We start from the raw sequence: 144179 nt of genomic DNA, 5'->3' as shown, positions 1-144179 counted from the left end.
AATGTTATAAATCTAAAAGTAAATTTGTTACTATTGTCTTTATTCCTGATGACTCCCTATAATTTCATAGCTTTTTTTACAAATATATAGTCCGTCTGATGGTGGAGAGTCACTGTAGCTTATGAACGCAAATAATAATAATGTCCTTTTTATGGATGATAATGGAATGGTATACCAGCCCGCGCTAACAGGATACACCGACAGGGCACCAGTAAGGATGATAGGTAAGGATGAAAAGGCAAGTCAGTTAGCCCATCGTAATGATTACACTTAGAATTCAGCACGATAGTTTCCAGGGAGGGGGGCACGTAACACTAGGGATGTCACATGCACGTTAATAACCTTGAAGAAACTTGACTAAGACTGAACTAAACAGCTCGAGTGTAAAGCGCACTATAGCTATATTCCATCCTTCAGTTTACAAACACATAGTACGTGGTATATCCACAAATGAGACAGAAGTATGCTAAGGAATTTTTTGTGAGGTCTCCCTCTGACTATAAATATCAATGGTAACGAATATTTCTAATTAGTTCTCATTATTGCCCCCTCAAAGTAGGTACTGTTTTAACGTTCAATATATGTAAATTAATTATTGATAATATAAAATAGAAAATATTAATCATATCATCATCATATTGATGATCATATTTAGCCGGGCAGTGTTACGGTGCGGTCCCAGCATAGAATAGGCTACCTCTTCCTTTCCCGTGGGTGTCGTAAGAATGGGCTAAGGGAGGGCGAGAGATGGGCAGTAGTGTCCCTATTAAAACATCACTAAAACTGCGGTTGCCAATCCGCCTGCCAAATATGGCAACTACTGGCAAAACTCCCCAAGGGTGAGGCTTATGTTCAGCAGTGGACAGTTAAAGGCTGATATGATGATGATGATGAACCATATTTAGAAATACTGTAAAATACATACCACCTTGTTGTAAGCGGCAATGACCGTTATTTAATGAATGCGTGCAGTATGTAGGTATGTGGTGCTGTGTTCCTGCCATAAAATTGCTGTTTGCATAGCTATGTTTTGCTTTAAAGAAAATTTGCAGTGAAATTATAGGGTACAACGGCACAAAACCATAGGCCTCAGGAAGGGCAAAGCATGAGGGGTGCCATAGGTATCACAGTGCATGTTATGATATTTTTGGTACAAATCACGCCTATAGACAACGGTTACATATCTTTCATCAAATGGACCCTCAACTTGTTTTTCACTCTAAGTATTATGAAAAAAATCGAAGACATAACACGAAAGTTGTCGAACTTTGAAGAAAAGTCTTTCTCTATCTAAGATTAGATGTTATATTTGTACCGATAATACCTATTATCCTTCAAATCTGATCAAACCGAAACTTTGACAGAATATCTTTTCACATAAACAATTGTAAATAAAATCTTTCTCTGGTCCGCATGGTGAAAAACACAACTTTCCCAGTATAAGTAAATAAGTTATAGCAATATATGTATAAAAAGGTACTATTAAATTTATGCTGTTATTGTCATTATTATAAATTAAATAAATAAAAATCGTTCAATTAAAACAGGCGTGAAGAAATGAAATAATCTTTACAAATTTAATACACAGCCCAAACTGCTGGCACAGCTTGTAATAACAATTAATTCATAACTTCAAACATTAATAACCTCACACCATGGCTAACTTGATCTACATTCGCGTAATAAAGCGTACTTTTATTACTTCCATAAACGTCACAAGACCGCATTAATGAACATAAAAATTCGACAATTAAAAGGAAGCGATAAACAAGGCGAGCAGAATTTTTTACAAGCGAATTTACAGTTTGGTGGAGTCTCCATCCACCCTTTCGCAATGAAATACAAGCACGTTTATGGCTTGTTTACGAGGAAACTCTTTACCGAACAGGGACAATGATGTTTGTGTTTTTATTCACGGTTGCACGTTTTGTAAATTGACAGAAATCAAAATAATTGTGCACAATTGCCTTTGGAAATTGTCCGTTGTTTTTTTTTTTCTTTTTAATTTGTATTTTGATGCTTTCATCAGAGTGTCAGTATTCAGCTATAATATTGTACACTATTTTATATAAATGTTTCCTACTATGAAACATAGCAGTCTATATAAAATATTTTTCCGTATGCTGACCCAATGTTTAAGTTTTACAAGAAATGTTTAATAAAAAGATATTGAAATACATATATGTGCACATGTAAACCGTCCATTTGAATGATATATATACCCCGTACATGCAAACGTAGTGTAGAATGACCTCCCATAAGATGAAATGATTTTAAATGCATTGCAGGAACACAGTGGATTCAAACACTTCGGGAGCGCTCCTTATGGTACAGTCTATGAGGAAGGCCTACATTCAGCAATGGACAGTTAACGAATGGGATAATGACCATACCAGCCTAATACGAAAAATGCAAGCACAGTGAAAAACCAAAGTTTTTAAAGTAACCTATGATAATCAGATATTATCAGAACGAAAAATTCGACATGTAGAAATTCAGTTAGGTCAGCAGGAGCTCCCTCGGCTTTTGTTCGACCAGCTGAGCACCTGCTCTCAGGTGGCTACTTATAGCGGCCATTCTGGAAATCCTTTAATATACTGCGAGCCCAGGTTGGCTGCTGCAAATATTACTTGGTGAAATGGAATTTGTGTCTTTCATCCTGCACGAAGGAGGACATGAACAAGACGACCAACTACGCTGTGAAAGTTGTTCTAAGTTCTGGTCCAAGTATATGTAGGTTTTCTATGGACTCGAAAGAAGAAGAAGGAGGAAATAAAAAATAACACGCCTACTCTTATGTACCAGAAGGAGACTGTACAAAAGTCGATTGCTTGGGTACCTCTGTCCCATTCGTGTTTCAACCGTGAAGCAGTCGTGTTTGCATGGCTGTGGCATTTCGGTTTGAAGGGTGGGATATGGCGTGAATTTACTGGGTACGAAAGAATAACACCTGAGTCCTCAGGAATGGCAACGCATGGGGGGTATCATGGGCGAAACAGTATACTCTGTTATGTCCATGGTACTGCTCATGTCTATAGGCGACGGTTATCACTTTCCATCAGGTGGGCCGTCAGCTTGTTTGCCATTCTAAGTTGTATAAAAAAAAATGCATAAGACCAATTATAAGTGACTAAAGCATGATATGTTTATGAATAAGGTGTGTGATAAAGAGAAGGGGACATTTTTCGTACTCAAACCTCTTTACCCCGTAAATAATCCGAAATAAATGTGAAAATCTAAAAAATGTATTATAATAAAGTAATATGACTAATATTATTTTATTATAACACAGTAATAAAGTAAAAAAAAGATAACCAAATTTCCTATTCTACCATCTCTATTTATCTTCATTCTCTATACCTTTTTATTTAAGAAATTTGATTAAGCGTTACACCTCTTGAAAACAAAATTATATTAAGAATAACGGCCTCGTAAAATGTACCTTTTTAGTCAAAATAAAATAAGATACCCACATATTAATGGTTTCATAACTATAATATCAAAGTAGGTAACTTATCAAAACAGTAAACGTATTTATTTTAAAATCTATGCGATGAAAATTCGAAATTATAATTATAGTTATTTTTCAAATATTATTTTAGGTACTTAATCTAAAAAACTACATAAAATATAATTATGCTTACTCAGGCTAAAACAAATTTAAGCCCCTCTGCATTCTTTTAACGGACCCGAAATTTCTGAAATACCTCCGTGTAGTCTCTAATAAATTTATATAAATACAAAACACACTTTAGAGAAAATTAGCTTTGCAAAAAATATTTTGAAAACTTGAAATGCCGCGGAAAATATATTTAAATTAAAAAAATAACTTTTTTGCTTAATTGGCGAGCCCGTAAAAATTCTATAGGACATCGGTGTCATAAATATTTAAATTTATACAAATACCGGGCAGGTGGGTTAACGTTTGCATAAGTAAACTTCCGAAGGGTGCGGACACAATAATCCGGATGGTTCGATAGGAAAAGCAAAATCAAAATTCATTCCGTTGACCCGGACCGCCGGTAACTCCTACAAGCTCGGAAACTATTTCTATTCCGAGGGGTTCCGACCCCAAGGCGCCTTGTTTCCGAATACTTCTCGTGCCCTTAATGTAGCACAATCGTAATTTAAAACAGGCCCGTTTTAAATTAAAGCACGGTTGGTTTGTGACGCCAGATTTGTGGGGGGATGTGTTAATTGTACTTCGTACTTTGTGGTTCCTCTACATAGATATGCTCTCGCTTGACCATCTACATAATGGACGTTTTAATGTGTAATTGTCTTCCTTTTACACTACTTATTGATTAAGAATGTTACACTATACCATACAAATTTGCTTTGTATACTAATTATATCTTTTCAAAATTATAAATCTCATTTTCTAGGTATCTGGAAAAATATAACGTAATAGAATAATATAGACTAACCAATAAACCTACTTTAATTTTGTCACTTTCATTCAAACTAAGAATTTAGCGTACAAGAAAAAGACAAGAGTTCAATAGCTAAAATAGATGTATGAGAGATTTGATGTTTTTATGAATAATAGTAATAAAGTATAGAGACAGTCTAAATATTTTAGGTACCTTACTCATATCAATATAAGCAAATTGTAACTAGATGGTGTTACTACATAGAAAATATTTAAATAAAAATTACTATAAATGATCTAAATAATAACAATAGCCAAAACAATTTTTTTGAATTTTTGTTTTATGTGTATTTTGTATATTAAGTACTAACATCAATATATATACATTCGAGCGCCCTCGCTCGACTACGTCGTTTGCCATATTCCGTTGAGAAGTATAGAGCTAGCAAAAGAGGCTTCTCTTCCACTGGCATTAACTGAGCTCAACAGTATCAAAAATCAGTATCCGGACTTGGATATATTGACATATAAACTCATCGAGTTTCGCAAAATAATTGATTATTTAAAAATTTTCCAGTTATAAAATTTTATTATATTTCATATATTGTTACAGCTAAGGGAGCGAATTGGAAAACTCTCAAACTCCCTTAGTTAGTAAATATAATAAATCTGTATGTTTGTATCACTTCATCACACAAAAAATACTGCACTAAATTGGATATGATTTTCAAACATGTGCACTTAAAATTCCAACTTAAACTCTGATGTGTTTTATATTAACATGCCATCTATAAATGGTTATCTACTTCCAAAATTCATGCGTATATGAATTTGTACTTATATATATATTGCTTGTGCAAACCAAATAAATAATAAATAAAAAGTTAAAGATAAGTAAGTAAGAACTGTGAATAATAAAGCATTATTGTCGAGACCGGAAATAAAGCAATTGACGGCCGAGTAATAGTCGTGACGCGACGAATGTCGAGTACTTCCCAAGTGATTTAAAACGAACGAGGCGCCAACCGTGTTCTTTTTTAATTAAACGAGAACATTCAGCTAATTTCGACAAAGACACATATAGTTATATTCTTCTTGGTTTGGTGAAAAAAAAAACACTAATTAAAAAATCATTCATATTCAGCTTATATTAAAAGTTATATTACAGTTTTACCAAATGAATACTTTTACCAGGTCCAAGTCTAATTCTTGTTACAATGAACTATGATTATTGTTTTTTATTAAATAATATATAATAGCATAAATTTATCGTAATAACTACCAGCTTAAGTGTAATTAGATCGATTAAACTCGATTAGTAAGTTAAACCGGTATTTATTTCATTAAAATATAATGTATGCTTACGAAACTTTTAACAATAATAACATAATATTATGAATACATCTACATACAAGTACCTATAATATATACACATACACATATAGTACGTATCTACGCTATCTAATTTTTATATGTTGTTGTAAAAATAAGTAAAATCCATGTAACTATTTATGTCGGCTTGATGCACAACTAGTTTCGAATTCAATAAAAGTCGGGCATCTCCGAATTTAAAATGTGATTAAAAAGTATTTTATTATTAAATTAAAAGGAATAGAAACATCACATTCGTTAAATCAGGGACACAAAGCAATAAGCAAAAACTAAGAAGAATTAGACTAAGATCATCGTAAATGTCTTACTAATAAAATTTCTATAACTGAAATTATAATTTTTCTATAGTTTCCTTTACCTCATTTTTTGCCTATCCATTCTTAAGTGCTTGTCCAACGAAAATAGTCACATTTGCAATTAAATTGTTTTAGAGATATTTTGATTTGAAATGTGTTGTTCAAATATAACTGTAAACATAAATTATCAATCACATTACAAGCACAAAGTATTAAATAGGAAAATGTATATCTTAAAATAGAAAATATATCAACAAATGATGTTTCTTTTCTCGTTCGTACGGTTCTAAGCCTCTTGCATGGATGCAAGAGCTTCTACAAAACATCTGAGATCATCATTACATCACGCAAGGAAACGAGAATGAAATTAAACTATAGACTACATTAAACCCAAAACTACTAATTTTCATCTTATGATAAAATATTTTTTTATGGGTGTTAATTATAATTCAATACTTTTAATACCAAATATTAATTGAAATAACCCTACACTGAAAGGTGATTTCCATGATGAATTCTCAGAAATTATGATTTCCAAACCGCGAAGAGGTCGACCTGGTTGGGTATATTGCTAGCAATGGGATTCTCATCTCCATTACAAAATATAAAGATCATTGTTAATTGTAATTCAATTCTTTCAATACCATAATATTATTTAATATACATACATACATATCTGTCACGCCTGTCTCCCATTAGGGTAGGCAGAAACAATGGAACGCCAAATGCTTCGATTCAATATTATTTAATATAAATTTGAAGAAATATGTAATTTAAAATTTTCATGTTCCTACCCTATTACATTATATTAATATGGTCTTAAAATTTAAATTTCATTTATTTAATGATAAATAGATTATTTACCTCGACATTTCCTTATCCTATTAGTAATTTAAAAAAAAGTTATTACGTACTTGTGTTAGAAGTTAGATGTAATAGAGTTGTAGCAATCTGCGGTCCAACACACCGTGGAAGGGCGCGTTATAGCCGCCAGAACGGTAATGATGCCAGATAAAATCGGGGAAGCGGGGGCGAATCGACTGATCTTAGACGGCCAGATTAAATCTCTGTTGAAACTCTTGGAACTGCCCGCAACATTAACTAATGACACTCCGAAGATGGGGCCGGCGCCGATAGCCCGATTCACTCGTTTGAGTTCATTTGAGGGGTAGGGGTAATCAACATTCAAGAGCTCATTGCAGATAAGGTAAGTTTGCGAGTTTCGGGATCACCCGATCATACTGCACCTTTGATTTATATTGATAGTTACATTTAAAGTTGGAATTGAAAGATCGAAATCTTGTTTCTGTTGACACTAACATTAATACGGCACAATGAAGCGGAAGAGTTTGTTTGAACTCTCTAATCTCTGGAACTACAGTCGGATTTGAGAAATTCTTTTAGCATTTGATAATTTATTTCTTGAGGAAGGTTATAGACTATTCAACATCACGATACAACTATGTGCGATCATGGAATATAACTATTATATGATTAATATAAAATAAATAGAGTTAGTGAAATTTTTGATAATGCATTAAATGTTTAATTTATTTATATAATTAATAAATAAAACGATTAATTGCATTTGCTCACATTATTTCTCGTCATCGGAGAATTAATTGAAATTTTAAGATAGAAAATGTTTGATGTCAGCAGATTCTAACTCGCGTTTTTAGGATTGTTAGTATTGGTAGCATAAACATAAGTAAGACCATAGCATATAATATTAGCATTAATACAAATTTCGCAAATAAATAATGGCGGGTACAATAAGCAGCCTGCTTCGCTGAATCACCCCGCCTCTCTCCTCCTTTTCTAAAAAGTCGATCAGGTGCGAATGGAAATCACACGCCAATGATCCCGTACATAAATATACAAGACATAAAAATAATTTTTATTCCATTTCTACTTGAAAATAAACACCTAAATATTTATTATTGTTACTACAACAATACGTAATTTCTTATATTGGACCATAATTGTGATTAAAAACTGGGAAATGTTGACTGTAACGGTAACTGTAATAACGAATATTGTTTTTAGAGATTTCTTCATGATTCGTTTTATAATTACATATAACTTTATAAACTGTAATTATTTAAAAATTGTTTCTATATATATAACTTCGGATATAAGAGGGAAATGATTTATTCTCATATTTTCGAAAATAAACAAAAAACTACGCAACACAAAAATAAATAAACAAATAATTTTAAAAAAGTACAAATGAAGCCCTTTTAAATACAATACACCACTAGTAGGTCAATTTTGAAACCTTGAATATCCGTTTTGAAACTCCTAGCAAAAAAGAAAAAAAAGTATTTTTCAATTTTTTCGTTGAAATATGCACGGCCTAATGACATATAAGACTAAAGTAATAGTTTAACATGACATATATTATTTAACATAAAATAACAGACGTCACATCATAAGGGTTCATTTGTACCTTTTTGGTAGGGAACCCTAAAAAGCTAAATCTAAAAACAAACTGAATTTAATAGTGCGCCTGTGTATTGATTTTATGACAAACCAACCGCAAACACAAAACTAATAATTTTAATGGACTTTTCATTTTATCCCGATTACCGAACAAATAATCCATTAGCAGAGATAAGAAAAAATATTATGTTTATTATTACTCGCTTATTTTGCAAGGAAAATACTGTATCTATTTGAAAGATGTTTTTCCCCCATCCTCGAATCGAATTGTTATAAATTGTATAGCAAATTGGAAAGGAATGAGCTACGAAATTCGGACTTGGCTTACTGAAAGCCCCTCGTCAAGTTCACAATAGAAACATGCCTACAAGAGTCCCATTAAGGACTTTTGTGCAGCCAAACTTGAGATTGCGATATGTATATTTTATTCTTGCTGGAGGAGTTTACGCCCTGTTGAGGTTCTTGTATGGGTACGAAACCTCTTAAAGTATCCATTAATACCGAATTGTTTTGGCTAAAGTTTTGGGTGTGTATTTTCAATGTATACCATGGTATCAAATGAGTATATGACCCGTATGATAGTCCACAGTTATCTGTCTATAAATCAATATCAGATATAAGTGCACTTTATGGATCTTTAAGAAACCATATTGCGCCCTTTGTAAAAAACATTATGCAACATTATAAAACATATGAAATTATCTATGCGAAGAAACTCTTTTAAAACTGCACTTTTGCAAACTTGGCGATTATTTCTTTCTACTCTGCACATGCCCGCTTGACCATTTTTCAAAATATTTGTACTACACACTACAGCTCTGGAGATTTTTATGGAGTTGGTAACAGACGTGTTGTAAAATTGAAAAGTCACAGAAAAATGGAACTTTTGTCGGCGAATGTACAATCTTGGGTCTTATCACTCATAAAATATAAAACTTCCTTAAAAATTTCCTACATTTACCTTTATAAAAACATTTAAATTAATTATCCTTATGCTTATTTTATCCATCCCCACCATTTCCATAATTAAATTCGTTGTCCTGAACAGGCTCTCTTGAAAATAGCGTCATTGTGTTTATTTTAATTAAAAAGGTTAAAAAACAATTATCCAATGAAAATTACGTGATAATTATGTTTGTTCATTTCAAATTATCACCGTATAGTACAATCGCAATCATGTATGAATTAACTAGTTACCAGCGACGGCTTCACACGGGTGTAATTATTTACTTGTACAAATGTACCTACTAATTTACCGTAAAAATTATCTAAGAGATAATGAAACCCAAATTAAGGACTACATCCAAAAGAACTGGGTCATTATTAGTATTTAAGTACTAAGACAGTTTTAATTATACATACTAACAAATAAGTAATAAATTTATGTATATGGACATCAAACTAAAAACGATAAAACAAAATCGAGACATTCAAAAAACTATCAATTGTACAGCCATAGAAACGAATTGGCCGCTCAATTACAGGGATCGGGAAGCATTAGTTTCTCTCGATTAAAAAGACACAGTATCCAAGGACTGGTAGAAAGATTTACAGGCAGAGACTGAGAGCTGATTAATGGATTGGCCACATCATTTATTGACAAAATTTAAACCTGACATCCAAACAGCAGATTGGATTATTGTTCTATAAGGAACAGATTGCCAATTAGCAGACTAAAAAAAAAAAAAAAAAAAAAAAAAAAAATTAGCCGCAAACGTTATTTTGCGGCTATCCATATCAGTGGTTATTCGATTAGAATTATTTTGTTTTGTTCCACTACCATAAGTATTCGTGTGTGCACACTGCGAAACTGGACGCCAAACAGTCAACGCTAGGTTCCGAGTAGCGAACTATGAATTTGCCTGAAGATGCCTCATTTAGAAGTGAAACACATGCCGCAACATGTGCATGGACTGAATTATGGTCCGAGATTAATGACTGAATAGAACATCGTAGAATGACTAATAATAATAGAAGTAGCCAATCTTCAAATGTTTGCAGTCGCACGCATACTAACGGTAGCGGAATTAAACAAAATAATTCCAATCGAATAACCAGTGTCATTATTTTATCCTATTTATGATGCTTGGATATTTTGAGTATCTTAAATATTTTATGACAGAATATTCATCTGGTTCTGTCTGCAAATTCATTGATCTAATCTTTAATCGTTTATTATCGTAGATAGTTTAGTATGTAGATAGGTATAACTATTTTATAGAAGCGCTTTTTCTGAATATCATTGATTTTTACTCCAAATTATATATAAATATATAAATACAAACTCATTGCAATACATACATATTGCATACAACACCACAAAATCATTTCAAAACAACATAGAACGACATTATTTACTAAAAGTGTCTTAGGGATGGCACCTAGGATATATAATAAATTACCTAAATCCCTCACAGACATAGATGATATATAAAACTAAACTGTATGAATACCTAGTAAACAGAACATACTATTCAATTGACGATTTCCTTGAAGATAAATGTAATAAAGTTCCATAATTATATTTTTTTACTATAAATGTGACATTACTGATTTTTCTTTTTATATAATATAATTTTTTTCTTATGTAATTGTAAATTTGTATACCTCGATAGATGGGGTTGATCATAGAGGACTTATATTGTTTTTACCATCCATTGTTACCTATGTATCACAAAATAAATAAATAAATAAATAAATAAATAAACAACTACACGATAAATATCTAAATAATCATATATCAGCCGTCCACTGCTAAACATATCCCCATAAGAAAAGTTTTAACAGTAGTTACTACGCTTGGCGTACGGGTTGGTAACTGCAGTTAGGCTTTGAGTGCCCATGCCCATCCCATCCCTATACCATTAAGTTCCCTTAGTCACCTCTTACTACACCCACGGGAAAGGAAGGGGTGGCCTATTCTATGCCGGGACCACACAGCTATGTCTATATAATCTATTTTATAATATAATTAATAAGTTTAACTTTTAAGGTTGTTATATATAAATAATATTAAGATCTCACAAATGATGAATAAAAGAAAAAGTAAAGAAACTGTTCTCCTATTGTTATGGTATGAATTCAAAATTTTATTATTACACTGACTTGACTTAATATATATTATACATATATTTTCAGTTATTTAACACAGACAACAAAGTCCTATAATAGTTAAACTTAGTAGTTAAATAGTCCATGTACAGACAGCAACCAATTATGATTATATTAGATATATGTATTGATGTTGTACACATATTTTATAGAGCATACCTTACTTCTTAATGTAAAAGCAAATTATTTTAAATGCAAACTTTCAAATGCGTATTTGAAAAATATCTTTTTTCACGATAACATATTTTAATAGCAAGCAGGAAATATGCTTAATTGCTACCATACTGATATAAAAAATTCTCAAACGGAAAATAACGAAATATTTAGAAGTACTTATAGAAAAAGCAAACAAATAGAACAGCTATACTATGGAAACTAGTAACTATTACCTAGGCATATACCATAAACCACCTAACTAGGCAATTAAGAGAAATTGGCTCCGGAGTCCGGTCTTAGTAACTGAATTGAAATAGACCTGACCATCCCAGCCGAATTGGGCAGTTAGTGACCCGTAACTATGTGCCTAAACCACAGCACTATATTTGCACTACACCCATCTTTTATATGTATATAAATAATGATTTGTAATTAAATATTACTACGAAAGTAGTTATGAAAAAACCAGCAAAGTTGACTTGGACTCGCGCACCAAGGATTCCATACAAATTATAATAAAAAAAAAAAATGGCGGTGTAAACTACAAAGAATTTTCGGATTTTTCCCTTTACTTGTGCTGTTTGATATTAAAATTTGTCAAATTACATGGTTCCAGGTTAACGAGAAGTATCCTATAGGTCTTGATTCCTTTGAAAAGGACAAAATATATGTTATATACGGCCGTATTTTTGATGGCGTTGACTTAATTTTACACATCTTCCAGGGATTGCAGACTTGAGTACTTGATATTAATTTCAACTTGATTAAACTTGAACATGACTTCCATACGTTCCTTAGAAAAAGGTGCTCATTCTTGAACAAAATGTATTCAGTTTATAACAATAGGTACATATGTATATAATTTCAAATTTCCACTAAGTAGCAACATCAATATTTACAGGAATATTCATGTACTAAAATTATTTTATTAACGCAATTATTACATAGACAAAACAGAAACTAAACTCTGATAAACATACCAAGTCCTAATTTTGAACAACTAGTATTGTTTACGTACATTTACGATCTCTGCGGTCTGAAAGCGGGCCATTGTCTCCGCGAGCCATTAAGCAAAGCATTAGCAAGTGTTACAATAAGGGACTAAGTCGCAGGATATCCGGCTTTCCGGGCACAAAACATGGATAAAAATGGCGTCTTGATAGTTACAATGTCGGTTACAATGCAACTATTATGGTTGTTATTTCAATTCTGTCTTTAGATTTATATATACCTACATATATTGTTCTTTTATATACTAATCTTAAACTTATATTCATATAAGTTAAAATATGTGAGTGTTAAAATATTAAATTTCAAAATGTGTATCTTAATTTACTAATATAATAAAATTGTAACTACACGATGTCTGTATATGGAACTTATTAAAGAAAAAATTAATAAGAATGGTCTTAAAAGTAAAGATCAAAACAATATTTTGTTTGTTAATATAATTGTTTGTTCTCGCATCACACAAAAAATATTACAATAAATTGAGTGCGGTTTTCACAGTTGTATTATTTCAGGAATTCTTACGCTAAACCAACATATGTATAGATGAAAAAAGCAAGTATGTAAAGAACTTAATTTATTAAACAAACGTACATTTGCAGTGATATCGATTTTAATTATTTTGTTTTCAACAAAAATTACTAACACAATAATAGCTCTGCTACGCATACATCCAGTCGCACAAGTATTCAGAGTTATAAGAAAAAAAAACTCAAACCTCACTTCTAACATATATTTTAAAGTAAAGTACTTATATATAAACAACATTGATTATACGGGAAATCATATAAGAGAAAATGGGGTTAGGCGGGATCGTAAATCTCTTCGTCGAAGACAAAATAATTAAGATCAAACTTCACTTGATAAGTTCGTTTGATCAATACATTATTTTGTCTTCGCTTCAAGCTTACTAGATACAGTAGATATTTAGAGATTCGGTTCAATTCTCTAGACAATGTTGCGTAAACGAAAAAAGAATGCTTGAAACGAAATGAGTATAAAGTTTACATACATACATACATATCTGTCACGTCATATAAAGTTTACAAAATAAAAAACCACAATGTTATATAAATTAGAATCAGACTGTACTTCAGGTCTATTTTAAAAACTTGCGAAGATTGTTGACTGGTCTGGCCAGCCAGCAACCTTCCTAATAGTATCGATGCGGCGGATGTGGACGCCTGTCGCGTACTATATGCTCCATATATAGAAGTATCAATACCACTTTCCTGCAAACACTGCTTAACCGACAGACCTATAATTTGGGATGAAGCAGACTTGTACAGACGTTTACATGCTATAATAAAACAATCTTCATTACATAAAGAACATTATAATGACATAAACCATTTTTAATAGCTAGACAAATACTTGATATTTCTTTGAAGTATATAGTCTAGCGCGGTCTATTATAGGTTAAGTTCTGCCGATATTTGATGTTTTTACTAAATCTGATATTGTAATAATGATTCATCATCATCATAATTTCAGCCATTATCCGTCCACTTCTGGACATAAGTCTCCCCCATAGACTGCCATAAAGAACGGTCCTGAGCCACCTGCATCCACTGACTCCCTGCAACGCATTTCAGGTCGTCACTCCATCTAGTGGAGGTTCATCCTACACTGCGTTTACCCATACGTGGTCGGCATTCAAGAACCTTTCTTCCCTATCGGTTGTCGGTTCTTCAAGCTATGTAATCAGCCCATTGCCACTTTAGCTTACTTTTCCTTCGGGCTATGTCGGTTATTTTGGTTCTTTTGCGGATATCCTCTTTTCGGATTCTATTACACAAAGAGACTCTGAGCATAGCGCTCTCCATAGCCCACTGAGTAACTTGTACCTTTTGCATATGGGCAATCGTGTAGGACCATGTTTCGGTTCCGTAAGTTATCACTGGCAACACGTACTGGTTAAAGACCTTCGTCTTCAAATTCTGAGTAATAATGTTTCGGTCCTCATAAAAATAATGTTTTAAACTTTAATCAACGATAATGTTTGCTTTCTTTGTCCAAAGCGAATTTTTTTATTTAAATCAGGAAGATTCATTGTTTCACTGAATAGAGTAGCTAAATGATAAAGTACAATACTAGGTTCCCACATAGTATTATATGGCAGAAAAATTGATTTTAGGCGAAAAATATCTCTAAAAAAACCTTTTGATTCTTTTATTTTGTCAAACACTATTAAGCAATTGAAGCAAGCATCACGAAAGGTAGTTTCGGGGGCGCCCTGTCTGATAAAGCTTTTCTAGATAATGTACTCGCTGTTAACGAAAAATGCTGATGCAGTGGATGTGTTGACTTGAAAGTAGAAGAAAACAATACTTCATTAGGTTAAAATATTAATATTTTACCTATAGATAATGATTTCAATATTGGTTACATGGCTGAGACAAGAATTGTAGTACAACTATTACCAGTTGCCCTATCTGTTTTAATTGTATTGAATATCTTAAGAATAGAAACTAGAGATAATGGAAACGCGTAAAGCTCGAATGAGGAGTAGCCAACTGTAAACGTATCAATGTTATATGCATAGAAATCTTTTTTCCGAGAAATATAGAGATTACATTTTGCATTTACTCAAGAAGCAATGAGATCTACTTCTGATTTGCCGAATTTATGTACAATTTGCGAAAACGCATGTTATCCTAATTCCCTTTCAATGTCGATATTTATATTTCTCGATTCGCTATCAGCTTCGACATTTAACAGGACGAAAATAAATATTTTTTTAGCCTCACACCAAATCATACTAGCTATATGGTTTAAATGAGGATATTGAACACTATCTATTCTGTTAATATAGGAAATTACAGTATTGTTAAAAAATAGTTAGAGAAATTCGCTATTCCTCTTTAATAACTTATATGGTTAGAATGTTCCGTGAAGTTCAATGCTCATCAGTACTGTTTCCGTTACAACAGCTTCCCAGCCCGTTTTAGATGCATCAGGTAAATAATATTACCTAATTTTATTAACGGAAAAAAGAATATTAAAGAATTATAGTTATCATTGTACACGAGTAGGTTATATCCTAATTTATCACATAGGATACTTTTTAAATTTATTGAATCATTCGGGCAAATCGCGGGATATTATTAGTATATATATAGCCTGTCTGAATCCTGTTAAATCTTGCTTACACTCCTACACCTCACCAAACATACCTACTCCTTATATAGTGCACGCATATAATTTATTTTAATTTATTTATTTACTACTTAGCTAATCTTTTTTTATGTTGTGTTCATATACATTGATTTTTCAGAGATTTTTAGCCAGAATAATTTTCCATGATTATTTATTTAATAAAACATATCACTTTCAAGAGTGTTAACGCTAAATTTATCATAATTAAACTCAGTTTTTTTTTTTGTTAACCTACAAATATGTACATACAAAAAATAACAAGTACGTATGATTAATCCCAATTCACTTAAGTAAAGAAACTCTAATTGAAATGTCGAAAGGTACAACATACGACCTGTATTGTGGTTTCTTTGATGTCGTAAAATTTACCTTAGTTGCTCACATTACCAAGATTTCAAAGGAAATTAGCTTTATGCTAAATGAGTGGCAAAACCTACGGTATATATTTCTTGTTGTGGAGTGTAATAGACATTATAAACATATAGGTATCGATTTATATAATTTTATTTATATTCTTTTAATTTACAAAAGTGGACTGGTATACATGCAAACAATAACGGTGGTGCATTATTAACTAAATTTATTTTTTTGTCACTTTAAATATCTCACTTTCTGTTAATCATTTTATTTAAATATTCACGCTTTCCCAAACATGGATTGGCTATAAATTTTATACTTATATAGCGTTAAGTCTGATTTAGTTTTTTCAACTAACTTATCGTAGTAGAAATAAGTGCAAAAAAATTTGAATGAAGACAGGAAAAAACTAAAGATACAGTCATTTAAAATTTTCTGCAGGCCTTCGTGGTCTTATTATTTTTTCGTATCAATTTTACCAGTTTCTAGAATTCTATTATATCGGATTATTGAGGGCGAGAACTCCATACAAAATTGAAACCAATAAATGCACAGACACGTACATATAATATATATACATTTCTACTATTATGCTTGGAAAAAAATCTGTTCGTGAACTCTTATGCCCCCTACTATAAATAATCATTTGAGTTCTTGTTAGAAGAGAGGATTTTGGTTATGGAAGCTTGTCCTTTGTTTTATCTGCTAACACATTATTTTGTAATAACAAAATATGCATATTGTGAGTAAAATCTAAATTTTGTGAGTTACTAAACTTTCAGTTTATGGCATTTTCGATTTTACTTGACAAAAATATAACAGCAAGTACCATCTAAGAATATATTTTTATAGCATTTATAGAAGTAACAAATACATATGTAGGTGCATACTCATATTATAAATGAAATATATGTTTATTTATTTATTTCATCAACTGAGCGATCTTTACAGTTTCCCAATATGCTCACTCAGGAAAGCATCACTTTAAAGTTTCATATATATAAACTTTAAAATAAGCATCAAGTAAATATCGATATTTAATAGGAATAGGTACTCTTATTGGTATGCAAATGCTAAGCCATCTAGCTATGTTGAATAAAAAATATTTTTGTGAAGTGAATATTAAAATTTTTAAACGCATCTTATTAGTCCTAATTTTACATAGTCCGTAGGCTTGTTCATGTCTGTCTACGCTAGAAAGAAAAAATGTGACGGCCAAGAACGTGATCTATCAGAAAAATAATCTATTTAAGTACCAACCTATGAATGATAGCCCTCTTCTTTATGACTAATATTGTGATTAATGACTTGCTAATAGATATTATTGTAAATAAATAGTAACAGTAATTGTTGTTTATTTTTTTTATTTCTCCTAAATTCTACAAACAAATCAACCAATAAGATTACGAGTATATATCGATATTATTTAACCGATACCAAATCGATGTCATCGTTTAACGATCTATATCGACTTATGGTCAGGAGATGAGAAGCAGTTTCCTTCTTAAAACATCACCAAAAGCCTCACTGCGGTTGCTAACTCGCCTTCCAAGCATTGCAACTACTAGCAAACCCCCCTACTGTCTAATGCTGAACATAGGGGAAACCTATGTTCAGCTTTAAACAATGAACGACTATTATGATGATATGATAATGATGACAGTATCAAGTAAAAATATAGATACCTTAATAGTCATTCATTCAATCCTACATATCTACACGTAATATTTAGCGTAGAGAAGAATAAAAGCTATTTTTTATCTCGGTCACGCGGACAAAGTCACATCTACTGTGAAATAATTTCAATTCCTTTCTTAAAATAAAGTCAACAGAATAAACATATCTTTCCAATATTTGTATGTGATAAGACGGGTAGTTAGGCACCCAGTCAGCCCATCGGCCGGAAGTCGGGTACGTGACCGGAAATGAGTTTCCCGGGTATGCCGATACTTTCAGCATACGTTCGCGAACAAATTCAATACACCATAGCTACGATAAAACTACTCAAATGTATTGATCATAACTAACTAGTTGTGATGTGTATTTCATATTTGGTTTCGACTACTTTATTCAATTTTTTCACTAGTTTGGCATTGCCCGTGGATTTAGTAGATTGACAAATGCGTCAATTTAGAATAAAATCTGTCTACTAAATTTCCGTTGAAGCGTTATTAAGTAACATATCTACTAAAATTTTCACATTTATACTGTATATTAATTAAGGTAACCCATTTATAAAACCTGTGTTAATAAAGTTTATGACTACCATATTTATTATATACTATGGTTACATCGTATGTCTATCATATGTCATTGTATAATCTAAATCTAAGATATTTTTGTTTAACCGGACTTTAAAAATATTTAAAAATATAAAAAATAGTCTTAAAAGTGATGCATAAGGCTTATTTTCCAACCACCTTTTACCTGTTACAGACCGTCTCTAAAAATTATGAACTTATGTCTCAACTTTCAGTCTAAAACGAAGGCGACTGACAACAGAGATTCAGTGCAGTTGGATTTCAAAAATATTTTAATTCATAGATTAAGAATAGTACCTTTTCTCTTAGGGTTTTCTTTCTACGTTATTGCAAAATGCAGTTGATAGACAATTCTACATTTACACAGCACAAAACCATATCTAGTTGTAATTTTGTACAGCGCTATCTAACGGTAGCGATAACATAATTCGCAAAATATTTATTTACCTGTAATAGGCAGATATTTCAATTTGAATATTATTTAACGTAACGAAAACGAACCATATTATATTTTATTGGAAGAGATAGCTCTCAGCGACAAGGCCATTGTTTTCTTATTATTTTCTTGTATTGTTTGTATTTATAATAAGTTTAAAACTTATGGAGGAAACCATAAAGAGTATCTACCTATCTATATTTTTACGTAACTTCAAAAAGGGGGAAATTGACAACTTATCAATATATTGATTGTTATAATTATTGTACTTAATTTTATGATGCATAAAATTTATTTATTGTCTATTTCAAAGGAGCTTAATGAATAGATAACCATATTTTTTTAAATTATCACAAAACACTGTCTAAATGAAATTAATAACAAATCGAAACATTCACACAATTAATCGGTTTTTATTTGTAATTTTATTATTAGACATCAGCAACCCGTCTTATGATCGGCTCCATTGTTTGTTTCCGTTGAAATAAGTATTTGGAACATCAGCACAGTTACAGTGACGGTGTAGTACAAAGATGTTTAAAGATGCTGGTCATCATTACCATGAAACCACATCAAATCATAAACATTACGGAACTCAGTTTATACAAGAATCAATTATTAATAATAGGTGTTTGACTCAAAAGCGCCTGACTTTAACCTCAGAGAGCCCACAAGGGAATTACTTATCCGACATTAACATTCAACATTGAATAATAATCAAAGGGTGCAATTGACCCAAATTATAACTAAAGGTTAAAATTAATAACATAGGAAATTTTGTGTTTAAATTCAAATCTAATTTCGTTTGAGATTTGTTGAAATTTTACATTTTTGTATTATGCAGTCGAATTTTTTTACTAAACTTAGGTATACTAGATGTCATTTAAAAAGGTTAAGTTTCACAAAATGCTACATATCAGTCACTCATTTAGCCGGTGTCTGTCTATCACTTTGTAACGATACAACATGCGCGCGCGCATGCGAGCGTGCGTGCGTGCATGCGTGCATGTATGTGTTAGATATTTATTTATAATTATATTAATTTTCTTAAACATTTTGTGGCAAAATGTGTACCTACATTTATTAATAAAAATCAGCATAACAACTTTAAATATAATAAAATATTAAAGTTGTTATTATATAAAATTTTGTATAATTCATTACATGTTTTATATATTGTAAAGTATATAAAACATTAATTTATATTTTAATGATTTTATAATTATTTATTATCATGATACTTGAATAAAAAGTAATGAAATTGTAAGAACACGTGGTCTCGCTGACTTGTTAACTCGAATTCGGCTCTGTAGATATAAAAGATTGTTATTTGGTTATGTTAGATACACTTCTTTCTAACTATTGAACAGAGCGAAGCTCCCTGACGTATCAAGAGTGAACAAGTATAGTGAACCACGTGGTCATTATACAAAATAAATCACAATTATTGTTGATGGAAGTCCTAAAGAAGCTATATTTACATAAGTGTCAATGGGTTCTTCAAAAGTGGGGTAAAGAGGTTTCTTCAGGGTCGGCAACGCGCGCGTAATACCTCTGGTATTGCAGGCGTTCATAGGCTACGGTAACCGCTTACCATCAGGTGGGCCGTATGCTTGTATGCCACCTCAGTGGTATAAAAAAAAAATTAACAGAAGTTGGGTATTTATGTTATATTATTTGTCAATATCAAATACAAAGTAAAATAAGTAAATATATAATTTAATAGTAAGATATCTAAATTAAATGAACTGTGAGAACTTGTGATTCATTTCTATTTATTACTAAGAGGGTTACAAACTTTATATTGCTAAAGAATATATCATATACATGTAAAGTTAGTATAACGTAGTACCCCAGATATCATAATATATTATATATAATATATATTAAATATTATAAATAACAAATTGTCTTTTTAAGACATGCGTGCGCGTTTGCGTCTATGTGAGTGTATGTGTGTGTATGTGTCACGATTGTAATTATCACATTTTTGCTTAGCAAAATGTACTTATATTATTTTTAAACCATTAAGTAACAATTAATATGTCTTACCACAAATAATCGACAACTAAAGAAAACAAACAATAAAAGTGTATAGCACATTTTAGGGCTCCATTTCATGGTGTCATTTGCGATATCACCTGCGGTTTCAGTCGATAACCCGACCTGAGTTCATTTGTATGCTACTCCCGTGCCTGAATTAGTACCACGGGTGATACTTAAACGGGCCGGGTAATTGCCATCATTTGCTTTATTCTGTATTATGCTTGCTTAGATAGTAGAGTAAAATAAGATTCAAAGGATTATATAAGGGTATAAAAACAAATTAAGGGCATTCAAATATAGAAGACTAATCTAGTAACTTCATTCATGAGATTGATGGGCCTATATTTAATATGTGCCTGTTTAATGGTGTTATAGTTTTACCCTAATTTAACTTACATGTTTGCTCGTTTCATGTCTGATTATAATGATAAATAAAATTGAACAACAATAAATATATAAAAAAACCGTCTACGACAGCTCTTACACTAAAAACAAAAGGAAAAGTTATTTGCCGTATTATAGTGTGTATGTGCTAACTATATTTTTTAAACGAGTTATAATGAAAAACAAATTTAAAGTGGTAACTGTCGCTTATGATAAAACTATTGGTATCATAAAAATACACTTTAATATCTACGATATCCCTCATGCGTTGTCTTTCCAAACTTGTTAAGCTTGCGCATTATATAATTTTACCATCTTATCTCTATATATTTTAAACCGAAGCAAAGCCCACTAAGCACAATTTTCAATCGATTTAAAAAAAAGAGGTTCTCAATCCAGTTCTTTATATTTTTGTTTGTTACGTCATAACTCCATTATTTGTAAACAGATTTGAAAAGTTATTTTTTTATGTGAAAGGACATTCTTACAGACTATTTCCATAAAATTTTTTTCAAAATAAGTTCAGTAGTTTAGTTGTAAAATCAAAATAACTAATTTTTCCATTATTGAAGTCTGTTTATGGAACACAATCCAAATTATATACAACATTTACCAGAGAGAGATTATGTATAATCTATAATAAAATTAATTCGTAAACAAAGAGTAGCCCTATACTAGAAGTTCCCAACAAACGGACAAGTTTTAACCTAGCTAGCTGAAAGTAAGTAAATTGGTACATCGCGCTCACTTTCGCCAACAATCAACGAGCAACTACCGGTAACCGAGTTTCGTTAACGAACTCTAGTTAACTAGATAGTAACGACGGGACTACCCAACTCCTTAATTAGACCAACTGACGAGTGTAAACGAACTTTTTGCAACGTGTGGCTTTTTTCAATTCAGCCATTGTACGTTTGTTTTGTCCAGATTAACGTATACTAATTTTATTTTAATTGTCGATTCTAAAGTTTCGAATATACAGAAATTAGTATTACTTTGGATTAAATTCTTAGATGTAATTATTATAACTAGTAAGAAATAGTATTTATTTGTACGGAATTAAATAAATATTCATTTTATAATTATACAATTAGAAATTTATTATATGCATATTTTTATCGAACTAATATTAAATTATGACAAATTAGAAAATGCAATTATTATTGTATTATTGAAAAATTGTGATTTAGCTCGTACCGACAAAGCATAAAAGGTTCAAACTTCGGCTAATTTTTACATTTTAATAATATTTCTTAAAAATAAATAACTTGTTTGTCGTAATTTAACGTTTACAATAATAAGTTTGAAACATTAAAATGAATCCCTAAATTAGGTATCCAGTTTCCAACAAAAAGCTCTGGAAGTAAATTATGACTATCTTGAATAAATCTAGAATACATTGTTGTCATGCTCATTAAAATATATCAGCAAAATATATTTCATAACAAATCAAAGTATAGTATCTAACAATAGAGAAAAAAAGCATATACAAACACGAAATATTGAATTCCTCAAGGAGCGTCTGTTATTCCTTTATCACAAGGACCAATTACCGAGTTTTTCTCAATTGCACCCGATCATTCAGAAGGTTTCCTTTCATATTGATTTGATGAATAATTTTCCAATTCAGTTGACATGAATATCTTTATGCGTCATTTACATAGAACGGGTAAGTCCCTAGTAGCTGTGTGACTGTGTTTATTGTATTAAATGTACAGTTAGAGGCAAACAACTGAAACAAAACAATAAAGTTTGTGCTATATATGTCCTTACCTATATTATAAATGGAAAATTGAGTATGTTTATTTATCACCTCTTGACACCAATCGTCACGAAAATTACCATACGCGTAATGTTTAAAATGGGGAATGACATAAGCTTCTTCTTATTCTATTCAATCAATATATCTTGGTCACGTGGACCAAGTGGGACGTAAATACTAGTAATAAACAAAAAACTGCGCAAGTTTAGTCAAAACCATACTACTTCTGCTTTTTACAATATCTAAAAAAGGTAAGAGAAAATAATGTATTACATTAAATAATAAGTAAAGATTAAGTCTATAAAAACATCATAATTTATAAACAATTTCAAAAATATACAAATAAAAATATAGACGAATTAAAGTTGGTCTGTACTTTTTTTTTTTTTTTTCTATAATTATGTATATGTTACTCGATGTATTGGCAAAATTTTTATATAACTGTTAATACTGGTACTACAAGTCGATTCCAGGTATCAAATAATAAATATTTATTGTGCGACATTGGCAAAGTAGGTACGCAAAAAAATAATGTTAACGAAAGAATGTCTTAGACGAATCAATTTAAATTAAAAAATTAATCAAATTAAAAATATTCATGTGAATGTAATCGTGTGAATAGCCAGTATATAGCTCCTATTACCTATACTATGACATAGTATAAAGTTTAAAAATTATTTAAATGTTTGGGAGTTTGTTGTTCACTCAATTGGGACGAAATTTCTGTACGTACGAGTACAACAGCTGAACCATACTCGTATGCCCAGTACATTTTATTTCGAGTGAAAAAAGTCGGGCCAAAGCTTCTTAAGTCGATGTAGGAGAAACTTTAATCAAACTGTTTTGTATAAAATGACCATTACGAATATGCTAAATCATTCATCTCTTGCGAAATTAGTGAAAAACGCTGTCCCCATCCGACCCTCACATTCAGACGCAATTTTTTCAGCGACAAAAGCATTAAGGCATCTCGCGGGAAATTAATGGCGTTTCCCATTAAGGTTAAGTGCTATTTTAGCTTATGTGACTTGACAAAAAGTTGAGAACTTTGCTTCAAACGGTATATTGTTTCGACAAGCTTGTCTCTTACACAAATTATAGGTATAAATAGATAAATAGCAAAAAAGCAACTTTAATCTTTGTAGCGAACTCTTTGCTACATTTTTATATTCTTATTGTCATTCGAAATTTATATATTTTTTTGACATATTGTTTTTACATATTGTTTAAATATATTTTGCTAATGTCTGGTTTTCTAAAAAGTGATATTAAAAGCATTATCTCCGTTTCAATCTTGATAAAATTAATATTGACTAATTGTAATAGATAGGTGGAAAAAGTGATGGTAAAATCATAGTTACTTCTATCAATGGTATTTATACAAATATCCAAATGTAATAAATATCGACATACATATAAAGACCACGAATACTTATTTCTTATAGGTTTTTTTTTATTAAAATTTATAAAATTTGAGTACAATTGATCACAATCTTACCTGATGTTAAATGATGACGTGGTCTAGGCTATAAATTGTCATTTTAAGTTCAAAACATCTTATATTTTCTTTGATCTACCCTGAATACGCTGTTTATATCTTTTAGAGATAAATTCACCTTTACTTACATTGCTTATTATTCCTGTATGTTTTAGTGCAATAAATAATATATAATTAATTTTTATTATTCTATATATCTTAAAGATTCCGTAGTTGTAACATTATAATATATATTAAAATTACATAATTATATTTACATTCATCAAGACAATTTTCTCCAAAAACTTTCATCTTGGTCATTGTATGTCTCTGCGGAATAATAAATATAATACGTACAAATAGTACTATTATATTCCAGCAAAACCACGGGTAACAGTTAGTAATTTTACAAAAGAGTACTAACGCCGACGAGTGAATAAGTATGGCGATAACTATGAATAAACAAGTATATATGTCCATATATAAATGTTCAGTACAACGGACCATACACTGAGTAAATTGGCGCGCTTCGGTACAAATGTTACGCTCGAAACTCTAACGAGCCGCAACTTTTAATTACATAACTTAAATCTTGCCTCGGAGTCATCGCGAAATATCGCGCTTAAAAATAAGCTAGACACACCCGGAATAAAATTGAGTAGAAGAACTAGAATAATGGCATAGAAAAAATCTGAATAGTTTACTCCGCAAAAAAGTGACATCCATTTTGATCACATACATTGATGAAAGATACTCGTAAGATGTTACTTGGATGGATAAATAGATTTTATTCATATTTTACGGAAATCAATTTTTATTCCACATAAAAAAAAACAGTCCCATTTTAAAGTTGACATAGAATCATGCCATAATTCTCACTAATATAAGCGTAAAAGATAATTTATTACCTCTTAATATTTTTATGTCATAAATTTCTATATATCTATATAGTACTTGGAATAGAGTGAATTGGCTACTTTTATTATAACTGAAACAACTGTGTTAATAAACAACAAATATGAAATTGAAAATGAACGACGAGGGATGGCAGCAGCGTTCCTCTTAAAACTTTACTTTAACTCCAAAGCCTACCTGTGGTTGCCAATCCGTCTTCCAAGTGTGGCAACTACTGGCAAACCCCCCAAAGGGGAGGCTTATGTTCAGCAGTGGACAGTTAAAGGCTCATATGATGATGATAATAAAATATAAATTTATGTAATTTTTTTATAATGTGAGGTTTGAAATACTACATAGTTTTAACATCGGTGACGCGGATTTAAAACTAATATTTCAAATCTCACATCTTTGAAAAGAAATTTATTATTTAGCACGCAACAGTAAATGCTTTATTGTTGTGTTGCTATGGATACATGTACAAAAAGTAATTCTATAGTTAGCTAAAGGCCATTCTATCTAATTTATTCCTGTGTAATCTAGAGTTTCTTAGGTGCTTGTTTTTATTAAGATAATAAAACTTCAAACTGCAGCTCTCGACGGCTCAAAGTTCCCTCGTGGAGAGAAATTTTATGTACGCCTCGACATAATTTCAATTAGGTTTTAGTTAAGAAAAAAAATATCTAAATGAAGGAAATTCAATTATAATACTAACTTTAAGTAAAATACTGTACTAATATCATCTCAAATAGATACTCAAAATCAATATTTTGTAAATTGTATAGCATATCATGTTATGATGGAGTTATGATGTAATAAACAAAAAGGACGCAATCAAATTGAGAACCTTTTTCTTTTTAAAGTCAGTTGAAAATGCCAGACAACACCTGAAATTAATAATTAATCCTAATCCAAAATTTCCTACCTCTAATTGACATATCAATCCATTTTTCGATAAAAGCGTCTTAATAAACAATTTACGGATGGAAACTGTAATCTTTCCAAATAATCCATCGTTGGGAGAACGAATCACAGATTTAAGATTGTCCTCTGTTCGCAAATGTTAGTTTCCACGTCTTAATAACCAATCTATGTATTTTGACGTTTGGATTGATCGGTGTCTAAACGTATATACGAGTAAATGGTATATTGATCCATTATCTTTAATCCTAAAAATTCTACAAATTGACCTACAGTTATCATTTCTTTATTTAATTTTCTATGATTTTTTCGTATACGTATATTACTTTATAAATTTATGTAAACCACCTCCATCTACAAAAAAATTTGCTAAATTTCTTATTGTCTTGTTCATAATTATATTTCACAAGTAATAGAATATTATAATTTAAAAATATTTTGAATGCATGATCCTGCATTTGGAAGTATTAAATCATTCATATATTAAAAATCTTCAGACAATAGGGTTCAAACCCACTTGATTGACCACCGAGTTGTAAGAAGGCATTTTTTCAATCTATTAATAATTTAATATAATATTAAATAATATTAAATTACATCAAATATTTAAACTGTACAAATACTAATGAGTAAAGCTCTATCAATATGTCTATCAATATCAATAATTTAAGTATAGGGTCCCAAAAAAAATTTTTGTAGATGTTCAATAAGTAATAACCTCCAACTCATAATTCCTATCCATTCTTCCTCTTTCTACTCCAAATCCTTTTCCGTGCAAGCTGCATGAAAGTAATAATAAAAACAAATTTTTTCTTTTTAATGTGTGTTATATATATGTGTATTAATATGGTATATTTGCAATTATATATATTTATATGTGTATGTGTATGTATATATATTTATATGTTTGATATGTAAATGGCAATTGCTTTAGATGTCAGCAACAAGTTGCAACTGTCGCATTAAATAGTTCGGTTATCCAAACACACTATTTAATTTTTAATTTAATGACAGTGGCGTTTGTTGCTTATTCGCCTCAAATTAAATGCAGCAACACCTTCTTCTCTTCCTTCGAAAGAGTTATACATTTTTCTTAAAATCAAAATAATGTAGTTACAATTTTAATAATGCTAAGCGTCATTTGAACAGAAGGACACTAAGCAACACAAGCTTCGGTTAATGCTAGTTTAATGCTTACCATTTCGAAGTTCATATTGTTCAAATATTATACAATTGTTAAATTATTTAAAATCCAATTATTTAATGCGAGCTGATGTTTGTCAGATTCAGATTAGATACGCAAGTGTAGACGAATTTCTGCGATTAACACAACAGCAACAGTTACAGTTGGTACGTGGTACAAACCATTTTAGTAACTACTTATTATTTTACTGTACACCATTCTATATTTTATAATAAAAATAAAATATATAAAATAAATAAACTAGACGATCGATTTATTTATATTCTTTAATCAAGAATTGTGTGTACTGTAGCATTCTGGATAAAATGAAATGGCCAAGAGGAAAGGAGCGAACCAAAGATTGGGATCGATCTGTAATAAAAAAAAGATCACTTGTTGATTTTTGGTATTGAGACGTAGATTGACGTTCGATCCATGGCTGTTAATCAATATGCGATTGATTGCAATCTTAGTTTATGGATGTATTATAAATTTCGTAAATAGTATAAAAAGGTCGCTGTAGTGTCTGTCTGTTCTTCACTTATTTTTTGAACCAAACAACGTATTTTATAATGAATTTCACTGTTACTTAGATACTTTATATCGGTACATATACATCATAATATTTAACCCATTGAAAGCCGAGACAAGTCTTTAGTTTATAATAAGAATAAATGTCCATTTAATTACAGCAATTAATAAGTTAACCTCTTTCCAATTAATATCAAAATCAATATTCGTAATTCGGTGGATTACCAATCTTTAACTATTATAAATTTATGATTCTGTTTCAAAAGTAAAGTGACCTCGATTATGTTTAAATTAATAGGTAAATATATATTCATGGAACAGGTAACTAAAAACAAAACATAAATATCAGTTTAGTTTCTGCGAAGACATCCCATTTCTTAGAAACATACTATTCAGTTCACGCAATTCCCCATGCAAATAATCGTGATTTAATTCAAGTTCCCGGTGAGTTCATCACGATAGGCCAACTGACCATTAATTGTACCCTATCCTCCTTCACTGGTATCTTACCAGTATATATCATTAGAGTGGGTGAAGTTACTATTCCATTTCCATGTATTGACCGTTTCAAATAAATTTAAAAAAATCTAAACTCTTCACTAGCCAAAATTATCTGTAATAAAGACTCGTCAGGTTGCCATTAATAAAAAAAAGTAAGCCATCACGTAATGCAGTCGAATTGACAACCTCATCCTTTTCGAAAAGTTACCAAAGTGCTCCGATAACTTTCAAAGTAAAAGGTTAATATTCACTAGAAATTTCGGCCACGTACTTACAAGTATCCATTTCACAAAGAGAGCATTGTGCAATTTTAACACCTTTATTTCTGAACTTTCTATACCGCGTGTTTACAGCAACATTTTCCTATATTGGACTTGGCTACCACTTACCATAATGTTTGTTTAGAAGTTCCTTTATTTGAATTTTTAAAACAACGTCTAAACATTACAGATAAGTTTTGGCAGTATATGTCATATTTTCAACATATTTTTTTACCTTTAAAAAACCGGTCAAGTGCAAGTTTGATTCACATAACTACCGAAGTTTTTGTACATAAAATAATTTGTAGATGCATTTTTTTCTTATAATTCCTCAATATTTAAAACTACGCATCAAATACCAATATCGCATTAGTTGTCGTTGTAATATAACATTGTGACTGATTGTCAAAATGAGGGGCAAAATTGTACCATAACGTTTCCTATTTATCCTTTTGGTTTCATATCAACCCCTAAAAATTACGCAATATCTCTATTTCTAATTAATCTAATTCTACCGAGATAGAATTTCAATTACAACAATCCCCTGGGATTTTATTATTATAATTGAAACCCTACCATAAACATATCATATTACAATATTACTGAAAATGTTTGGTATGTTGTAAATTTTGGACTTCAATTGATGATATCAGATTTTGTTTTCACTTCGAACAACTATAACCATAGAAGATCTATAATTTTCAAAATTTTCCTATTACTTGACTTATCTATAGCTCTTTTTAGATTGTAACTAGTAATTTGCCTCTGCAATTGACCAACATTGCTTTTAACAACACATCCCAGTGTATGCTTGAAAAGCAATATTTCGAGACAGGGTTGCCTCCATAAAATGTTTGTCTTTGTCGGAAGGGTTCCAGTGTGACAGATGAGTAATGTTGTTTACGGAGCTGGAATGGTTCAGGGACCGCAGCTAATGTTTACTTTCAATAGCTGACTTTGAATAATGTTTATCGACTATCTGCATTCGTAAAAATTCAGTTGAAACTTAAAACAGGCAGAATACGTAAGAATTATATTCATACCAGCAGCTACGACAGTGACGTCGTTTGCGTGCAAATAGGTACTGTATTTTTCCTTGAATGGGACATTTCCCCCGGAGTAAAAAATGTCTTATATGTTGACCCAACTCCTAAGTTATCACCATAATAAATTTGATTAATAGTTTTTGTGCAAGATTCAAGATTGTAAAACATGCGCACCTTACATAAATGCAAATTGTCATGTTATCTGGATAGACAAACATTTATTTATATTTATGGACATTATTAAAAATTTTTAATAAGTATACATATATAATTCCTTTTGTTATAAAAACCTTTTTTTAAATTCAAATTATTAATAGAAATTAGTTTAATTATATATATTACAGATGTATTTTTATATATTACAAGTGTATAAAAATCATTTAACTGAATTAAACCAAATTACAATGAGATCATACATACATACTACTAATACATACTCTTAAATCATCATAAGAGGGTTTTTCCAAAATTTACAATAGATTCATAAATTTTCAACCAACTTCAAAAAGAAGGAGGTTATATTTTAATCCTATTTGTTACCTCCTAACTTTATCAGTTGAAAACCAAATTGGAACTTTATTTTTTATCTGAAAGAATATACTTACTGATAAAAATTTTATCAAAATCTGTTTTTTCACAATTAAAGTCGGTTTTCTTATGGAATCTTAAATTATTAGTATTGTTTAAAATTCAGTAAACCTTTGCACCTTTATGCAATGGATAACTACATAGATAGAGTTTTTAAACAATGAATAATTTTTAAAATAAAAATAATGAGCAATAAAAAAAACCTGCTATTTTCATTATTAAAGTCTTTCAGAGAGACTTTATTACATAAGAAAAACAATACACTGTAATACTGTATTCTGTCCTCAAAACCATGAATACTGAAATACCAGAAATAATGTAATACAAAAATTATTATCTAGAATGGTACTAAATAAAAATGTTATGTTATACTTTTTATAAACTCCAAAATAATGCGCGTTTCCGGGATTTGAATTGAAAACATTAATCCATCAAATGTTTATGTCCCATAGGTATCTATTTATATATATTAAACTTTGTTTTATTTCAAAAACAACAACGAAACATTTTATTGTTGCCCTAAAGAGGTGTGCACAATATTCCCGTGGGCATTCATCAATCATAATTTATTACCCATTGTTATCGTTGCTCTGAATAATCGCTCATATCCTAAACACCTTGCTGAGGGCACTTTCACACTAGGTACGTTACTCCACTGCCATTTTTACACTATATGATAAAATCTATATTATTTAAGAGAAAATCTGCTTTATTTTCTATCAATAATATAACAGAGAAACGTATGTAAAAAAAAATGTAGCTACCAAGAATACCAGTCATAGAATGGGGTGGTTTCATTATCCCACCCATATTTCTTTGGGTAAAATATTTAGTTACTTTAAAATGAAGGAAAACTGAATTTAGTCAGCGTAGCCTGTAGTAGTAGACTTACACACTTTTCTCAAGGGGAGAAACTCATGCCCAACAACTGAAACATTAAGAGTTGATATCGAAGAAGCATATACCTACATTCTAATAATTGTTTATTATAATAAAAATACACGTATATGTAACAATTATATTTCGTTCCCAAGAATTGACACTAAGAATCCCTGTGTCGTTACATTGCGGGCCCTCTTCTGCTTACAAGTTATATTTTCATTAACACATTTTTTTTATATTTAGATTTAGAACAATTACACATTTTGATACACATAGTTCAGTAATACAATTATATCTTTAGTGTAACAATTTAAGGAGGTTAATATTCTATCATACACATGCACAAATATCACATACACATATAACTCTACATGCATAAACACATACAGAAATACATATCAATACATATATACTCTTAACCATAACAGTTAATATAATCCATATAAGAAACATACAATTTTAGCAAGTACCTACTTTTTTATAGTTATAGGTCTATTATTTACTATATATTCAGTTCCACTGTTGTGTGCTTTTATGTGTCATTACATAAAGGCACTTGACAGTCGACTCACAACAACCTACTTAAAAAGTGGATAAACATGCTGCTTCAACTTTGCAACTTCGCTTAAACGATACAGAAGCACCTGTTCCTGTGTTTGAATTTTCATAATCAAATCCGTGTTACTAATATAGTATTATATTATCTGTATCCATTTCAAAAACCCTTGTTGATTATTTGTTTTACTCTGTATAGGATACTTCAATATAAAAATTCACTATTACAAATCTAGCTGTTTCAGCTATACATTGATCAATCAGTAAATTTTAACAATTAACTAATATACATATAATTAAGTCTTATATAAACTCCAAACTTACTATAACACTTCAGTAAACATAATTAACACAGTTCATTCAATTCAAATAAATGTTTATTCTGCTTTGCTAGGTACAAAAATAATCTACATTTTAAATAGACGTACAAACATTTTAACTTGAAATCAAAAGTAGATAGTATTCGCTACGAGCGAATCAGAGATTCTTTTTACACTCAGCTGTCTTTTTTCTCATATTAGCCTTTTTAAGCTGTGAACGACACACTCAGGAAAAGGAGCTTTTACCTTAATTAACTTAGTTATTGATGAACGCGAAAGAGACTGTTCTAGGATAATATTCTGCAATAGACAATTTACGTCGCATTCGTTAGTGTCCAATTAGATTTTAATTTTTCTATTGAAGGATAAAATTTTATAATAACACACTTCAGCTCTTGAAAGGAATTGACAGCGATTAGAAAATTGAAAGTTAAATACAATGAGGAAAATGAAAATTTTGTACTGTATACTTATTAAACTTTAAAAGGAATTTACTAACAAATGACATATTCGATATTACTGGATTTCAAATAGATGTAACAGCTTTTCGTCGTTAAAATGATGTCGTATTTAAAAATATAGTTATTTTAGAACAATGTTCATTTATTAAAACCTCCTAGAAGAATTATTATATGATCAAAATTAAACATAGTGCAAGTAGTAATGGATTGCACATAAAATCATGTCAATATTCATAAAGATTATTATTTGTTAACAAAGTGTAAAAGTAATGCAAACGACAAACAATTATCCAGTGTGAGCGTAGCACGAAGAGGCAACCTCCTTTCGTCCCCTTCTTAATGCAAGCGAAGGAAATTGGATTTTTCTTTATTCTCGCGCGAGTAACTTGATATTGTGTGAATTATGGAAATTGCCCTGCTAAATTGTTGATTTATTGCCAGTGATCTATATGATTGGTTCGTGCTGAATTGTTTTACATTCCTTATTACACCAGCACCTACGTATAATCTTTAATCGTGTTGACTTACGCGTAAATCAGAATAATGTGAAAGAAATTCAATTTATATGCATAGGTTTCGGTATAAAAAAAATTACGTTATTAGTATTATATTTCCTTCTATAGCTATGAATGTATCTAGTGTGCTGCAAGGCTCGATATACTTTGCTGATTATGGTCTTTATAAATGACAATAACAATTATCGATTTATAATTAATTGCTACAATATGTAGTTTAATATGGGAAAATTATTCCAAATTGTCAACTATTATTGAATTCAATAAAATTTTAATTGTATGCTTATATATTGTCAGTAAAGGATATATCATCAATTTAATACAATATATGTGTTTATTATTGATATATATTTAAAATATATATCTACTTTTTTAAAACATAATTTTTGAAAAGTAGGTGTATATATATACAGAATAATTGAGGTCGGGTAAATTTCGATTTGGAGTTTCAACATAAACTTTAAGAAATACATAGAAACTTGATATATGTATGTAGATAATAATAATAAATAAATAACAAGATAATATTCATGTTTCATAGTGACATGTTTATTTTTCATATAAATTCAATACTTGCGACATGCATCTTTATTAACTTCTTTGATTAAAGTTATTTATTTATATTATTTTAGATTTTTTTATTATATGTTAATCTCCATGAGTACCTTAAAAAGCATTACAAGTGTGTATGTAAATTTATAATCGCTAGATCTTTAAAATGGGGACACATTTGAAGTCTCCATTTTAAAAACTCGTCAGTATACTTGTATCTGCGTTTCTATTTTATATCTCATAAGATAGAAGCTCAAATATGACACCATTTTGTAATCTTATGTTTGCTTACTAAATAGAACGGGTCTATTTTTTCATGAGATGTTTTGCCAATATTTTGTATGGGGGATATCATAGGCGAAACAGTGTATAACCGACGGTTACCACTTTCTATTAGGTGGGCCGTCAACTTGTTTGCCATTTTAAATTGCATAAAAAATTTGCCACGCTTGGCAGGTGGATTGGCAATCGCAGTTAGGCTTTGGAGATATTTTAAGAGAGACGCTGCTGCCGTTGCCCTCTCATAGTCGCCTCTTACGACACCCACAAGAAAAGAAAGGATGGCCTATTCTATGCCGGGATCACATGGCAAATATATACCCTATTATACCCTATCACCGCATGATAAGGTATAGTACGAGTCTATTAAAACCAGTGCAAAGAAAATATACTCAGTCTACTTTTTTCGCATCAGTTTAATGCAATTGATGACATGAAAGCTCTTTCCTTTCCTTGAGAAGGAACTGTTAGTAATGCGGATTACCAGTCTTTTTTCTAGCAATATACCCTGGCTGGTCAACCTCCATGTGGTCACCTCTAAATATCATCGTATTGAATTGCAGGTGTATTCGTTACTACGAGTATAGGTTAACTGGCCTGCCTTTTCATTCCCACCTATCATCCCTCACTGGTGCACCGCCAGCGTATACCGTTGGCGCAGGCGGGCTTACCATTACATTATCATCCATTAAAAAAAAACATCCACTGAAAACTGATGTGGCGGACCGACATCTATTAAATATTCATGTAATATACCAATATCCACCAAATAAAAATTTAATGAAGCAATATACATTTGTGTGATATACCAACAATCATCCAATATGATTCACATTGTATATATATTAATTTCTGTTAGCCGGTGAGTGATAGACTTAAGAACTTACATCTTCCCGTAACAAACAGAATAGCAATGTCCCTCGAGCCATGACGTATATAGACAAATATACTGTCTGTCGCACACGTTATGTATGCCTGCAAACACAATCTATTTATGGCTTCAAATTGAGATACATAGGAAACACTTAACGTGGTGTATTTAATACTTGAGGAACCTTAGTTGGTACACAGTGATGCTGCCAACGTTTGGATATCTCTACAAATATCAAACGTGAACAATTTCTTATCAACATATGGAAATAATAGTTAAAATGATTAGGTCTCTAGTTGGCATTAAGTATAAATATGGATATATATAAATTATTTAAGCGTTTAGTATAAGAAAATAAAATAAATTGGTTGCTTAAACACTTTTACATAACTAGGCTAATTTAAATTAAATTTTGGGATGGGCAGCAGCGTCCCACTTAAAACATCTCTAAAAGCCTAACTGCGGTTACCAACCTGCCTGCCAAGCATGGCAACTACTGGCAAAACTCCCCTTATGCGGAAATTTTATGTCCAGCAGTGGACAGTTAGCGGCTGAAATATTAATAATAATGCAAACAACAGTCTAGATTAACAAAAGACACTTTTCATTTTGTTTCAATAATTCGGTCATAATATTGCATACTATCCGTTATTTGGAATCACTAAATGCCCCTGCATTTATGTATTAAAGATCTTAATATCAAACAAGATATTCAAATAATCCAAATAATCTTACCCAAAATAAATTAAAATGTACTTCCAATTTGTATGTTCAAACAAATTTAATCAAAACGCTTGTTTTTCCAAACAATTTGTAGATGCTCATCAAATTTACGTTTCTATAGAAACAGTTGCTATCATATTACCTTGATTATCGGTGGCAAATTAGAAGAAAATTGGATTATTCAGTGTTGCTATATTTAAAATAAGCAAAGCCTTCCCTTTGTTGTCGTGCTCAAGTTACAATTAAGTATAGCTTCTTTACTGAAAGCTGCATATACAAGTAGTTACAAGTATTTCAAATTTATAATATATACTGCTTCCTTACTTCACCTTATTATTACGGTTTGTTAACTGAGAGAATATTTTATCCAAAAAGATCTACTTCAATTGTGATAAAACCAGTTATTTTTATTTAAAAACTAATTATTTAATAAAATTTAACGATTTTAATAAAATTTCTATGATACCAATTTGTAAGTACAACCTTTCACATAAAAAAGAATTTTACAAATTAGTTTATAACTGACAGAATTATGCGGTAACAAACACAAAAAATATAGCGTGGTCCCGACATGGAACGTCAATCCCTTCCTTTCTCGTGAATGTAGTAAGAGACGACTAAACGAACTTAATGGGCGACCGATGGGCAGCAGCATCCCTCTAAAAATATCACCAAAGTCTAACTACGGTTGCCAAGCTGCTTGCCAAGCGTAGCAACTACTGGCTAAACCCCCTCAATAAAGAAAGGTCTATGTTCAGCAATGAATAATTAACAGCTGTTATGTTATATGGTAAACATAAAAAATACAAACGAATAGAGAACCTCCTTCTTTTTGAAGTAGGTTGAAAACATAATAAATTCCGCTAATATAATATTACAGAAGGAATTATAATGATACTAGTTTCTACCCATAACGTCATCCGCGTGACCTCGGTATTTTGACTGATCGATATAAAATGCCTGTGTGGTGTCCTTTTCCATCCTATTTAGTATGTGTATACTAAATTTCATAGTGAGTAGTAAATGTATTAGGAGGTAACAAACAAACTCTCATATTTATAATGTTAATAGAGATTTGGCATAAAAATTAAGAATATTTTGTAAACTTTGGGTTACTTTATAATATGGGTATTTCCTATTTTAGCATTTCTTTCAAAAATACATTGTTCATTTAAAAAAAAAATGAATACATATATTCTTATATTCTTTCTTAAAAGTACTTTTAAAATTTTGGCACCAAAAATTTAAAGAGTAGAACTGTGTTAAAATTCGTGCACTTTGGCATACAAACGGGTTACTTTTCTGAGAGTTATAAATATAGTCTAAGTGACTAGTAACATATACCCATTTTATGAAAAATTAAATTGTTACGTCTAAAAAATTTACCCATTCCAACATTTATAAAAAAAATTCCATACATAAACTTTATCTCTCTTATGAAGTAGCATTGCTAGCGCGATACGTGTATCTGTACTATATCTGACAAAAATAAAATTAATCATAAATATTATGTCATATACCAAAATAGATAAAATCTTGAATCTGTGTCAAATTCTATTCTAGAATTTAACACTTAACTTTAAATTTCATACAGTATTATGGAATATAAAATAACTAACGATTATATTTATTATTGTTTAAGGAATCTTATTCTTAAAAATATAATTAAAAATCTATGTATTTTAGCTATTAAACATCAATAATTCAATTTAAATGTTTACATACATTATAGATAATTTAAAATTATTTCATAGAATAGCAAAAAGAAAAAAAAAATTAAATTAATGATTAGTCCTATTCATGATCCGTACCCGACCCAAAGGTCTCCATGACACTTGCGGCATTTCTGCGTTGGATTGCCAGAGATATCCTTTGAGCCAGATACGAACCAGAACGGCGATCATGGCCTCTATCCGCAATGCGCAGACTCAACTCTCTTATGAAAAATTTTGCTTCAGCTCCCCACACGCCTGTAGTCTCAAAAGCAACGGGAACGAAGATGTAAGCTGGTTCGAGAAACTATTTTAACTATTTTAACTTCTGCACCAATTCATTCAATTAAGCTAAAAAAAATATTATTATTATGTAAAAAGGCAAAATATATATATTTTTTTTACAATAAGACTTATGAATATATCCCATCACCATTCGTCACGCATTCAATTATTTTATACCAAAAAATTAATTGCGCCTTTTTAAAATATGCGTGAAAATTTTTGACCGAGTGGAAACGATGTGCAAACGATGCGGTACATCGTAATTTAATAACAATATACAAGCAATTATTAAAAAAAAAACTTAATTTAAGAAATAAAACATTGTGCATTATTCAATTAATAAATAGGTGAATGTTTTTATTTTTAATTGGTTTATACATTATTTAAAAAAAATTGAGTTAATAGGATAACAAACATCTTTATTTGTAGCGACCTTGGTGATCAATTAATTTTTGAAAACAAATTAATTGGCGACCATTAAAACACTTTATCTTTTAATGGTCGCCGATTCTATTCCTGTATGGGTATTCATATATATATTGGTGTGAGTGTTTTCTATGTATAATATTTATTTATATGTATATTTACTTATTCATTACAATGATGTCATTGAAATTCCATTGATATAATAAATGAGAAAATTTTAATAGAAAAAAGATAAATGTTTGTTACTCTTTCATGCAAAAACAACGAACGGGTTTTGTTTAAGAATACCTAGATAGCTCTAAGTAATCTGTTTGCAATGGTGTTTATTCATTTTTATTAATCACAACACAATCACCTTAACTAATCGGGCAAGGTCGAATCATTATTTCACAGCTGAGTCTAGTCTGAGGGAATTTAAATTTAAAGCTACCTACATAGAAGTAGTTTTTAAAAATACCCTCGGTAACATAAGAACGTAAATAAAGCTTGAGAAAAAACTACTTTTAATATAATGATAAGAAACCTGTAAACTAAAATACAAACCACTTATATCTTTACCAAATTATAAATTATATTAAATTTTCCTTCTGCTTAAAAAAGTGGAAATCTTCACTAGTTTATACGTATCCCAGTTTTTAAGTTCCAGGGTTAAAGCTATAGTAAGTGTACACGCAGCGAAGCCAGGAATTACATCTGTTAGTAAATAATTTATCATATACTCACATGGTCTCCAAGGAAACACAAATGGATGTGTCACCTTCAAAACATGTAGGTAGGAAGGAATTTACTCGTTTTGCTTACAAAATAGGGTATCAAGTTATTCCCATGGCATTAACAAAATATAAGATATGAAATGATATATGAAAATAGTGTGTTTAATGGTTCTGCTGCGCTTGGTTCAAAAAGATTAAAGTCTTTATTCCTTGTCCCAAATAATTTCGACTTTTAATGTTCTGTCATTTTTAGAAATATTAATTCCCAAGTGTTAAGTCTAAACATTTTTGTAATGTAATCATAAACTTGTGTGCAAAATGTCGAAATTATTACAGTCATTGCTTCTCTATTCAGTTATTAACGTTTCTATTACATTACAACTGTTATAAATGTAATGGAATGAAATATGAATAGACCACCATTTAGTCGCGTCTTACGTTAGCCATTTCCTTTTCCGTGGGTAACGTAAGACGCGACTAAAGGAATTTAATGGTAGAGGGATGGAGGATGGATGGTAGACAACTGTTCCTCTTAAAACATAACCAAAGCCCAACTGCCAACCCGCTTTCAAACGTGGCAACTAATGGCAAATCTCCCCTTATGAGGAAGGCCTGTGTTCAGCAGTGGATACTAAACGGCTGATATGATGATGACGATAAATGAAGCTTTTACTGTTTCGCTGTTAAACTATTAATATTTTTTTATTTATTTATTCCAAACAACTTTGAGTACATTTTTACCAGGCGACCAAGGTACTTACACTGATGCATTCTTCTAATAGTAACATTACTCAACATTATCCGTGTAGGTGGTATAATGTTGGATACCCGGTATCCGCCTTAAAGACCATACACGGTTTTCTTCACATTGTATATTAAACCAAGTGAAGTAGCATACGATACGTATACAGTGAGCAGTTTACTTAATACACTGGTCGAGGGAGTCAGCAACGACATGTCATCAGCATAGCTGAAAATCTTAACACTTTTTTTTCTAACTGTGTAGGCTGTTGGCCGCAGATGGCCTTTACAGCTTCACGGAACGCGTATGCAAGGGCGAGTGCAGACGGCACTCCAAGCTCGCGAGAAAGGAGCAACGATAGGCGTCAGCTCTTTCTGATGGACTACGGCATGCGCCCAAGGGCGACAGAGTGGCTCGGACCTCGGCTTAGGGCGATGGACGGGGACTGCAGAAACGGCGCGCGGACCGTGTGTCGCGGTGAATCATCATCCCCGCCGGCAGCGAGAAAGGAAAATTCCGCAACGATAGGCGTCATGACTCTTCAGTGCATTCATATATTCTTCTGTTTAAGTCTCCAGTTTGGTTCCGACCATCCACATTATTCTTCTGTTTAAGGTATAATAAGGTATTTGAAAACCGAAATCAACTCCGAAGGCAGCCCCATGTCCGCTATGCCTACCATAAAATATCATAAATCATAAAAGCTTTCGAGAGGTCTTTAAAACAAGCATAAACTGGAGTCCGTCTATCGATATACTATTTAACGGTGTGCTTTATACTAAAAATAGCAATCTCGGTGAACAACTCAGACCGAAAACCGAACTACTTAATTAATGTTTCTTTATAAAATTATTAATACTCTCTTTCTCTATCTGTGTATGTGAGTATATATGTGTGTGTGTATGTGTCTGTGTGTATGTGAAACGATTAGTGCCTCTCGATGAAAGTATAACTTTACTATGAAATTGTTAATGATTCTCTATAAAATTTTATTTGAAGTTATTAACATTATTTATATAAAGATATTCAATTCAACCGAAAGTTTAATAATGTCTGGTATGGCTTAGGAATAACAATTATTTTATACTCTATAGTATCCACTTTTAGATTCCTATGATCATACATAATCGACCAGCTTTATCATGCGACACTACCTACATGATTTAGTATGATATAATATGATTATAGTGTGATTTATGCATTAATACAGAGTAATATCTGGTAGTAAATATTTAAATTTGCTCAACTGTTTAATTATTTAAAAAAATAAATGACTAAATATTAAACCAAATGGTAAACACACAAATATACTTACAAACTTATACAAAAGTAATATTTATAGGATTAATAGGACATAATTATAAATAACTATTAAGTAAATACTGGAAAAATATTTCACCACATTACCTTTGAACCAATATATAAATTTAATTAAATTCCATTCATATATTGAACAAATACTCGTAAACCCGCATAATATTCTGAGAATCATTATTTCGAAAGGAATGCAGATATTTGCACCATAACTCGCATATTTTGCCATGTAATCGATTAAATATCATTTACAGGTCACTGCGTTTGTGGTGAGTACATATATAGTGGCATAATAACATAAATATGTCTGTGGAAATATTAAAAAAAAAATATATTTATGCTACTTGATAGCAAACAAGCTAACGATCCGCCTGATGGAAAATGGTAAAAGAACTGAAACTTAGTTTAAATGAAAGATGACCTAAAATCAATGTACTCATATTGCCAAATTTATAGCTAACTGAGAATAGGCAACCCAAATGTTTTATATTATATTTTCGATTAATTTTGACTTATTAAAAAGTCATACCTGCAAAATTTAGCAACGGAATCTTAGTTGCTATAAAGTTGCTTTTTTATTCAGATTAATATATATATATATATATATATATATATATATATATATATATATATATATATATATATATATATATATATATATATATATATATATATATCTGAATTTGATATTAATTTCGTTTATAAATATATAATCAGAATCTAATAAATTATGCAAGAATATTATTACTTGTATGTTTGTTACAAGTGTGGAATTCTCACGAGATCTCGGAGAACTCTGTAAATTTCCAAATATTTTTATCAAAACATATGAAGAAATTATGCAAACATGACCCTCAGGGGAGTATGTACTTATGGTTATTAGGCTTCTTGCTGTACAACTTTATCCGGAATGATAAATTTACATAAGGTAAGGACGAGGTGTAATTATAATATTTTCCCAGCATGTGCGACACGTAGGTTGGTCTCAAATTATAATGAAAAAAAAAACCTTGGAGCTATTTGATATATATAACGTAAGAACTTTGTTCACATATAAGTGTACCCAACATTTACATAATATATGTGTGGATACACATTCATACGGAAGGGTAGAGGATTGTCAGTAATTGGATCTGGCAATTGTATGACTAGCAATGTTATGTCTCCACTTGGTTCCCATTTGAAACCATCGTGGCCAATTCCTGGTGAAATTGTCATCATGGGCTGATTTCTATTCATCTTTACCTGTAATCATGCACTAGGCCCTGCCAGCATATACCAATAATATAACTAAAAAGAACGACGTACTCCAAATGGAAATATAGTGAAAAACCTTCCATAGGGTGATGGAATAAGAATGGAATATATCACCACTGCTTTTCCTCCCAAGGACGTCCTAAAAAGTAGCTAAAGGAACGAAATATATCTACTAGTATTTAATACTAGATGACGATCTAAAAGAACTTGTAAATTTTAATTTGAGCAGTTCAAGGGAACTCGGAATAAAATTCTATACCTTGCCACCTAACCTCTAATAGTAATCAAATGTCCTACTCTTATAAGAACTGTTCTCAGCAATAGAACGTTAATATCGTTATGTAGTCACCAAGTTAATTTCAAGATAGATCTCTTACGAAGCGACAATTGTACAAGCAATATTGTCGGCTGCGCCAAAGCATAAAGTAGAAGGTACGAGTATAGCTTGCTAGTTTCGATTTTTGTTTTCAGTTACACTACAATATTGGAACGTTTTTAATATTTTATTAATATTTCATTTCCAAGTTATCTATTGGAAATAAAATTCGTTAATATTATATATTTCTACGTTTATAATTGATATCAAATTTCCATACAACAGATTTTAAGATATATTTTTCCTGCCGGCAATTAAATCTTCAAATTGATTTCTCTTTACATAACAATAACAAGAAAGTCACATGAAAGATACTGAATCATTACGTTAACTCAAAAAAGAATGAGTGAGAATATGTTATCAGGAATTTATGCACATATATCGCCAATTAGCATTAAATCTGTATGTACACCAATTTATAAGTAGTAGACTTGTATACTTCGTACATGATAACATAATACAGTGTAGTGAAAACAACTATTTATTTTATTTAAAACATTCACAAATTACAGAAAGATCTATAATTAATTCTGTAGTCGCTATTGAAGCTTTTCAATTGTCCAACGAGACAGCCCTGTTCGTAGGAACCTTGCTTCGCTTCTTGTCCAAATTAAATAAATTGTGACGGAACAGCCAAGATATTTGTATTTTAACTAGCTTTGTTTGTGGATTTTGATTTCGTTCTCGTTAACGCTTGAGCTTCTACTCCGGAGGCAATCTACATTTTCCTGTCACATAATATAATTAACCCTATTTCCAAAAGATAAACATAGTAAATTTTACATGAATGAATATATAAAAAAACAACGCAACCAATTTATCTATGAGATGGCAAAAAATTATGTGTGGGAGCATTGACCCAATATTATTTTAATCTATGAAAAAATAGACAAAAATAAGATGTACATACAATCACTGTGATGTTTCACTATCCCATATTATAAATGTGAAATTTGTAAATATTAAAACACATAATTCCACGGTGACGAATGCTTAGTCGACGGTCGGACCAAGTAACCGCCGTTACGGGATTGTCAATTGCAGCTGCCCTGCGAGAGGCTGAAGACCGTGCGAAATGGAACAACATCATAAGAGAGGCAAGAGACACCTTTCAAGGACACGACATTCAGTAATAATAATAATACATAATTAAAGATTGTGTCCCACAAAAAAAACTGTCTTTAATTATGACAAAACCAATTCTTTAGATTTAAAACCCAAACTACAGTAACTAAAAATCAGTTTAATTTTAATAAAATTTCTATGATCTGTAATGTTATATCTGTAAGTATATCTATTTAAATAAAAAACAAATTTTCCAAATCAGTTTAAAACAAACAGAATTATGAGGTAAAAAACATTAAAAAAAAACACAACCGAATTAAGAACCACTTTGCTTTAGAATTAGGTTGAAAAGATTAAAATATCCTAATTTTCATTTCAGTGCATTTTACATATGCATAACATTGTGTAATACAATGCGTTTTTTTTACAACTTTACAACAATTTTAAAAAATGCCAATTCCTACTATACTGTCATAATATTTTAAATTATGAAGAAATATATTAAAAAAAAATCTATTTTCTCTGTAACAAAAATAATATCGAAAATAAATAACGTATTATATAAATAAATATTCAAAAGGTAAATTTAAAATAGATATATAATCATAATACTACAGCCCGTCTACGTATATTATTACAAAAGAATCTAAGACAAAGCTAATTGAATACTCAATACGTCTGACGAATTAAAATAACAAAGCTTATATTAAAATCACAATATGACTGCAAATTCTTCAAATAATAAATCTCGATATAGCTCTTCAGTCAATCGTGCCGAGCCTGTGAGAGACCCTTAAGAAGATTGTTCAAGCCCTCATCCCGCTTGTTAGCTGAAAATCCCGACTTATTTTTATTATTAAGGTCAAATTAAATTGAATGGATTTTCTTGTTATTCTAAAGAGTTGTTCTAGAAATTTTATTTAATATCTCGTTTCAATTATTTTTCTACTGTTTAAGGTTAGACATTATTAATATTTTTATACATCTATACCAATAGGGATTATTAAAGTATGTTTACTTCTAAAATACTACAGACTCTTCTAGATGATGAAATTGCAATTATTACCATTTTTATAATAAAAGATACAAATCATTTAATATATAATCAGATATTCAAAAGTTGACTGGAAGAAATCCCTTTTATGAGATAAATCTGTCCTTGTAGTCATTCCTGTTTTAAGAACTCTTTATACTATAATTTAAGAATTTACTGTACAATAAAGTGATACAAATAAACAAACACTTTTAAGGAGTATTTTGTCTGTGCAGCACGATATTTTTCCTAAAGGATCATTGAAAAGTAAAATACATTTTTAAGCATTCAAACTAACTAAGACGCATCCAACTATAAAGTTAGTTTCTTATGATTTTAATGCAACTTATAATAGCAAATAAGCTGACAGTCCACCTGACGAAAAGTGGTAACACTCGCCTATTCTTTTTTTATATCACATAGGTTACAAATAAGTATACGGTCCACCTGATGGTAAGCTGTTACTGTAGCCTATGAAAGCCTGCAATATCAGGGGCATTACACGTTGCATTATTAGTATTGCAGCTTTAATTTTGTTAATATTTATGGACCAGATTTTTAGAAAACCTCTTCAAAGTATAATAAAAAAAAGCATTTCATCCTGTACAAGTTTTTCAAATAATACTTACATTAATTTACGACAAGAAACGGGAGCGTAAATAATATCTATTAACAGAAAATAGACTAAGATACTAATTTAATTACTGAAAATAGGAACTCAGAAGTGCGTATTGCGAAACAGAATTTATTTACTCGGAAAATTTATTGTGAGTTTCAAATTAATTATATTTATTTCCTCAGAAATGAGTAGATTCCGTCACTCATAGCACTGTTCCTGATATATCAACATGTCTACCATTATGGTGAAAATAACATTACGAAGTTTCTCGTTTAAAACTGAAATTAGACTATCAAAGTACTATTATTTTATTACACTACTTTATTTTTTTAAATGTTATGAAATTGTAAATAATCTTTCATTTATTTTCTTTTAAATTTTGCCAAACCAATTATTTATTTATTATAAATACAATTTAAATTACTGTGACTCTAGCCAATTCAATTGATATTTTGCAGAAAATTTTACATTTACCACTAATCTGCTACATCTCTGTATTTTGGTTTAAAGACGGCATGCATATATTAATATGCACATATAGCAAGTAAAATTACAGGATATTTCCATACCCGTATACCTCCATATCACACTTTAGTTTCCAGTAATGGAGCAACGCACGCAAGATATTATGGGCATCAAAATATGTTCTAGTGTTGTGAATCCCTAAAGACGATGTATACTAATTTTTGTCAGGTGGTCCATATTCTTTATTAATAAGATGACAAGTTATTCTTATCTTTTTTCTTTAAGCCGTGTTTATACTGGCATAGAATAGACCACCCATTCCTTTCTCATGGGTGTCGTAAAATTGCAACTAAGGGAAATTATGGTCGAGGAATGGGCATCCCTCTTAAAACATCACTAAAAGCCTGACTGCGGTTGCCAATCCGCCTGCCAAGCGTGGCAACTACCGACAAAATTTCCCTTATGGGGAAAGCTTATATTCAGCAGTGGACAGTTTACGGCTAAAATAATAAAATAATAATAATTCTTATATTTATTAATAATAATATCAACATATCATTTATTGATGGCCAATAGAAATCCCGAAAAATTCAATACACTCGTCCATATCTATTTCCTTCAAAACTCTTGAAAATATTTATTATCTAGTACTAATAGGGCCACAAAAATTAAACCCGCAAAATACGGGTAATAAAGTTCAGAAACCTTAAGTAGGACAAAGTGGGGGAAGTTTGTAATTACGTATTATTGTTATAAAGCGACTTCCGAAAGGGCTTTCAAAATAGACGTGTTTATGAATCTTTAATTAAAATTTACAAATACGTACAAATTAATCGTGATTCACAATGAATATTGGAAAACCAGTAACAAAGGTTTACCTAAATTTAAACGACTCCAGTTTAAAATGGATTAGTAGCAGTTTGAAGACAGGTTTGTTAATAAGCTATTGTTGCTCTATTTTTAGAGTTTCGTATCAGAGAAGTACAAAGGAACCCTTATAGTGCAAATTTGTCCATACATCACTCCGTCGGTCACAGCGTATCTCATAATATCTCAGCAAACACTGCTTTTATCAATTTGAAATTTGGAACAGTTTCAGATGTTATCAGCCCACACATATTGCAATGGAAATAATTGAATATTCATTTTTTTCTTTTTTAGAATACATAGACAAATGTCACGTAAAACTCACCGAATAGATTTAACAGAATGAAAGCCTACGCAAAAGTATATCCTTTGACCCGCGGACAAAATTTCCCTTTGCGTAGGCCGACACATATACGCTGTACCATGCAATTTTAAATGTTTTTTTTATAACCGAACTAAACTCTATGCCAAGCACCGTATTTCTTCGAACTTAAAAGCGTAAGAATATGAAAAAATCATGGGAAACTTTGTTCATTGAAAAAAATTTTCTCGTTTGCACAGATTATAATGCAGGTCCTTTTGGACTATTCAAAGTCTTATATAGGTATGGGAACCAGATTTGTAATTTCTAATTAATGTCGCTATGTACTCTATCAGGTCGACCTGCTCGCGGTTCCGTCTAGAAATATCATGGTTAATCCCTGTTAATTTTTTTACGTAGACACAATTAGCTTACCTATCTTACTTCACTGGCACATACATAACACAAATTTATTTCGACAAAACCGTAGTTTACATACGTATATCACAATGGCAGCAGTCAACATATAAAATTATCAGTTTGAAATAATAAAATATATATTGCTTTACTTGTACAAAGAGAAGACTTATGACAACCCTCGTTAAAAAGAGGGCTGTCACTCGCGGGGGTACACGGAAAACGTTTTACTGCAACTAGCATTTTATTGGTTTCAATTTCACCGTTGGGTTGTTACAGATAACACGGTTTTGTATCACATTCTTCGCTATTAGCGCTGTTAGGTGGATCACAATTTGATGACACATGGATTTCTTGTCATGTAGAAATGAATTTCGATAGTGAAGTCTTAAGGGAAACTGAACATATTGCTATATTATAGATCGTTCGTACAACAATATATGATGATGATTATTTTAATACCTAACTTTCCCGTAAGCTCAGGGCTACGAACGTTAATTTAAATAAATTTCAATTTACTTTTCTTTTATACGTCTAATCTCGGCTTATATAACCATATTACGAAGACCAAAATGCTATTTTCAGGACCCTTTGGATATACTCAGTAATCGCCTATAAATTGTTAAGGTCATAGTAATACGGGCAGACACCCCTCTTACTGATAACTTTATTAAGATTCAACCTTCAGCCGAGACAATATCATTACGTTTTACTGCTCCTATACCTAACTCCACCATAATAAGATTAAAGAGTTTTTTTATTTTCCTTATTAAAATGTGTTTGATTTATTTTTGCGAAAGATAAAGTATCCTACTAGTTTGGTAAATTTATTATGTTGAATACGCTTACGGCTTAACCATTACAATTAAATATAATAACTTCTTCCATCTATTAACATCCTACTGCTCAACCCTTATCTGTCCCCAGTATGAGATGTTAAGTTACTATTAACTACTATTGTTTAAGAAATGTATTTTCTATAAAGAAATTTAAGTTTTGAAATCAGATACCAGATGGCGTTGCAATTAACATTTTCTTGTATTTGATGACCTGCAATATGAGACAATTTATTAATTTTTCCTCTCATTTCCAATCATTCCCACTGAAGTGGTTTTTTTTTGGACACCATCAGTAGCAGATTTTTGACTCACGCTACCTAGTTGTTCAAGTGCTAGGTAGCTTAGTCTACACCAAAGACCAAGCTAAGCCAACAAACGACTAGTTGTTCATTTTTGTTTTATTCCTGGCGTTGAAAACGACCTGTTTATATTTTTACTCCAGCACTACACAAAGCATAAAATAATTAAGTACCTATCTATTATAATACCAACAGTATCTCTTTATTATTTCAACTAATGCCGTTTCTGAGCAAAAATTAATTACCTGTCTAATAAAATACACAAACATTAATAAATAATAAAAGAGGATAGAGAATATTGTTTATTGATTACTCAGAACTAAGTGTCCAATAATCCGCCAAGTTCGGCCAGGGATGAAGTCTGTCAAGACTAGTCCAAGCGGATATATAACCCGTTAGATAAGTAATAGATACCTTAGTACAGTCAGCAGAAAAAGTTGTTAAACGATTTCTTAAATTAGTACTGTCACAAAATATTATTTATATGTTTTTTTTTTTTATTAAGTGTAGGTTTAATGCAATTTAGTGCTTAATAAATGTAAATTAAATTAAAAAGGAAGTCTATTTTATATTTAATGGAACCATAAAGCCTTATAAGTTTTCTTGTTGTTTCATTGTGTGACATAGATAATTCTGGAAAGAAATGATTTTTGAAAATTCCAGTCCCGAGTTCCGCGTGAGAAAGCTACGATCGTTCTTCCCTCCTCCCTCTTTCTTACCTCTGTAAAGAAATAGTTCTGATTTTGTATAACTAAATCACGCACGTGTAAATACATAGCCTTTAATATAAGTTGTTGTTTGATCGACAAAAATATTTTGCCTTTGAAACCAACTGATCCAAGGAAATGTGCCTTATATGCCGATACATTAGTAACTGTGAAGTATATATGTACTAACATCTATTTTATTGTAATGTATACTCGTATTTTTATTCTGTATCCCGTCTTGAAAATATATTTACGTCAACTTTCTATCTCCTTATCTTTTTCTATAAGAAGTTTTCCTAAAACTTTGGGTAAATATTGCCGTAACTAAGTGTAATGGAAAACATAACAGATATATATCTCCAAACGACATTTCCAACTTTTCCACGTACACGGAAAAACTTTTTAAGTCTCTTTTAGCAACGTGTGACAAAAAATAACAATTCACGAAATATGGCAATATAAGGGTTAAAGCACACATAGAATGTTTATCAATTTATATTTTGCATACATGTAAGAAATATTTATTTTTATGCAACTTGAAAATACATGAAAACTATTATTAATAAGCACGAGACGCACCATACAAAAAAGAACCGAATATATAAAAAACTCAACTGTTTGTCTGTTTGTAATAATGATGTAAATGTAACTTCTTCGCGCGAGTAATTTTATAAATTTCCTATAGTCATTACGTTGACCTTAGATAGACCCATCGTCATCATCATTTCAGTCATCCACCGCTGGACATAGGCCTCTATAGACCTGAATATTGATTCATGTTTCGCTTAAAATGCTGTAAAAATTAATAATCACTATTACTCGTAATTCAGTGTTCTTTAATTAAACGTTGATACATAAACAGAGGAAAATTTCAAAAACCATCATCTTCGATTCAATATTTCGTGTATGAAACACACAATATATCCTATTAATATCATAAATTCTATTATAAATAATTAACTTATAATGATGGTTGGATGTATGTTTGTTACTCTTTCACAGTATTGAATTTGATGCACAGGTACATTATATTCTAACTTAGCATATAGGACATTTATATACTGATTCATACAGGTAAAGCCAGGGGATTCAGCTAGATTATTACATAGTTTTGACTTCATTATAATTTTATTACATATAAAGATAAATTTGTTTTTCTTTCTTTTCTCAATGTTCTCTACCTAAAGGTGGTCTGGAAGAGATTGCTTGGCGATAAGGCCGCCTTTTGTATCATTTCTTATTACAGTTAAATGTATTTACTATTTTATAAATGCTGCAATAAAGTGTAAATAAATAATAAATAAATATAGGCACCTAATACAAACATATTATATGTAATATATTTTTCGCTAGAATAAAAGCACCGTTGAAGCATTTCAATAGTTATTAATTCTAATTTAATTCAATTACGTAAAGGAAATTAGAACACAGAATACTAGTTTGGACAAATTAATGTAAGTGCCAAGTCACAAAGCGAGGTGTAAACTTCTACATACTATGTAGTTAGAAGTTCCACGCCAACTCGTGAAATGAGTAACTACAATATGAACTGAAAATTAACAAAGAAAAGAAAACACACGAAATGGTTTTAACTTGCAAAGCTTACACTTTTTAACTGGCCTGAATAAAAGATAATTTTAACAATTTGTCTGTATTAATTTCGTATATTCAACAGTGATATTTGCAATAGGTAAAGTTTAAAATCCTTATTTCCACAATTATTTCAAATGAAATAGTGTGATTGAATATCTTAACAGACGTTTCTTATGTTTATAATTTTTTGTATAAAAATATAAATAAGGTATTTGAAAATAAAAAAGAAAAACAAAATTTGGAGCTAAAATCATGGCGATTCACAAAATGATCAGAATAAATTTTCCATTAATATAGGATTCAAGATTTTTGTATAGGTGTTGTTAACTTTAATTAACCTTTAAAACAAAGAAGCAATGGAAAAGTAAAACCTTTATATCATCAACTTCATATCATCGTTTAACTGTCCACTGCCGAACATAAAGTTTTATCAGTAGTTGCCATGCTTGGCAGGTGGATTGACAACTGCAGTTAGGCTTTGGAGGTATTTTAAAAGAGATTTTGCAGCCTATCCATCGCCCTTCTTAAATCGCATCTTACGACAGCCACGAGAAAGGAAGGGGTGGCCAGGACAATGTATGCCGTAATACAATATATTTATATGTCTGCGTGTAATGGTATGCCTAATTCTAATTCTAAGTTTCGTTCTAACGTTTATTTTTTGTAAGAAGTTATAGATATTATTTTTCTTATATTCTGCACTATGTGACCATGACATTAGTACCTTTGTTCGTTATTTTTTTATATAATAACAATATTTTGTTCGTTTTAAATATAAAATAGCAGAAGAAAATTGGTTCAGTCATTTATCTTATACAATACAAGGAGAGGTAATTTTAAAGTCGGTGCTAAAGTTAACTTATACGTGTTTTAGTGTGACAAGACATTCTAGTAACATAATATTAAAAATAGAAAGGTTTTTTTTTTTACAACGCAGGGGGCAAACGAGCATGCGGCTCAGCTGATGACTACCGCCGCCCATGGTCACCCACAACACCTACGGCATTGCAGGTGTGCTGCCGGCCTTTTAAAAAGGATATGCTCTTTTCTTGAAGGTTATGACTGTATCTAAATATGCTGTCATAAAATAGTTCCAAGTCTATGTTGAATTTTGTGAGTGAAAATCGAGAGCAAGTTTGTTAACATCGGCTCTTGTTTCCGATAAATCAGTGGACAGATCAGTTTCATTTAGCCCAGAGAACTTCAGTGCGAACAGTGACCTAATAGGGTAACCTAATTCGAAGCCTTCTGAAACTTCCAATCTGAAACACTCGATTTAAAGTTGTTAACCCAGTATTATACTCAACGATTCGACTAGTGTTTACAATATAAAATTGAAAACTTAACTGCGCCTCTAGCCAACAGTTTTGGAAACTCAGATTTGCTTACAAATTTATATAATACAATAAACGTGAATGAGATCATAATATAAATTTTTGTACAACTCACACTAGGCTATATAAGATCCATTGCATCATTTCAGCCGTTATCTGTCCATTGTTGGACATAGGTCCCCATAGGAGCATTCCTTATGGCAACTTACCATTAAGGGGATTTTGCCAGTAGTTGTCATGCTTGGTCGCCGGGTTTTAACCAATCGCAACCACCATTTAACTTATGGTGATATTTTAAAAGAGACGTAGCTGCCCATTCCTAAACCATTTAGTTCCTTTAGTCGCCTCTTACGACACCCACGGGAAAGGAAGAAGTGGTCCATTTTATGGCGTGATCGATCACAGAAAAAGTCCACTTGAATCGCGATAATAAACCGCAAGGCGGTGAAAGATCTTATTATTATTTCTCTACACAAATTTAATTTTCTCTTTCCCTCGAAAAATATATTTATTCCCGTATAGGACGTTTTCCAGATGAAAAGTGTCCTATGTTTGTCTACATGCGGAGACATTTCCGATGTCTGGTATAGGCCGGATCCGACCCGAGTGTTGTGGGATTGTCGGAGTGACCAATGTATTGCGGACAGGTTCATCAGTTAATCTTTTTTAGCAAAAACGAACTCTTTTATAGTGAAAAATTGTTGGGTCTTGCGTTTTTCATCTATTCATAACGGAATAAAATCAGCCACTTCGGAAAACCTAAACTCTTCATAAATTATATCCCAATCCAAAATATAAGTTATATATATATATATATATACATCTACTCCTAGGAATACAAACAAAGAACGAAATAATATTTATAATAAATTACAGATACAATTTATTGTATTCCGTAAATTAGAAACAAGCGCCACTTTTATGCAAGGTCTCTAATTAACATTGTAAATCACTAAATCAGCTATCGAAAAATATTTCTTCTCCGCGAACTCAGAATTTTGCAATTATGAATTTGTTACTTGCTTTTCTGTAGCTTCTTCAATATAATATCAAAGTGATTTCGAGAGAAATTTTATACAATTTATTAAATTCATTCTAATTGGTATCTTATTCATTTTTTAACCGAAATCAAAATTCGTTTAAATATATTTTTTCACTGCGCTGTTTCATTTTTTTTTTTTTTTTTTTTTTTTTTGGGGGCAAACGAGCATGCGGCTCACCTGATGGTAAGTGACTTTGCAGGTGTGCTGCCGGCCTTTTAAAAAGGAATATGCTCTTTTCTTGAAGGTTATGTTGTCGTATCGGTTCGGAAATACTGCTGCTGGAAGTTGATTCCATAAAAAGTGCCTTGAAAAACGCACGGTGGAGGACCGCCACTCTCCAGATGGTTGGGATGAAATTTTAGTTTATGGCGGGTTGTACTTAGCAGGTATCAATTTCTTCAACTGATAAATTCGGTAGAAGATGCAAGAGATTCTCTACGCAGTTTCAGTGGGTCGAGCCGGACAGTATCGTCAACAATTCGAGCTGCCCGACTTTGAATGCGGTCTAACGGAAGGAGTTGGTACTGTGGCGCACCTGCCCACAGGTGAGAACAGTAGTAAAATAAAACTTATATATATAAGTATAAAACTTAACTTACAATTGACGACTGACAAAGTTCTAGAGCAGTATCCTTCCATAAGTTTAGTGGTCCTCGGAGGCTTTAATACTTACCACATTGAGTGGCTCGGCTCTCGGAGCACTGATAATGCGAAGAGTTTGCCATGGCCAGTGGTTTCTCACAATCGGTTCATTCTCCTACGAAAGTACCAGATATCGAAGACCATACAAGCTTTTTGCAGAACCTTTTGCTGACTACACGTCCAGACGGATACTCCATTACAATGGAATCGCCGCTTAGTTTACCAGATTCCTGCTTAAAACGATCCTAAGTAGCCTGCACGCAATCTGATCGTCCCGGACCTCCAGGGAGACGACGCATGTGGTATTATAAGTCAGCAGACTGGAATGGGTTGCGAGAATTGTACGCGTCTTGCCCACAGCTAGCTCTGCTTTGCATCGTAAGATGTGGATTGTACAACCGCTGTTTCTGAAGCAGTATTGGTAGATATGAAATGTTTCATTCTCAACCTGCAACTGGCTTCGAGAACAAAGAAACGAACGAAGAAAGAAACGAGCGAATTAAATTAATTTAATTCATTTGTAAATGAATTATCTTGTATTTCAAAGTCACCTGAAAGCCTTAATTTGCAGTGTCTTGTTGAATTATTGTCTAGAAAATAGTTTCCAGACAACCTTCAGTCATAATATTTGCTTACGTAAGTTTGCTTGTAAAACTCAGTACAGCCAATAAATAAGCCTATTTTAAGTATATTAACAATGTTATATACTAATGAAAAATTTTCGAAATTTATGACTCTAACTTAGACTTTACATTACCATTCATACCGAAACACAGACATGCAAGTACAGTTCCTTGACAGGTGGGACAGAAATCTATCTCATCTTTATTTCTGTACTTGAGTATAACTTCTCATTAAAATTTACTGTTTTTACTATTTTAATAGATAAAATAAAGTGTAAATGATTAATAAATAAATAACAACTAAATAAATAAATATCTACCCACTCTTAGACATTCTTCTTCTAATGAATAACTGATAGATAGACACTTTATTATTCAGTCCAAAAGATTATAGAAGTAAACTAATTAAAAAAAAAAACTCAAAAATATAAAAAATAATCACATTGAGAAAACAACAATAAGCAACCTTAATGTTAAAAGTAATTTCTTGTCTTTAAATAATTTAGATAGCGAATAATAATTACGTGTATAAACAGTTTGGTGGTTATGATAAGAATGTTAGAATTCAACGCGATATTTCTATAGTTAATACGTTTAGTATAATCTAACATTGTTACTTTGTTAGGGTGGCACCTTAGTTACTCTCGTAGAAAACAAACACTGTAAGTTATTAAAGTATTAACGGAGAGTGTAAGCCGTGTGACACACCTGAATGCCAAGTAACTGAATGCTAGTCCCAAAAGTGAGGGAGTTCGCGTCGGCTGCCAACATCTGATCCCGTATTATATCTGGATTCTAGAAGCCGTGTTCCCATTTATCTTTCATACTATGTATCTCACTTGGAGATAATAAAGTTAAGCTGCATAACCAATGCATTGCTGTTCCAAAGCTTTTAATGTTTATCTCAAATTATTTTAAACGTATAATTTTGTGAAGATCTCTTAATGTGTTTTCTTAATTACGTTTCATTGACTGGTTTAATTTAAATGAAATTTAATACAAAGATAAAAAAATGGATACAAAGGAATCATATCTTAAATTTATTTCTATATAAATTACCTCTGTACTTTTATGAGCAAATTAACAAAACGCTAGATTTCGATAGTTAAATATGTTTTAAGCTAAGCTATAATCTAGTAATGTACTTATCATACATTATCGCATTTGGCACTTATTTATTCCAACGAAAAGAAGTAAATATTGAAAGAAGCCGAAAAGCAATTTATCTCGGCTCGCGAGTCTCTGAGAAGATATCGTAATATATCTTTTTATCTTTTGAAAACATAAATAAGTAATTTATCAATCACATATATATTGGACCACCCAAATCGTGTAGGCAAAGACACATTTCAGGCACAATATATAGATGTCTACTTTAACAAAAACAATAATAGATTGGCAAATAAACATTTATTTTTACTACTCTTTTTATCCGTGTGATCTAGGTACGTTGATTTACCGGAATAAAACCAAGTCTAATTCTTCTCCATTCTAAGTAGTACTTACATATCAAATTTCAAGATGAGTGGTTAAAACTCCAAGCGGTAATAAACAACTTACTTTCACATCTATAATATTAATTTTACTAATATAGTAAACTTGTGACTGAACATTGGCTGTATATGGAAGATATTTAAAAAAATATTTAAGATGTTTTAATTAGGAATAATGAAAACAAAACAATTTCTTTTTTTATTTTTTTCTGTCCGTTTGTATATCTGTCTGTATGTTTGTTTCGGCATTACGTAAAAAAACATTGCACCAATTTGAGAGAGATTTTCACTGTTGTGTTTCTGAAAATTAATCTAAAAACTGGTGTATGTTTTATTTTAATACGGCATCTTCAAGTAGTCTATTTCATTGCTTTCCCTAAATGAAAATTGCTACATATCCAAGCATACGAAGTAGCAGGCAAAAGCTAGTAGTATGAGGATTTTGAAAGTCTGTTGTGTCAGTGGTCCATTTTACCATTTAACTTGTTATTATATAAATATTATTTTTCTAACTGAATAATTCATTTTTAAAAGTCAATAATTCTAATATAATCTGAATCAACTAAACAATCTAGTCGGACTGTTTAGTAACGATAATACATTAAATAAATATACTTTTTTTCCTAAAAAGTTTTACGTTACTAACTCATTAAATATCTACATAAATAAATATTATTATATATTCACCAATAAAATTAAATATATTTTTTATCAATAATAGTTGTTTAAGTAAAAAATGAGAAATTTCAATTATTTTTCCATAGTAATTTCCCGTACACAGTTCGCGTACTCCATTATAAACGTATGGAGAGTGTTTTTCGCCGTATCCGGCAAACGCCCGGTCAGGAAATTGACGTCAGCGCTCTCTAGAACAACATCCGGTACATAATCGCTCGCGACACTGGACGGGACGCATTATTTTTTGAATAACACGCTCCCGTTAAAATTTTCTTAACTTATTTCTATTTGAGATATTGAAATCTGGCAAGACATTCTTCATATCATAAGAAATTTGGGAACGAAATGTCATCCACTTAAATTCTGTAATTTTACTCTACTTATTTTACTAGCTTATATACTTACTTTACCAGCTTTTATCCGCGTCTTCATCCACGTCTACTAACCGGGATAAAAAGTAGTCTATATCCTTGTCCGTCCCACATAGTACGTATATACCAAATTTCATAATTCTTTCACAAACTAAGAAACTTCCTTTCGTATGTATAATATTGGTAAAGATTATTCTACGAGTACATTCTATTTTTATCGTAGTTCAATCCGTGTTTCTTTGGAAGAAAGTTCAGTTTCACTAACACAACATTTCCTTAAAAGAATGCTTAAAATTTCAATTTCTATTTATAAAATATTTTTAACAGTAAAGTTACATAAAATAACGATATTTCAAGATCGATCGAATTAAAGAGTTAAAATTCCATGGCGTTTAATAAATGCTTTAATACAAAATCGTATTAGACTAACGACTTTAATTACGAATAACGACCCCGATTATGATCGCAACAAACGCTGTGCTGTTCGATATTTATAATATATATATATAACTTACTGTTTGCCATACTTTGTTTAATATTATTTCGAACTGATATCAGAAAGGAAATTCTTAAGTTTACTTCATTCATGTTATGTGTATGTGTCTCTCTATGTGAGTGTGTATATATGTATTATGCTATAACTTCCTCAATTTTGATCCAATTTTAACATTTCTTTACAGACGATAGTGTTTATTTTCTATATTACACTATTATAATATCGTGTAAAAAAATATATAAAGGAAATGACATTTCAATAAATACAAATTATATAGATACTAATTACTACATAGTATAAAACAAAGTCTATTCCCATTTGTTCGTCTCTATGTATATTTAGATCTTTAAAACTACGCAATGGATTTTGATACGGTTTTTTTTTTAATAGATAAATTGATTCAAGAGGAAAGTTTATATGTATAATACATGCATAATATAGTAGAGAAACACTGATAATTTTAGAGGTTTCTAATGTGATGTGATGTAATGTGCATCTGTGCGAAGCCGGGGCGGGTCGCTAGTAATAAATAAATAAATGAAATTAATGATTACTCGACTAAACTTAATTGTAAACATTTTTAAATAACCATTTTATATGAATCTACTGCCTATTTCTGAATTTAATTTCAGCTAAGAAGAACGACCAAACAACCCATCGATTATATTTGTAACAAAAATTTAGTTTACAAAAAAAAAGGTACTTTATATAATAACTGTCACAAACATTATATAAACAGAAATTACAATCATTCAAATCCCAACATCTTTATAAACTTTCACATTTCATGTACTAGTAGATTAATTTAGTAAAGAAAGTGAAATTGTGCAATCCATTTAATATCGCCAATAATATCATATAAGTGCAGTAATATTTCGCAGACGGAGCGTATCTCTGATGCCACGACGCTCCATCAATCTTGCTCATTTTTGCTCCCGCACCCAACCTGAGATACCGAGGAAGCGAGCAACAAAAACAGTACAAGTTAACTGTAGCATTAATCTTGTGTTGATAACTTCACTGAAGAAACATTTCCGTTAGCGATCGTCACAGTGTGTTTACCTATTGTGTTTATAAAGATTTAAAACGGATTCTAATAATATATTTAATATATATATGTTAAGGCATTTAATTTTATAATTCTAACTTATTTAGTATCAATTAATTTAATCATTTTATTCCAACTACTGTTAATATGTGTAAAAACCTATATCATTACAAGTATATGCATAAATCATAGTTTATGTATAAATACACTATTTTAAAATTAATACTGATGAATAATAGTTATTTTATACCATGAAAGTAGTAAACAGGCAAACAGCTAATGTCAAACAGTTAATTTTAAACTTTCACTTTGTTTACACATATTTTAAATATACCATCGGACTTGACACGATACAAAAACCTATGCAGGTAAATAGCCGACGTTTTGACGTCGATTGCACCACGTCGTAGTCACAACAGGACTTATAGGGATACTGTAGTCTAAGAAAATCTCCAAGAAGCTAATACACATCCTAACCTTTTGAACTACTCCTCCATATCTGTGCAGTACACGATCATTTAAGTTGAGGATAATTTACCTGCCGTTGACGAAAGAGGTGATGATAAAAAAAGGCTAGAGGCACCATTTCGAACAATTCCTCATAACTCAATCTGTTACACAATCCGTAGAATACAAAGAGACAGAAAAGTCGTATAGTAACGTCAATGCCTACAAAGAACATGAACTTGAGCCTTTACTGTCTTTTGGGATGCAAACAAACAGCATTGTTTCGAAAGCGAATCTTCTTAATATTAGCTGTATTTCCGAACTCGATCACGTTTATGTGGCGGAGCGGAACGAATCGATGCGGATGAGGGATGTTACAGTACAAAGATAAGTCACGTTTGCTTCACACCGTACTAGTGTATCTGAAACGTTTCTCGATTGCTTTCCTTATGACGTAAACGAGATGTATAATAAACCTGATTTCCCTGTCATCTAAAAAGAACCCAAATCCAATTTTGAAAGTAGTCTTATATCTTTGTAAACAATAGATATATATAATCAATACAGTCTCAGTAATCACCTAGTACTTCATCTATAGCCACATATATCGGAGTTACATCATCATGCTATTCTGTAAGGATAATAAATCCTTTCATGTACAAAATTTTATCAGTAACACTATGAAGTATCTCCTCTTAAATGCTTGTGAGAAAAAGTGATAACACATTATATACAGGAGAATGGTTTTATCAGATATTAATGGAATGGTAACTCCCCCCTCCCCCCCCCCCCCCCAACAGTATACGCTGGCGGGGCACCAGTGAGGAATAATAAAACGACCTGACAGGATATATTGCTAGCAATGGGACTAGTAGGCTGCATTACTAACAACCCTTTCCCCTTTTGCCCTAGGGGTTAGCAATGTCAGTCTGGTCAACTTCCACGTGATTCTTCCAGGGAACCATCGTAGTTAATACTCGATGAATGGGCTAACAGATCTCTCTTCATCTTCGTCCATCATCACTCATTGGTATCCCGCCAGCATATACCAATAGTGTAGGCGGACCCCGCCTACCATTTTTATCAAAAAAAAAACATATTCTTAAGATATCACCACACAGAATTGAACCTTAATGGCATTATATTGTGATTTATATTTATATTATCTGATCACCCAAGAGGGTCGTAAAAGGTGACTAAAAGAGAGCTTAATGATCGAGGTATGGACAGCAGCGTCCCTCTTAAAACATCTCCAAAGCCTAACTGCGATTGCCAATCTACCAAGCATGGCAACTTCTGGCAAAACCTCTCAATAGGGAGACGTCTATATAGAGCAGTGACTAGTTAATGACTGAGAAGGTAAGATCAACCAAGAAGTAAAAATGTAAAAGAATCGTACAAAACAACAATAGTAGCTAAAACAAGATTTATATGTAGCACTACAAATTGCTCACGTACACACAAAATGATCGATGATGGGACAAAATTCTCTCACATGGGTAACTGTGTACGACTGACCGCTCTTGTTTGCCAGTTAGTATAGTCCCAATCTTATTTAACTTTATTTTGGACACTTCAAGACAGTTCATTCACTTATTGCATTATTACATCCTACAGTATTACATCTTACATTATACAGTAAAGTTTTAGGTACATTGTTACTTAGGTTTAGTTCCAATATGAATACAGAAAAGTCTTAAAGAAATACGAGTATAGGTAATTATTGTAAAACAAAATTTTATCTCCCAGTCCCATCTATCCTTATTGTAATAAAGTCAAACTTGAAGTTTACTTGTAGTTTAAGAAATAATAAATATCAATGACCATCCCTCACTGGTACCCCACCCACGTATACCGATAGAGCAGGCGGATACTATTCCATTTTCATCCATTGAAAAAAAAAGTGTAAGTATTTCTTAAAAATAAGAAAAATTAAGTTCATGATCCCCTAGAATATAAAATCAGCTATAATCTTCTATCGGAGATGCTGCTAAAATTAATCTTAAGAGTGGATTTATTATTATATAATTATTTAAAAAAAATGTTTTATTCTTTGACTTAATCATGATTAAATAAAAAATTAATAACAGACATCCTAATTCAGATCCTATACATATATATATATATACTATTGTGAACGCTAAAGTTTCTGTGAATGTATGGACGGATGTTTTTTTCATTCTTTCACACAAAAATTACTGTATGAATTTAAATGCAATTTGGTACACGGATAGGTTATATATCCTAACTTAAAATATAAAATACTTTAGACACTGATTCACATGGGCGAAACTAAACACAACTAGTATTAATATATAAAGTACTTTTAGTCACAATTTATGCTTATTATAAGTTACACACATTTCTGAAAAGCAAAGGATTTCATTTCTTAGAATATATTTAAGTACTGTAGGCACGAGAAAAAAGACACATTTGCTGTCTCGTTTCTTCACAGGCATGACACAAATGTCCTTTAAAATAAAGACGACCAAATACCAACAGTTTTTATATTCTTATATTATTGCATTACTTACGTCGTTATAGCTTTATTGAAACAGATAATCATATGTGTATTTCCTCAGTAGGGGTCGGGGACGGTTGCTTATATCGCTAATGTAGTAAGCGGGAACAAATCCAAACTTCGTCGCCATCGATTAGGGGAACTTGCGGATAATTGACCGTTCTAAATAATTTATTAGCTAATCTTCTACAGACATCTATGGCACTGTTTGTTCGACTGTACGATCAACAAAAATAATATTTTTATATCGTGATTAAATTTTGATACAATTTGGTACGAATAATGATTATGAGGAACGACCAATTTACCAACTATATATTTTGATAGAATATTAATAAGCTTTCGAATAAAACTCCGTATTTAGAAGATTGGAATTGACATGTGTCAAATTTGAAAATATTTGAAAAAATTCAAAGCATTATAACTGTTCAATTTAATCCAACATAAATCTGTCTAAAGTTGGGATAATATTAGAAAATTTTACCTGTTTGTCTATGTAAATAATCTAAAAATAGCTAGGTCTATTTACCTAATCCTTTTTTTTTATTCGTTGAAGTCCGAGAAAGATTCTAATGAAAAGAAAATTAGAATAAAAAATCCGGGAAAACGTAACAAACTTTATTTTTCTTATTATTAATTCATAATCTGGACTTAACACGAGACGTTTACAGGTAAATAGTGCCTACATGCCTAATTTTTATCGCCAACGTTTCGACGCTGGTTACATCACGTCATGGTCCTAGCAAGACTCAGCGTTTCGACGTGGTGCTAATTGTGAATCTTAAATATGTGTAAACTATGCAAAACATTCAATTTTTTCTATTCATTTTTCTTTATCAATATATCCAATGTAGCTTGCGACGTGCAGAATGACGTTTATCGGCTTAGCTAAGTGTAAGTTATTCTTATTTACCTTAAAATTTCACTAAGTATAATTAAAATATGTTTTTATGCAACTTAGAATGGCAAACAAGCTCACGGCCTACCTGATGGAAATTGTTTTGCCCATGATACCCGCCCTCCCTCATGCGTTGCCATTTCTATAACAGTACATTATTATTGGAGTTATAAAATTTAGCATAGATACATTTAGTATTTGAAATGAAGAATGCGCTAGAAGAATAAGCTATTTTGTACCGATTAATCAATATGTTTCGCTCACGCGAGCGAAGTCACGAGTAAAACTTGTTATATATAAATATTTTTGTAGGAATAATAGGTATCCAATAACAGCTCAGCAATAATGGCCAACGCGTTTTCCATAATATTTTCGTCCACAAACAAATTCCATATTTAAACCACACAAACCTAAAATGTCCATTAACCCAATCCTGCTAATCTGAAAACAGGCAGCACGTGTTACCCCAATATCAGCTAATGTACGCTTTCACTCTTTCTTATTTTAATCCCCAAAATATGCAACGTGTCGGTCCATATTTCAAGGTAGAGATCCCCGTGCAGCGGCAGATAAGAGCCCATCAATCACACTTTGCGTTATAAACAGCACCACGGCTCACCCGGGCCCGTCTCACCCTCACGAAAACCTCTATGAGGAGTAATATTTCACGGCTTGTCTAAGTTTGTGATCATTGTTTGTTTTGAAAGGGTGATTTAATAAACATTCTGATGAGAATGTGTAATGCAGAAATAATGAATGGAATTGGTTACGTTTTGTTTATAATCTGTAAACCATTATTAATTTAATTGTGTTATTATTGTTTTAATTGATGTTACTTACTTATTAGTAAGTGATAAGATGTTTCCTCATAAGTAACTTGATTACACTCCAATAAAGTGTTGTTATGGTACTCCTCAAGTAACTTTGGAAATTCATTCACTATTCCTTTAATTAGATACCAATAGTACATGCATATAATAGATATAATATTATCTATTTAGTGATAACCTAAAAATGATGAGTTAAGGAGCCACCTGAAAATCAGCGCAGTATATTTGCTGCGGCGGCACCTATTAGCAGCAAAATTTATTTATTTATATATTTTATTTGCACACATTACATACAACATTGTTGTTGGTAATAAAGAATATCTAGAATCTATCTTTACTTTAAAAACTTTTATTTTTAATTGAATAAACAGTGGCAGATAATATTTATTATAATGATTTTTACAATTTATTAACAACTCTTCATAAAAGTAGCAAAATATATTATAAAGCCAATAACATATAGACAAGAGAAAATCCAAATTCAAATCCAAACAAGTATTCCCACGCGCAATGATATATGCTCGTATCATTCGTTGTCGTCTATCGTCCTTAAATTTCGTTGGATATTGCAAGCCCTTTCACGTCTACTTCACTACATTCTAAAGCTGTTTTCGACATGCCTGAACATCCTTTACGGAAATTCTCCAGGCAATATTGTAACGTAGAGAACATGTTTCTACGAGGATCTGAATACTGCATAGAAATAATATTATGTGCGTTATGTATAAACTTTTTAAAATAGACACTTTTTGTATAAAAAAGTTGAAGATCATAATAATTTTAAATATACTCACATCTAATTAAAACTAAATACTTGGTAAAGGAAGTAAAAATTATTTTGCGACCCACAGAATCCAATTAACACGCAACCCTCATCAAATAATTAACGAGTCGCACTTGGCTACTTCCCGCTGTACCTACGCTTGACGCCCTCCCGAATTATGGCTGTTATATAGATTTCAAGTACCTCTTCAAATACCTTACCTGTCTTCAAGTGAGGTGCATTCACCAAATTAAAAAAAAACCAGTTGGCTCTCCATTCGCGACTGGCTGCTAGTGACGATCTGAATCTCTCCGCATTCATCCGGAATTCCGGGAGATTAGTCCACGAGCGAATGCGGAAATTCCGCCACCCTCATTCCGCCCGTTCCGCTCCCTCTGTTATTATTGGAAATGCCAATTGAGACGGCGGAATAAGCCGGGGTAGAGGCATAACATTAATTCTTGATTCAAAAATTATTTGGCATTACATTATATATACTCTTGCAGGAATTAATTATTCGTTTCTAGAATGTTATACATAACTGGGTGTAATAACTTGATGAAATATTAATTATAATTTTACATAACCAAATAAGGCTTTCAATTAATGTTATTTAATTTGACACATAAACATATGTATATTACATGTCACAAAATTAATGTAATTCCTGAAAGTAATTTGCTAAGTGACTTCAAAAATTCCGGGCATTTTCGTAATTATTCCTGCAATTGAACGCGGCATGAAATCCTACAACTTTATCATCGCAATTTAAACAATAAAAGAACAAAATATGAGCAATTGTGTAAATTCCATGAAATTTTTACATTCTGAATTTCGATTCTGAATTTATTTTACCTTTATACTCATAGAGCTAAATATTAGCCCGCTAAGTACATTCACTTGCGATAGCTACTCATATAAATGTTAATTTTAAACTTTCGCGTTGTTTACACATGTTTTTAAATACACAATCGGGACTTAACGCGATGGAAAAGTTTTTACAGGTAAATAGTACCTGTTTCTTTATTTTACAATTTTACAAAAACGTCTATCCTTACATATAGACATATGTACATTTCATCCAATTTTAGAACACTGCTCACGTATAAATAGAGGTAAATAGATATAATTCAGGTAAATAGAACATACAGAAACAAAAATTCGTGTACAACGTAATAGGTAATAAAATTAAAACATAATATTTATAAAGCTTGTTTATTTAACGTCATGTTTTGCAAAATAGACAAATATACATCATTTTAAATTGTCATTCACTTAAAAATCCGCATCAACATTTAACAATATTATGATACATAGTTACACACATGTACACTAACTTAACTAAATAAGTTACAATTTACACAAACTAATAGTTAGTTAATACAATTAATAGAGCCAAACAAAGATTCGATGCTATTTCGTAATACATACAAAAAAAAAGGAATAATTTTATACTAGGCCGTAATAAAATTTAGGTCACTCTATAACACTAATTATTGTCGTGGGGTCGTAATTTTTGTTGATTTCCAAATAATATATAGTAACGTGACCCAAAAAAGATAAAAAAAAAACCTAATACAGTTACGGCACAATGGATATAATTAGCAGATATTACGCAGTTGGCCTTATCTACATATATATTATAATGACATTTTAATAAATTTATTACGTATTCTTGTTTCATCCATATACAAACAGTCTTATCCGGATTCACTTTATGATCAATCAATCAAACATTAATAACATATTTGGAAATATACTTTGAGGAACATACGTGCTTTTATAAATTGTAGAAATGAACGTTATATGCTTTGATAGGAGATAATTTAGTTTATTTAATATTTAAATAATTATAATTAGAATAATATTAACTTAGATTATAAATAAAGGATTTATTTATTATAACATTTATTTTAATATATTATGACTAGTTTTATTTGAAAGGAAATGCACCACAAGTATTTGCGATAGATGTGCATATGCATACATTTTATGGCACATGTGCTTTTAATTTTAAACTTTCACGTTGTTCACACAAATATCAAATTCACAATCGAATTTTAAGACGACACGATTACAGGTAAATAGTACCTACATACCCATACACCACGTCATTGTCATAGCGGTAGTGATAAAGTAAGGGTGGCAGAAGGAACTGCGCGAGGTGCCAAATGAAGACGCCGTTCACTGCTGTGTTCAGTGCTGTGCAGTACACACTTGCAGTATTAGTCACGACATAGTGGTCGAAACGTTGCCAATAGAAATCAGATATATAGGTACTATTTACCTGTAATCGCGTTGCGTTAAGTTCAAATCGTGAATTTAATTTATTTTTTATTTTAGTAGTCTTACTACACGGACTGCTCTCTCGTAGTGAGAATTAACTTGTACACCGTCGCAAACAGAATTATGTAAAGCTGCATTTACGTTATCCAATCTGATATACACTAATCCATAATGTCATCTAGAAATTCATATCCTATTTTTTTGATCAAATATCAACCAAATCCTGTCACAGTTTATGCACGAATAACAAAATTCTGAAATATTACCAACTTAATTCAGCATAGTAATGATAAATTTACAAAATACCTGCTACTGTCTAATATGAAAACATTATAAAATAAACACAGTAGCCAAAAAATATTATAATATTGCACTTATAAAGAGTAATTATTTAATTTATTATTATTATTGAAAACTGTCCGTGTATCAAGGCTCTAAAATATTAAACCGTAACCTTCTTCAATTTTTTCAGCAACAAATATTTATTTATATAAATCGATGAAACTAAGTTCATTCTGTAAAGAATATTTACTATGAAATGATTGCTTAACATAACAATATACGTATTGTTCTAAATAGAATACTGCAATTATATATATATATATAATGGAACATGTATGTAAACATATTAACAGTGAAAAGCAAACCACTATATTAGGGAAAATATTAAAGGGCTTCTCTAGTAGATATCTCCATCATGGAATCATCAAAGTAATAATTCCAATAACTTGTTCTATTGATATAGTTGTTGGTTTATTAAATTCATATTTTAATTAAAAGAATATGTTAACAATAAACAGACAACCACTAGTAAGGGAGATTTTGAAGGGCTTTTATACATAAAAATAAACATATTTTTATGCTTTATAGTAGGTACGAATATTAGTAATTCTGTGTTTCTCCACAAAAAATTTCGTACCTACTAAATAGTAGCTAAACTATACAAAATAATAATTCAATAACTATTTCTTTTGATATAATTTTAGTATATTGGATTCATAAATCAATTAAAGGAATATGTATACCTATATCAGCTTATAATCAATAGGTAGATACATACTTGTTATTTCTGTGCATGTAATAATACTTAAAAATACAAGAACACGATTTGGCACGTTCTTTCTATTAAAATTATTATAATAATATCCATTAATCATTTTATAACAGTAAGTAATTGATTACCATCCATTTTATGAAAAAATAATAACTAAATTTACTATGGTTTTGTTTTTAATAAATAATCGTACCTACCTTCTTTATAGTATAGTGTCAATGACAAGGATAGAACATTTTCTTTTTCGTTTATATTTTGTTTAATACTTTGATTAGAATCTAAAGTCATCATTTAAGATTAAGATAAATAACTTTACACTGTAAACGCCTGTTTTATTATTTCCGCAAATAAGCCGTATATTACAAATATTGAAATGTCTACCCCTTATGAAATGTAGTCCAATCAAAAATACAATATTTTACAATATATTTTATTTTCAAATACTCATTGGCAGAGCGAATAATGTAGTAACAACGAGTTGTTGACTTAAAATCTGAAAATAGAAAACCTTATTTTGCCTAATTTTTTTTTTTTTTTATAATTGAGAGAACAAACGAGCATGCAGTCCATCTGATGATAAGTGATAAGCACTCGCAACAGGGGAAAATAGCAGTTTTGTTGTCGACCTTTTAGAAATGAATTTGCTATTTTCTTGAAGGTTTCAATGTAATATTTGTTTAGAAATACATAATAAATTTGATGTTTAAATTAGAAATTTAATTATTAAAATGAATACAAAATCAAGTGAATATTGCGTTGGAAATAACTAACGAATATATACAATATAATTGTAGACACTACTAATGAGAAATAATTGATTTAATTAACTTTACTAATTTAATTTATGATAACCATCTGTGATTTATATCTAACATACTTCAAATTGTTTTCTTTATTTTTTTAATAAATATGATTTATTAAAAAAATGCGAGTATTTTCGACATCCACGCGATTCCAACGAATACGAAGGTAAGTGCGAGTCGAACAGGACTATATTTTTTTTACACCACTGAGGTGGCAAACAAGCATATGGCCCATCTGATGGTAAGCTGTTACTGAAGCCTATGAACACTTACGATACTAGGGGCATTACGCGTGTTATCGATCCTAAGTAAACTCTTTACCCCTTTTTTGACGAACCCACGCTGTAGTCATTTGGGAAAATCTGGACAAATATATAAATGGATAAGTATTGTAGTTAAAAATTTGAGCCTCAATCCAAAATGCAACTGATTAAATTGTTAAATTAATTATTTAATTATTGTTATTAAAGTACATAAATAAAAAAATGATGGAAAAATTTAATTCATCTATACTAAAGAGATTTGATTGTTTGTTTGTAATGAATAAACTAAAAAACTTCTCAACCAAATTTTAAAAACGCTTTCACCTATAGAAACCTTCTATCTGCCCGCGCGAAGTCGGATCGGACAACTAGTATGGTATATAACATTTTGCTCTATACTACGATTAATGGCAATTAACTCTTTTTTTCCATGTTGTTTTTATTTCTTAAATGCACATATTTACAAATAAGTGTGCAAAATATAAATATGAGGAATTAAATGCTTAGTCATGTTGTATCATTACGAGCCATTATTATGTAGAAACAGTGAACCCGAAAAACATCAAGGCTCCAGCCGACATAATCAACAATTGAACACTCAATTTGTCACGGCCATGATTTGACTCGCTTGTAAATAAGCACACGCACACGTTAACAACATGTTATTATTAAAGATATCTGCACAACTTAAATTACATAGCTACATATACGCACTTTCAGATGGAGCGTGGACTGAATATCAAAAAATATCCACAAAAATGGCCAGCGAATAGTTTTAAACAAAACAGCGTGCTTTTTATTGGTGTTGAAATTAATAAGTGTAATATTTTGATATTTTGTTTATAACCCAGGGACAAACGAGCATGCGACTCACCTGATGGTAAGTGACATTTATGTTTAAGGAGATATAGAAGAATCACGTAAGTAATCTATACTTCACGTGTGAGGTAAGTAAGTGGTTATCTGTTCATTGATAATTAAAAAATCCTTTCTCTATAGTTATTTAGATTAAAATATGGAGTTTTCATAACCGAAATAGTAATAATAGAAATAATATTGAAATATAAAACACATATTCTAATACTATTACTCGTAATATAAATTTATACTGTATGACTGAATTTAAACTTTGAAGCGAGCGGAGTGTGAACCTTATATGCTATATGATTTTCATACTTTCTTAATGTTTTAAGAACAATTTGCAATGATTAATTACCAAAAAGACATGGAACTACAATATAACTGAATATAATTTAAGATATAGATCTAAACATAAATATAAAGACAAATGATATACATTTACAAATAAATGGGACCAATATCATATCTGCTTCATTTAAGCTTAAAATAATGCCATATATGCATATATGATATAGTTGATTTAATTATACTGAAATTGAGTACAGCATTCTGTCTACAACTAACTTAATCGTTAACCTCTTGGTCATGCGTATTTTTACCTAAATTACAAAAATATCTTATTTTCTTACATTTACTATTAACAACCATAGCCATAACAAGCTGTAAGATTGATGTTACATTCAAACTAGAGTTGTTATAGACATGTAGTAGATACATATATAGGAACTGACAAAAATAAATTTAAAATTATCTATATATATATCATATATATATATATATATATATATATATATATATATATATATATATATATATATATATATATATATATATATATATAATGATAAAATTTCTATGGAACCATACTATAAATATATTCTTTCAGATAAAAAAAAATTTTCAAATCGATTTACAACTGACGGTATTATGAAGTAACAAATATTAAAAATAAAACATACAACCGAATTGAGAACTACCATCTTTTAAAGTCAATAGAAATTACCTATTTTTTTACGATCTATTGTTTTATTATTATTCTAAAAGATGCAATATTCAGCCAAATTCTTAAACAAAAATTATCAAAATCAACTCTAGTGCGAATGTTGAAACATCTTAGAAATAAAAAGTAAAAATTCAAAACAATTGTTTAAACAAAGTTGTACATACTAAACATCTAATCTTATTACTAAATAATAGTTAACTAACATAATGGTACAAGCCAAATAAAATTATAAAAACAACAAAAATATTTCAAACATTTTTAAGGCGCTATCACAGGAATGAAACCATGAAAGAAGTTTAATACCTTCATATCGTTTTACTAACGATATCACTATTGAGTGGTTTGATATCAAATAAGTTGTTATTAATAAGTTGTTATAATTTTTTTTTTATTTCGTGTTCATGTTATGTTTAAAATACCTATCAGTTTCTTATAATGAGATGCAATAAAATAATTATAAGATATTTCATAGGTTGCTAATTTGAAATTATAACCTATGACAAATAATTTAAATATATGAATTAAACAAGTTTCAGATTTATTTATTTATTCTGATTACAGACAAATTTTCAGGGATCTCTTACATAGATATAAAATCGAAAGTGTTTGATAAATTAAAAATAACTTAATTAGGCCTTTGTAGATCGCTATAATATCTACTCATAATTGTATAACATCAGCAACCTACGAAAGCGACTCTTGTAATTTAGGTATCAGAAGAGATTCTATTTATGAACGTAGACATTTTTAATAAAATAACAAAACCTTTTTTTTTTCATGTAATGCGTAAACAATTAATAAGCACCTATCAAAAGAACTGTCTGATATTACTACTCAATTCGAACTATAGTGCAGGCTTTTTATATTTTATATTATTTTTATATTTAGTTAGTCATAATGTTGGGTATACCAAGCCGAAATCCAATATATAATCGCATATACGAAACTAAACAACTTTCCTTAAATATTAAGGTTAAAATTTCAAAATATTATTTTAACTTTACATACTAACGGAGCAGTTGTGTATTCGATTTAATTCTAAAAAAATTACATATATTCAAAACATTCCTTGAAAGATAGTTCAGCTAAGAATATAGATATTCAGCGTACCTATATTTTTTTTTTTTTTTTATGCAACTTAGAATGACAAACAAGCTGACGGCCCACCTGATGGAAAGTGGTAACCGTCGCCTATAGACATGAGCAGTACCATGGACATAGCAGACTATACTGTTTCACCCATGATACCCCCCATGGGTTGCCATTCCTGAGGACTCAGGTGTTATTCCTCTGTACCCTGTAAATTCACGCCATATCCCACCCTTCAAACCGAAACACAGTCATGCAAACACAACTGCTTCACGGTTGAAACACGAATGGGACAGAGGTGCCCAAGCAATCGACTTTTGTACAAAGTCTCCCTCTGGTTATATGTATACCCATTACAACTAACCATGTACATATGTCTTAAATCCGTTTTTGTATACTTGCCATATTTAGTAAATAATCTTGCCATTTTAATCGAAATAACTGTATATAAATAAAATAGATAAATCAAAAAGTTTATGTAATAAGTAATTACTATATTATTGTTCTTTTGTTTGTTCTATTTTTAACTTATTAAATTTGATCAGAAAATATACAATGATTGCTTGCTAATACTTATTTAATAGAGAAACATATTATAGACGAATACGGTTTCATATTTGTAACAAAATAACCATTAAGCGTGCTAAACAATATTTGATATCATACCACTCGCGTCCGACGTCAAATGTATAATACTGTTACTATAATCAGTCTCTGCCTTCACTCGATTGTTCCAATTTATCAAAATTGTACTTTAGCACACACTACACATGGTCTCCTTTTCTGGGTCCAATGATACTTTTCCTTTCATTCACTGTGAATTCCTCCGAGCCCTGGTTTTTCCTTCTACACGATTCGAAGAGTTTAGATTCCTGCTCGGGGAGGAAATTGGATTTTTATTAAATATTTGCTGAGAAAAATATAATTTCTGTTTGATTAATATCAACAAGGATGTAATATATATGTACAAATGATAACATAATCTAAATTGACAATTTGCATAGGTTAATAATAAAACTATGACAAGAAATTAAATTTTAAAATTTATTAAATTTTCTTTCGTTTTTTTTTTTTCATGTTCTTTAATATTTAAGTGTATTCAAAGAAATGAAATAAATTATTATAAATCTTCAAATTTTATAGTGTCTTTTCTAATTGTGAATCTGATTTTCTTATTTTAAAAGGTATATTACCAATTTTCTTAACATTCAATTCAGAACGAAATTATTGATTATATTAGACTCGATGAGGAACTTACCCATACTAAAGAACGGACAGGTTCCCGTAATACGAATATGGCGAATATGACAGGCCCTTGCAGCGCATTGATGAGGTCAAACAATGACCACACCGACACCGCAGTGGAGCCAGCACCAGCCGCCCATGACACCACCTCCAGAGCCCACGACAGACCCATTATGACTGATAGTAGACAGCATTTACGAAATCTGTTGAATAAATAGAAATTTAAATCATCTTTATTCAAATAAATGTATTTATAATAATAAGCACTTTTAAATCTATTTTTTTATTTTTTCTGCTGGGTTCGAATTGTTAAGTGCTAAAGTATGTACGTAAAATTTCAATTTAGTACATATACTATCGTATACAGAATGAAATAAAAATTATTAACATCCTTTTAAGGCAGTATTCTACTAATAAAACTAAACTTTTTTTTAAAGAAACATGGAATAAAATAAAATAATAAATTGAAAGGTTTAAAATAGGTTCCATTTTATTTCTTATATTATATTATGTGAAAACATTTAGATTCTTTTAAAAGAGTATTAATTGAAATGATTTCCATACTAACATGGCGTATTCAACTATTAAGTTTAAACGTAGTACATAATAGTTACTTACATTGTCCTATATTTTCTCAAGATCTCACGATAATTATAGTTTTCATCCTGTGGTGATATAGCACTATGTCGCGGCATTATCTGACCCAGTACGGGACCTTGGTGTACAAAATCTTCTGACGTACTGTTTTCTGAGTATGTACTATCTAAAGGAAAATCTGTTGGAAAAAAATATTTATAATATGCAAGTCTTTTCTTTTTCATATTTCATTAAAATCTATTCATCATCATCATCACATCAGCCTTTAACTATCTACTGCTGAACATAAGCCTTTCCCTTGGGGTTTTGCCTTTAGGCTTTTGAGATGTTTTAAGAGAGACGCTGCTGTCTATCACTCGCTCTTCCTTAGTCGCCTCTTACAACACAAACAAATGGAAAGAATGGCCTATTCTATGACTGGACCGCACGGCCAGAAATTTATTCAATTTAGACATAATATACTACATATATTAAATAACAAGGTTAGGTTAGGTTACGTTAGGTACCACCGTACTGCGCGGTTTCAGAGATGTTTCCTCCCACGAACACTCAGGTTGTGGAATGAGCTACCTGGGTTTTACCAAGAACCTACAGCATGGGGTTCTTCAAAAGGGCGGTAAAGAGGTTTCTTCAGGGTCGGCAACGCACGCGTAATACCTCTGGTATTACAGGTGTTCATAGGCTACGGTAACCACTTACCATCAGGTGGGCCGTATGCTTGTTTGTCACCTCAGTGGTATAAAAAAAAAGGTTAAACTCATGAACCGAATTTCATACAAATCCGTTAAATAGTTTTTGAGTAAAAAGTAACGAACATCCATCCATCATTACAAACTTACGTATTTATACCTTATATTAATAGGATAATATATAAAGTAATTATAAAAGACGAAATAAAGATATACTTACGTGTAACTTTTAATTTTTCGTAATTAATAGCAAATTCACGTGATGTGATTACGAATAATATTATGTTACTGATGAGTATGATTGCTACAGGGCCATAAAAGTATGGTAACGCAGCCTGGTCCGCTAAAAAGAAATAATTTCGTAAGTTTTATATATGAAAAAATGATCACCAATTCAACTTTTAATATACAATGCCATCAAACTGATATTTTATACTGGCAATACCTCGCTATCTGACTGGCCACCTTTTTAACACGTTCTAAGAAAAAATAATCGTATTTTGTTTGTATATTTTATATGGCAAGAAATTGTTTGAAATCGACAAAAATTCCAAAAAAAAACATCGTTTTAAATATTATTATAATTAATATAAATATTTAATATTTATTAAATTACCAAAACCTTACTTCCATCCCTTTTTCATATATTCTTAAACAGATATAACATACTCATCATTTACGAATAATTCGATTTGTATAAATAATTAAGGCAAACATTATTGAACAAACTTACTTTTAAACCAACAGCCCTTAACTCCAAAATCGGGCTTAAGGTATGTACTAGGAACAGCTGGAGATAAGTCCATAGTAACCGTCACTATAAGTAACACCAGGGGTAGGACTACTGCATATACGCAGTAGCACGCAAACCGTCGTCTCATACTTCGCCTCGATACTGTCGTGCTTGCAAGAAATCGTCTGTGAACAATTTTATTCATATAGCAGTAGATTAAACCTTGAATAAAATAAGATTGTTCGAATAGTAAATCGACAGAATACAATTATTTTCTTCATCATCATCATATCATAGCAACTGTTCACTGCTGAATATAGGTCTCCCCCTTGAGGGATTTTTCCAGTAGTTGCCACACTTGGCAGGCGGATTGGCAACCACAGTCAGGCTTAAGAGATGTTAAGAGGGAGCTACTGCCTATCCCTCGCCCTCCCTTTGTCGTCACTTACGACACCCACGGGAAAGGAAGGTGTGGCTTATTCTTTTACCGGGACCACACGGCCATACAATTATTTTACACAAGAATAAATATTCAGATACCAATGACACTCAACTAATAATTACGATATAATTATAATTATAGATGTAATACTAATAATTTCGTTTGCCCATTAATAACCTGTTTCTTTTTAAATATTAAATCAGCCAGGGCTTGCCGACAACATACATCGCAATGAGAGCATACGTCTCGCTCACTCGTACGTGTGTTGCGTGAACCGCGTCATATCATAAAATTATTTGTCAAATGCGAATGAATTTGTGACAACCCTACCAACCTATGGGGGCTTTGTAGGGAAAAAGGGTACATTCTGGCGGCATTGCCGTATACACAAAGGAAATTATATGAATGTCGTTTTATTTATTCTTGTGGATTTGTTATGATATGATTGTGTGAGCTGTCCCCATATTTAGAAGGAGGGTAACATCTAGTAAAATACAACTAGGCCATGCGAAAATTTTGAATTTTAATAATTTAATAAAAATGTATTCATAAATCCTTACTGATATTATGAATGTGAAAGTGAGTTTCTTTGTTTGCTACCTCTTGGTGCCTTAACAGCTTAACCGATCACTATGAAATTTGGTATACAAGTACTAAATGTAATAAAGAAAGGCATAGACTTTTTATTCCGTGAGAACAGTGAATCCAGTCACAAGGATGAAAGTTAGTATTTAATAAAAATAACTTACCTAACATTTAAATATGTATCGAAACACATGACGTTCAGCCAGAAAAAACATGAGACGAACGAAAACTGGATCAAATATGCTGAAAACAAAAACAAAATGTAAGAAGAGTATAACTTATCAGTACGTTTAAGTAGCTAGACATAATCACAGTCGTATTTCTTAATTTACTGTTTTTTTATTACAAAATTTAATAAAGATATAATATGTTTATAGGTCAAATGTAGCATTTGATTGAAAATACAAGTAAATAAAAAATACATTGACAATACTTTCTAAATCATATCATAAGTTGCATAAAAAATTACAACTTTATAGATAAAACAAATTTATTTTTAAGTAGTGTAATTTGATTCGTATACATATAATTTCAACCGCATATGTATGTTAATTCTAAAATAATTTTAATGATGTTTTTTTTATAAAATAGAAAGAGCTGTTGTTACTGCTGTTGATTTGGTCGAATAATATTAAAATTGAAGTCAATTTCTCGTCACAAATTTATATAAGACAACATCTACAATAAAATGTATGTATGTAATAGAATTCAAAGCGACTTACCCATAATAGTGCAAATAGTAACTGGGAATGCATGTCCAGCCAATTGAGTCGCGGCCAAACAGAGGAAAGCGACCGCTAAGCAGGTCGAATGGCATGCCAGGGCTTTGCCGTGAGTATCTCTCAGTTTGGTGATGTATACGAAAATAAATGCCGTGGCTAATAAAAACGGCACCGATATTAACAACCCTAAAAGAAACAATTTTATTTTATTAAAAATATAATTATTAAAAATATTTTTTAATTAATAAATGTATGCTGACCATAAAATAGAATCTCAAAGAATACTTGTTCTAAATGTACGATGATGACGACTAAATTATATATATATATATATATATATATATATATATATATATATATATATATATATATATATATATATATATATATATATATATATATATATATATATATATATATAATAAAATTTGCCATTTGAAAACATTCTTTTCATGGTAAACGTACTTAGTCCAGATAGCTTATTTGTCGAGAAGATTATATATATATATATATATATATATATATATATATATATATATATATATATATATATATATATATATATATATATATAAGATTAGTCGGAATTAAAAAATGTGGCTTAAAAAGAAATTTGTTGAGTATAGTAATAAATACTAAGTATCACATGGTTACTGCTTGGTACATACCATTATATTGAGCGTCATTAAACTCACTTTATAAATAAAAAAGACATACTCATGAATAAAAATATTTACACGAACCGAACCCACCACCATTGGGATGTAAAACAATGTGGCATATCGTCACTTCATCTACCTATCACTAACTGTAGACCGAGAGTACAGTTTACGCACAGCACTATAATTTACCTTATAGAATATCAAATTATATTGTTATGTTATAACCATCCCGCGTTTCTAAGTTTTAGCATAAGAGCCGAGGCCTCCTCCTAGCATTAATACAACATGAGCCTTAATCTATAACAGAAACGAGAGCGTGTGTGTAGCTGGAGGCAAACAAAATTCATTTTCAAGCCGCAATAAAGCAATACCTTGGCTTGTCAGGTATAATTTAGTTATTACAAGCAGAGAGCTTAAAAAGACCTTCGTTGAACGAAAAACGTTTATATAATTCGCATTCTGTGTACGGTTGCCACTCAATAGATAACTACATTGGCATATTTATGATTATTTTCCAGGGTGGTCCTGGAATATATATACTCTCAGATATAAATTTGCGAAGCTTTGTTTGCACAATGAGGTAGGTAGCAGACGATTTTGGGTTGAGCACAGCCTATCTGGTCTCCCTCTAAATACGCCTAAGGACAATTATTTATTTTTCACTAACTTTGACCATTTTGTGTTTTAGTCTAAAGTAATTCGTAATAAATAAAAAAAAAAGAGTTATTAAAGGCCCAGGTACACAGGTGTCTATAAGAAGGCGTATATAAAACGAGCCAAATATTAGATAAATTCAAGTTTGAGATATTGAAATGTACATACAACTTAATGAAAACAAATAATTGACCCGACATATCCAATAGAAGTTAATATCAATAAAAAATCGATTAATTGATTTAATATATTACTAATTTTATTTACAAAGTGTTCCTTTGTATCTGTTCCTTGTATTTAGAAAGATGATGCCGATATCACATCGGCATCATCTTTCTACTCTTATCCCAATCATTTGGGTCGGCATATTATAATTTTATTCATATTACACAAAGTGTTGGATTTGTTTTTTTTTTTTATTTTACAGTCGGTTTCCTACCTGACGACAAACCTCACTGGTAATGCATTTATAGATGATGTCCGATACGTACAGTGAAGAGGAAAGGATTGAGTTAAAGTTTCTATGATAAACTTGCTTACATTTTCATTAAGATCTATTAATTTAACTATACAAGACATTAAAGTGTCTCACCTGTAGCGTAAACACTCAACGTAACGTTACCGCTAGTATCTGCGGCGTCAGTTGTAAAGCAAACCAACGGTAATGTAACACCGGCCGGATTAGACTCATTCCAGAATGTCTCCATACAAAACTCCCTGTTCCCGAGTAGTATGGGCCTACCAAAGGGGAGGAAGAGCGAACCGTTCACTAATAAATAAAACTCATCTGTGCTTATCTTATCTGGTTCCAACTTGTATCTGTAAATAAGATTTTTATAATTATTTTTTTATAATAGCAAAACTAGCGAGCAACTTTGCTTGCTTAAATAACTGTATCTAAATGATATAGATAGATATATATATATATATATATATATATATATATATATATATATATATATATATATATATATATATATATATATATATATATATATATATATATATATATATATATATATATATATATATATATAGACCTTCAGAAACACAAGTTTGAAGCTACATACACACTTTGGTGCGGCAGTTTTTGCGTGATGCTGGAACAAACATACATACAAACAAACAGACAGACAGATAGACTAAATTCTTAGCAATTGTTATTTAAGCTTCTATTAATCTTATTAAGACATTTCATATATTTTTTTCTTAAGTATTTTCTATGTATAGACATCATCCAGTAAGATTAAACAGCTTAGGCGAAGTTGCCATTCCATTATCATTCAAAAAGTCATACTGTAAAAATTGGCGTTAGTTAAAAACAGTACATATTCACAAGACCTGTCGTAGATGCAAGGGTTGCCGACGATTGTCTCGTAGACATTAGTATCGAAACTCCACATGAAGGAGTCGTTGGACTTGTAGAAGAGGGGCTGAAAGGTCAGTGTGGTCCGTGCGCATATAGACTTCATTGCACCCTGAGAGTCCACTGTTACGCTGATGTTTTGCCCGCTCGCGCAGCATTTAGGCACTACTGGAAGCTTCGCCTCTTCTTCCTGGTAAAAAAAGAAAATAAATTCCTGTAATATTTTTTTTATTTTTATGCTATTATGATGACATATACGGCCCAAATGATGGTGAAAGGGGTTACCGTAATCTACGGACACCTGTAATACCAGGGATGTCACGCACACGTTCTTGACCCTTAAGAAACCTTATTACATCCATTTTGATGAACTCCATACTGAATTCACTAGGAAAAACCATAGTAGAAAAAACCTAAATTCCTTAATATAATGATTAAGTTCTTACCAATATAACTGAAAAAATTTAAGCGAAACTTGATATAATATACCAGATACCTTTCACTCGACAAAGTCGCGGATTAAATGTAGTATATCTATATACTTAATTATTACAAACATTTACAGTAAACACCTAAAATAGGGGTTGAATTCAATTAATTATGTAATGTGTATATAGGTAAAAACCTTATTAAATTTCCACATTAAACATATAAAAAAAGGTCTCATAGCACGCAGAGTATTTGAGATAAATCATCTTTTTCTTCTACTTGGCATTATTAACCCCGGCTTTTGCCAGCGTCTTCTTCCGACTCAACTTCCTCCACTTTAACATCTATCATGAAGAGAGCATTGGCTTTCATATCTTAGACCACGATGTCCAGATTTGAAACACGTCATATGATATTTAATTATTTACCATAAATATAAATCTACTTATTGAATTAAGAGGAATTACGAGGAAATAAAAAAAAATACATATTTATACTATTACATCATAATCTTCCTTTGACGCAGTAGTCATGAAAAACAATATTAGGAAATTCGTCACGTTTATCAGTGGTGAAACACCAATTTCTTTAAATTGGATCGTAACCCATAAAAGCCAGTGTACAAGGTAAGGCCAAGTTAATTATGGTTGTCATTCTGATGATGATAAATTGCATGGATCGTATGATGATAGTCTAATAAGAATTCAAAACGAGCATTTGAACTTTGACGTGTTTCAAAGAAATTTAAGTAGAGGTTAACTCGTTGTTCAGTTGAAATTGGTCACGTAAATGATATATTAGTGTCATTTTATCCTTTTAAGTCTTCGGAATTGGATTCGGTATGACTACATGGGATTTACGTATAGTTGCCATGTATTTACATATTTTGTTATGTTTCTAAATCAGCGTCAAATTTATCTACACTCGTAGCATAATGTTTATCAAATCAATGAATTCATGAACATACGGCACTAATATTTCAGAGTGAAATCTTAAGAGGACTTTTTAACCAGTTCTTGTTAACAGAAATGATTAAAGTTAGTACTCAATTATACGATAAAACCTAAGTATTTGAGAACTGCCGACGTTGAAGAGATATGTACATTATATTATAATCATACTAAAAAAAAAAACAAAAACAAAGTGAATTGCATGTGTAACAAAAATAGGATGAAAACTAGACCCACAACCTTCATTTCATCATAATGACAAATGAAAATTGAGATGAGTCATAACCACCTACATAATCAGGTATTTCAGAATGATGTCAGTTTTTATCACAAAGCACAATTAACGAGCGCGAGCCAAACTACTAGTTGTGATAAGATTATGAAACTGTAATATCTCGGTGATGTTATTGATAATGATTGGTAAATACCTTATCGTGTCAAATAATGGGTAAAACTAAGGTAATAAAGTAAAACTAAAATAATTCTTTATGACTTAATATTTTTTTATACAACTTAAAATGGCAAATAGGCTGATAGTTCACCTGATGGAAAGTGGTAACGGTCGCCTAATGACATGAGCAGTACCAGTATGACTTTATATTGTAATATTTTTTTTAAATACCTACATATAATAATTATATAAATAACTGTATTATGATCACTAAAACAAGATTATTTATGTACATCTCACATTACAATCTTCAAGCTCCAAAGCTTCATGTTCAAATTTATTGAAATATGTAAACAAACTAGATAAACTTGATAATAAGTTATTTCGATTCTTTACTACATATGATTACTCCGATGTAATCATCGGAGAGTTTGTAAGTCGATAATGAGATACCTCATTACAATTAATGAGCAATAAATCTTGTAAGGTCCTTCTCCTCCCACTTCCCCGCAATACTCTGAAAATCATCATCGTTAATTCCTGATGAATTCGACACGATGAGTCAACTGGCGTGATTTCATTCATATCGTTGCATTGTACCGATGTTAATTAACACCAAATTTTTATTATTTATTATTTTATATTATATTTTATAAATATTTATTATTAGACCAATTATAATATTAAACTGCAAACATATACAGAAGAATATATGAACAAAGTATATAAAGAAATATATATAAATAAATAAAAGTATAAAAAATAGAAACTCTTAAATAGAATATCAAATTAATAGACGTACTAATTTCATGTAATTTGCCATTCCCACTAGCATTATATAACTTTAAATTCAAATCAAAGTAAATTAGAACCATCAAATAATAAAAGAACACGAAGACATGTATCTATTGAATAATATAAAATGAGAAATAATTACAAAGTTATCAATATACTACAACAATGAAACGGAACAACCACATGACTTTATTCACATGATATTTTAATTATTATTAAGTTGTACTCAATATTTCATCGGCTTCGAATTTCGAGTAGATACCATTTCGCAATTATGATCAAACAAAAGACTTAACACACTTCCTTTTGTAATTTAATAGTACTTACGTAATTCTTAAAATTAAAAATGTTAATATGACTACAATTCAAAACAAATAAAATAGAAGTAAATCTATTTTATTTGTCATCTTTGACACCACAACGTCTCAACAAATTTTTTGAAAATTAAAATACATGTGTTTAATATGAAAAAAGACATAGTGGCTTTTTATCTCATTCAATGATGTTTTCGAGAATATTAAAAATTATTATTAACGACTTCGAACGGTTTTTTTTTTTTTTAAATCGAGTAAAATCTAATAACTTAATATGAGTTATTACTTGCAACTTCGTTACTTATTTATGAGGTATAAGAATAAGTAAAGATTACTGAACTTAAATTCAGTGAATGGACATTAATGGCATTGTGGAATCCCTCTTCGATACGGGCAATTTAATCCGAAGGTGCCGAAATTGGATGACTCCCACGAATGGTTTAGGCGTTTCCTGGTAATGCTTAGTATGTCGCACGAGGTGGCTCAGCCATCACGGCTCTCATTACCAAGCGATCACGTCGCTAACAAGCCGCGTGACGGAATCACGCACAACCTTCCACACCGAGCTTTTACCGGTTATGGGATACAAAATATATTCCATTTAAATTGCTTTTATCCTCGAGTTCGCGTTTGATATGCAACCCGTCACGTCTTGCCTTGGGTGGGTTTATTTATCTTAGAAAAAATGAGTTCGAATTTCAAAAATCAACGAGAATATTACAGACATTCTAATACTACTGTCACCTACAATTAACACTGAAATTTTTCACTTCTACCTTTATAATGATCCTATTTGTAAGCCTCATGTATAATTGTTTTATTGCAAATATCAAATAATATAATATTTTTTTTATAATTATCTTTATTTATTCTGCTAAGAAGTAATAAATAGAAAATACCCAGTAGTATAATTAGTACTTTCTAGAAAATACCAATTTTGCTAAAATATATCTAACCTAATGAACATGTTTTTGTTCATTTCAATTAAAACCTTTTTGGAAAATTTCACTTACACTTTTACTCGACTGTAAAAAAATTACGTCAGTGTTTTTCACACATATACCATATCTCCAACATATTGCCAAAACGGCTTGATAAATATTAGTAAATAACATGTTACCTATCAACAGAACAGCCTTTTTAATCGAAACAAAACACACTCATTACCGAGGTGATGTTTTATAGAATAGAAAAAATATTTAAATTTAAAATACGAAGTTGTGTATATAAATCAGCAAAGAAAAATGGTAGCTTCATTCATTAAAATATTAATATGGGATTAAAATGTGTGTAAACTCTATCAATTGTAGAAAGTATATTAAAACCAGTTCAGAACTTTAAAAAGAAAAAAACTAATGAAAAAAAAAACAAAAAAAAAAGATTTTTGTGACTGTCACATCACATCTTTTTAGTCCAATCCCAACATTTATTCGAATAGCATTAAATTGAAGACGACAAAGAGTGACGTTAACTGTAAATTTGACCGGTAATACAATTCACCTTATTTTGGTCCCCTTGTCACAGATATCAAATTGAAACCTTTGAAATACGAATAGATGTCGCTAATTTAATTTTGGGAGTGATTGTTCACAAACGTTACTACTACGTAATTATGTAACAACGAAGGTTTGTTTACATTTGACTCTGTGTGCGTAAATGTAAGGGAGAGATCACATTATTTACCGTTCATTTGGTGGTTTGGTAAATAAACAAATGCTACAGTAAGTATCACATTGGTTCATGTTTGCACTACCAATTTGGCCCTAACGCTAGAGGGCTTGAGTGCTATACTAGTTGTTCTATTATAGGGGAAAATTACGCTATCAAATAAATTGTATCTCATTTGTTTACATGCTGTAAATATAAATATATATTATATAACATGATACGGAGGGAAATACGTATTCCTGATCGCAAAGAGACCGTTGATGAGGTCTAAGTTTCTTCTACATCAACATAACTTGTTAATCATTCTGCAAGTTGCATATAAAAAACTTACAACTCTATGATTATAGTAGGCACGAGTACAAGTACACTCTAATTTTTTTTCTATACGACTTGAAATAACAAATAATGTTATCTGATGGAAAATAGTTAGGTTTCTAAATTAGTTGTCGTAAAAATACTAGTTTAATTTTATTAAGACTATACAATGCTGAAAAAAATACGAATCGTTATCAGATATGTTATTTACTGCATACCAATAGTAGATACAGATAATACCAGTATAATAATATCCAATAATCTTTTGACATTTTAAAGAAAACGATACATATTTCATGGAATAGAAGTAAATTATTTTATCATAATTAATCTTATCGCTATCGGCTCACACTGAAGTCATTAAAGTCACCTTAACATGAAAAAAGTAGATTTTCTATATATGTATGTAATAAAAAAGTCGTCGTTAAAAATTCTTTTATACAAGTATCTGGCTGATTAAAATTTGTTTGCATGGTTCACGGAGATATTGAAAGAAGCACGTAGCACGCCCACCACACGAACCACATAAATATTTGCCTTTGCAACTTTCGAAGTTGTTTTATTGGCTTTATTAAAAAGTTACACTGAACGAAAATAATTAAAGACTTGAACGGTCTTTACCGTAGATGGCTTGGTCGCAATTGAATTATAACTGGTCATTTTCTATATAATATTTCACCTTTTTTTTTTTAGCAGACTGAAAAAAGAGGAAGGTATTAAACTCAACTGTATATTTTTATGTCTGTAGATATATAATTACGAGATTTATAACTTTGTCGATTCTAAAGCAATAGTGGTAGTTCCTTTTTATTCAGAAGGGTTTACTGCATGCCATAACCTTACTAATTTTTAATATATTAAGAAACGGCTAATTTGAAATAAACAATGTGTAACAAAATACATTGCTACACATCATTGAAAATGCTATTTGTTTTTAATTACCTTGTAGTCATTAATTAATATTCATTACATACATACTTACAAAGTCCATTTTTTCTTTCATATTTTAGAAATAGAGTTATATTTTTATTTTTAAAATGTATATTAAAAATATAATATGATATCTAGACATAGGGTGTCATATAAATAATAATTTTACTCATGTTCTATTATATAATAACAACTTATTTCTTATAATTTTCATTTGGGACATTTTCCGGTGTAACTTTTAAATCTACTATTTTTTTTATATCTGGAGTATACTAACACAAATATAATAAATGCAGAAAAACGCAAATACTTTGTTATCAAACGTTCAATTATCATTTATCAGTTTCGTCATTTCTTATCGCCGCATTACGTCACCGCGGTAAATTACACTGTGGAGTAATTCGTAAATACCTACCATTCTGATCATTCCTATTACAATTTCGATAATGGATAAGATATTAGATAAATAATATATCCACATGAGACAGAATACTGGGAACTTTTATATTTGTTTTTAATATGAGATATAAAAATCTATATTGCGTAATCAGTGACATTTATATACTGTATAAAACAATACCTAAATAATATTCGAATAATTCAATTAGGTAAGGTAAATATATATATATATATATATATATATATATATATATATATATATATATATATATATATATATATATATATATATATATATATATATATATATATATATATATATATATATATATATATATATATTATATATATATTTTATATTCTATATACATAAATATATTATATATTATATATATATATATATATATATATATTCTATATATATATATATATATATAATTTCTTAAAATTTAAATTTCAATGCAAAAAGAATTATTGTATGGAAACTAGTCCAGCAACTTCAGAAGTTAATATGTGAGTAAAACCCATACATATTTAATTACTATATTAAAAATTGGTTAAAATCTCGATTTTCGATCTATAAATAATACTTAAAAATTTCTAATTAAATCTTCTATAACAGTTTTTCCTATAGGAGATATCAGAGTAACTATTCGATATCAAAGCTTAATTTAATATTATTAATCACTATTATTTCCACACTATTTCTTATACTGAGATTTGTGTTTATCCAATCTCATTTTGTTATCCAATCTGATCATGTTATTCAGTGTCTAAATTCGTAACACTTATCGTTAAATATAACAGGATGATACTGGAATAACTTAGAACCACTTTAAATGACAGAGTAGTATCTGTGACAGGTAATAGAAAGTAAATATTTGCCAACGATCGCGCTGAGAAACGACGCTCAGTACAAACTTGATTCAACTACATTTCAGCTGTTTTGTTTCACAAAGAAAATTTAACTTGCTTTTGTTTTAGTAAGCTTTATACGATGGCAGTTATATATAAATAAATGTCTACCATTCTATATTCATTCATTAAAATTCATTTATTTACATACAATTGTTCTCGTAAATAAATACCGTTTAAATTATATGTATTATTTATATTTTAATAGAAATCTAAATTATACGATTTTTTCAAAAAAAAAATAACAAAGACTTTAAGAAATTTAAAATGGTATCAATACTGACTAAATAATATCGATTGTAAAATCACTTATTAAAATGGACTTTAGTGGTTGTGATGATATCGCGTTACACTAAAACTCAATTTATTCAATCGTTTATATATAAAAATATATAAAAACAAAATACCAAACGAAATACAATATCAACTACAAAGGTGCGTATATCGTAGACGTAGACCAACCACGCTCCAAATAGCTATTAAATTAAGCCAAACTACGCAAAAACCGTACAAAAACATGTCGCAGCGCGTTAAACAACAAAAGGATTTTCTTTTATTAGCATCAGACAACATTATCTCCACTCAACGCTGATATATCGTTAACCGTTTCTGCAACAGACAACCGGGTTCCGTACTTAACAATATTTATTTCGACACTAGGGGCAGTATTTTTTTGGAGAGAATGTTCATATTAACTGAATCCTATCTCGAGAGAATGGATGTGTTGCGTAGAGGCCTCAGAGCAATCTCTTTAAGTGGCATCCTCTGAGATGAGACTCTTATCGGGGTTTATTAGTTATTTATTCTCACATGGAGCCCAAGGTCCCGCGAAAGTGTCCTTCATGTAAATTGCATTGTTATCCTGGCAATGCGCAATGTATTATATCTATGGTCAATATGTATGCTATACCTACTTGCAAGGTACATTCGTTACGCATCATTAAAACAATAGGTATATTTTATACGACCAATGCAATTTATATATCTTACACAGTTTAGTTTAGTAGGTACATAACATATAATGTTGTGTATCTACTAAGCTGCACATTTTTATTAATATATTAAATGTCTGAAATGTAAATTATACAATATACAAAATATACAAAGTTAATTCAAATATCGCATTTTACTAATATTATAAAAGTATTATAAATATTATATTAATAGGATATCAACAAAGTATCGAGTTATACGAATATTCACAGAATTATACATAATTTAATAAAATATGAGTGTCTTTTTATGTGGTTGAACGAATTTAAAAACTTTAGTACACAAATAAAGCATGAAATTACCAACAATTGTACTTTTTATTCTTATCCATTGCGATAAAATCACAAGTAACAGCTAGATATGAGATAAAATAGATTAAGTCATTTGATAATAAGTATAGAACTATAAAATCAAATACCAGGTCTACGGGTCGAACACAAAATGTGTTGTAAAATGTGTAATCACTAATCTAAAATGCCTATAAAAAATAGGATCCTATTTGTCTCAACCAGGTAGACCAAGTCGAGGACTAGCTATCATTATCAGGTCGACATCCACGCGTTTCCCTTTTGAAACTATCGTGATTAATTTATTGTTGAATTTTTGTCACGATGGCTACGGACGAACTGACCTGCTTCATCCTCACCTATCATCTCTCACTGATCCTCAATGGGGACTAACCTCATCATTACTAACTATCCCTTCCCCCTATATGTATACTTACCTTATATTATTAATTCTACAATTATAAATAGATATCATTATAAATCTATACGTACCGATATACTTATACTATAATCTAAGCTTATATTTCCCCATAGCTTAACAAAATTATAAAACATTGTTTAGATATTGTGAATATATTAATTATAATCTCACTACCAATGCGTCATAATCAGTAGCTCATAACTGCCTTTCTTATCTATTTTCACCTTGAAACATATCCGATTATAAATTAGGGATTCTCCACACCTTGCTACTTGGATGCTACTTTGATATTGTCTACCAAAATTTAGTTTTTTAATATATCTTATCTTAAAAACTTTTTTATATTTGTTTCAAACTCTTTAATAGGTATTACCTATTAAAATGTTATCTCTTTAAATAATAACTTAGACAAATTTGCATAAAACCACTCACCACTGCTCCCAGACAGACTTTGATATAAAATATTCTATTCAATATATAATAAGCTGATGATAGAATGTTAAACATTAAAATATAAATATTCTAACGACTGTTTAGAAATAAAAATAAATATTTAACGAAGAGAGAGATGTACGTATGTTAACAAATTGTAATGATGCTGTAATCAGAACTCTAGTCTCTTTACTTAAGACTTCTGTAAACCAATATTTCAAACTGAGTTACCAATTCATTTATATTTATTAAAAAGAAAAAAGTATAAATCTGTTATTATTCAAAACTTGCCGATCGCGTTGCGTGTCTATCTCGCTTCGTGTAAACCGTCCTATAAAGGGTTCCCATAAAGCCTGTATTTAATAGCGTGTAGGGCTTATCTCGCGACATGACGAGCGAGATATCGATGCGCCCGCGTCTACGACAGTAGCTCGCTGGTGACAGCCGAAGATAAGATACTCGTACACCCACATAAGCCTGCTCCTAGCAGTTTATAAATTAGGGGTCATGACAATTTCGTATTTTTATTAACACGCTGTATAATAATGTTGTTGCTAAATGATAAGATTTTAATCAAAATATGTTGCTGTAAATGGCCGGGCCATTGGTAATTTTTATGGTTAACTTGTAAGTTTTAGGATTTACCAATATATATATAAGGATTTTATAAAAAAATGATCGGGTTTTCATTAAACCAAATTGGTAATCAAATTTTACGATAATATATATCACCATTTTGTAATTTAATTTAGATTTTTTTTTCGAGTTAATAAAAGAATCGCCGTCACGTGCCTTTAGCTTATGCATATTAATGATTTAATCTGTTCTATATAATATCATTAAGATAAGATAGTTAAATTTGTCAATGATAAAAGATTATAACTGTCATAAGTAAATTAATCTTTATTGCTATGCGGAAAGTGTTTCTATGTTTTCCCACCTATTAACGATGCATAAATTTTACGTAATTTTACATTTTTATGAAACACTTTAAGACATTTTTTTTTTGTTCTTATTAGATGTAATTTAAAAATCTATATAGTAATTTAAACGCAATATTTACTCACATCTAAGATGAAATTATTCCAAAAAATATTATAGCATAACAACTCATTATTGTCCCACTACTGGGGATGAGTTTTTATTCATAAGAAGAGAATATTAGCCAACTACATATTACTATACTGGCTGTTAAGCGACTTCGTTGGTAGAGAGCTTTCTTACGAGACTTTTTTCTCTTGCACTGATTTACTGTAGTTTCTTTCCTTAACCACCTCTTGCAATATTCGATTAAAAAAAGAATTGAGATTCGAAGTTGGCACCTACTACATACTGTTTTCTACTGAAGTTATTGAATGAAAGATTAATAAGAATCAGAAAAAAAAAAATATATATATATATATATACGAAATTAATTATAATACAAAAAAAAGAATTAAACAGTGCGTATGTGGTATGACCAAAGATTATTAATTCAGCAAATCTTGATTGATTATTTCTAAAATACCTAATGATGTTTAATCAAATTTCATTTTTACGTAATCCTTTCAGGCATAACAAAAAAATAGGGTTACCATTGTTATTCATCGAGAGCCAAGAAAACTGTTTATGACCAACACGTCAGTAAACTAAACGTGCGCAGCCCTGACTAACGAAGTCTATTTATATCCTCTCCACGTCAAGACCCGACCAGTAAATAAATAAAAGGACCCAAGAGATACGTCGGTTACTTTACGAACTAACGTTTTAAGTTTTGACATACACTTTCGTTGATAAAGATGTATCTAGACATAAATACAAAGGAATACCATTACATTAACTTCGACGTGCATTACAGAGGATGAGAATCGCTTTTTAACCGACTTCAAAGAGAAGTTCTTAATGTGACTATTTTTTGTGTGTATTAATTTTTTCCCATATAAAAAATAGTCGTAAACCGATTTTGACGAGTCTTTTTTATCGTACGTTTTCACTTCCACTTGGGTCCATTATAATAATACGATATAGAAAACCGTTTCTTTGGAAAAGTACACATTAATACATTAACAAAACTGCGTATAATTAATTATTCCTATTCATCCAAAGGTTGACTGGTAAAGATCGCTTTTATAGAAAGACCGGCCATTATTTTCTCTGTATAATCTACTTTCTTATAATTTTTGTTTCCCTCGTAATCTTTTTGAGAAAACAATGAAATTATCTACCACTAAATATTAAAATATAAATCAGTTTATAATAACACTTTGTTTGTAGATTAAGATCCGATGTAGATAGTTGCCAAAATTATTTATCGATCTATAATTAAAGTATCTAGCAAAAAAATGTCCGTGAAAAGTGCCTGACAAATAGTACGAGTAAATATGTGTTTCTAATACTCTATTAAACATATTAAAAACCCAGATTTAATATTTTAACGGGATGGAACAACATTTTTCTGTACCTTTATCACCTTCCTTATTACACTTATTTCCTTCTGACCTACTATCATACACAGAAAAAATCATACGGCTAATAAAATAATGTAGGTCTAGTGGCCCCAGGGATCTTGGTCTATTAGGTATTGCGACAGAAGCCGCCGTGATCTGGCTTTGTCTGGTTTACGCCAAATAGCACTCATAATCAACACTGATCGGCATAAAGGGGATTTGCCTTAAGAGAAACCTGATCCTGCGCGATCGTTGGAAGCCCTAACCATTTCGGGTAATTCCGGGGGAATTGGATCAAATGAAAAAATGGGATGCCTGATTAAAACAAGAAATAATTAAAGGGCTTAGTACGCGCAATCGATGTTATCTTTAAGGATAAAATTTGATGTTGAATAAATTTTTAATATAGTTTTTTTATCTCCTTTAAAAAAGCGTAGGTTATTATCTTGACTGCATTTTTTGTGTGTGTAATTTACATGCTTTTAATTTTGAATGATTCTTTTTTGTTCGAAATTAACCTGTTTAGTTTTGAGACCTAAATATAATATATAGTCTTAAATTGTAGTGTAATTAAAACAATTTTACAATTAGTACAAACTGTTTTATAACCGTATTTTTTTAGTAGGAAAACTCCAGTGTCAATTTTCATTATGCCTCTTGTCATCGTTTCTGTTAACAAGTAATCATGACAGCAAAACAATTGAGCAAATTAGACAGTCCGTTAGACAGACAGGCATTATAATGAATGAATAAAAGAAAACTCTTTATTGTTCCCTTCAAAGAATTATACAAATTATATTGATTAACATGTATTAAATAAAAAATATAAGACACGTCATTAGTATAATATGTGATATCCATGTCTATAAGAGACAGTTATTTTCTATAGAGTTGATCGTCATTTCGTTTACCATTCCAAGTTGTCTTAAAAGAATCACTGGGTACACATAGCAACCTAGACAAGTGAAAATCGCACTATATTTTTTTTTCTTTTAATTGCAAAGGAATTATGTTTATCACATTTCAATCATGTTTTTATCAGACTTACATCTTATAACTTGTATAACCTTAAATGCATTTTTTTTTTCAATTGATGTAATTATTAATTTCAGATAGTAACTTTAACTATGCGTATACCGATATGTTGTAACGAAATAAGAACAATACTTTTGGATGTATCGTAAAAAGAAAGAGCAGAAATATATAAATATAAATAATTTGAGTCTCAAAGGAATTTTAATGGTCAGAACGATTCCTTTCTACGTTTAAAAATTACTAAAAAACAGAAGATTTTAAAAAATTACTAAAAATTTCTAAACACTCCAATAAATATTCTATAAAAAATATCCTATTAAATATTCTAAATATATAATAAACATAATAAATACATTTAAAACTAGACAACAAATATTATAACTCCCGTAAAAAATACAAATGTATCTACAACATGTAGTGAAACATTGTACCTACCATAGAATATTCCTATTTAAATTACCTTTATTTCTCAAACTTACTATAACATCAAAGCAATTTTATCTATAATCTTATAAACTTTGACCTACCTCAAGGCTATGAGCAAACATGCAATTGAATAGATTTGATTATTTCACAGATTACCTAGATATCCCTCGGGCTAAGAAACAGGGCTCTCTTTATCTCAAACGTATGATACGCTTGGTTGAAATCGCCCACTGGTTTCTACAAACATTGTTCATTTGAGATAAATTGATACTGCATTATCACAAATAGGTTTTATGTTTAGAACAAAACATAGGAGAAATATGATATTTATTTGTAGGAGAATTCGTGTAGAATTCTATAAATATGGCATGTCGACTGAATTAGAATATTTTTCAAATTGCTTCAAAAACGGAAATAACTTTCAACATAACTCTATTCTTTTCCATATATAGCGTACATAATATCGTATATATAAATACAATAATATATAAACGCTAATTATGCATATACAAATTATTAATCGTATCTCTGTATGTGTGACTGAATCTTGTCAATTGAACCAAAAAAAATTCCATCATCTTCATCCTAAAGACCAAACTGTATACCAAAATTATTTACATTCAAAATATTTTGTTATATTTAGCAACAAAACATTGTGTATGTTTTTGTTTCACATATTCATTTTCTCATTTTCACATTTATTATATTAGTAAGAATTTTATTATAAATGCTTTCTCCCATTCTATTCTCATTTTGCTATTACTGAAGTTAAATATTTGTTGATAAAAATCTTAAATGATATAATTAAAAAATAATTATTACGTTCTTTTATTGATCATAACTCTAAATTAATCAATAATAATAAAGTAACCTAAAAATATTATTACTAACCTACTGGTATATTTAGGTAGGTTTGCAGACGAATAAATATAAATTATTCATCCAATTTCCAGACTAATTAGCTACTGTGTATATCCGGTGAATTCGCCCTAAGCTATAAACCAATACTTATCTACCTACATATATTTCAAGCTTCTAATTCAACGGATAATTATAAAGTTATAGCCATAAGTACATTTTATATTGACCTTTCTCATGAAAGTTAGTAATTGGTATGGAATAATATTTTTAATATGGTCGGGTTCCTATCTCTTGGCAATCTAAGAAAAAATTTAAGTCCTAATACCATCACTAGGTATGTATGTCTCGTGTGGTCCCGGCGTAGAGTAGGCCACTCCTAATTTTCCCGTGGGTGTCGTGAAAGCAAGGGATAGGCAGCAGCGTCTCTCTTAAAACATCTCCAAAGCCTAACTACGGTTGCAAATCCGCCTGCCAAGCCTAGGGGGAAAATCAACCTAGAGGGAGGCTTATGTTCAGCTGTAGACAGTTCAAAACTGATATGATGATGACCATCACTATACAATATTTTGTTCAAAATAGCAACTCAAATTTTAAAACGCTAAAATCAACTAACAATTTATGTATTTAACGATTTATGTATTAAACTAACAATTAATGTATTTTCCAATATAACTTAATCAAAATATAAACAAAGAAATATATATATAGATCCGAGTATAAGTAGACCTAATTATATCCAATAGCACAAATAAAAAATAGATTGATTGAATATTTAATACATTTAGAGATTATTTGGGATGGTTTCAATACTAATATTAATATATTAATGTAATAAATAAATTAATAAACTACTTAGTTACTGTTTCATAAAGTTCGAAATAAACTATAGGTATTACTTCAGTATTAGTTACCATGGACATACTTCTTCAGTTTTCAAATATTAATTTCATTAGTATATTTCATTAGGTTATAAATACTCGAATCCGATAATAGCACTACATTCCATAAAAGATCCCGTACGAACCGTAGTTAAGCACAACAAATGAAGACGTGGCCATACGCACAGTTTAATAGAAGTCAAATATTTGCTTGGAGCGTCTGCTTACACAGTCTACCTCATGACTGTCGCCCCTTAATACCCAGTACCCACGAGCTACATGAATAAACAGAAAAAGGTAATGTTCCAAACAAGGAATAATCGAGAAGGATTCAAGGAACCCCGAGGAATATTTTTAGCTTTAAAAAAGAATACGAAAAAGTGGCAAAAAATACAAAATTGCTGTCTACGCAGTGTCTTTTCTTAACTTCACATTGGCAAAATACGACGGTAGAGCCATAAATCATAATTGCGAGTATTAAAAAATGCAACGTTCACGCAAAAATGCTTTGCGCATTTTTAAATGTTTTCCGAAGTTTAATATTTAATTTAACTTTCCTGTAGTAACTGAAAGAAAATTATTAATAATTTGTTTAATTTTATTTACTTGAGCCAATAATTTTGTTTTGTTTTTATTCAATAAGCGGTATAGAAAACCATTTATTTAGGTCACAACGTCGTTCAACTGTGGACATCAGGCATTAGGTATGAAGCGAGGCCGATCTCGCGAGCGATGAAACGAGTTTCATTTCATTTCCCATCTCTTGTTTGATCTGTCAACATGTCTGTAGGGTTATGTCATCTCTTCACTCCACTTCGAGGTGGGGTAAATTGTTTCCGGACTTAATTGAATCATTCACTTTATCTATACTGTTATCTAAATGATGAATAAATTACTCTCTATCCACGTTAAGATAAAAGAACTACAAATTACGTTACGATAAACATTATAACAGAAAACTAACTGTATCTGATATTTTAGTTAAGATAATTAATATATTTACGGTACTACAACTAAAATAATTTATTTTTTTAATGTTTTGAGAACAGAATAAAAACATATTAAATGTGATAGATATTATAGGTATTTATATCAATTTACAGGTTTTTTTACGCAAAATACCTTCTACATTAAATAAAATAAATGTATAATGATCAACATAAACTATATATGTATTTCTCATCTTTAAACAGTAGGCACTTAATTATATTTCAATAAACAGAATAGAAAACAAATAGTATATTAAGTACTTTTCATATTTATAAGAAAATGTCACCAGTCAGAAAATATTCTTGTTCATCGTGAGCATTTCGGCATAATATCAACCCAACCCAAGCCAAGATGATATTAATCTTGATATTAATATGAGGCCTGTTGGACAATAGGGCATTAAATAAATTACTTTTACCTACTTTACTTTTTCTTAGAAACTGGAAGAAAGAAGTTTTAAGAAGTTTTTAAAACTTATACCATGAAGATCTCCGACGCGACGGATGGTTGGAATTTTCAAGATAAAATTTGTAAATGTGGTTTTTGAAATGTCACTTTCTATATTTTAATCAAGTTATCACCGTTTTCAATTTCGACTAACAGAATAATATACACCTATAATTTGCAAATTAGAATCTCATATCATCAAATTATTAATATAATATACACATACTCTACAATTATAGGGACGTAGTCATTTCTGTAAAGTAGAAAAACTTAAAAAATTAAAACCGAGATTTGATTGAATTTGTGTATTTTGTGTTAGTTGCTAGTATGTTGCTTTGCAACAAAATAGAATTCGCTCCACAAAAAAAATCTGCTTTAACTATCACAAAATTATCTAATATAAAGCTAACAACAACAATATCGATTGTAAAAAAAAAATCTGTTCAAATTTGACAACGTAATCGCATAATATAACAAAGAACATTAGAAAACCTCCTTCTTTTGAAAGTAAGTGAAAAGACACAATTTGTCAACAAAAAAAACGAGTATTATAATTTGCCAATACAAAATAACAAAATTAATTACTTCATAGGATGGAAGCGGCGAAAAAATTCGCGAAAAAGATTGAAACTCTTAATCCAATAAATGCTTATAAACTGTATAATTTCTGGCAGACCCTCGGGATGGCTAATCAATCATTATATTTTTTATTCGTTCTGCATTTTCCTTTCTTCTTTACCGCTTAAGCCCTTAGCAATTATCGGCTAAAGAATTAAACTCGACACCGACCGTTGAATTGGATTAGAGGAATAAATATTTTACTTGAAAAAATTTTAAATGACGTGGGGATATTTCAATAAAGAAGCTTAAATAAAGGTCCCAATTTCAGCATAAAGTTTTATATAATTTAAGTTAATGGACACTGCATTCACTTAATAATCATTTATTTAGTATTATCATATTATTAAATACATATATATTTTATTGTAGCACATAGATATACAATAAATTTTAAAAGGACTATTGTAAAATAAATAATATATTAAAATAAAGATGAGTATAACAATATTGAGTACATTGAAATGACAATTGTTTACAAATTAAATATCTATTTATAAAATCAATGATCAAGCCATTAACCTCCATACAATGCTGAAAACATATATGTACTAACTCGTATATACGAGTAATGTTTTCATATGTATATATATGAAAACATTACCCTCCTTTCTTAAACAGCCAGGTAAAATGAAGTAAATCAGTCTTTCATAATAAAATAAAATTTCAAAGGGAACACTACCGCAAGCACTGCGCTGAATTTCTCTTGGAAATTCTCTTCATGATTGAATAACTACATACTAACTTGAGCGTTTCAGTAATTCGAAGGTTGTTAATCCATTAATCCCGGATCCAATAAATTGATTGCACGATTTAAACCAAAATGTAGATTACACTAAACTAACTATAAACCCATAGTTTTAACTGTGTGAATTAGGATATTAAGTAGATATCCCGTTAATCGTAAATAATTTAATGTATGTATTAATTTTTGAGATAAGCAACGATAGACTTATTCGCTTTAGAGATAAAAGCTCTCTTATATCTCAAATTGAAGGAAATAATACACAAATTTAGTATATAAAAATTGTTTTCAAAAAAAAACATCAACTGTACCGATTTTGATAAAATTTCTATGGGACTAATCTCAGGTATTTAAAAAAATAATTTTTCAAATCGTTTTACAACTATCGACGTTATAAGATAACATATATTAAAATAAAATACAACCGAAATAAAAACCTACTTTTTTTCAAATCAATTGAAAATGATACTAAAATCGATAGAATAATTTCGGAGATAAGTATGAAAAAATGTCGTCGCATTACTATTATATAAAAATTTGCAAACAATTACAATTCTTTGTAAATGAGTAATTAAAGCTCACAAGATGCTATTATAAATAAAAAAATTCTTATTTTGAATCACAAATAATCACATGGACCTATGTAATGGTGCCAAACTGGTGCAGAATATATCTAAGAAGTATTAAATTCGATATGAGTAAATTTTAGACAGTTCTGACTATTTAAAGCTTACGAGATGCTATTATAAATTAAAAATTCTTATTTTGAATCACAAATAATCACATGAACCTATGTAATGTTGCCAAACTGGTGCAGAATATATCTAAGAAGTATTAAATTCGATATTAATAAATTTTAGACAATTCTGACTATTTAAAGCTTACGAGATACTATTATAAATAAAAAATTCTTATTTTGAATCACAAATAATCACATGGACCTATGTTATATTGCCAAATTGGTGCAGAATATATCTAAGAAGTATTAAATTTGATATTAGTAAATTTTAGACAAACTGACTATTTAAAGCTTACGAGATGCTGTTATAAATAAAAAAATCTTATTTGTAATCACAAACACCATACCACAGATAATATAATACTTGACCATACCTATGTCATGTTGCCAGATGGTGCAACATACTAAGAAGTATTAAATTCGATGTGACTAAAAATAAATATTACGTCATCGTTACCGATAATGTTCTAACAAATATACTTAATCTGCACCTAACGGTTCTTATAATATCTTATTCACAGAATTCGGAGTTGTATTTAAAATTAAAGTAATTAATTTTACGGTAGAAAACTGTTAAGTATTAATCAATGAAACGCATGAGTTGACAACTTGATATTTTAGCAAATAAATACAAAATGTACACATTATCAAATAACTCGAACCCGTGTCAACAAGTTACTTTACGCCACGGAAACGCTTAGTCGACATAAAGCAAACAGATAAATAGTCTTGTTTGTTTGAAACCACTAAAGTGTATGATCAACATGATACCGCAGTATTACGACAGTCTAAGGACTCTTTCTTTAATGTTGTGACGTTTATTGTCAAGATATAATCAATTAAAAACGACAAACACATGCTCACGTGTTTAATCCCTTATGGCGTGGCGTATGCAAAGGCATCTCTAAACTGAATGCTGTTATGATACATGTTTTAAATTCTTTTATATAATATTGTGCGGTATATAATAATTTGGTCTATACCTATTTCATTCCCTAGTAAGAATCATTAAAAGGAATAGATCAATGCCATCTAGATAGAGCATCTCCCTACAAATACTTTGATAATAATTTTGTGATTGTTTTGCAAAGAAACTGACTTATTTTTGATATAAAATCAATTATTTTAATTTACAAACTACTGAACCGATTCTGATTAAATTTCTATACCACCGATCTGAAAATATATACATATATAACAAACAACAAAATACAATCGAATTGAGGACCTCCTCCTTTTTTAAAGTCGATTGAAAAGAAATAGAATCAGATGAATCCATACTTCAATCAATATTTAGTTAAGCATTTACTCGGAACGCTTTTTGACACTTGACTCTCGATCTAATACCTAATATTTTATTTACTCTTACACCACAGTTACATGTTAGGAACATTAGTATATACTACAAACATTAAGCAAAGTGTTCTATAAGTGGTTGTGATTACATCGTAAAAAAACAAATTAAAGATAGGTACTTACTCTTTGTTTAATTTGCTTAATTAGCCTATGTTAATAAGACAATACCAGAGATCTTTGACCTTTGAGATTTCATCTTGTAGAATATTTACTTCGAACTTCGTCTATTTGACATAAAATATATTTGTAATTGAAATTACGATTTAAAAATTTATATTATAATGGAATCTAAAATTATTTGTGATTACTTATCTGTATAAAACATAGAATTGCAAACAAGCTAACAAAGCCCAGCTGATGGAAGTTGTTAACCGTCACATTAACTGATATAAACAGCATCATGGGAATCATATCATGATAGTATACTGTGATTAAAAAATATTTAATATCTAAATTCTAAAAAAGATACATAAATATAAACAGCTAGAAAAGCTAATAACTTGACCAGTCAACCCTTTTATGTATTCTGTAATTTTATATTATTATTTTTATATATTCTATTAGATATATAACAATAATAATTAAAAAATATAGAATATATAAAAGACATATTTTTTGACACTACCTTTCTGTACGACTTTTCCACGTACGAGTTTACAAAAATTCTACCTAGTTTTATTTTTCCTTAAGAACAACTGCTGCGTAATTAGTTTAGCTAGTATATAATTAATATCAACTAACAAAATAATGTTTCTTAAAAATTCGTTTCCATATACGTAATCGTTACATTTTTGATTGTTTATCCTAAAAGTACTCCATAAATTAAGTAATAGAGTTCAAAATGCTTTGAAACGTATTAAGTGTTGTGGGTAAATACAAACAAGTTAGTCCATTAGTACTAATTGTGTTACAGTAGGTACATCACTTACTGTTGCCCACACACGATACATTTCTTTGTCCATATATCATTGGTAGCTACAACTATGTAAAAAAAAAAGTTAAGTAACCGAATCTCGAGAACATTTTTGTTAGCTAACTGTTAATTATGTTAAGTGACATTGTACCGTTTATGTATGTATACAATATCTGTTATAATTGAAGATGTTTCATAGAAACCAAATGTGAATTTGTTTGACACCTACACGGGAATAAACCCTGAGGATTTCGAAACAATCATCGTTATCAGTACATATTCTTCACTTACTGCGTTTTCAATAATCCGAATCTAATATAATCTAAGTGTAATCAATAAATCTTAAGTTTCTGCTATTATGTTCGAACACTTGCCAGTAGGGTGCATTGTACTGAAATGGGGATATGTTTACTTTATTATCGGCCATATAATATTCTGAATCATGCGGACAAGGTTTAATTATTATACAATTAAGATTTAACCAGGAGAACAAAACATTTCAGTCCCTATATAGAGCAAAAAAAACAAAAAGTTATCAAATTCAATTCAAAATTGGCAAAACTATTGCTCAAGTTACATATAATATTAATCGGGAGGAAACATTATTTTATAAAAAAAATTACAAGGTAAATATTGCTGTACATTTATTTATATTTTTTTTTGCCGAGAAAAAAATATTTTGTGAAAAAAAAACTTGTCTAACGCATATTCCTATTTCGTGATTAATGTCTAAATTATATACAAGTTTTTTTTTTCCATACCACAAAAGTACAATTTTCTCTGCAAAAAAAAAAAGTTTATTTAATTTTATAAAGGGCAGGAAGAAAGGAATATTCCTTTCTTCCTTTCCCTTAATTCTGCCTATTAATATTCCTTAGATATAGCACAAGTGAATACCTAATGAGTATAGACATTAAGTATTCACTATATATATGTACCATGAATACATTTTTATTCTATTATGCTTCTCACTAATAATGTAGCTTTCTATTAGTGAAGGAATTTTAAAATGAGTTAACTATTTTTTGAGTTTATCCATTGTATACTAACAAACAATCAAATCTTTTTCCATTATGATATTAGTATTGATCTACAATATAAAAATCAAGATTAGAGACAATTTATAAAAGATGGTATCCTATATTGGCACAGCCGATAATTAAACCTGGGAACTCGTTTACAGGAAGCTTTCCACAGGAAAAAAACCTGTTGCATTATATATTCTCAATATCACATCTTTGATATCGAAACTATGATAATGATCAAAGGAAGTTACATTACAAACTGTTAATATTAATTAAATACGAGCACTTGGGCAACAGTAAGACATGATGTTCTCTAAATAACCATTAAATCAACTCCACTAGTAAGGGTCTGCACAGACGAGAGACGGTTTATTCTTAGTGATTATATTAGAAATTAGAGATTTATTAAAAAATAATTTAAAAACTAAAAAGTTAGAATAAAAACGAGATTTTTATAATGTGTCATAATATATTATATGTCCATAACAAGACTGCTACAACGAACTACAGTCAAATTGATCCACTACATATATTTATGTCCATCAGCCAAACGATATTAAATTACGTACAACACAAAAAGTCGTCATACAGAAATAAATCTACACTGAATGTCCGCACTATGATAGTATGCGAAAATCCTCTTGAAAAAACAAATAACATATAGTCTGATTCAATACAATTTAATGAAAATATAAACATTTGTAATAATTTCAATAAGTTTAAAAAAAAAACTTTTCATTAATTTTTTTTTTTTTAACAAACTATGTAAAGACTTATAAACGCATTTGATAGATTTTAGATCTTGTTAAATGTTGCATGAGATTTTCAACCAAGCTTTATAGAGAGTCTATAGTATTCAATTTTATAGATAACTACTTTTATTTAACATACGAATTGGCATCGTCACGATTTGGCACAAAACGAATAGTTTTTTGTAATATTTTATTAAAATAACTCGCTCTAATACTGTGACAGTTCATGACAGCTGTCAGAATGACATGTAGATAAATAATGAAATAAAATAATTCATTACTGACTATATTTAATGCATAAAATATTAAATTATATTTTACATATTACATCGACAACCCCAGCATTGTGTGTCTATGGATAAATAACCGTGTAGACTGTGTGCGTGACTTTTTCTTCTATGGTGACAAATGTCCACAGTGTGTATATGCCTTAATTACCTTAATATACCAAGAAAATGTATGAATGAAATTTCTCTCTCCGCAATCTCTGCGATCCCCAAGCGTTCAATCTGTCATTTGTGAGACAGTTTGTCATAATTCCGGCAAGGTTCTTTGTTTGGTCTGATTCAGTGCAACTAATTCACCATCAGAATCAAAGGACCTCTTGCGTAGACATCCCTCAAATAATTTGATCTTGTATTACGAGAGTGTATATAGCTATATAATATAACAGGATTATTGTATATGTTTATAAATGTATCTGTTATAATAAATAATAAATGTAACAGTTAAAACCTGTTTTGTTATAACGCTTATTTAAAATTATAATTTACAGCTAACTAACTTTTAAGTTTAGGTAATCCAGTATTAGAGAAACTTCTTTGAAGGAATGAATAAAAATAAAACAAATTATACTAGTTAGAACCATTTTTAACTGATATTTATTGTTGAGCATCATAGTACTAGTATCCATTTTAGTTGCATCAAACAACTAGAGAAAACGCGTTATTACTAAAAACAGTTTTTTACTTTAACATAACTACACTAGATTTATTTTAGTGAAAATAAATTTAATATTTTTTATATAAATATAGACAGATGTTGTTATAACTTTTATAAGACTAGAAATTATCTGTAAACATATCATGTTATACATACTTAATACATTCGCGTAACATAAAAAAAATTGAGGTTTTGTCCTCTTTGGAAGTCAGTTAAAAATAAATAAGATATTAGTTGACATTCGTTTAACCAATAAACGAGAATGAATACGAGAACAATTGTATTTATGACTCATTCATATTTCTTACTCTAACAATTCATGAAAGCTGATTTGTTATTCCCGAAATCTTCTCAAGTATCCTGGATGACTCATTGAATAACGGTATTGCTATTTACAACTCTTTCAGAATTACTCATTGTTCTCTATTTATATACAATAGAATGACACTATCATAAATCAATATATTACTTATAACCCAAACACTTAGAGTATCTACGCCTAATAATAAGTGTATATAAATATAATACACATCTAATCAGACTAATGCCCTCGATTATGATAATACTTCTAATATTGTTATTTATTTTTATTATTCTTTTATGTTCAGCTAAATTGATTGCTGGTTTTTACAGACAATCCATTTCAAATACCATTGAGAAAAGGATAACTGAACCCGCAATACCTAATATATATATATACTATATAATATTAACTATTACACGTTTTACTAATTACATCTTGTGAGTTTAGAGCGTTATTGTATTTTCCAGTACTTCACATATTATGGTCGAGAAATACATGGCCACTTATTTTTGCAATATAGTATTAATATAATATTAATGTTTGAATTTAGTTGCTCAGGACACTTATTCAAACTAATTACTACTAATTTCGATCTTTAGTTATATTTTTTGCCCAATGCTTACTACGTACGCAAAGATTTCAGTAGCAGGAAAACCAATGAAACAAATCATTTCTAGATTTTAAGTCTTATATATAAATGATTTTAAGATAAATCTTCAGAAACACAATCGTGAAAACAGCTTCCAGTTTGGTGCAATAGTTTTTACGTGATGCCGGAATAGACAGACAAAATTTCTAAAAAATATTATTTTAGCGTCTATTACCTAGTCTTATTAAGACTACTCGAAATAACTTCTCTTAAATATATCCCATGTAGAGATATTATCTAGTTACAATTATTATATTAGTAAGATTTATTAAGTATTTCCATTACTTAAAAATAATAAAAAATTCATTATATTATATATATATATATAAATAAAGTCATATACTTTGGAAATACCGTTACATTAGGACATAAAAAAAACTGAACAATCACGTGCTTTTAAATGCAAGTAAATAAAGTTACGACATATGTATATCACTTGAATCATTTCTAAAATTCTTTAAATCTATTGAAATTCGAAACATGATATTTATACAGTTTAACGACAAATATAATAATTGTTATCAATACGATTTCCGGGCAGTAGTAAATTTCCATTTATGCATGGACTATACGACTGTATGTTATATTGAGTACGTACAATCACTGCTAACAAACCTTGTAAATTCTCAGAACTTTGTAACAAAATTCACACATCTTGTAATATATGTCGTATAATAACACTTATGTAGTAATTGTAGCTATCATTTTACCAACTTGTTTATGTCGTAGAGCCCTCGATAAGAACCCAGTGCACCTGGCTATTTCGTCATTAACATTAATCACGTGTTAAACACTGTTTTGAAAGAAATTCAAAGCAATATAAAACTTCGCAAGTATACTTTCGCATTTTTATTTACATTATTAAATTGACCCAACAATATGCCCATACATAAGTATGGGTATGAACCCATACTCAATTAAGTAAATGTTTTGCCAAAAATAGTTTTAAAAGTCAAATTTTTTTAATTCTCTATTTTCAAAATGAGAGAAAAATATGTAAAGTTGAAAAATAAAAAGAATACAAAATGCTTATGTCCAAGTTGGTTATAATATCTATCAATTTAAAGTAAATAAATACATACAGATACGGAATGGTCCCCTCCTTTATGGCAGCCTATGGAGAAGGTCTACGTTCAGCAGTGGAGAGATAACGGCTGATATGATAATGATGGTATCTATATATACGAAAATTATCGATTACAAATTTGAAACATATTTAAAGTTTTCAAATTTTAAATGGATACTAGTAAATAGTATCCATTTGGAAGTAATTGCTAAAATATATCTCTGTGAGAATCGGACAAGTGTGAGGTCGTAGTTGCATCGTAAATATTTATTATTTTTTCTATACGGAATATTAAAATTAAAAAATTGCCAATCCACGAAACTGTATAGATACCGTCGCTATAAAGGAATAGATGATAAACAGCAATCTAATCAACAAGGTGTGTGCAGTGCAACCTCTAACGCGTACTAATTGCCTAACCAAGTTGTAGTGTGCACTTCCTCTTAGCGAACACATTATCTGCACAATCATAGAACGGACGGGCCAATTTATCAGCTGTCCCGATTACACACTTCTACGAACAACTATTTGAGACGCATTTGTTCCGTAACTCAATAAGACCAGCATAATGAGAGCCCCCTCTTCTTGTTACAATCAGAGATGCGCAAAAAAATTTGTATCCAATCTACGGCGGCGGAGTTCAATTAGAAATGGATAAAAAATGTTCCGACAACGTCACGTAACAATCATGATGATGTAATGAAGACTCATTCCGTTCCGGTTATTCACTCGAATCCATTTTACGTAGTAGGTACTAATTTAATTAACAATAATACAATTAACACTTCTATTTGTTGAATATTATTACCACAATATAAGTACTCCATACAATATTGTTACTCCCTGCCCATCTCTCCAGCTAATTTCAATCCCTGTCCGTGACACAAAATATATCATTTTAAAAAAAGAACACATTGGCTCGTTACATACACATTCGTTTGTGCGTGTACAAATAATAATGACAGCCATGTTGTTGAATCACGCCGTTTTTTATGACGTACATATTTTTGCTTATGAATTTGTCCACGTGATAGAGATAATATTGACTTACTGGGTTTAAAAACAGCAATATATCCTTATATTATGGATGTATAAACAGCGTTATGTGTTTGTATCTTAAGTATTAATTACATATCAAATTTCACAATGATTGGTTGAGTCGTTGTGGAGGTGAGAACTAATAAATAATCAACGTAATCTATATTATTTTGATACTTGAAAACTTGCAATTTATTCTGAATACAAGTTTGTAATGTGATTTGATTATTTATTTATTATTAAAGTAATTATCAATAATCGTATAATTGAATCAGGAATTTTTCTGCGTGTAAACAGTAGGTATTGTTATCTGTCTTACCTGTTGATACAAGCACCAACATGTATTCCCAATGTTGTACTTTGAAATTGATAGAGACTTTATCTATTAAAATCATATTACATTCCACAGTGACCTGTATGAATAGTACTAAGGTTTCATTTATCACTGTGTTGATATTTACGTCTGTGACTGTACGCGTCTTTGATGAGTTAGTATGGAAAGCTAAGTTTCTGTAACCATCTGCTAGAGGCGCAGCTTAAATTAAAACTGTAGTATGAGGATAGGTTTACGAAATTTGTATCTTACATATTAATATAATGCCTAATAAATACAAAAGTAAAGAAGGGCGAGGGATGGGCAGCAGCGTTCTTCTTAAAACATCTTCAAAGCCTAACTGCGGTTGGCAATCTCCCTGCCAAGCGTGGCAACTACCGACAATACCCCAAAGGGGGAGGCTTATGTTCAGCAGTGGGCAATTAAAGGCTGATATGATAGTGATGACAAGAGTAATTTGTGTGTATCACTTCAGCCTCACAAAGGTACTGTTAAGTTTTAAATACAAACATAAAATCGTCTTTGCTAACATTGTTATTAACTTATTGTTGTTACTGTATGTTTTAGTGCAATAAAGAATATATATATATATATATATATATATATATATATATATATATATATATATATATATATATATATATATATATATATATATATATATACAAACAGATGTAATGTATATCTTTCTACCATACACTATCTACTTTGATATTATTTACTCTTCCGTGGATTTCATCAAATCCTTTTTCATATTATATCATCCGTTCCGTAAATAGTTAAGCCAATAACGCCACATATCTGTACAGGTGTTCTATTCGTAAGAACACATAGACTACAGATTATCAATGTCAGTAGTAAAAGTGCATTCAATTATGGAATCAAAGGTGTGTATATAATATGGATAGGTTATATTTTTTTACATGTTTATAAATAATATATATATAAAACTTTGTACATAATTTGTATATATCAATAATTAATTAATTATCGAATCCATTTTATAATTATTGTGAAATATTGTATTTGCATTGTTCCACAATATTTTATTTTTATATTATACCAGACTAGTTTCATTTTATTTTTAATGATTTATAATTTCAATATTAATTCAATTTCTATAGCAAATGCCCGTATCAATACTTGTTACAAGAATTTTTGTTACTACATTAAAAATTAATTAGCTACAAGAACTGTTCTTCAAACATCAAAATCTATATGAAGTTTGCATTAATCATTGTATCCATTCAGATTTTTTTTAACTGAGTTTCTTGCCTGTTCTTCTCAGATTTTTCATATAAAATTTATCGCCCAGTATGAAAATGCATTTCAAGCCGGGCGATAAATTCATAAAAAAATTAATTTATATTCAAAAATACTTCAGTATTGGGTATTAGTTTGCTTAGATAAAAATTATATTTGTTTTTTTTTCTTTACTACAAATTACATAGACAATTATATTTAGTTTCCTACGAATTGTAAATTAGATTACATAGTAAGAGTAGGATAGCCAACCTCGCTTTGACTCATTACAAAAATCAGTGATGTCACCGGAACTAATAGCGTTACCAAAAGCATTAAACATAGTACCTACTCGAGTTCCGAGAAAACGTTTAAATAGTATCGAACGTAACTCACAAGTTAACAAATACAAATTCCGTGACAGAATTTCAATCTAGTTAAAAACAAATAAATTAGACAAGAATGCAAACAAGAGTATAATACTCGTAATATGTATGTTAGAGCGAGCTCGATAGAGGTTATTAGGTTCTCAATAAGGGTTTGAAACGTATTGGCAGAAATTATGAACAAAATAATTTCTGACTATTTTTACATCTTGAAATGTAAAATGTTTAAGTGAAAATCTAATAACTAATACCTAGAATAGAACAAATTTAGAACTGTTACATACACACTTTTACGTTATACGCAGTATGCGTGTAAATAGTTCATGATCTGCCCCTGTTAATGAATTTCCAATCTGCTACGTCTATGCATTTAATCATATCTGTAAATTCATTTAAATCTATGACATTTCATAAATGTTAAGTACAGTGCTATTTCTGAACAAGGCCAAGTATGTTATTATGTTTTTAGTTACACTGCAGTTCAAGCCCGTATGGGCAGTTATTGTATGGGCTCAACACAGTCATGAACTTCAACACACAACCTTCGCCTATACGAGCCATATCGTGATTGACGCAAATTAACTATAACATTGACGTCTTTACGTAATTTCAATTCTTAAAATGCCATTATACTTAGTATGTAGTGTATAACATCGACATATTTTTTAATCTTAAATACATATTTGAATTAATATTAATATTATTAATAAAAACTAACTGTATACACATATGTACAAGTAAATAAAATATCCTATCTTTTAAGTTACAATATAACCTCCCTGTACTAGATATTTCTTTAAAATCCGTAAAACGTTACTGAGTAATATCTAAATATTTTTAAAAACTTTTATATTTATAATGTTAGTAAGATTTATAAGTAGTTTTTTTATGCAACTTCGAATAGCAAAATAGTAAAAACTTTATTTTGAATCTAAACGGCACTGTGTGGCATTTAATGTCTTTTGATTTATTATAATTATTTCTTGCATTTTCGGTTTTATATATTTCGCTCTATTTTATATACTAAATCTAGGATAGATAAGGGATCTGGCATAAAGATAAATGATTGATTTGTTTTATAATTTAATAAATTGGCATTTAATTTAATAATTTACTTTATGATGTAAAAGCTTTCTATCAGATACATATTAAATGAATGCAAATAATTTAATGACAGAGATAAATTTAGTTCCTGTATAAATTCAAGGTAGGCAATTAACAGTGAGTTACAATAATTAAGTTATCGTTGAAATGCCGCGAGTTGCGTAATATTACAGGCAAATATGTATCTTAATGATGTGATATGCCAGATTCGTTATCCTGTATATATAATTTCATTTAAATATTAACGATGAATTAGCAAAGTTTAAATATATACGATCTATTGAAATAGATAAATTATTATTAATTATTGTCTGAAGACAGTCCTTGTTAGTAACATTTTATTACACTATTAATAATTGCTAAACCATACTTAATAAATGTCCTTTTTCAGATTGGCTCTAATAGATTATACTGAGAGTATCAATTGCTTATGAATACTAATTCGATATATTATAACTATGTAATAAATAAATCTTATGACAGATTTACAACAACAAATAATTCTCCATAAATATTTATTCGCTAAATGTATTGTAGGTATTTATTAAGATTATATTATTAACTAACAAAATTACGGTTGATTAAGTGAGATTTAAAATAAGATTGTGTTTCAAAATTAAAAAATAATCTACTTCAATTGGAGCAAAAGCGGTTATCTTTATTTAGAAACTAAACTATTGAACTGATTTTGATAAAAGTTCTGTGGAAGCAAAATAAAAAAAATCTGAATCAGTTTATAACAGACGGTGTTAAAAGTAGGTAACAAATATAAAAAATAGCCTATATTACGAACCTCCTTCTTCTTGAAGTCGATTGAAAAAATCTTCTGTATATTTTTAATATTATTTTGATTCATTTTATCTTATCTACATACAAATATCATGAATTAACATTCAGCTTATCAAGAAAATATATTAATATCTATGATAGAATTAGCAAAGTTTAGATTGTACATACAGAACAAAATAATACTGCATAGTATATAATTATAGCAATAAACTGTAACATTTTTAACTCGACTCTTAAAAAAGAGAAGATAATGTTTATCGTATCCGTGCACATACGATATAATATGTATTTTAGGAGATTTTGATGTGATATGGCTTATACAGGTTTATTACAAATACATTATTATACAGCAAAATTAAAATAAGAGTAAAAGTAGAATTCATATGATTTTAACTCTGGAGTACACTCTGCCGATTGTAGAAAAACAAATTATGAAAATCAGTTCGAAATTGGTAACAAAATCTGAATCAGAAGAAATCACATAGCCAAAAAAAAACAGATAAATTAAAAACTACTTTCTTTCGAAAGACGCTCAAAATCACTAATGTTAATTAGGACTACAAAAGGAAAATTAGTATATGTATTAATTTTAATACTTAATTTTTTATTATTTATCATAACAAACTGAAGATTACTTTAAAGTTATCTATAAAATACGACATATTATTTCACATTTTTGTGTTATCGAAAAAGGAATTTACAACCCACTCTAAACTATGTACAAGTTAATCTGTATTGAACTTTTTTTTATAAAGAGCACAAAGGTACATATCTACTACTAAATTTCTCATAAATATCCCAAATCCTATGGTAACATCATTAATAATGTTATAATAAATTCCATAACTTTAGTTCCCTGTGGAATAATTGAGATACTAAGTATAAAGGTCAAATAAATAATCCCAAACGTTCTAATATGACTTAAGTGCCTTAAACATACATCGATCTACTCGAATTGTGTGTTTTCTTTATAAATTTATTGTGACTGGTAACGTCACAAGCAAGTGATATTTATATATTTGTATTTTTATATTCTCTTCGAACTATATTTTTTGACACTCTTTTTCTTACTCAGTTCAAATCTATAGTTTTAAGTAACGTATGTTTTTATTGTCCTTCATAGAAATTGCAATTTTCTCCAAATAGATAAATATTTTATCCTAAATACAAATACGACTCATAAATATGATACACACCCGAAGATAATAACGTCAACTAAAGTATTTATGGTCAGTGATATATAACAACTAACTTATTAAGTTAAAGAGGCAGACGGGAGATAAGAATATATCTCAGGAGTTTCAAATGAAACTTCTGAGATATTTATTACATTTTTTCCAATAAATATGAAACATCTGAAATATATTATATTAATTTATTATGTTTTATAAATCAATGCGTTGTCCTATTACAACATAAATATTATAGCCCATAAAGACTATAAAACTATAGCTAACAATTGTTATAAACATTACATAACTTTAACAGCATAATATCTTTATTCTTTAACAACCGTTGTATAATACTTTATAATATGTACCTTAATGAAAACTGATCATTCTGTCAATGTGTCTTCATCCATTATTATTTATGTTAAACAAGATAATAAATATTAGACTTTCCACTCAAGCGTAAGCGCTTCACAGACATAAATTATGTAAGTTTTTAGAAACATAATTTCAAAAGTGTTTTATACAAGGACATCTTTAAGAAATTATTTTATTGACAAGTAAATATTTTCTTTTCCATATTTTTCTCAGTTTTAGAGAGAACTTTTCAAGAAATTAAACGTGAGTGAAAGATATATGTTGACTATAAGATATGCAGTTTGAAATACTATAAATTATTATAAAAAAATAAACAAATTTTTACCTTATCAACATCGTTCTTATTTCTTTGTTAGATCTACAAATACGGAGAATTCTTAAAAGTAGTATTTAATTGATACCAAAAATAATTAGTTTATTTATTTATTTATTTTTTACCATTGAGGTGTATTAATTATTCATATTTAAACTAAAGCACGAATTTTAGTAAAAATTAGACACTAGCAACCATGTCGCAAATGATACTTTTTACTCTATTTTCGTAACGGACAAAGTCCCCGTGACTTTCTATACAATCAGCAATTCTGTAATTAGCTAATATTTTAGTACTTAATCTACTCTAATAATACCGTATCCGTAGTCATCAAATATCTCTTTTTACACAAGTTCATATTCCAAAAAGTGAGGTCAATAACATCATAATATCCGTCAAGATCATTGAATTGACCCAATCGATCAGAAACTTATACTAGTGCGTAAAAAGTTCAATTTGAAATCACATCGAAAGAACGTCAAATATAAGATACGATAACGTCAATTTAACATATATTCATTGATATTTCAGTCCTTATTTAATTGCGTCAAAAATTGCCTCGCGCTACTCGGCAATTCTATTTCCGAGTAGCGCGAGGCAATTGTAAATTGAAAAAATAGCAAAATATAAAAACAAATAAATTTAGTTTGTCTTAACTCAAACAATTGGGATTCGAATGCTTATTTACTACTACACTTACTAACTTACATGTATAATTAAATACTGTAATATATATATATTAATGTAAGTAAAATTCTCAAGTAGTCAAATAACAAAAGCTAGCAACGCGAATATATTATGAAAAAATAGATCCCGATATATCTCGAGCAAGGCACAACTGTTTCACTGCAGAAACACGAATGGGGAAGTGATATACAGGCATACGACTTCTGTATAAAGTCTCCCTTCTTTGGCCGGTCATGAAACGGCTAGAGATAAAACAATAGATTATCGATTTTCTATGTATCAGACCATGGGATGCAATCCCATCCGATCTGTTCCGATCTGATGCATTATAAAAAGGCGTTACCATCAATCCATAAAAAATAGACATGCATACTTATTTTTGCATTTATACTACTTAGTTCATCATCATCATCATATCAGCCTTTAACTGTCTACTGCTGAACATAAGCCAATTTGGAGAGTTTTGCCAGTAGTTGCCACACTTGGCAGTCGGATTAGCAATCGCAGTTAGGGTTTGGAGATGTTTTAAGAAAGACACTGCTGCTCATCCCTCACCCTCCCTTAATCGCCTCTTACGACACTTACGGGAAAGAAAGGAGTGGCCTATTCTATGCCTGGACTACAAGGGAAATAATATACTACTTACTACGTATAAGTTCGTCCGCGTGACCGGTAATAAAAAGTAGCCTTTAGCTTTTTTTTACCAAACTTCATGACAATTAAACCTAAATGGTTCAACCATTTGGTCTAATCTTTGGTTTACCAACAAAAACGTTCCTATTTCCGTAATATTAGTTAAGATTTATATTTACATAAGTTCATGAAAATTAATGAAATGTGTTTTACTTATACATTTCGGTACTTGACAACTACTCAAGTATAAATCATTACGATAATTCAATGTCATAAATCATACTCATAGCTAGAGGATATCGCCATGCACTATCCAAGATAACAACAAGGAATTCAGATCTACCAATCGATACTCAGTTATGCCAGACAATACTGATAAATCAAATGCACTGTACGAGTAATCCTCATTGTACTTTGTAATATTATTACAATGCTATTCTGCTAAATTAATTCATTCTTTTGCAATTGAATTTCCATTTAAATCTTTTATAATTTTAGTAAATGGATGGTATATTTAATGCAAACGGAAAATGACATCAATATTAAACATATTGAACTAAATTAGAATTCAAAATATACTTTTCATTATAATTAAACAAGGATATAATCTACTAATTTTTTATCAGTAGTATAGATGTACTAATGTTTAAAAATATCCATTTAGCTTTATAAGCGTTACTGAGCAATCTTTATAAAATTTTAATTTTTACAAGTGGCTGTAGAGAGATTTCATTCGTGAGGACTAGGTACCACGTTGTTACTGCTGAAAAATATACCGAGAATTATTATTATTTAACCATCATGTTTAGCCATGTCAGTGATATAACGAAAAATTCACATATAATTTTAAACTCAAACACCTACTGGGCAGTAAGCAATAATCGAAACATATTTACAAATATAAATATGTTTCGATTATTCCATAGTATTGAAACGTATCTAAATCGTTCAGAATACAAGAAGGTCAGTCGCACAGAATGTGGAACGTCGTGTCCCACTCCTTCAGATGACGAGGGTCGTCACTGTGCTTTCATCCATCCGCTGACCGAGGGTTGTCACTGTGATTTCCTCTTAAAATATTGTTTATTTAAATCAATAACAACTTATCTTTTTTTTTTTATACAATTTAGAATGGCAAACAAGCTGACAGCCTACCTGATGGAAAGTGGTAACCGTCGCTTATAGACATGAGCAGTACCATGGACATAACAGAGTATACTGTTTCGCCCATGATACCCTCCATGCGTTGCCATTCCTGAGGACTCGGATGTTATTCCTCTGTACCCTGTAAATTCACGCCATATCCCAGCCTTCAAACCTTAATTTTTTTTTATTATTATTATTTATTATTATCTATCTATAAATTGACGTTTTTTTAAATAAACAACAGTGGTTAAATTAAATTATTGCACATTAATTATTAATAATACGTTTATTTGTTTTTTACTTAATAATCTAACGAAAAGATCCGTTGTAACCAGCTACTGATATTCTCGAATGAGGGTGGCGCCTTCTAATGACAATTATATTTAGTCGTCTCTATTGTACACGATGAACTCTGACGTTCCTTTCCAGATGACAAATTTACTTAAGTAACAGACATTTCTTACATTATGGAAATGTGAAATTAATAAATTCTCTGTTATAAGCTGGGTTTTAATCTTGCGACCGCCGTATCTCAGTTGAGCATTGTTTCATACAGGTTCACAATTACAGTAATATCATAAACATTTTTTTTTTATTTTATAATTATATACTCGGCAGTTTACTAATTGCGAATTGATATAGAAGTATTATTAAAACATTAAAATCATATTTCAATAATTACAAAGTGAGAGAAAAATTTTCAATAAAAATCAAAGCAAGCAGGACTTGAACCCCCACCTTAACGCCGTGGCGGGGCCAGTGCTCTTTCTAATTTAGTTACCTCTTCCCTGGCGCACATTCGAAATTAGTAAGTAATATTATAATTAAAATTATTATTCAAACACTTTTTGATATCCAAATATTAATCTTCACATTATTAATAATAATCTATTATTACAATCATAGTAGGTATATTCATATAAATAAAAATTACGAAAAATTTCATGCAGCCACATACGTCGCTTAAAAAAGAAACTACAGAATCCGAAACTAGCAACCCTATAGTTACAGTAGGCTATGGTTACATAATCGTCACAGCCGCGGGGCATTGGGACTCTTAACATCAACTTGACACGGCCTATTTTTGTGGAAATTCGACATCTTTGCGCTTTGAAGTGTTCACGTAAAAGTGGTTTTTTCGCCGACAACGAAATCTAATATTTCCTAAACACACAACTAAAGTACAAGTGACAGGCAAGCTGACAGTTCCATTCAATATTTACGTAAATACATACTCTGTTCATATTTTTCCTTAGACCCCTTGAGCAAGTTACTCGTACATCCTTCAATCATTTACGGTCATGGATTTGTAAAGGAATTACAACTAATTTTTTTCTCTTTTGGTAGCTTCGTAATATATTTCATAGAAAAAAAAAACTGAACCGACTTAATTGAGGAATATAAAAGTCAGTTAAATGTTTAGATATAGACCAGATGTTACTAAAACATTGCAACACAACATACAGTAGTAGCACAAATTTCAATTTCAAGACATTAAATTAATTAATTAATCCATCAAAATGTTATATATCCCCTGAACAAAAAAATCGGGACACACAACTCTATAATCTAATTAAAAATATTTTCAATCTAATGTGTCTTTCAAATATTTCATCATTTAACAAAAAAATAGTTGTTCTTTACAAAATAGAATATACTTGTTAAATCTTCATAATAATTAAGACTGTTAAAATAATAAAAAAGTCTGTCAGATTCTTCTATTGGAAAATAAACCGTAACTAACAAATTACACTTAATTACTTAATACAATTATCGTAACACTATTTTGACAGTAATTAGATACGTAGGCGTAGACTACAAACAAACACGCACAAATAATAATGTAATTCCTTCTTAATTTGGGTCGAGTCGTAGGGTTTCCATGAGTCCCTCGAGTGAAGTCTAAATGCTTTTATTCCTATCCGAATGTCACCGCTTTATAATTTATGAGACTGTGGGCTTATACCGTTCATAATATATCATAAAATATAGTTGTAGGTACTTATGTACAATGTACCTAAGACTTCATATTATTAGGTACATGTGTGTAAAATATTTCTAAAATACTTATATCCCACGATATTCGTTCACGCTAATCTTACATAATATATAGGTACCTACATATATATCAGATAAGCGAAACCGATTTTAGTGAAATTTTATAAATTTGTGTTGTTAGTCTTGAAGAATAAAATAAATAAATAAACCCGCTAGGTGGAGTAGGTAATTTCAATATCCCAACTTTCAAACATACTTTAGGTTACAAATATTTTACATGGGTATTAACATAAAAATATTTATAATATAATATTTTTCTAATAATCTTTTAAGATTAATATAATTTATTAAAATAACACATAAGAATATATAATATTTTAAAAACATATGTGAGTATTTTGCATTAATTAATACTAATTTACAGATAAAAAAAAGCTCTATTAAATCGTCATTCTTTTTTTGTGATTCTATTATACATAGTTTCAGTGTATTTACAACAACAATATATGAGTATACAGATAAAATAAAAAAAAAAAGTAATAGTAACCCGTAAATAAACACTGAACTTGTGATAGCAATTAAATAACAACTTTACTCGACCACGGTACCTGCTTGTTGGATTGTTGAACAATAAACTCCATAACATCTCTATCGTAAAATCATTGGTCGTTAAGTTTCAAACGCAGTCCGCCTCGTACCATACCGTATTTATTGAATGACATTTGAATCGTTATCAGAAAGTTTGCTTATAAATTCCGTTTAGAAACATTGTGTGTAATTTACATTCGAGTTTTAATGTACCTGAGCCTTAATGTATATAAGCGCTTGGACACAACTAATAAACTCAACTGTTTCATTGTGCCGAGTCATTCAGTATATGTACCTATCTTGAATTATATTGAATTTTATTCAACATATATACATGAAATAGATAAAATATTTAATGTTGGTTTCGAAATGTAGGATCAAGGAATATTTTTCTTTTTGTTTTAATGTTTTTACATAAATAATTTACAGGGTAGAAACATAACACCTTATTTTTCAAGTATGGGAACTCGTTGGGAAGTATCATGGGTGATACAGTACACCATGTCCATGGTACTGTTCATGTCTATAGGCGACGTTTACCACTTTTCATTAGGTGAGCCGTCAGCTTGTTTACCATTCTAAGTTTCATAAAAAAATTCAACACTTTTAAACTTACATAAAATATAATATGTAGCAATAAGATTTAAGTGTGTTTTTTAATATACACTTAATCTGAATATTAAAATTCTTTTTATAATAAATATTTTTATTTGTGGACTTAACATTATGCTTACTTAACAATAAGTTCAATATCAAAAATTTAATATACTTTTTATTTATACTGTGCGTTGAAAATATCTAATACTCTCTACATTAGCGCGGTAAAAAAAAAATCACTGGTATCAAAGTGCTGTTTGTTCTCGTTCTTAATTACATCACACAAATTAATGGAACGTCATTTGCAAAAACCGAGAGAATGGACTTTTATTATAAAAAGTTAATTTCCTTAATTTGCCCTCTCTCTTCCCTTTCGCGACTTGGTCTAGTCTTTCAACTGTAATGAGAAAAAAGGTTGTACATTTTCTAATTTTGTTGTAAATTATACTCGTATTTACGATAAAATTATATAGGAATAAAATTAATTCAAATAGAAATTTATAAGCTCCAGTTATGTTTAAATATTTTTTTTTTTAATAATTATTATTTCCGAATTACGCTCTTTTTTATTAGCCGTAGTCAGATACTGTGAACTCAATTGTTTTTAGTATTTACTTAAGACGTATACCAAAAAACAAATGTTAATTAGGCAACACTGCATAGAATCATAATATCAAGTATGTTAGAACGTAATTTAACTTCCTCACATAGCAATGTTAATAATGTTATGGAAAAATAACAGTCTAAAGATGAACGCTGCTACTCTGTTAAAAGTACTCATAATACCTATGTTTATTTATATTTGTAATAAACTGAGATACAACATATGTATATAAAGTTCGTATATAGGATTTTACCACCGACGTCTAAATTGCACCTTCTGGTAGGTACGTAATTAAAACGTAATCATGAAATATTCATAAAATCTAACCTACCCAGTCTTCTTGAGCTTCTCTGTAATACAGAACTTTATTACATGACTTCAAGTTAAGGCAAAGGAAAAATACATATACAAATAATTTATGTACTTTTATATATATTTATGTACTCTTATATTTCTAAATGTACTGCACGTTTTCTACTTAATTCGAATATATTTAATTTTGGAGATAGCACGTGCAGTATTTATAGTAGGGTTCAATAGACATAGCAAAATTATATTCAATGATGTTATGTAAAAAATAAGACTTAAAAGCAAGATTCAATAGAAAAAAGTTTTCCAAAGTCATGAAAATACTAAGCATTTTATCTAAATGATAAAACGCTTAGTATTTTCATGACTTTGACATTAATTAATAATTAGATATTGTTAAAAAAAAAAGAGTAACAATGTTATCTGATCTTGTTTTCTCATTTTTAACTGATATTAAAAAACAATATTCTAAAGTGCATTATTACACGCTACACCTATATTTCTAAAATAAAATATCTGTCTTTACTTCATAACATGGTTAAATAAATAAACTGAGGTAAGATAAAAAGTGGATAAGACAGACAAGCTGGTACAAGAGGGAACGTGTGATAAAACGCACGAATATGTTTTACTAGGAAATATTATGTAAATCTACAATATGTATACCTACGTACATAAAATACTTGGATAGGTGTATAAAGTAATCTCCCGATATTTCCTGTTTCGTCTACCGCACATAAATTCACACACAGAAGCGTAGTAAAACACGACACTAATGCATACAAAAGGATTTTGACACGTAATGCAAATAAGGTCCTGTGCCAAATGTTACTAACATCTCCCTTCCTTCTGTAATCTATGGCGCCTACGAAAATATCCGACATTTGGGAGGCAAATTACATCGGCTGCTAGCCGCCTAATGTTGTTAAGATTATTCTTGTTAGGCACATTTCTTTTTTCATATAAAGGAAAATACGCATTTCCATGGCACACGCTAATGCCGACATTATTCGTAACACACATATGATTTTGTTAACAAGGTGAAAGGTATATTTATGAGAAAATTGCTTACGACGTTTAGCCGTGACACGTGGGCATTTATCATTTCTATAGACATATAAAATCACCTTGAATCTATTGATTTGTCCGTCAATCATGATAATCATGTTGATATTATATTTATTAGTCGAAATATACATGTATCATGTATTTAAAATTTCAAACATGGAAGTGTATGTTATTTTAATAAACAAATGAATACTATAACTTATTTAATTCAGTCACGTCATTAAAATCACATTTCCACCATATGAAAAGTACAATTTATAATATTTTATTATAGTTACAATAATTAATTAACCATTAATTTCAAATGAATCAAAATAATTCCTCCTGGTGTTGGACTAATAGCCATTACGTTTTGTTAAAAATACAACGATGTCTAAATAAGTATTTTATTTCTCAATTTGCCTTTCCTGTCTGGCATTTTATCATAAGCTTCAATAAAAACTTTTAGCTGCCTATAAAAGCCAAGGCATTTTCCCGATAAATTTATTCATTGACGCATAATTTCATTCATCCATAAACATGTGGTCAATGTTTGTATGCGCGATATATTATTTTTACAACAGTATGTTCATGGCATGATGTCATACATGTATTTACTAATATATCATTATTATGCATCACGTTTCACCATTAAATCATAAACAGGTAGTAAACGAATAAGCGTTATGGAAGAATTTAATCTCCATGTCACCCACAAAACGTATTATAACATTGCTGTAGGTACTCATAGTCTTATACACTAATATGTATCATATATACAAGATAAAATCAAAATCATTCTAAACATCTTTTTAAAAGAGAAATGTATTAATGAAATTGAATATTTATGCCCAAAGAAACCTAAGTCGAAAAAGGACAACAAAAATTTTAAGTCTTCCAAACTAATAGGGCACTTTAAAAACATGCTAATAATTTCGATTTCGACTTATATAAGAGGTAATATAATAAACCAAAATTAGATAACAGTATTCATAATACTAAACAAATTTCTTCAAGGATAGACACAATCTAACGTCTCATCGCATCGCTCGCCACCTAAAAGGAATTCGTTCTGATACCCTAGAGGACGTGAGGATATTAATTGTAGGGGGTGAATATATGAGTTCTAACCTACATGGTCACGCACAATGCAATTTTAGAAGAGTTTTCTCCTACGAATGCTCAAATTGTGACATGAACATTCTACTGAGGATTTCCCTAGAGACTGCAACATGGGTCTCTACAAAAAGGGCAAAATGCTGTTTCTTAAGGATTAAATGTAACTGGTATAGTAACTGTTTGCCATCATACGGCCTTTATGTGCATCACTATAAGATAAAGTAGAATAAATTTATATTTTATACAAACGTAATTAGGTACGTAACCGCGTGTTAAAAAATTATACACATTCCTTGAAGAAAGTTTTTCAGTTTCATTAATACTGTATTCAACAGAGCCTCAATTTTATTACAATTATTAGTTTTTTTTCTATTACACGCTATATTTTACTTCAATGTAACAACTTATTACAATGTTCATATTTTTTTATTATTAAAACTCTACTGTCAACTCAGTAGCGTTCCTTGATAGATTTTGGAGAGGACTAAATCATTGAAATGATGTCGATTATTGATAGTAATGATCGATAATTTAGATTTATATCTATTAGATAATAAAACTATATTGGTCCTTTTAATAAATATTTCGCTTTAATATCAAATTGTATTTTTTAAGGTTAGGTTTAGAGAAATGACGCCTCAAAAATAATTAAATTATCAACACTGTCTAGATCGCCATCGTTATACACGAAGTCCTCTGACATGACTTACCGGACGACGGCACTATATGCCTCTTAAATCACGAAACAGGTGATAATTTATTAATTAATAAATAATAATATAACATGTCATTCGACATAAGTATATAAGTGTAAAAATGTATTATCATTATTGTAATTAATTGTAATGAGTTCTATTTACAGTTGACTTCTTTATAAATAAATATTCATAAATTCACAATTAGTGAACAGAAATAGCTTAATAAAATTTGTGAGTTCAGCATCCAACAACTATAATTTAAAATAATCTGTATTGTCCATATTTTCCCACAATGTACTTACGTATTGATAAAATATGATTTATAATACATAATCTTTACATTCACAACCTTCCTCTACAAATCAATGTACCTTCATTAGCATAACGAAACTGCGAAGCCGAGCGCTTAAAGTACAATCCCTGTATATATTATATTCGATGACATATAATTATCATATTATATATTCTTTACATTGTGAACAACGTATTATAATATAATTCAAAATATAGATACATCATCATTTTAACCGTTATCTGTCTACCACTGAACATAAGCAAGAACGTAAGCCGCATAAGGGGAATTTCGCTAGTAGTTGCCACGCTTGGCAGGCGGGTTGGCAACCACACTTAGGCTTTTAGAGATGTTTTAAGAGGGACGCTGCTGCTCATTCCTCTACCATTAAGTTCCTGTAGTTGCCTCTTACGACACCCACAGGAAAGGAAGAGGTGACCTATTCTATGCTGGGACTACGCTGTCATTTATACTCGTATATAGATACATAGTTGTGATTAATTCCTCTTGAATTCGTCACTAAATGGGACTACTGACCTTACTTTATCCTCATCATTGCATCCTTCACTAGTGTCCCACCATTAGCAGAACTAAGTACACCATTTCATCTTCATTCATTAAAAAAAATATACAGCCAACAAATAAATTTACTAGCTAAAATGCTTCAGTTACCTACGCAATAGTATATATAATATCTATTTATGTCTATATATAATGTCTATACAATATGTAAAAAGACTTCACTGACTGACTGAGCGATCTATCAACGTCCGCTGGGAATAAAAATATAAAATTTTAAAAATTCTTTCCTTTTATACCGTAAACAAGACATCTCGTAGTTATGTATTTCCATAGAGTTGAAACGGTGGCTCCATCAAATTTCGCTTCCAGTAATTACTTACGCATTGTGGATATTCATAAACTTGTCCAAATTTAGTTGCTATTGTAATAGTAAACAGTTTCGAAACTGTTTCCAGAATATTGTGTTTGTTTTCATGTATTTTTCCAAACCTTATAATACCTAAACACTAATAATAAATTTTTAGATAAAGTATTTCAAATTTATTCTCTGAAATTTTATTATAGATCTCCAGAATCTCGAAAATTTATTTAGTTACAAATATTTTTACTGTTTTTCTTATTTTATTGAGAATATAATAAGAAGGGAGATGGCAGATTGTATAGTTACCTGCTATTTGAAAATGATTGTAAATATTCATTCATGTTCAGGTTATCTGCCCGTCTATGCAACCTATTGAGCGAGCTAATCGAGCTGCCCAGTCCAATTCCGTGCACCTGACACACAATAAGGCCGGCCTTCCCACGGGACAAGGACGTCTAGTAAAACAATATGTTCGGACTCGGTACATGTCTCGGCACATTCAGTTCGTGTTACGAACTTATTCTGATGAATTTTAATTTAATAGTATACCTATTTCATAAAAGATTATTTACATTTTTACTACAGTGTCTTACTAGGAAGTGTTTAATTATAAAGAAACAGTAAAAATAAACTTTATCTTAATTTAATAATCCTTATTGTCATATTTAACATTCAGAGTACCCATCTACACAATCTACTGAGCGGATTAATCGAACGACACAGTCCAATTCCATACACTTGACACACAAAAGGATCAACCGAGTATAAAAAGGTACTTTGTGGACCAGCCTTCCTATAGAATGTGATCATCTATTCAGTAAAACAATATGACCACTCTCTGGGCTTGCATCAACAAATTTTGTTCACAAGATGGAATTTTACTGATAAATTATAATTGAATGTGCCACATCAGATTATGTACATTTTCGCTTAGTTTATTTCTTCTTTTTTGCATTAAGTATTAATTTTACACTACAAAATTATAAGCCATATCTTAATTATATCCTTGTCATCTTCCTACCCCTATCCCGGTTATTATTTGGGATCGGCGTAATATGTTTTTCTCGTCCATTCTTCTCTATTTGCAGTCATTTCTCATTCTGGCTATATCATCTTTCGCACAGTCTATCCACGTTTTTATAAGTCTTCCTCTGCGCTTATCCACACATATACTCAATACTTTTCTTAACACATTCTCATCATATGTCCATATCTTAATTATATCTTAATACTTATTGTTTACTATTCAGGATATCTGCCTGGAGCGAGCTAATTGAGCTGCCCAGTACAATTCCGTGCACCTGACACACAATAAGGTCGGCCTTCCCACGGGACAAGGACGTATAATAAAACAATATGCCCAGTCTCGGCACATGTCTTGGCATATTTAGTTCATTCTGTGGAATTATTCTGATACATTAATTATTCTTTATATTAATTATATTTTATATTAATTAATTACATACATTTTTACATCAATTGTTTTCATTTTAACTTTTAATATACCAATAATATAATTATCCACACTATATCTCTAAGAACCAACACCCGATGTGTAAGAAAGATTCTCAAGTACCGACTCCATATAGCCAAATGCAATGTAGTACGACCCCCACTAGATGGATTATGACTTCATAAATGTTGCAGGGAATCAATAGATCATTTTTGATTAGTTAATTAAAAAACTAACAGGTGATATGATAGACGATAAAAAATACTCGAGAAACGGCGTTCTTTTTTCATTTTAAAATCATCATTATCAGTAAGTGCCTAATTATGAAAAAATAATTCTATATTTAATAAGCAAGTTAGGTAATCAACTATTCCCTATCCACTTTCTGCCTTAAAAAGTTTATGCAATAAACCATTGATCCTGTTGGAAAGTCAGAGCTTACACCTGGAACTTGCTTAGCGAGCTAAAGTTAATATTATCGATAATAAACAACAACCTTAGTAGCTGCTAACGGCAGAATAAGCTCGTTTTGAACTTGCATCAGTATCAGCGTGAATGATATTCAATTTACAACATATCGACAAGCACTACACTAGAAACTCCACATATTGTATACAAAGGGTGATCGAATAACAATAAATAATCTCAGCCTAGTTGAAATAAAATTGTATTGCCTTCTTTCTTGATAACCATATACACACAAATATGCTATTATTTGTCTGTTATAGCTTATAAAAGCTTACAACACAAAACTACTTTTTTTTGTAAATTGTCATATAATAATAATACTATTCAGTTTAAGCACTATTTCATCTGAAATGTATAAAAAAATAAATTTAAAAAGTCTTATTTTTATTCGACTTTCCTATTCACTGTGACTTAATCCAATTAGTAAGTCAGCGTAATTTCTAATACAAGAGACGAGAGTGCATCTTAATCCTGAGAAGGAATCACGCATGACAGTGTATTAGTGTAATGAGGACATATCGTTCATAACATTGTTGTTTATTTACTACAGAATACTCAGAAATAATATACTTACACAGTGTAGATGCAGTATAAAAAATGAACCCGTTTTTGTAATTTTAGGTAATAAAAAAATACTTATATTTTATCTGCTTCCTGTAAAGCAAGCGATGAGAAGGGAGTCGATGACCTATAAGTAGCGGTTAATGATACTCGAAATACACAACGATTTTCGGCCTAATTATTAGGTACTTTACTCATATTTATAATAGGTGTCTATAAAAAGTATGTATTGAACTTAAATTTTAGAACGGATATAAATATTAGTAATATAATATTAAATACCACGTACATATCTCTATATGTTGAATTTTCTAACAAATACTCCAGATAACTGAACAAATTACGATTGCATTTTCCCGGGGTTGGATAATGAAATTCAACCCGTTCACTGCCGGCTGCCGGGACAAAGAATTCTACATTTGACGGGCGAGACATTGAAATGAAAACCCGCGCGCGTGGTCCCGCATGCCTCAAACCTAGTACTTGGAATATTGCTTCTGAACGATGCCGTCGGTGTTAACCCTATAAACATTTCATGGTCAGGGGTGGTATATTATAAATACTACAGTACTTATAATTATAATAACATTTTTTTTTCTTTTACTTATTACATTTGATAGGTAAATATATTGTATTATAAAACTACAAATTATTGTACCAAATGCAATATATTGCATGTCAACGCTGTATATTTAAATTTTATACGTAATGTCTAAAAAATAATGTATTTTAGAAGTTACAGCAGAAGTTACTCTTTAAATGAAATTCAACATTTTTGCTATTTTCATAGCCTTTCCATAATATTTAGCAAGAATAAAAAAATATTAAAATATAATAAAAAATGTTTGGCCCTATAAATATATACATTAAACAAACATCAATGATCGTTTCACAATGATTCATTTCTTTGTAGATCGTTTAAGACTTTATAGGTATAAAATAAGGACCTTTATTATTTCGTATTGCAATTTACGTAATAACATTGTCGATAGCCCTGACACAGGGCTAGCGAAAATCGATGAAAGAGGTAAGAAGAATTCTATTCAATACATTCCAAACTCGCAAAAGTTCCTATTGTTTGGCAGTCTACGTGTATGTTTTCCTATTTTAGACTACAATTATTAAGTGATAGATGAATCCTTTGTTTCTCCTTATCCCATCACCTACACTTATCTAAGCACGAGCTGCTTCACTAATTATGTCTGCCTTATAAGGTCAAACCTTTATTTCATAAAAAATTCAAAATACATATCAACAGTACATTATTATTGGAGTAAAAAGTAACACCACGCATGACGTAATATTTGCCATTAAACCGTTTTGTTATAAGAATAAAAATATAATTATATTGTCAAATATAATATGATGATGAAATTAATAAATACAAGGTACAAATAAATACTAACTAACGAGGCTATTTCTAAACTATGGGTCGTATACTTAGACATAATTATAATACTGTAGATCAAAATAATAAAAAGTACATTAATTGATAATCTAGTTGTAATTTTATAGACCACTCCTGGTTATATAAACAAAATTGTATATATTTCACAATATTATATGGCGTATAGATAGAATTTTTATTACTTAGACACTGGTAGAAGAGACTAAGTCATAAAAATTCGATTGTAAAATGAGTTTTTAATAGCTTACGGTTACTATATTCTTAATAATATATTTTATATTATCGTCATAAAGCCTATATCACTCCTACAATTAAGACGAATCTAACAACGCCTTATATATAAATTCATCAACGCCAAAAATCCGAACATATGCATTGTATATTAACAAAACTCAGTAGTATTTACATTTTTTTAAACAACTTAGAACGGCAAACAAGCTGACGGCTCACCTGAAGGAAAGTGGTAACCGTCGCCTATAAACATAAATAATATCGTGGACATAACAGACTATACTGTTTCACTTCTGATACCTCCATGCGTTGCCATTACTGATGAATAAGGTGTTATATCGTTGTACCCTAAATTCACTGTCATCTCACTCTTTAAACCGATACACAACCATACAAACACAACTACTTCACGGTAGAAACCCGGACAGAGGTACCCAAGCAAAGGACTTTTGTACAAAGTCTCCCTCTGGTATTATATGCAAGAGTAATATACATCCATACTCACAAACTTTAGCGTTCATAACAGTAGCAGTATTGGCACATTTATAAAAAGCAATACGGTAATATGAAACTACCAAATCACTTAACGTTTTGACAAGAGACTAAAGTAAGTCATGTCTACAGGCTATTATCGAATAATATTTCATAGAAAGCTCGACAAACAAAGCTGATGGAGCCTGCCATTAGGTCTATGAATAAATTGTTAGTTTACCGTCGACAACCCGTCGGATATTATGGCACACATTAGATACGAGTAATACTTCCAATGCATTTTTTATTTTAAAACTAGGTAAGTATAAGTGATTTTTTTAAATAGCTAGTCTTAATCCACAATTTTATTTTAATACAATTTCGCTAGTATATATAAGCTTTTTGGCTTTATATATACATATATGTGTGTGTGTGTGTGTATAATAAATAAAGCTGTCAATATTCCCTGTAAAATTCTACATTTTTGCGAGTACTTAGAGTCACATGACTTTGCTTGGTGTTTTGTCGTAATAAAAGACGCACCACTTTAAAACGAGTTGACTCTTAGCTCATATTAAAATTTAAGGTTGTGTTCCACAAAAAACGGACTTCTATCGTGACAAAATTAGTTATTTTTAAACCGATTTTGTAAAAATGTCTATGGAATCAATCTGAAGGTACATTATCTTACATAAAGGAAAAATTCAAAGCGGTTTATAAATGACGGAGTTACGAGGTAACAAACAAAAATATGTACAACCGAATTGTAACTTCCTCCTTGTTAGAAAACGGTTGATAACCCACAAATGGATAAATATAATAAGTTATACGAAACCACTTGTGTATAATAATCATATTTATTTTAACATTGTCACAATCAATCAAAGAATATTCAGATACAAATAATCTTTAAGAGTTGCATCAGTACAAATAGATCATAGAACAATAGTGAAATAATATTTTGAATAAGATTGTCCGCTTTTATCAATGGTTCGTGTTCATACAAATATCTGGGTCGCCCCCACAATATGTTTGACAAATTGTCAATAGAATACAATGTGTGGCAAGCAGGTAACTCCTCCCACCACCATTACCGATTTGTATGTACATAGAAAGCTCTGAACGTGTACAATCACGAAGGTAACAATAACAATCGATGTTGGTAATTGTCTATTACGAGTATTATGTCGTCGGTTACATCTTCTTATATAAGATATATAGTTTGGAGTCTATAATGTTTCATTATAGTCTCCATACTATATCTTATCAACAATTAATAGTTATGTATTTATTCATTCTTTAGTATGATACATCACACCAATCGTCTGGTCTACAAATCAATATACCCTGTGTTATGATAAACCAGTCCAGAAACATCTGAGAATATAACCTAGAACTAAACACGAGGCAATTCAGATTTCCTAAATCAGTCCAACCGGGAATCGATCCTGAAACCTCATTTCCGCAAAACAACCACCCACTGCATCACTAAGCTCATCATAATATTACCTCCCAATTATCCTTTAGTAAATGCAAGTACCCAAATACAATAATTATATATACCTAGTAATAAAATAAAAATCTCTGCTCAAATTAATTATTGAGAAACTGTAAATTATGAACCATTTTTTTTAATAACTGTTTAGAGGGAAGTCTTCTAATGTTAATATTATCATCGGAAAACGCGTTTCAGAGTTGTGAAAAGAATAAAACCAAGAAGTTGAATATATAACCGGGGAAGGGTGCAGAAGAATGATGTAATAATATTATTATTAGAAACTCTCCTTTTTCTTTTGAGGTAAGTAAACGTAATTTACAGAACGCTTTTGCCTCTTACGCTTTGTATCATTTCATCTCTCCTTATTTTTTCTCGAAATTTACTCGTATACGATATGAGATCATAAACTTTTCTGTTTTGATGACAACGACACCATACTTATTAACGATATAACGATATTAACGTCATCATACTCTTTTAATTGATATCTAATACAAATATTATAAAGAGGAAAGATTTGAATGTTTGTTTGTTTATTTATAATGGATAGACTCAAAAACTACTCAACTAATTTAAAAAAAAATCACATATAAATAGTCTAGCATACATTATTAACAAATAACATAGACTATATATTATAATGTTCTAAAATTCCATCTAGCTAGTATTCTACATTCTATATATGATTTGCAAATGGCAAAACTCTCAAATAAATTACTGAAACTTCTCAATATTGATTTTGTTTTTACCAAATTTTTCCAATTTTTATCCAAAAATACCAAAAAATAACAAAATTGAACATTGAGATAGTTTCAGCTACCATCTACAGTGTGTCCTTTATATTTGGATTTCTATTTAACTGAGCTACTAAATATACCCACTATATTATTATAAACTTACTCCTTTTTGTCTGTTGACTTACATATCCAGTTACTTTACTCTTTACCTTTTATTTAGACTGTGGCCATGTGAAGCCACCTGTATTATGTTCGACATATTTCTATTTTTAACCTAAGCCCAAACAAAAACATTCATAACTGGCTGAAATCGAAATAATTGTCATAAAAATATTTTATATTTAAAAATAATAAAATAATAGGATTTTTAAAATAAAAGTAAGTTGAAACATTAAGTATAACATAGTAATAAAATGAACAAAATTAGTCAAATTATTTATTCTCTATTTTATGTTTTAAAAACCTACTTCGCTGATTATTTACATAAATTTCTAATATTTTTAATTGAATTGGTTTATTCATAGTAATTATTTAGAGAGATTCGTAATATAGTCAAAGTACGTAATACTCATGATATAGTCGGAACATCGCTTCGGTTCGTTCCGTATTCAGCGAGATGATACAATATGTCATGCTTTCAAGGTCGGAACTGTGAGCTCAGCCGTTGAATTTTAAACGTTCAATGCATTTTTAAGCTGGCTATCCGTTTAAGCACTTAATCTCCACGAATAGTACGCCCCCGAGACCCGACAGGACCCTAAATCACAGGTCCAGTTACAATTCAACATTTCGTTTGTGAACGTTCGAACGAAAGGCTTTTGAGGAATTATTATTAAACTTTTCGTAGATTGGAGTAGTATTTCTGTATTGTGCATACAACATAACGAAATCAAAATCCTTTTGAAGAAGTGATCTGCTACCGAAACTAAACATTTTCATAAAGAAACATGGCTCCAAAAATTATGATCCCTTTCCCATACTAACTTAGCAAATGCGCAGACTGGTAATTATTTTTCAATTTCCAACCTATATTTCTTTAAAAATAATTATTCTAAATAATGTAGAAATTTCTTAACATGGTTGTGTGTTTGTTATTCAAACAGGTTTAAATAGTTGAATGTATTTGAATGAAATTTCATACACGAATAGCTCATATACTAATTTAATACATAGGATACTTCACGAGGACAGTACCGCAAGAAACAGCCAGTAATGAATAAAATTTCGTATTCCATCAACGAAGATAACGTTTTAAATTATTAACACTCGTTTATTTTTATAGTTACTTAGTATTTAATTAATCAACCCAACCGAAGTATCTCTTCCGCATGGCCGAGCTGTTACTATTTCAACTCAGTTTGCGTACTTGCTTCATTTTCCCGAATCAAACATATTCTAAAAGTTGGCATACTGACAGCTGTGAGCTGGAGTCAACAACCTAGATATGATATATCACTATATTTCATATAGAAGTCTACTAAATTCCATAACCGTATCAAAAAAATTATCTCATTTTCATTTATACTCGTATTCTTACATATTTAATTATTAATTGAATGACACAATTAGCAAGCTTTTGCAACACGTGTTTCACCTTTAAACGAGGCATCTTCTGGTAAATTATTAGATCACTGCTCAGCTCCTAGTGTCAACACGAAAAACGTGCGTTAACGAAATGGCAGTCGGAGATTGACGGCTAATATGGAAGGTTGTGGATCTTTTAGTAGTAATAATAGTGGTCAATCTTAAAGTGTTGGCAGTCACACACATGCTAAAGTTAGCGGAATCAAACAAAATAATTCAAATCAAATAACCAACCACCAAACCACCAATATTGTTATTTACATAAGAATAGTGAAAACTCAGTTCTAATTATTCTTAATGCCTATACTTTATATTAACGGTTAGTTTTAATATTATCATTAACGCCACAGGTATCCCTGCACATTAATATACAGCTGTATATTCGTCTATACAGTTAGATGTGCTATCGTTTGATACACACTTCTCTCCAAACACAGCGTGATATTAATTCGGTAAATCTTCATTAGCATATATCCGACATTTGAAATACACATATTTCATACTTGACTTTTCATTAGCATTAACAATTATTGAAATAAAGTCACTACCTACCTTTATTATAACTGATTTGCATAAGGGTTTCACAGGATTAGTACATTCAATTTACTTTGATATTTATATATTTTAAAATAAAGTCGATATTCGTTTGACGGTAGATAGAGATCGTTAAGACGGGATATCGAGCGCCTACGCATTGTCCGAACACACGAACACTTAATTAGTCGCTTCTCAACAAGTCCCAAGTTGTTATTTATTGTCTGACACACAATTCTACTGATTGTGTACCCATACCTCCAGAGTAGAATAGATTTCGACACAAGATGGATGGCCGCGACGTTTTTATGAAAGAGATAATTATTTGTCTCTGATTGTATTCCATTCATTATAGTTTGTGATATATTGTTATTAGAAATGTACGTTTAATGTAAATGAGCTCAATAAAAATACAATTTAAATCTATAAACTTAATTATTTTAATATGACTTGATCGTTTCGCGAAGTGACATCTTAATATAAATTAATTACTCATGTGAGATAGAGATATTTTGACCGTAGATTGTCTAGATTGTCTAGATTGTCTGATAAAAATTACATTATTTATATATTTTTTAACTACTTTCAAATGAAGCAGTTTACCAATTTCGTATTTAGGTGTTATTTTGTATCTTCGCCATTTCTCTGAACACATTTTGCAATCGATATGATTTATACATAGATTATATGAATAGAGCATTGATTCTCAAAAACGGGTCAACCTTTTGTCAGCTAATTGTCAAATTAACTGACTCATTTTTTTATCAGTGTTTTATATACACATGATGTATCTTAACGTAGCATTTAATTATTTAATAAATAAAATTAGTTTTTACGCTAAGATGCAAAAATTATAAAACAAGAAAAATATAAAAATTATAAAAGACACACTCATAACTGTTTATTACGCAAAGTTGTATGAAAAAATTGATCCGCTTTTCTCGAAACTTTTGTATGGAGACAGTCTATATAATCTAAGTATTTATATTTTTGTTTTTTTTTTTACCCACGATTTCGTCCACGACCGTGTTAAATTTACTAACTGCGGTTAAAAGTAGCCTATATCCTTGTCCTATAATACGTCTATACCAAATTTTATAGTAATTGGTTAAATAGTTAAGTCACTGTAAAGTAACAAACAAACATAGTCTCATATTTTTAATATAAGTAAAGATTATTATATCAGTACCAAATTATTAAAAATTAAGATTAAAAATCGACTAAAAAAAATAATTTATTACAATTTTATGATTATTATTATCATAAAATAGCCATTGTTAAACCCAAGAAATGAAAATGCCAATATGTAGCATAATTCAGTTGAACCAATTCCGTAATATGACCGACCCTCATATATTTCGGTCTGGAACCTTCTTCAAATGAAACAGATCTCGCCATGAATGAATTATTTATTTGCCACAATATTATGAACGTACTTGGCTCTTATAACAAATTGAAACATTTTCTTTATACTCCAATTTGCTTGTTATATTTAATATTAATAATACATATTTAAATTTTCACTTAAGAACCTTTTTATTCTCTTATAAACTACAGCTATATCCCGCAGAGAGCTACATCTGTATACCAAATATAATTTAATATTTATGAGGACCTATGTGATATGGCGTAAACTGATACTGAGTATAAATAATTAAAGATTGTATCCAATCAAAAAAAAACCAGACTTCTATTCTGACAAAATTTAAAAAAAAGTTAAAGTTATTTTGATTTAAAAATTAAACTATTGGATCGATTTGGATAAAATTTCTATATAATCTGTAAATTTAGATAAAAAAAATCCAAATCGGTTTACAACTGACGAAGTTATGAGGTAACAATCATAAAAAAAATACAACCGAATTGAGACCCTCCTTTTCAAAGTCTGTTGATGATTTGTAACTATTTTATCTCAACTTCTTTTTTTTTATATACAACTTCGAATAGCAAACAAGCTGACGACGCACTATAGACATGAGCAGCACCATGGACACAACAGAGTATACTGTTTCTCCCATGATACCCCCCATGCATTGCCATTCCTAAAGACTCAGGTGTTATTCCTCTGTTATTCAACTTAAAACATATTAATTAATATATTATAACTTTGTGGATAATTGATGTTATTTATATTGATTTACATGATACCTATAATGGTAAATAAGCTGACGACCCACCTGATGTAAAGTAGTAACAAACAGCACCTTAGACATTACAGAACATACTTTTGTGCCCATGGCACCTTGAATGGCAATGCATCCTCATGCATTTCTATTTCTAGGGATTAAGATCTTATGTCTCCATACCCCGTAATTTCACTTTAAATTTAATTTATTTTAATTACTATAATACATTAACATATTACATTCATGTTATAAAAATTTAAACACGCTATTTCAATTAAACAATTAATTTCTTAGCGATTAATATCACTCTTCTCATATTAAAACATTAAATTATATCTGGAATGCACGGTATGAGGAACACGACATACCTACATTAATTGACAACCTTGGTGGTGTAGCATTTTATACACAGCCGCACCTTCGGCGGTTGTAGATTCGTAACCTGTGCATAAACTATTAAAACAATGTAATTGAGCACTCCACCTTTTTATAGTCGGTTTAAAATAATTAACAAAACAATCTTTCGTGACAGATTTTATCATTGTAATTAATGAAGGAGACTTGAACTGCGCTACTAACTGCACCGTCAATGTAATTACAAGTATATTTAAACCTGTTAATAATCCACGTCTCTTCATTTCAAAACGCGTTTAAATAAATAAATAACATATTTATCTTGCCATATAATAACGTAATTATTTCACTTATTACGAGATTATACTCTCAATTGCTCCATATTATCATTCTTAAAAAATTGATAAGTGTGAGTGCATCGGTAGCTCTGAGGGTTCCGCACAGTCGGCGTCATAATTACTTGATTATTCATACAAAGTAACATAATTATTTACATTAACTTGTTCCGTTTAAGTTAATCAACACTTAACTGTATTCTAGAATAATTAATTGAAAAGTACAACTGTTTTTTTTTTCCTTTTTTTCTTAAATACACATGTATTCTCATAGCAATAGCACGAAAATACGTTTTTATTATATAAATTTTGGTTAATTAGAATAGTGATTTCGATAGTTGTTATTATTAACTAGCTGTGCGCGTCTTTGTCCGTATGCAAGATAAAAATATCCCCAAATTCGTTTATAACAAACTGGTCCTTATCGGCATATAATAAAGGTGGGTATTTATCCTATAAAATTAACGCCGCTATAAAGTTCTTTTTTCAGTAATTGTCATTAAAAATACGGGCTCCTAAAAATACCGTTCGCCCAATCAGCTACCGATTCAGTAACGAGGCAATCAAAATTTTAATGATAAAAGAATGTAAGTATGTAATGTCCATTTTACTTTAATCTCTCGATAAAAAAATATTATCGTAAGTACATTAATTACCTATATCTTACCCGCTTAATAATGTAACCTGATACGACTGTACATACCAGTATCTTTTAATTAACGGTAAAACAATATTAATAGTTCTGATATAGCTACTGTAATGTATTATAAGTATACTCAAAAACAAAAACTGTAACATAAACTTACTCTACCTTATAAATTTTTATAACCATTTTTTAAACTTTTCCAATTATTCTTATTGTAGTTCACAGCGTTTACTCCCTTCTTGGTCACATACTAGGTATGCTCGATAAAAGTCATATTTTTTACAATATTGTATTATTATTTTTATCTATGTCCGTTCGTCTTTTTGCTCCAAAATTCGTAAACTGTTTTACAAATGTTTGATTACTGGCATCTTATTGAACTAATAGCATTGCTACTGTTAACAACAAGTATTAGGCTTATTAAAGAAACTTAAACTTAATTAAAAATAGAAATCTAATACAATGCAACTAGATTCTCTGCAATTAATTATCTATTAGTTTTAATAAATATTTTTTTTAGATAATTGATGAGTTATATAAATATCACTGCGTAAGTTTATATTATGTTAAAACCATAATATAGATACGGAAAAGGATTATAAGAACTTTTTAATTGCCATAAAACAACAAAGCAGTCTGCGCTCATTTAATTTGTCTAGGTGAGTAGGTAACAGGCTGAAATACGAGTAATAATAACTGACATAAGTATATTTTGACGATAGCGTCTAATTATGCGCCCTGAAAATCAACACAAGTTAATATATGAATATTAGACACTTTAGTTAAGTATTTTGTACAAGTTTCAGATGAACTTTTTTTTTACATATGAGTGATATTATCATAATTAGGTATATTCGTAAACAGTCCACAAACAATTACAATAGAAATCTGCAAATTGAAACAAGTGTGTTGAAATACGACGAATCACACCTCTTTACCTACCTACTTATTATATCAATGTAGATAAAGTCGAAATACCTTAACAACAATCGTGGCACATTGACGGACGCCTCTTCAATAATGTAAATAACCACGGGACACGGTATTTGTCAAAAGAACAAACTGAACAGACGAGCTATTATAACAACAGGCAAATACTCGTATGAAGCGTATCCATTAAAATTCAAATGATATTCCGTACCCATAAATAACGATGGATTGTTTTGGGCACACAAGTGACACCCACGTCTTTCACTAATAAAGATGTAAATAAATCCAAGTCCGCTATGCATCTAAAATAAAAATAAACAAATGGCATTTTAAGCAAAACGCCTTTTAGTAAATCTGCATTGTATAAAAATAGTAAACATAATGGAAATGGAAATATAATGAAACGAATTACAGAAAATTCTATCGCGTTCATATTTTTAGAACATTTTTTTATTAAAACATAACATTAACATGTCACTCGGTATAGTATTGTTTAATATAAAATTTATAGCATATCACTGCTATAACAATACTCATATCTTTTTTCTTAAATAATTTGCATCTACCGATTATGAAAAAAGTTCAACCCAAATTCTGTTAATTTTCAATATAGTTAATTCCTTATTCGTCTACTTGTATTCCGTATGTACTAGTACACATGATACATCCAATCACTTAAGTCTTACTTCATAAATCTTAGGAAACACTCCCCTTTACGTAGGAAATTAACTGTCGTCTTCTAATCAAGCAGTTGTTCGGGAAAACCTTTATATAGACACATATACTCATAGACAGTTCTGTTCATAAAGATATATTTATAAAAGGTCTACACAGACAATGTACATTTTGTTCGCGATCATAATTCATTACTGTATAAGCCGTGTATTTGCAAAACACATGTGCACTGTAGCACGCAATTTAAAGGATTGTATTATAGGTCGCTGGTTCATATCCGGCTCGAAGGACCGCTATACTCATATACAAAAAGGAGTCTTTCTGATTATATTTAGTTTTATTTTTACGTCTTGTACACATTCAAACAAAAATATACTGAATTTTAATGTATTCAAAACAAAAAATTATCAAATTTCACATTTCCGTTCAATACTTTCTTGAACAATTATGACCGGTCTAAAATTTATGCCAAAGATTGTCTCTTACTGGACTTAAAAGCAAAGATAAAGGAAAATTATGTCCGTGAACAAAATGTCACTTGTCTGCTCAGAACATAACCTTAAGCCACAAATAGAACAAATGATCCAAGAACGAAGAAAAGAGTCGGTATTTTACCGCTAGTAAAAAAATCATTAAAAAAAATCGAATTATTCTTTATTCAAGGTGTAGTCTGTGTATCAAATTTCATTTAAATTTATTCAGACGTCTAAAGCGTGTTTTAGTAACAAAGATTCATACATTTCTACAAACACACAATTTTGTAATTATTCAGTTAGGTCCATAATTTAGACCGTTAAATTTTCAGAATCCTTTAAGACCAGATGTTGTGCTAGCGAAGTCTGTCTGTCATGTTTCTCTAGCATTTAAATGAAATGAAACTGATAACCTCAGTGAAAATACTCTGCAATGCTAATGTCTTGTACACTCGGCACCAAGTAAGCTGCTAAGCGACACCACTTACTCCTAAATAAATTTAATTAGTATTTCTTTATTGTCAGAGACTTTATTAAAAAAAAACAACTTCAAATTAATAAAAATAAACTCTTATCATACACACTCAGATACGAGTCACACAATAGTGTAATGTAGATCTAAAACCACGCTCTAAAATAGACTATAAACATAAAAAAGCTTATTATAGGGACCGTATCAAACATTTTATTTTTCACACAAAAACAATAAATAAACGTTTCATTAAAAAGAAACAATATTGAAATGAAATTAGATTACTAATTTCATGGAAATTCCATTTCTATTATTTCTTAAAAATAGAAAAAAGTAATTTTGTAGGCAAGTATTAAATGTAGGTCTAATTCTGTGGGTAAATATTAGATATCGATCCATACAACTGTTCTTCATATTTTAATCATAATAATCTGCAATATCCAAACTCATAAATAAATGTTAAATGCGAACACAAAACAAGTTGTTACAACCAATAAAGATTTATTAACCGATGAACTTCATTTGATTGATTTATGTTATGAGCAATAAGCGACGCTAATTCGTACAAATGAATGCCATGAATATCTATATATTTTGATTATTTTTATTACAATACTCACTGATTGACTATTATGCAAGTTTATTGTATAACGGTGCACCTATAACGATATACAATCAATAGTAGATTACTTTAATAAAAATTATAAACAATTCACACCTACTTTCATAAATTACTAGTGTACATGTTTTCCTTACTTATTTCCTTACTTACTTATGCTTTTGTGCTTACTACGCGATAACTTAGCTATTTGTTTACTCACGAAGGATTAGTTCTCGTGTTAGTCCTTTTCAATTAATTAATAATGAAAACTAAATTTGAAACATTATTATCATAAAAAAAATATTATTTTAACGTTCTTACTTTCAGGATAGTCGAATGCTTATTTTGTTATAAATGAAATAAAAACGATTTCTGAATAATTTCTGAATAAATTTTTGATTTGCTACTTTTTATATACAAAAATAATAAAATATTCAAATATTTGAGCAGCATCTACTTCATAAAAGCTTTTAATGTTATTTATTTAGTTGTAAAAGTGCTGAATTACAAAATAAATTCTATAACACAATACAACATCTACGTTATTTGTAACAGTAATAAATATATTGTGGCCGCCACAAAACAAAGCTATCGATTTTCGCTGAAGAACTCGCTTCATCGCTCTTTATGATTAAGGGATGGCGCGTACTGATAATTATTTTGGCTCGCCCCGTTTCAAAAGCAGATGTTTGATACACTAAAACCAACCCTCCTTTTTACAGTTCTATTGCAAAGGGGATCGTTATCAAGCACCAGTTACGATTTCCCCACAATTCCCTACTTTTCATAATGATTTGTACGCGCGTCATAACGAATTTTAAGAGATAATTAACTGTAATGGTCATTTACGCCGAAAAGTCCAAACTCCGAATTGAAATGCGAAGTTAATTTCATGAGTCATAATCGTAGGCTTTGTGTCACGCAAAGAAATTGTATTTTTCGACTCGTAAATTCATGTTATAATGTTGGTAATGAAGATAAAGGTAGAATTACGATCAACGATCTTATTTCACGTCACATTGAATACCTACTAATGACGGTTAGCTTTTGTACTATCGTTTATTTAATTTGACGTAAATGGCGTCGATTTTCTTTCTTTGTCCAACAGTGGGACACAAATTAGTCTTAAAAAATTCACTTACTATGTATAGTCTTTACGATATGAACTTTGAAAATGATTTTTAGACCATTTTCCATTTAAGTTGTCATACCTACAAATTCGATGATAATGCGACGATATAATGCCATACAGATTGTGTAATAATGGAGTCGAATGATCAGGAATTTTATTCTTACTCCATTCACTACGATATGGATAGTGTAAAGTAGTTTTCAAATAAATATTATATGATGTTTACCATCGTATTCTGTTCTATCGTGCTCGTTTAAAGATGGACACAGTTATCAGCGTGGAAAAAATCGCGCAAGAGAAACTTATGAATTCTTCTTGCGTTTTATAATACTTACTATTTTTTTCATATTTTCATTCAAATGATCTTTATTCAAATAGACTTCTTTACAAGCACTTTTAATTCGCCATTTTTTAAAAATGCATATTCATTCATATAACAAATTCAATTCGATTCTTTACCATTTTCAAAATATGTGATCTTAAAAATATCTACCCAAATACTTTCTCGACTGTATCGTTACAAAGGTTGTAATATTTCAAATTGAATTTACATATTTATGTAGCTATTATGAAAGTAAACATGACATTTGAAAATTCCCATAGGAATGGAAAATCATGGAGTTAAGAGTGAGCGAACCCGTTGTTCTTATAGATATCTAAGTTTTTTAATACATAATATAGCATCGTAACCCGAAATTGTGGCGATACTGGTTTACGTTGGTGAGATAGTGAGATACCAATGAGTGATATACGAATATGTAATATTTTATAGAAGAATCGCATGAAAATCTTCTAAGAAGAATCGCATGAAGATCTGTCTTGGTCTCAAATCGCCATATATCCTAGATATATTGTTAGCAACCGGGTCACTAACCTCTGTTACTAAAAATCCTGTTTAATACTTCTTCGGATATTCAATCTAAGAAATATTTTAACTCAATAAATAGAATATCTAGCTTTAAAACAGCTAAATAAGAATAAAAATTATATATATATATATATATATATATATATATATATATATATATATATATATATATATATATATATATATATATATATATATATATATATATATATATACGTATATACGTGATTACAAATATCCAACACATCCAAACAATTTTGCAAAATTTCACATACTACCTAATTAATATACTAAACCAATATCTCCAATTTTATGTCGTACCCTTAACATACCTAAATATTAAAAGTGATTAATAGTGTAGTTAAAATGTTGGTATAAAATTGCCGGAAGCCAATGTGCTGTTAAAGATAAATTCATTATTGAAGTTGAGCCATAAAATTAAATTATACACTCGATTCCTATAATTACTTAATTAGATATGTACATGCAAGGTGGATATTCCATAATAGGTTGTTCGGCTATACATGAATACGCTCCCCTAATATAAATTGAAATTGAGACTTTATACAATAGTTCCCAATCTTTTTTTACCAGGGCCCGCTAAAACGTTTTTATTCTGAACTAGAATATCAGACCCTTGATTGAAAACCACTACACTACATAATATTGCTTATTACGTAGAGGTTATACCATTTATATATTTGAAACTTAATAAACTATAAAATGAGATTAAAATAATTCAGTTGAACTTTAAAGAGCAGATTTTTAATTTAAACTTATAATACTTTTTTTACCAATTTTTTTGTCGGCTTCTTATAATAGGTTATGTTGGTTTAATGATTAATTAAAAAGATAATAATCAAATAACAAAAAATATTCTTAATTAATAACATAATATTTCCAATCACTTAGTTGTTCAATAAAAAGAAAAATAGGTAAAGAATTTTGCTGAGAATAAAAATATAATTCAGGGAATTCTACAATGAACCCTTAGGAATTTATTCGCAAAAAAAAACAAACTTCAATCTTAATAAAATTAATTTCTATGGAATCACTACGGGAGTAAATAATTCGGATAAAACATCATCAAAATTGGTTCAGCATTCAGGGAGATATTACATAACATTTTTACACATAACTACACACATTTTTTTTAAATCATTAAAATATCATCATCATCATCATATCAGCCATTATCCATCCACTGCTAAACAAAGGCCTCTCCTATAGACTGTCATAAAGAACGGTCCCAAGTCACCTACATGTACGTTAAAATATACAATAGAATATTTTCAATTTATACAACGAGAACGTACTATGTACGATGGGCCGAAATCAATCAGACCCAATTAATGTAGTTACATCATATAGTGGACAGCAGTTCGGATATCGATTTGCGTGAAATATCCGGGTGTTTGGCGCCCATCAGTAGCTGCGGGCGGAGGGCGTGCCGCGGTCACTGCGATAGGTGAACGAATAGGTATTAAGTACATGTTAGGTACGTGACGAACGTTCGTTAACGAGTTTATTGGCAATTCAAGCTAGGAGATAGATTAGAAAATGTGTACCAGTAACTACTCATAAGGACTATTACTCAATTGGTAGGTACCTACCTACTCGAGTTACTATTTCGATTTGTCATAGCTTAAAGATATGTACATATTTCACACACACGTTACATTGAAGTACGAATTATCTATGCCTATAATTACTACGTATTCTCTGAAGTATGAAGTAAATGACAAATATTTTTTAAATGATCCAAACACGAAATTGAAAGATTCAGTGATTCGGTTAATCTTGGAATCCCATCACCGTTGTATTTAATTATATAAAAAAAAAAACATATTTATTACGAGTATAATTCTAAATTAAGATCCGATAAATACCTAATGACAATTTTCTTTTATATTAATTTAAAATCAATTTATTGAACTCTAAATTGGCTGCCCAATAGGCATAAGCTACAATTGAAACAATTTAGGAAAGTTGATTGGTAAGGTCGAACTCGTCACATCTCTTTAAATAAGCAATGACGTCAAGATATTTCGAAGAAGTACTGGTATCAACACTTATTTAAAGAGTAGGTATATTACAGTCAAATGTCTCAACCGATCAAAACTATGTATAACTTCAAAAAGAAGTCAAAAGTATTTATCTACCTTGACTGTTAAAAACATAACAGTGACAAATAGTTACAATACTGTATTTTTGTATCAGTTCATTTCATTCTAATCCAATAAGTGGTTTAAGCGTGATTGTGTAACAAACATCTCTACAATCTTTCATATTTATTATATTAGTAGGATTAATGCATTCTCCTCTATGAGATTCAATATCGAACTTAGTTTGAGATTAATCCACTATTGCTTCCAATTCGTCATTGTCGACTTTAGTTTCCGGTCGTCTCGTGGCTCACCTATACCGGCTTTTCAGCTCGAATTTGGACGAACGATCAAACCAAACCAATAACTTCGTTTACGGTTATTTAGGTACAAGTTTTTGTTATTGTGTACTGTTTTCTGCTACATTATATATCGGTAATGTGGATGAAATTAAATGCGGTTTTTACTATTACGTTCCTAAAAGTTTAATTTGAAAACTGGTGTATGTTTTATCTTGTTATATCATGAAGAAACGGTCTATTTAATTGATTTTCCTACTTCAAAATCCAGGCGTACGAGGTAACGAGCACAAAGCTAATAATATTACACATAAATATTATATATAAGTGATCGTTTACCATCAGATGGACTGTGATCTTTGTTTGCTACCTTTGTGGTTTAAAAAATAAATAAATAAATATGCAGGTAAATCCTAACCCTCGATGATTTTCATCTGTTAATACATCACATATATAATAATAGATAAATTGTACAGTTCAATCAATAAATATCTTGTATCTTTATCCAAGACTTGCGTATAGGTACATAGAGCAGTAACTGATAAAAAATATCTAGGTAATGGCCTAAAAGATAAAACAGTAAATTTCATACGACTCAAAAGCAAGTGTCATAACATTTAGAGATACTTAATAGTTTTTATAGTTTGTTTTGATTTCCATTTACAGCTAATTTGATAACGTGATTATACCTAAATATTTATAAGTAAAATATGAACTTTGACGACGCTAAAATAAATATGACCGACTTAGTGCCAATAATCAACGAGTACGCTGTTATCTCACTGATAAGGGACGATGAAAGCCAATCTCGCTGTGAAAAATATTTTACTCTTTCTCAGTCGTGTCACAGCCCTCTGATATGATCTACATACAGCCGGTGCGAAAATATTTTTAAAACAATGAAGGGCATTCACTTTTATCAACGCATCGTCGCCCGAGGGGAAATTCTGAAAAGATACCGTGAATAGGATTCCGCAGGCAACGCCGGCAGGCTATCAGTTCAGTGAATGGCTATTAACCACCTCGGGGCGACGATAACGTTGAAAAGAGTCGTTGTACAGTTTGTTTGTCCTCACTAATTACCTCGTCCTCGAGTTGCTGCAGGTTCATCGGCGGGCTCACATCCCGTACTCCCTCCGCACCGGAATACGCACTCTCACTCACTACACTGACATTCACGCCGTGTCCAGCCCCGTCAATCTGGTTCCACGGCACATCGTCATCGTATACCTCCACATTCACCAATCCACTACCGGAGTGGAACCGCCACGGAAGGTCAGTGCCGCTCTCTCTTGGCCTTCTTCTCTTATGTCTCACTTTGTGTCTAATGAACTTCCCGAAACCGCTTCCGTATTCTTCCTCCAGCATCGCATTGTTCAGCGAATCCAAACTAACTTTCAATTTATGTTTTGGGGGTTGTGTGGTAGTAGAGGGAGGTCGGGTAGTTATGGGGTCTCTGCTCAGGCCCTCAGCATCCCACAATTGTATTCTGAGTATATTATCGTGGGAGGGAATGTAGCCGCGCGCGGTCGCGAACGCGATCGCCGCGAGTGCTAAGACAAACGAACGCACAGAACCGTCCATCTCTCACGGCAGGCGCGAGCCAACTGATCTGATCCACGGGCGGCCGCCGACGATTTTCCCGCGTTTTTCCGATAACGCTACATACAGCTACGAACTTGAGGAAGCAATAACATACAATATACATCTGACATCAACGCCTCCCACCTGCCCGTAGATAAACATCGCTTAGTACATTAAACTTATAAAAATATACAAATAACACCAATAAATAAACTATTGAAAAGGATCTAATGTATATCAATTGCATAAATAAAACAAAGTTTCCAACTAAATAAAATCTATTCATATAAATCAACACAACTGTCGTGACAACTACAAATTATCGTTTTGTACTACAAATCTGAACTTATCAGTGTTTATTTAATCATTAGCACAAATATCTAGCTACTGCAAAAGCTTACAATAATGCAAACATTAACAGGTATAACCGCGTATAACAATAGTGTAATACATATACAGGGTGGGAACAATAAGTAGATGTTACAGTACGAGCATTTAAGCAATATAATGATAAATTGTGCCTAAGTATAATTAAGAACTGAACTTTAATTGTGCCTCCCATATATTTACTAAATTGCAATTTATGAATACTGTAACATAATAGCTAGTAATAATCGATAAATAAGACAATAATACAAATATCATTAAATGTACATATGAAATAATAAAATACTTATCTTGAAATGCAATAATACGTGTAAAAAACTTTAATACATAATAATCACACTCGTACTACATACCTAGCACTGGTGATTACCGGTACTTATAACTCGGCATTTACAATTATAATAATCGTATGAAAGACACAAAACAATACAAATTATTTATATGCTTATGGTTTCTATGTAATTTTTATT

At 30.2% G+C, this 144179-nt stretch overlaps 1 protein-coding gene across 1 annotated transcript; it reads right to left on the bottom strand.

Annotated features, from left to right (window-relative positions):
• Nucleotides 1-65159: 65159 nt before the first annotated feature.
• LOC113520761 (G-protein coupled receptor Mth2-like) lies at nucleotides 65160-143405 on the bottom strand. Its single transcript, XM_052891745.1, has 10 exons — nucleotides 142822-143405; nucleotides 78988-79202; nucleotides 78239-78465; nucleotides 76331-76516; nucleotides 75773-75851; nucleotides 74582-74766; nucleotides 74069-74191; nucleotides 73181-73337; nucleotides 72576-72765; nucleotides 65160-72189 (listed from the first exon to the last, which is right to left on the bottom strand). Exons 1-10 carry the CDS (start codon nucleotides 143320-143322, stop codon nucleotides 72082-72084), a joined length of 1971 nt encoding a protein of 656 aa, XP_052747705.1. The 5' UTR covers nucleotides 143323-143405; the 3' UTR covers nucleotides 65160-72081.
• Nucleotides 143406-144179: the final 774 nt, after the last annotated feature.

This window comes from Galleria mellonella, unplaced genomic scaffold (genome assembly GCF_026898425.1).
Source record: "Galleria mellonella isolate WM207_F2 unplaced genomic scaffold, CSIRO_AGI_GalMel_v1 utg1432, whole genome shotgun sequence".
Classification (NCBI taxonomy): Eukaryota; Metazoa; Arthropoda; class Insecta; order Lepidoptera; family Pyralidae; genus Galleria; species Galleria mellonella.
The sequence above is the reverse complement of the archived record's forward strand: the minus strand, read 5'-3'. Positions and strand labels throughout refer to the sequence as shown.

Coding starts and splice junctions, on each gene's coding strand:
- LOC113520761 (XM_052891745.1), bottom strand. CDS start 143,322: ATGGACGGTTCTGTGCGTTCGTTTGTCTTAGCACTCGCGGCGATCGCG. Junction 79,203..142,821: donor TGCAGCAACTCGAGGACGAG/GTAATTAGTGAG, acceptor TTTTTTTACCAG/GAAGAAGAGGCGAAGCTTCC. Junction 74,767..75,772: donor GATACATATTTAAATGTTAG/GTAAGTTATTTT, acceptor AATTGTTCACAG/ACGATTTCTTGCAAGCACGA.